General features: G+C 41.5%; 1 protein-coding gene across 1 annotated transcript; it reads left to right on the top strand.

Annotated features, from left to right (window-relative positions):
• The first annotated feature begins 26,145 nt into the window (after nucleotides 1-26,145).
• On the top strand, nucleotides 26,146-91,897 carry HECTD2 (HECT domain E3 ubiquitin protein ligase 2). The gene is made up of 21 exons (XM_080687937.1): nucleotides 26,146-26,424; nucleotides 41,346-41,475; nucleotides 57,137-57,275; nucleotides 57,990-58,092; nucleotides 58,476-58,565; nucleotides 61,484-61,548; nucleotides 64,742-64,787; nucleotides 65,788-65,897; nucleotides 68,231-68,379; nucleotides 68,965-69,088; nucleotides 71,461-71,557; nucleotides 74,529-74,636; nucleotides 75,518-75,650; nucleotides 76,569-76,657; nucleotides 79,716-79,874; nucleotides 82,637-82,711; nucleotides 83,201-83,288; nucleotides 83,375-83,481; nucleotides 86,037-86,152; nucleotides 87,407-87,550; nucleotides 89,458-91,897. Exons 1-21 carry the CDS (start codon nucleotides 26,290-26,292, stop codon nucleotides 89,576-89,578), a joined length of 2,328 nt encoding a protein of 775 aa, XP_080544063.1. The 5' UTR covers nucleotides 26,146-26,289; the 3' UTR covers nucleotides 89,579-91,897.
• Nucleotides 91,898-144,179: the final 52,282 nt, after the last annotated feature.

Here is a 144,179-nt window from a genome sequence, read left to right as displayed (position 1 = left end):
TATAATAATTCTAAGAGAAAGGTTCTATAAATATCTCCATTTAAATATGAAAAACTAAAGCATAAAAAGTTTAAATATCTTGCTTTATGTCATACAATTAATTAGAAAAAATTAGGATGAGTCTAGGTCCAGAATTCTTCCTTTTAACCATTAAACTGTTATGTGATTAGATCCATTTCAAGGTTTTGCAAGATAAAGACATTATTCAATCACCTTTTACAGATGAACCAATGAAGACCCAGAAAATGTAAGTGACTTGCCCAAGGTTTCCTGAATAATTATTAGTTGATTCTTAATTAATCCTGGGAATCATGACTCCTAGTCAACTATTTCCAATATACTAAGTCAAAAGGATTATTAGTTAAGTCATTATCACAAAAAGAAAGATTGGGGCAAAGATAGCTACATTTTTATGAGAGCTAAGGTAAGAGATTTTGAGACACTGAAAAGCAGCTTGAGAATTTTTAGACCTCTGATGGTGACAAAAAATAATATGAATTTATGCTATCACTATTTATTGATTCCCTAACTATGTTCTCAGTACAAGAATATATCTCTAAACAAAGCAAACAAAAATTTCTGCTTTCATAGGATTTACATTCTAGTGGAATATCAGAAAACAGTATTGATGAAATAGAAGAATTATACTGAAAATAAAGAGATGTAATATGAAGCAGAATTAAAAGTGAATTCAGCAAAAAAAAAATTTCAAATCTACTCTTTTAGTAAATCACTTATTTCCCATATGCTTCTTCCAAGAAACAACCCACTGATATGCAAAATGTTATCTTGAGATTTTTCAAAACACAATGGTAAACTTGATGGTGTAAGTTATAGGCTATCAAAGGAAAAGATAAGTTCCACCAAATAGTAAGATAGAGCTGTAAAGACAGAGATTTTATGGATCAGATGGAGCTGTAAAGACACAGATTTTCCAGCCTATTAAAGCACATAAAATCTTCAAGAAAGTTGCCTGGCCTTAAACAACTGATGTATCAATAAATTCTTCTAAAAGCATTCCTTTGTAAAGTCCTCTTTTAGGTTATCCAAAGTTCCTACTGCTAAAAAGTGCCGTGCTGGGGGGTGGGGAGGGCTGAGAAACTATTTCCAGTCCTGTGCAAACTACCTTCACCATCATCACTTTAACAAAAGCCCAGTTTCTCCGGTTCTCTACTTGGGTTTACTTTAACAAACTCATCAGAACTGACAAGGGATAAATTCTCAGCTCAGGGTAGAAAAAAACCTTTGATTCTTTGAGTTGCTAGGCAGCAGCTGTTCCCAGGCAGAAGGACCCAGCTTTGCTTTTATCTGCAGTTGTCAATCATGCCCAGCAGGTAGAGCCTCCAGGAAAAGCTCATTTTTCTCCTCTCTCCTGCTGGTCCTATCCACACTAATTCTGTGGGATTTCTTTCAGGACCACACTTCACTTTCAGGGCTCCATGACTCCCAATACCACTTCATTCCTACAACTCGGGAGGGTGTTCCCCTCTCCCCAAACAATGTCTCTGTTCACCCAAGGCAGCCTGACATTCCAGAGGCTTCACTCCTTGGGTCCAATGACTCTACTGTACATTGAAATGCAAATCCAGTCCCTGTGATTGACAGGTCTGGGTAAATGAATTTATCAAATCGTTTCCACTGGAAAGGTGGGTGTCCAAGAGGTGGGGGGAGATGAACAGAATAGCACCTGGCAAAAAAAGGGAGGAGCAGGGAGAGGAAGAGGCAATGGCAAAGAAACAGGGAAATCCAGGAAGGGAAGCTGGGAGCACTGATGACAAACCTGTCAGCTCCTCGGTTTCGTTAAGGGACAGTCTTATACTTGGCAACTAAGCCAGGGTCTTTCACTAAACAGAGCCTAGCAGCATCCTGCTGTCCAACCACGTAAATCAGGAATGGGAACAGGAGGTCAGGATGAAGGTAGGTGTGGAGGACCCTGGGATACGTATGCTTCGGAATGAGGGACCAATTACTTCCAGCTGCTGGGACTGCTACCAGCCCTTCACCCTCAGCCTCAGGTGAAGGAAACTCCCAGACCAAAATCTCCTCTCATTTCAAGGGGACCCACGTCTAATAACTAAGTCAGCGGAAGAGAGACCCCGCAGGACACCTTTGCAGTTTCATTCCACCTTCATAACTCCCGTATGGTTGGCTGAGGCATTTGTAAGGCTGCACCCACGGCTCCCTCTGCTCGGTCCTGTTTCATTTCCTTCCTTTCTTAGGTTGGTATCTAAAAAAATCTGCATGCCAATCTCCATCTCAGGTTCTGCTCCCTGGGGACCCCAAACTGTGATAACAAGGCTTCCATTTCCTAGAGGAAGCTCATCCCATTCTACATCGTTCAATGGTTGACAAGACTGGGATGTCTTGGGCTGCGGTAATGGCTGCCTAATGCACTGTGTAGGCTAAGACTGAGAAATTTGGCTCATTGACAAAAGCAGTCCAAACAAGCCCAAAGAAGTCTTCCTTTGTCCCTAAGGGAGGTCCGGAAAGCTTGGCTTCTCCCACATTAAACAACAACAACAAAAAGGTGATCCATTTCCCTGAATAAGCATTCACTGAGATGACCTCTTTAACAAGAACAAAATTATTCGCTGCCATCATCATTGTCAGCATCAATGTTATTAACTAGTTAGTATTTCAAGTGGTTATCTCCAGATCTGGTATTCCAGGAACTGGGGAACAAACCCCTATTCATTCATGTTCCCATTAAGGTTTCACAAACTAAGATGATATCCCTATTTAGTCTTTATATTTCCTGATCAAAGTAAACTTAGTTCTCAAATTGTCCAGCTAGAGATATTTCCCCATCTGCTTTATCATTCCACTTGCCTTTCTCTGGAATTGCTTCACTTCTGCTGGGACTTTGAAGTCATAGTGATCCTGTGTGTTTCCTTTTTTCTAGCTGTGTCTGAACCAGTGCATTGAACCAGGTGAGATTATAGTCTTTCGGGTACTCCCAGTGGTCTCAACAAAGATGTCCAAGCCAACTTCCCGGTAAAGCTATCCACTGGGTCAGGGTGACTTTAGAGCTTCTCTGGTATATGTAATAGTTCAAAGTCCATCCCATAGTACATTTCCTCACATACTACTTTATGTTCCCCTCACTGACACTCCGCTACTAATCTTCTTAGAAACACTCTATGATTTCTTTGTTGGTTGACATTTCACTCCCTCAAACAATTTATTATCTCCTGTAAACGTTGAATCTTGGCTACGGATGTCCTTTGCCAATATGCTCCTAGTCATGAGCAGTAACAGTTCTGTTCTGATTACTCAGGATTTCATTATTTAGAACTCTATGAAATGCCCATATTCCTACCTTTTCTTTCTTGCCTTCATTTTTCCTTTGCAAAATAATCCTACAAAGTTGATGCATGCTGGGCACTGAGGCAGTGTGGTGGCAACCATAAGGCTACCCTAAGTTACATGCTGATCCAGACATACCATGGATATACACATAACTCATTGGTTGACTGGTCCTTGGCCAAAAGAACCTGGAGGCTTACCCATGGTTTCACTCAGCCCTGCAGTGGGTTCTGAACTCCTTCACTGGCCTGAAACCTGCTCCCCTTTCTGGTTGTGACCTGACCAATTTCAGGGTCCTGGATATGACCTCGTTAGCCTTCCTCAGGTTGAATTCACTCCCTAGGGATTCCAAATAGACTCAGAGTAAGAACAGAACACAAAGTTTCTTGTGTAATTATCACCTAGAGGACATGGGCAAATTACCTTATAACTTCCAAGGTAGACAGAATGACACAAGTAAAACCTCACCATTGCGTTCAAGTTGTGAAGCACTGGCAAATTCCACGTTACTTTTCAAGCATACTTTAAACAAAACCATGGGATTCTGCCACACATTAGAGACTATGAAGAATAATGTGTACATAGTTTACAATATCGCAAGGAGTAAAGGCATCTATTATCTCATATTGATCCATGAAGAACTGGGAAATGGGGCATTTATATGGTGTGAATATTAAATCTATTCTTCCTGGCTGTGAATCATATCCCTAAATATAGATTCATGTGTGTGTGCATGCATAAAATTGTGGCATCTTCCCTGTTGACTCAAAGGATTTTATTTCGACTTTTCATTTCTAAGAAGTCACTGTGCTCTTCTCCCCCTCCTTTTGCTCCCAGTAAGGTAACAGGGACAAATTTACACAACTAAAGCACAGGGTATTTTTAGGACCAAGCTACTAAAGTTAGCCTTCTTGATGGGAATCAAAACCAGCACATCATATTTCAGGACAAGCTTCTCATCTAATGACTTTATAAGGCATCTTGAATCATAGGAACTGAGAACTTAAGCCGGATTCAGTACTTTGCTCTTGTAAATTTCTACATACACTATAAATATGTATAGGTCATTGTTGTTTCATTTTGTTGTGTTTTTAAAATATTTTTAATTGATTTCAGAGAGGAAGGGAGAGGGAGAGAGACCTCTACTGGGGATCGAGCCCACAACCCAGGCATGTGCCTTGACTGGGAATCAAACTGCGACCTCCTGGTTCATAGGTCGATGCTCAACCACTGAGCCACACTGTTTAGGTAATTGTTAACAACAACTGATGATAGATAGATAGATAGATAGATAGATAGATAGATAGATAGATAGACAGACAAACAGGTTTAGTTTATATATTTGGGTAGAGTAGCTTTAAATATTTAACTTGGTAATCTTCCTGTGCTTAAAATGCAGAGTGTCAACTATTTTGATCTCTTTGTAAATATCTATAATAATAAAAGCGTAATATGCTTTTTAGACCGGACAGCCAAATGACCTTCCAGACGTCATTCCAGACATCCTCTGGACGAAGCCGTGGCAGTGGGGGCCGAGGCAGAGGCAGTTAGGGGTGATCAGGCAGGCAGGCAAGCAAGCAGTTAGGGGCATCAGACAGGCAGGCAGAGTGGTTAGAGGCAATCAGGCAGGCAGGTAGAGATGGTTAGGGGCAATCAGGCAGGCAGGCGAGCAGTTAGAGGTGATTAGGCAGGCAGGCAGGTGAGTGGTTAGTAGCCAGTGGTCCCAGATTGCGAGAGGGCACAGGCCAGGCTGAGGGACTGCCCCCCGCCCCCCCGTGAGTCATGAATTTTATGCAATGGGCCTCTAGTTACTTTATAAAACACTCAATGCTCCATCATCACTCAGCCATGCAGTGGAGTGGTGGAAAATTGGCAGTTCAACTACTTAGCATATAGCAATGTATATGGCAGTATTGTAACAGGAAAAGTAGACTGACTAAAAGAAGTTCTCAATCAAAGTGCTAAATTTATATAAGTCTGTGGACAGAGGGTTTTCAGATCTGTGAGTAACAAGGATGTTTTGCTGGTCTATGAGATTATTAAGTGTACTACTAAGACTAAGTCATGAACACTTACAAGAACTAGGCATTCGAATTATTTTGTAGATCCTTAGCACTAAGTTCTCTCCTCTCTAGGCAAATCCAGTCCTTACCCCACTCCCATTCTGGTAAACTACAGTAATGAGAAACCTGGACTCAGGTTATAGGTGAACAGTAGGGTGAAAACAGAACTTAGGTCTGGGAATTCTTACTTTCTGTTAAAGCTTGAGTGTCATAATTTTTCCTTGTTCTTTCCCAGGAAGTAAAATTCTAAAGAAGTGCCAATTATGACTTAATCTATGATCATGCATTGTCAGTAAAATGACAAGGGGATCGTATGATTTATATTCATTCCACTTCAGGCCATTTAGAAGTTGTCAATGATCATTTCTGGTATTTTCCAGTATCTTATATACTAAATGCAGAGATTCCTTTTTTCACTTTTTTTCTCCTTTCCTTCCTTCTGCCCTTCCTTTTCCCCATCCCCATCCCCCATTTTTCCTCCCTTCCTTTCTTTTAATGAAACATATATTCTTTTTATATGATCTCCAGTTGATAACTCTATATAGAGAAAGACAACTACAAGGAAAAACCTTTGTTTAAACTTGAACATTTTTTGTTCCACTCAGAGCTGTTTTGTTCTTTGGGCATTTTCTGAATAAGGCTGAAGAGACAGAGTGTCCATCAGCGTTTGGTCCGTAGCAGATTGCCAGATTACGATGTTATCCAAGGGTCTGGAGATTAAATGAATGAGCTCTTAAATGAATGAGCTCTTCCTTTCTAATTTTATTTATTACCTTAATTATTCAGAAGGAAGAAAGGGAGGGAGGAATGAAAACTGATTTGTGAAAGCCAAATATTAAACTATTCCAGGCTTCCAAAGTAACTTTGCCTAATGAAACAACAATTCCCCTAAACACAGTCACAAGAACCTCTTCTTTCTCACAATTTTTGAGATTCGTCCCATATATACAATTCTTAAAAATCGTTTAAGTGTCAGCTTTGGGCATGGGGACATGTTTTATTTTGTAGGTATGTATACTGTATACATATGATCAGAAAGAAAGTCTATTTGTTGAGGTGCAAAGAACACAGAGATCTGGGTTCTGGGCTTAACTCTGCCACACTGTTGCTGTGTGACTTTGGGCAAGTAAATTCACCTCATCAATTTTTAGTTGTTTCATCATATATTAAAGATTTTACATCTACAGTGGTTTTATACATTTCTCCTTGTATTCCTTCATTCAATGCCATTTGGTTCATTGGGACTCATGACTATATCTTCATTGAGGAAACTACACTTGATCAAAATAAAAGTGTTCACTTTTTTGCTACCACTTATTGCCTTTTCTCTTGACTTCTTGATTTATCTCATCATAATAAGTCTTTTCCTTTTTTCAGCCATTTTGATAGACTCATTGGGGGTTAAACATGGAACAACTTTATTACACAAATAATGTTTTTTAGCTGAATTGAATAACTGTTAACAATACTTCAGTCTGATCGCATAAATTTCAGTCAATATCAGGTTGTTGGCCCAGCCAGTGTGGCTCAGTGGTTGAGCATCAGTATCTTATATACTAAATGCAGAGATTCAACCTATGAACTCGGAAGTCACAGCTCGATTCCCAGTCAGGGCACATGACCGGGTTGCAGGCTCCATCCCCAGTGTGGGGCGTGCAGGAGGCAGCTTATCAATGATTCTCTCTCATCATTGATATTTCTATCTCTCTCCCTCTCCCTTCTCTCTGAAATCAATAAAAATATATATCTAAAAAAACCTGGGGGAAAAAAAATCACAGGTCAATCAGTGCTGTTGTCTAGGTTGCCATCTAGCGATCAAAATTCTGCACAGCAGGCAAGGAGCCCTGAGGCTGTCACGACTGAGAGACCCTGCTTCTTGAAATTCATTGTTGATATCCTCACACTCCAGTTCATCCAGTAGGTGGGTGCATGCTAAATGCCCAGTTAACTGCTGTGTGATTTGAAGTGAGTAACCACATCTCAGCCCGCACCAGACTTCCTCTCCAGCTCCCCATTACTCGTGATCTGCCTGGAGAACTGAGGGGTCAGAGCCTGGGGAAGGTACACAAGAAGCAGAGTCGGTCCTGGAGACAATGGGAAAACTGAGCTGGAGGAAAAAGTGAAGCCAACAACTGGGCTGAAAAGGTGAGGTCTGAAATTCGTGGCAAAGTCAGGTGGAATCAAAGTCAGAGAAGCAGAATTTCAATGTGATTCAAGAGGGGGTTGGGGAACTCTATCAGCACCTGCCCTTCTCAGGGAAGGAGGAGAGACTCACAGGTCACAGCTGTCTACCAGGCAGTTACCATTTTCCAGCCTAGCTCAGTCTCTTATCACTCAATGCCTCTGGACTCGCCCAATGTAGCTGACCCCACCCTCATTCTCCATACAGAGCCCTCCCTGTCAGGGCTTCCCTGCCATTCTCCACTTTCAGGCCTGTAAAGATCCCAAATTTAAGTTCTATTAGAGAGCTGGGAGGTCCCAGCCCATTTGTCAACCTAAGCCCGATCAGAGAGGGCTAAATAACCCAACACTTAGGTCCCCATTTGACTTCCCATGTTGACTGTTCAGTGGATTAAACAAGCAAGGAGGGGGTGAGCCATTGGCTTCCTAGACGTCAGACAGGAAATTGAATTGGACAAACCTAATCAGTTGGAGGTACTTCACTTGAACGACTGAAAAGAAAATGAGTGGTCAGCCCAAAATGACATTTAGGCTTCATAAATCTTGTGGAGAATTTACTTCAAATGCAGGTTCTAGGGCCCCTTCACTGAGATTTTTATTCCTGTACATCTGGGATGACACCTGGGAACCGGGGTATTTAAATTCCCCCATGAATTGGGATGCAGGTATTATCAGATTAGACTTTGAAAAGCAAACACCTATCTTTCAAATACCTCTGTGTAGGTGATAAAAAGGGGTCACCTCAGCCCTGCCTGGGAGACAGTCCACCTGTGAAGGCTGCATCCCTGTTGTGAATTATGTAGTGGGGCTACCCTGGTTCTGGTGTGGGCTCGGCTACCACCTCCTGGCCATAGTTGACTTCCTTCGTCACTTGCCTGCAGGGAGGTGACCTGCAAATCTACTGACATGAATACTCCGCTCTGTCCATAGCTGTCTTTCTCATTATATGAATCAATACACTGGCAATCACTCATTTTCATTTCTGTGGCTTTGCTTACTACTGGTCCCCTCCAAAAAGCAGAGCTTCTCTCCTGGTGCAGACAAAGCCCTCTTTCTGCCTTCACACTGAGCCTTCCTGTGAGCGGATCAGTCTCATGTGCTGACACGTCCAGAAAAATGTTCAGAACAGTAATTTCCAGCTCAAACCATCTGCTCTCAGCCCAGCAGCATCCACTGTACTCAGAGCCTCGGCCCCGCCCACTTGGACTTTGTTCTCAACTCCCAGGGCCACCCACAGTGTCACCCTCTCCCAAGGCCTTGGGGAGACCCCCCCTTTACTGCGTGCTTCTTATTCCCTACCACCTCTTGTCTTTCAGACACCTCTGCTCTTGTTCTCTGATCTCATCTCTTTCCCTCCTCGGCTTTTGGTCTGTGCTGTCAATCATTTCAATCTGTCTGCTTTCTGCTCTTCTCCCCACCATCACCCCCACCTCCCAACAGTGGAGCTACAGTTTCCATCCCTGCTAGTGTCGGAAATTCTGGAACAACAAAAGACCCCTTTCTGTTATCCTTGCTTAGTGCATGCCTGACCCCAGAGAGGAGCTGGCTGTGTGCCAGGTCCCAGGGACAGGAGAAGGCGGAGGAAGACTCACCCACCAGCCAGACCCTCCTTCCTGTGTTCCATTCACTTCAGGGAACACCACCCCTTGTGAACGGCCTGAACCACATGCATTAGCATTCACACGACAACGCCATTCAAGGAAAAGAACAGAAGGCGCACGGAGATTAGACCAATCTTCCTTCCCAGGCAATCCCGGCTCTTAACAGTGGTCTTGACTGACAGACTGCCCTTCAAGCTGTTTACCTCAATAGATGAGGGAAAGCCCCAAACAGCTTCTTTTCTTTAGTAACCTGTTATTAAGCCTCTCCTTTATGCCTTCTATCAAGTTTGTCATCCTGTCCTGCCAATTTCTGTAGCCACCATCGTGGTTCACATTGTTCTAATTCTCATCAGCATCCTTCCTGGCTACTCAGGGCGTCTGATTTCTGTGTTGTCTTCTCTCTCCCACTAGCAGTGGTTCTCAACCTTTCTAATGCCGCAACCCTTTAATACAGTTCCTCATGTTGTGGTGACTCCCAACCATAAAATTATTTTCATTGCTACTTCATAACTGTAATTTTGCTACTGTTATGAATCGTAATGTAAATATCTGTGTTTTCCGATGGTCTTAGGCGACTCTGCTAGCGGTTCTCAACCTGTGGGTCGCTGCTGTAGGGCAGGAGGGGGAGAAAGAGAAGAAAAGTGGCCAAGTCTTTACTCAGCAGGCGCTCTCTGAGCCACTGATGCCCTCTGGCATGACAGGAGACTAAAGCCTGGCTCTTCAGTGGGCACAGATGTGTGGATTGTTTGGAGGCCCCTTTAAGACCTCTGCACCGCTCCCTAAACAAGGCCTCGCATTCTTCAGCTGGCCCTCGGGGTCCTGTGCCCAGCAGCACAGGACACATGGCCTCTTCTTGCAAGAGGGCCGATTCAGTGGGGTCTCAATAGGATGGATGGAGCCAGTTATCTTCCCCAACATCTAATCGGCCCAGGGAAATCTTGTGTCTTTGCCGTACCAACACCAGGCATGCAGGCTCCACAAGCTCCCTCCTCCCCTGCCACCGGGCAGCACAGCCTTCAGAATCTGCAAACAAAAGGCAGCTCAGTGTCAACAGCACAGCCAGTCTCTTCTTGTTGCTGAGCCCTAGTCATTTTTTATCCCATTTCACCTTGAGGGAAGATGGAGCTCGGAGCTTACCACTAGGTCAAGAACTCAACAACACTTCTGCCTCAATGACATTTTCAGTCATCTCTCTCTTCCAGGGTCTCTTTGCAAAGGCTAGAGATGGGTGAAGGCAGTGGGAGATGAAAAATCAGTTGGGCATCCTCAGTCTTGCACGGATGTGTCTAAGACTCCAGTTAAAAATGTAGGGCTACTTAGTATCTATTCTACTCAAATTTGGAAGCCTTATCAAAAAGTCCAAGAACTCAAGAAAAGTTCCTTTCAACATTCAACCGATGGAGAAGCAAATTATGTCAAATTCTTGACACAGAGCCAGGCATTGCATAAACCCCATAAATGGTCATTATCAGGTGGCTATCCTCTAAGAATGGATAAAGCAGTATACTAGTATACATATGAGGTAATCTGATGCTAGTCCTCTCCCAACTCTGTGTAATATTTATCTGTACACTGCAATATGAATCTATTATAGACTATCTCATTCAATCACTCTTTCATATGCTTATGTATTGTATTTTTTAATTAAAATGTAAACTTTCATTGAAAGAAATACGTTTTTTCTCTATTCCCTATAACATCAAAAATGGGGCTGAGCATGTCCTAATTATTTAAGTAATATTTGTTGATTAATTTCTTCTCTCATTTTTCTTTATTTGATCTTCAATTATATTTAATTTAGGATCTGATCACATTTTTCTTTGGTGATCACCCTATTGTTATGTGGGTATAGGAAACTATAAACTTGCTGAGCGTAGATGTCAAAGTGTTTCCTTCTTTGCCATCTGCTTTTCAGTTTAATCCATGAGCAAAGGTGAATAGACAGGGATGGCAGAGCACAGGTTGCAGGAGAAAGGCGAGGCCCCATGAGTACATTGTATTTAATAGAGAATGAGGTCATTAGTGACTTTCTGAAAAATAGCTTAAGTCTTAGAGATTCCTACAGGGGAATCAGACTGGTTAGCCAAAGGCTGCAAGTCCAGTTCAGACTCAAAGGAAAGGAGACAGAGGAGAGCACCTGCAGAGGAAGACTGGCCAGGGAAGGAGAAGGGATGGGAGCAAGGTTACAGGTCACAGACAAGGCATCAATGGGCATATCTTAAGGTTGACAAGAGGCCCAGGACTGAGAATCTAGGCAGAACCTGGCCTAGAACAGGCATTCTCAACTGGAGGGGATTTTGCCCCCGAGGACATCTGTTCCTGTCTGGAGACATTTTTGGTTGTCCTGACAAAGGGGACTTCTGGCATCTAGTGGGGAGAGACCAGAGATGCTGGTGAACATCCTACAATGCACAGGACAGCTGGCCCACCCCTCACTTCCTGCATGTGCCCCTCCCCCCAACAGTAAAGAATTATCTTGCCCAGGGTATCAATAGTGCCAATGAGGAGAAACCTTGTCCCAGAAAGAGGCAAAATGGAAAGTTAACATGAAACAGACACCATGAAAACTAGCAGGAGTAAGAACTGGGGGTTACCGACAGGATTCAGGGGAACTTACCAGAACCCAGGTTGGGAGGTATAGCTTCTCATGAACTTGACAGGGATTTGGAAGCCATTCCCTCCACCTTGCTCACTTTGGGACCCCAGGCTTCCCTTTCTGCTCTCTGCTTCCCAGCACATGGCCAGGCTGCCACTCCACCCCGACCCCAAATCTGTACAGAGGCATGAGCTACAATCATTGTGCTTATTTGACTTCACAAAGGGAGACCTGGATTTCCAGTCCTGGCAACGAATGCTCTGGCTCTGAGTCCGACTTGTAATCAACTGCAGCCAGAGGGAAAGCTCCTGTCCACTCCGCAGGGCTGCGGCAGTCACTGCAAGAAGCATTTTCCCCTCAGAGATGTGAAGAAAAAGGAGAGGCAGAGGGAAGAGAAGCCTAAAGAGCTCAAATCAGGTGGCCTGAAGCCTTGGTAAAAGAATGGCCAAGTCCCCTGCCGGAGTGGGTCCTCTGAGAAGAGTGTGGGGAGATGCAGAAGTGGAGAAGCTGAGAAAGAACAGCTGCAGAGAACTTGCAAGGGATCGAGCAGTGGCTCTGAGGGTCTCCAGGGAGAGGTGCCTACTCAACCCTGCGAGGAGAGAGGGTTCCTGCCCAGGCCCAAGTTCCGGAGGGCCCACAGACCACTGCCACTGAAGTCTTTTTTTGTTGTTCTTTTTTGGTCTTGTGGAAAGTTTTTTGAAAGTGTGATAAGTGATTAAGCAAATGGGAGTTATGGGAGACACTCAAGCTAAACTGGACTTTCCAGGACAATTATGAGGGCTGAGCATTCACAGGGCATCACCTACTACACCCTGGGAAACCAGAGAAAGGGGGGGGTCCCGGCTGTCTGGGCAAGTTTCCCACCCCCCTGCTCAGGTGGTGGGGGCCAGTTATCAATGTACTGCCTCCCAGTTCCAAATACACCCTGCATTGCCCGCTCTGTGATAATGCAGATGTGCCCTTTAAGCATTTTCCTGCAGCAAGCACAGTGGTAAGCTTTATCAGCAGGGAACTTTGGAAGAGGAAGAGTTTCTCTCCCTAGTTGCCGGGTGCATCCACTTTTGTCTTTTCCATCCTATTGCACAGCTATAGGAGCTGTGGGACATTGAACAGCCAGCGAGTGCCCAGCACGCAGCACTTTGGCAAACTCGCAGCCGTGGCCTGGGGACACCCTCATTGTAGCCCTCCTGATGTGGGTAATATGTTCTACATACACACACACAACACACACGTTATGTTATACATACATAAATTACATAAATGAGATGTGTGTGTGTGTTAGCAATGATCTCTATGCTGTGGGATCATGGACAATTTTTATTTTACTATTACATATATGCCAGGAATCTAGGCCAAAGAAAATATATGTGATTTCTCAGATTTCATTTTATTTATTTTGTTTAAATATATTTTTATTGATTTCAGAGAGGAAGGGAGAGAGAGATAGAAACATCAATGATGAGAGAGAATCACTGATCGGCTGCCCCACACTGGGGATCAAGCCTGCAACCCAGGCATGTGCCCTGGACCAGAATTGAACCTGCAACCCTTTAGTCCCCAGGCTGATGCTCTAGCTACTGAGCCAAACCAGCTAGAGCTGACTTCTCCGATTTCAAAAGATAATCTACTTTCTCCTGTCTTTTACAAATGAAAATCCCCCCAGTTCAACTAGTATATATCAGATTAACTGTCCTCATGTAAGTGCACAGAACTGTTACACTGAGTTCTTGCATTGCTTTGGACGTGGTGAAATACTCAGAAACACACAGTCAATTCAAGTCTACTATTACCTGCTATTAAAGACTCCAGCAGCCCGCCTGGGGGGATTTGTACAAAACATAGAAAAATACATCTTGTATTTCTTTCTTAAAACTTGGGAGGTAGGAGGAGAAATTAAAAGGAATGAGGAATGCAAGCAAATATGAGTAATTACACGTGCAAATGTGTAATTATTCCTTTGGAGTATTTCTTTTACCCTTGCAAATGTATGTTCTAAAACCACATACAATGACTGGTATGTACCCTGAATCTCTACCTTAATTGCCTTATTGATCTTGGTGTTCCATGAAGGAAAGCCGCATGAAGGAGAGGGGCGGTGGTGCACTGGGGATGGGTTGCATTTGCAACAGTAATTCTGCTATAATATTTGGTGAATCCAGCTCTCTGCCCTCTTTCCTGTAGGTTAGAAATGTTTGTCTCTAATGCCAAACTGAACGTATTCCTTAGCATTTAAAAGAAACACCCAAGTAACATCATCTTAATGTGCTAAATCAATTTCAATTTCTGAAAGTTGTGTGTGTGTTAAATTCTTTTCCAAGTCTCTTAGATCATACACCATTGTTCTTTCTTGAGAATAGATTCTTCCTAAGTTACCCACTCATATTTTTTAAATTTGCCAGGATTTGAAATAATTTGATGCATTTTTTGTGTCAAAATTATCGTTGGAGAAAAAGTTCTACACACCAAACGTTCACCCCAAAAAAGGGGACTCTAAAAATACAAATGTTTGGTTGTTCGTGCCAAGAATCAAGGCTAGAGAAGAAGTGAGTTCATGCCTGCCCAAGTTAGAGAGAGAATCTGCTGTGTCTCACAGCACAACTCGTCCCCATCATGGTTTGGAGGCCCTTTCCAAGGTGCCCTTCCTCACAAAGGTTGGGTGAAGATCTGATGAGGTGAGGCATATGAGACTGAGTTTCAAACGGTAAGGCCCTTCCTAGATGTTAGGTAGTTTTGGCAAAAGGGAATACACATAAAACGTATACTATTGTACATATTTGTATCTAAGTGGAAGTTTGGAATAGCTGATTCTTGTTACAAAGAATGAAGGGAGTTGGGAAGGGAATGTATCTTTACTGATGGCTTTTTCTGGTCTGTTCATACAGTCTTATTAATCCCTCCAGCAATCATGGAGGTAGATATTAATATCTCTATTTTACAGATGAGAAAATCAGAGCTCAGAGAGACCAAGACATTTGCCAATATCACACAGCCAGTAAGTGGCAGAGCAAGGATTTGATCCCAACCCGTCTGCCTTCAGAACCCTACAGGTCCCTCTACAAAAGCAGCATATGTACAATAGTATGCTGCTTTTGTAGAGGAAACAATTTTGGGTCATAGCCAATTACCCTGCTTGCACCTCCACTCCCACCCCATTCCACAGACCTGAAAAGGGCAGAGTCGGGGGAGAGCACCAGGAGGAACTGCCTAAGGCATGCTGCCCAATGGTGGCTGAACTGGGGGTAGTCCAGGACTCCGCACAAGAGTTGACTGGATGCCCAGAAGCTAGGAAGCTGCTGCATTTTCTGCACAGAAAAAGGAAAAGATATTCACCCCCACAGCAAGTCGGCAGATCCACAAGCCACTGGAGTCTGATAGTTAAGTGTATTTTTAAGCTCTAACTTCCCCCTCCCCATAAATTAAGGAACATACGAATTTTAAAAGCAATGGCAAAATAAAATTAATAATTTATATTCAGCAAGGGGAGGATCAAAACTATAGTGTATGTTGTAACAGTAAGCTAAGTTATTATTAAGAAATGGTCATTTATTTAATATTATATAAATTGTATTTCATATCATATACACTGAGTGGCCAGATTATTATGATCTCTGAATGCATAATAATCTGGCCACTCAGTGTGTGTGTGTGTGTGTGTGTGTGTGTGTGTGTGTGTGTGTGTATTAGAGGCCCGGTGCATGAATTCGTGCATGGGTGGGGTCCAGCCAGCCTGGCCAGGGAGAGGGGACATGGGCGGTTGGCCGGCCTGCCTGCTGGTTGAACTGCTGGTAAAGGGGACAATTTGCATATTAGCCTTTTATTATATAGGATATACACTGAGTGGCCAGACAATTATGCGTTCAGAGATCATAATAATCTGGCCACTCAGTGTATAATGTTATATATTATTTCTATTACAATGACAGAGTAAAATCGTGACTATGATGTAAATACCTAATTGATTAGTATGTCCCGACTTTTTAATATATGACCTATAGGTTTGTGAAGCATGTTGTGGGTATGGGTGGAAAAGCAGGACTATCACAACTGGCTGTAGCATGTTTCAATCTCACATGAGAGGTGCTTAGCTGCCACCTGAACACATTGTGCATTTTAATCTATATATATAAAAACCTAAGTGACCAATCGACCGGTGGCTATGATGCACACTGACCACCAGGGGCAGACGCTCAATGCAGGAGCTGCCCCCTGGTGGTCAGTGCACTCCCACAGTGGGAGCTGTGAGCCTTTCTAGATCCGGACTGCCTGGGTGTGAGCCTGTGGCATGCACAGTGGGGCCAGGTTGAGCGGGATCCCCAGGCAGGAGCAGCAGGTGACATTGCATTGCTTCACAGCTGGGCTGTGTGCACAGTCTTGTTGTAGTTAAGCCTTGATTGTTGTTGGTATCACTGGGAGGAATTGGCCTCCAGGCCAATTGGCTGTGAGGATCAGCTGTGTCTACAATGGGAGAACTTCTGTGCTGGAGACACCCTTATGGGGCAAGACTTGCTTCAGTGGGGCTTTGGTGCTCACTGAGTCTTCCCCCTGAGTGTGTCCCTTATGGATCTGAGGAGTTGTAATCTGGATGGTCCCACTCTGACCCCTGGGTACACCAGCTCTTGAATCTCCAAGGAGGTGCTAATTTAGCCTCTGCCTAAGGCCACCCAGCAGGAGCTATGGAGAGATCTGCAGATTCCTCTTCTTTATTTGGGGTTTGGAGGTGCCCAGATGAGGCCCAGCTGTGAAGCAATGCAAGCTGCTGTGGGGCTTGGGCCTTGTTTTGGAAGTTCTGGGGCTCTCTGACCCAGCTACAGTTTGTTAGGTAATTTTAGATTGCAAAGGGGCAGGCCATTCATATGCAAAAGCCACTGTGCACAGCTTGGGTGGGGCCGGGTCTCAGGGAATCAACAGGGCAGAGCAAACAGCTATGGCTGATCCTCAGCCCTGCCTTAAGAGGCCCCCAGGTCTCAGTGTCCCACGGTAATCGCTGCAAGCACCTCTGAGAGAAAGCCGCCCTCGAGTTCCGCCCTATGCCAGACAGTCCAGTTTCTTCCCGTATGAGTCTGGGTCCCCCGAGTCTCGCCCAGTACTGGGGTTCAGAGCAGTCGGGAGCTTGTATCTCCCTCCCAAATGAAAAAGACAACTGTGTCCTCGGTTGCCAGCCCTTTCCACGCATGCCTCCATACCTCTGTACTTTACTTCCGCAGCTCCTCTGAGTCTCATTGTGCTTTTCTCTTTCCTTCTAGTTGTAGAATTTCCACTCAGCCAGCCTTCCTGTGGTTCTGGATGATGTCCGTTTTGTCTTTTAGTTGTAGTTTTGAAGTGGTTGTACGCGGCAGCAATTTCAGGTGTTTACCTATGCCGCCATCTTGGTTTCTCCCGATTAATTACTTTCTCCTCTGCATATTCATAGGTCTTTGTACATACTTCTGCTGTAGTTTCTTTTCACGCTGTGCTATGGTAAATACCTCTACTGCTAGACCAAGAAATCAACAAGAGTAGGAACTATGTCAACATCTCCGTATTCTCAGAGCCTACCTCAGTGCGAAGCATACGATAGAATCTCAATGTGATGAACAAAACTACTTGAAAGGAAATGTTCACTGTGCTAATACCCTCATGTCACCACTAGAGAGCAGTGTTATCAAGATTAAACATCACTCAGGCCACTGTTCCTGCTGAAAAAATCGCTTTTAAAAAGCTGTATCTCATTTCTCAGATTCTTTGTATATTTTTTGCCATGCCTTTTCATCAATTATGTATCTAAATTTGAGGAAATATTCGAAAAATTTAAAAAGAACACTTGAAACAAGCTAAAAGGAGTCTGGGGATGGATTACCTGGCCTGGAAAGAAGAAATCACACACTACCAAGGAGACTGGAGATGCTCCTAGTCCTCTCAGCTATGAAGCAGCTCTCTCAACGTTACTGCTATATATTTTCACATTTAAAGTGCTTGCCCCTCCACATGAATCCCAGGGTGAAGCATCATGGCCTTTATGAAAATACTGAGGGGGAAGAGAATAAGCAGTTGTTGGCCAGTGCTGAGAGAATACAAATCAAATACAACCTTCAGTCTAAAAAGTTTCTGCATAGCTACTTTGGAAGCATAGCAATTCTATGCTACACCTGGTTTTGCTTCTGTTTAGATTTCAGGCCACTGATGGGATAAGAATTCAAGGGGCAAGTTTCTAATGAGATATCTCCTTCGTAAAATGTAAGTCAACTTTGAAAGAAACTCAATTCAGCCATGGTCCCAGATGACACCTCCTCCAGGAAACCTTTCCTGACCCTCCCAGCTACAAGTAAGCTCTCCCCCAGTTCACTCCCACAGTTCTTTGTGCCTCCCTCACCTTCTACCTGGCATTATATTTATGTAGGTATGTGCCTTTACTGGAACTCCTACATAAATATAATGTAGGAGTGCCAGTAAAGGGTAAACACGTTTGTTCATCCTCATCATGCAAAGAGTTTCTATTAATATCTTGCATGTAGTAGGTGTTGAGTAAATTTTGTTTAATAAAACTAAGTGGAATTGAGTTTGTGTTCCAGTAATTAGGACTCTCAAGCCTGCTTTTTTTAGTCTGTTTCCACTTTCTCTTCACACAGCTGATTTAGCAGTAGCACTTATCAGTTTTAAACTCAGATTCTTATTTGATTTTAAAATGTCCTATCATACACATTTAGAGTCAGTGCCACAATTTAGCTAACAGTCACATGCAGGCATACCTCAGCAATGTTGCAGGTTGGGTTCCAGACCACCACGTAGTAGCACAATAAAGCAAGTCGTAACCTTTTTGCGGGTGGAGGGTCTTGCCTACAACTTGTAAACATACCTGTGAAGCACAATAAAGCAAAGTGTGCCTGTACTTATTTCACCTAACTTATTTCATCTGTGTTTTTAGGGGGTATGATGTTTATCAAGATCAAGTAAATCTGTATGGCAGTTTTTGATAATAATTGTATGGCTTTAATGTAGGGATTACAAGTGCGAAATAGCCAGTAGTTTCAGTTTCCTGTGTCTACAGCACGCCTTGTAGGGAACCAGTGGACTATAATCCTTTTACCTGGAATATTCTGGTTGCATTTTTCCTGAGGATCAGTTTTCTACTGCAGTATAAGAAAATTAGCAAGAATTTAGCTGCTAAAGACAAGAGCCATTTATGATCAGCTGGACTAGGCTGGGTTCTCTGCTTAGGGTCTCACAGGGCTGAGGTCAAGATGTTGGCCAGCTGGCTCTTATGTGGAAGCTCTGGGAAGAACCCACTTCTAGGTTTATTCGAGCTGTTGGCAGGTCCAATCTCTTGCAATTGTAGGGCTGAGGTCCTTGTTTCCTGGCTAGCAGTCACTGAAGACTCTTTCCCTCAGCTCCTTTCCTATTCACGGTCTCCTCCATCATCAAAGCCACCAATGGCTTTTGGAGGAAGGGGGGCAGAGAGAGGAAAAAAAACATCTATTTGTTGTTTCACTTATTTATGCATTTATTCGTTGCTTGTTGTATGTGCCATGACCAGGGATTGAACCTGTCATCATTGATGTATCTCTCTCTCCTTCTCTCTTCCTCTTCCTCTCTGAAATCAATCCTATATAATAAAAGCCTAATATGCTAAGTGTCTGGCTGACGAGTCAGCCGTTCAACCAATCAAAGCATAATATGCTAATATATGCTAAGGCCACTCAACTGCTTGATATGACGTGCACTGACCACCAAGGGGCAGACGCTCCAACTGGTAGGTTAGCTTGCTGCTGGGATCTAGCCCATTGGGACTGAGCGAGATGGGCGAACACGCGTGGAGCCCTCCCATGGTCCCTCCCTGGCCCCGATCGTGCACTGGTGGGTCCCTCGGCCTGGCCTGCACCCTCTCACAATCCGGGACCCCTTGGGGGATGTCAGAGAGCCAGTTTTGGCCCAATCCCACAGGCCAGGCTGAGGGACCCCACTGGTGCACGAATTTGTGCACCAGGCCTCTAGTAAAAAAATATTTTTTAAAAAAGAGAGAAATGGAATTATGCTGATTAATTCTGAGCCAGTGCCAACTCCTATAACCAGACTCAGAGACATGCTTCTAAAACACATGGACGGGGGTGGGGAGTGTGCATTCACCAGAAGAGGGGGAAATGGATGCTGGGAAGGGACCACAAGGCCCACTATACTTCCCAGACTCTACAGTCATTCAGATGGTACAGTTGCATTCCAGAGAGCACCATTCTCATGGAATGCAATGTGAAGGCTGCCCTTCCCCATCCCCACCTGACGACTTTGCAACTTGACAGCCCTAATCTCTGGGCGAAATCTGAGCCTGTTTCAATAAGCTACCCAAAGAGTCTGCCGCACACAGTTTCTACCATGGGAGAGAGCTGAGGGCACTGACATTTTGTCTGGCTTTCCCGGGCCTATCAAGAAGAGTCTCATTAGCAGCAATTGACAAAAGAATCTACCAACCTTATAGGGCCATGACTAAGATCCAGACTGGCCTTTAGAAGTGCATTTCCAAAAGAGGTTTGTAATCAGTGTAAGTATAGAAGCCTATGATCATCAAGGTAGTTATGGAACTTGTTGACTTTCCCCAGGGGCTTCTTTAAGAAGTATTAAAGATGTTACTACTTCTAGGTTGAGAGCATTTTTTTTTTCAAGAAGTATATATTTTAGTGCCATTTAGTATTCTGTCACTAAGCAAAGCTCCTGCACAGTGAAAGTAAGGATCAGAGATAAGAAACAATAGTCCACGATAATCAGAATACTTCAGTACAGACCCCAGAGCCAGGAACTCTTAGATGGTCTGGAAGGCGTCCTCATGCTGGCAATGCCCGTATCACAGGACACCCCTTCCTATGAAGGAAAACAGGATAGAAGTAGAGTAGCCCCAGGAAAGTTTAATGCACCTCCTTTTGTGCTGGGAAGAGACTTACCACGAGTGCATCCCGTGAATGCTAATGGCTATTGCCTAAATAGTGACACTGGGAACCCTACTGTCACATTTATCTTCCCTTTAAAAAGAAATTCCATGTTTCAATAACACAGCATTTACTAAAATCTTCCCAGGATGTCTGCTGTTGCTCTCCTGACCAGACATGACTGTCACACAGTAACATTTGCAGATTCCCACAAAGCAGAGTCTCTGAAGCACTTAACAGTCAACCACTCAATAATGTTTTCCAGCCTGTGGGCCCAGAGGTTGCAAAAACCTCTGGAGGCAAAGGAATTGTTAGCCAGGGATTACTAACTTGGATTGCAACCTGAATAAACGGTGATTAGCTCAGTATCTCTAGTAGAAAGTGTTCCATTAGAATGTCAGGCAATAGGGAGGTGCCAGATAGGCCTGCAGTAACAGTCCTTTAATGTGGCCCAATGTGTGAGTCTTCAACATCCTAAGTGGTATACAATTATAGGTTCTCTAAATGAATAAAATGCTTATCTATTCCTGCCATAAACAGTTTTTGAGCAACTATTCTGTGCTTTGTGGGGAGTAAAGAGATGCACAGTTTACTAGACATGTTCCTTAATTTCCCCTCTATTAATGGGCTGAAGCACTATTGAAAGTAGGTTCCTGAAAAGAATACATGAACCAATCCTTAGAAAGTGCTTACTTAGCACAGTACCTGGTATCCAGTAAATGCTCATTAAGTTAGATTTATTAAGATGCATCATCATTTGCAAAGCACTTTTGTATGTTTACTCGTTTTGTTTCACAACATCCATGTAAGAATAAGGAAACTAACTCAAGGACAGAGTGATTTTGCCAGGGCCACATAATTAAAAACCAGAATTAAAATCCAAGTTTCAGAATTCCTAATTTTACTCTTTCAAATATCTTGAGTTGAAATATAGACGCATCTTTTCTAATTCTGAAGAAGTTTATGCTTTTACAAATGTCATTACAATTCCTAATAACCTTAGAATTAAGATGACATGTTTTATTTGACTGGGGTTGTGTCTTAACAATGGAAACAACGTGGTAAGCCAGTCAAAACTCAACCAATTTACCAGTTCTGGGGTGTGTGTGTGTGTGTGTGTGTGTGTGTGTACTGTGTAACAGGAATGTGTTCAGCTGCAAATGACAGAAAAACCAATTAACAAGAATTTAAACAAGATGGGAATTTGTCTCACAAAACAAGAAATCCAGAGCTAGGCAGTCCAAGCTGGTGCATCAGTTCCATCATTTCAGAAATGTCCCGGATTTCTTTATCTTTCCACCATACTGTCCTCAGTGTTTTGACATTTATCCCCATGCTTGCAGCCTCAGAGGGACACGACTGGAGCACCACATCTACACACATCCTCATTTCAGGCAGGACAAAGGTAGCACAAACCAGACCAATCATCTGAATGAGCACAGCCCATCACTTGAAGCATTTTTGCAACGCTTCTTGTAAACTGTAACTCTTCAGAGACCCGTACAAGGCACATCAAGAAAACATAATTTTTCATTTACTCTGAGCTTACCAGGTGCCTCCTCACCAGCGCACTCCAGACAGTGTGCTGTATGTGTAGACCAAGGAACCATTAGGCAGGCCCTTCCTCTCTACTAGTAAGCCTAAGGGGTAACAAACAACTAATATGGAATGTAATAGGTGTATACGTGTATGTGCAACATACTTTGGCAGCAGAAAGAAAAAAACCCACAATTGATTCTAATTAGGAGTTTAGGAAAATGCTTTCTTTGCAAAGAATTCAAGTGAATGCTATACTAGGGATTTCAGAGTTTTGCTTTGAAAGACCAATGAAGTATTGTTTTAAATATATTTTTATTGATTTCAGAGAAGAAGGGAGAGGAAGAGAGATAGAAACATCAATGATGAGAGAGAATCATTGATCGGCCGCTTCCTGCACAGAGATTAAGCCCGCAACCTGGGCATGTGCCCTGAACAGGAATCGAACCATGACCCCCCTGGTTCATAGGTCGATGCTCAGCCACTGAGCCACGCCAGCCGGGCACCACTGAAGTATTTTTAAACAAAGGACTTTTAAGAAGTCATGTATTTTGAAAAGGTCTTTCTGGTAGCCATTGGAACAGGTAAAAGACCGAAGGCAAAACCAGTTGGCAAGCTATATAAATAATTTGGGTTAGAGATTTGAGGGCCTTGACTAGGTCAATGGCCATGGGAATCCAGAGAAAAAGGATTGATTCGAGTGAGGTCTGGTTCAAAATATAATGCTTGATGATCATCTGTTCTTCAGTCTTGGCTCTATATATCATTGTGCAATTTTTTAAAAATTCATCTTTTAAAGATAGATTTTCCACACCACGGGGGGGTATTCTAAAGAACTGAGTTGCACAGATTCAAACAGTAGGTCAGTATGTTCTGTTTCTATAAAGACAAATCAAGAAGCATTATGTATGTAGACAGAGTAGATAGATGATAAATAGGTAGATGGGTTTTGTAAAGATATGGATCCAGGTCTTAGTGATTATCTGATGTTGAATAGGACCCAGAGTTTATTTTTTTCATCTTGCTAATCTGCATTTTCTATCTTTTTCTATAATGACAATGTATTATTTATGTGAAAAAGAAAAGCTATTTTTAGTAATTTCAAAAAGCTATAGTCATTAAACCTGAGGAGTTTTAACAATGTTTTTAACAATGTCAGCATGGCTAAGGTAAGTTTATTTCCTCAAGTGTACTACTTTGGGGCAATGCTCAAGTTGAAATGTGAAAAAGATGATTTCTTTTTAAAACAAACCAAAAATTCACTATTTCAGAGCTATTCCTTAAAGTATTGGTTATAAAGCACTCCTAAATGGCCTGTCAGAACTAACTTCACTATTGTTCTCTAGATTAGTATCACTTGTAATTTTCTTCCTTTTCTTCCATGGAAGTAACCACTTCTCTAACCTTCCCAACCCTCCCTCCCCCAAACTCCCATTCTCCACGGGCATAATTAATGAGCGCAGGCTTTCCATCCAGACTTAGGAATATGAAATGTTTCTCCTGACTCATTCCCAGTTTATGCTTGGATGCCATCACTATTGCACTTCTCACTGACTCTTGCATAGCTGAAAAGTACACTTTTGTACAGAACTCTCTGTGTGTCCTGCTCTCTCTCCCACCTGGGGTGCCGGAAGCAGGTTGGGAATGTGTCTCTCAAGCCCACTCGTTCCCCTGGAACCCTCACTGCAGCTTTCCAGGGCCCTCTCCCCCTCCCCCCAACCCCCGCCTCAGAGTGCAAGCGCATGAAGGAAGGATGGGATGGTGCACTGAGAACAAGCTATTTAATAAAAAGCAGAAGAAAACATCAACAAATTAAAATTTCTGACTTGCCTTATTCTGCCAATATTTAAGCATTTTTTCTATTGAATGTGACTGCGTGTACAGACATACACACTTCTATTTAGTCTCACACATGAAAAGAGAAAGCATAAGGCATGCAATTCTCATCCAAACATTTTAATCACAAATTTCTAAATCCAGTTGAAAACAATAAAAAAGGAATATTTTTCCCCCTAGTATTCTATCAACCTAGCTTGGTAGCACAAAATATATTGAATTGTAGTTAAAATAAAAGCTTCCATTTATAAAATAGCATTTGAGTTATTGCTGTACCAAAAGGTCGCATACTGACTTGCTACAAGTATGAAATAAGTGTAGGTTTCTTTGCATATGATGAGTATTTCAGAGGCTTAATAAGGAAAGAAAATCCTGGAAAATAATTTTTAAAAAATATTTTAAGCCCTAACTGGTTTGGCTCAGTGGATAGAGTGTTAGCCTGCGGACTCAAGGGTCCCGGGTTCGAATCTGGTCAAGGGCATGTACCTTGGTTGCAGGCACATACCCAGTAGGGAGTGTGCAGCAGGCAGCTGATTGATGTTTCTCTCTCATCAATGTTTCTAAATCTCTATCCCTCTCCCTTTCTCTCTGTAAAAAATTAATAAAATATATTTTTAAATTATTTTAAGAATGCTTCAAAGTAATGTATTTATACATAATTTCCCTCCAAGCCTAATTAGAAATGAAATACTTTTTGCTGACTATATAGCACGTACTCCATACCTTTTGCTAATTAACATTTAAGAAGGTGATGACTGCAACTATATTAAAACCAGAAAGCCTTTTTCTAAATGAAAGTTATAATTTATTATTTATAAGGTAATATTGAATACTAATTATTATATTCATTACATTTTTGCCTCAGATCTGCTTGTTACAAACTCTGGGTTTGAAAAACACGCAACTTCATCTCATGATGCACTGTAACTAGTACTTAGTTATGCTAATAAATGAAATATGTAAAACAATAGATAAACACCATCCCATCCTTCGGTTTCAGAGGTATTTTTGGTTCTTATATTTGCATCTGGGTATCCTTGATCTGAAAATTCAGTCATCCTCGAATCAAATAAGAAAGCCACAATCTAAAAATCTGAAGACCTGAATGTGCAGGAATTCCCTATTTCAATAGGGGATACAGCGCTTTCTTACTCTCCTCCGGTCAGCAGGTGTCTCCGCCCCAGCTTCGCCCCCCACCCCCCCCCCCCAGAAAAGGAAAAGGAGGGGGCGATAAGAAAGGAAAGGAAATTGTCTTGGTGGCTTGGTGGTGGGGGTAACGGGTTGTTTTAATTTCACGATTGAAAGCTTTCCTCTTCAGTTTTAAAGTTCTTACCCATATTAATGATCTGACATTTTAAGGATTACGCAGCAGAGTTTGGGTCTGTCCATCTGTAACTTATAAAAGGAAAGGAACACGGAAGAGATAGAGGGATAGGAGGCAGTAAAAGGATGCAGGGAGAGAGCAAGATGCAGGCGCGTGGGAGCGGGAAGGGAGAGGCGGACTTGGCAGTGAAAGGGGTTAGGGAAGAACAGGAATGGAAAGTGTGGCCTGGCCGTCCGGCCCTGCGATGGCGAAGGTGGAGCCTTCGACGTCTCACTCCCCCTTCCCCAGGCTTTTCCTTTGTAGATGGGGGTCCTCAGGGCATCTAGAAAGGACCGGCCACATGGAGAAGAAAGGCTGTCTCCTGAGGATGTGCAGGCAGGGGACGCAGGCCTCTCTTGGGGCGAGGAGGGGGCGGCAGGGATGGCAGGGATGAGCAGCGGCCCGGGACAACCTGGTGGGCGCAGGGGAGGGAAAGGCCCCAGCCCACATCCTAAGGGTCTGGGCGTCCCCAGCCGAGCGGTCCCCGCCCTACAGGCGCCCTTGGACTCTCTCCATCCATCGCCATCCGAGTGAGACCCTCCACGCCGTCTCCCCCACACACCGCAAACGTGGCGTCCCGGCGTCGGCGGCGCACCTCCACACTGGGGCCTGGGGATAAGAGGGGGTGGGCGGGGATGGCGCGGCCCGCGCCCCAGACCCACGAGTACCAAGCCCAGAACGGCGGGGGCAGCCGCGGGGGTTCAAGCGGCGGGAGCGGCGGCGGCCCGGGCGCGCGCGGGGGCGGCGGCGGGCGGGGCATCCGGGTGCGCGCGGGGCGGGCGCGCGGCGGGGGCGGCTCGGCGGCTGCGGGGGGAAGCGGGACCCAGAGCCCTCTCGCGGTCGCGGCGGCAGCAGCGCCAGCCCAGCCGCAGCCCGGACACTGCCGCCACCTCGCGCTCCCGCCGCCCGAGCCGACATGAGCGAGGCGGATCGGGTGCCCTCGCCCGCCGCGCCGCCGGTGGCGGCGGTGGATGAGAGGAAAGGGAAGGAGAAGGAGCCAGAGCGCGAGAAGCTGCCGCCCATCGTGTCGGCGGGCGCCAGCGCGACTGCGGTAGGTGGCTGGCGGCGGCCCCGGGGCACCCCGACGACGGGCATGGGGAGGGAGGACCAGGGGCACCCAGGGGCCGTGTCTCCTCAGGGATCCCCCGGAACCCCCGGGTAGATGCGCCCAGGCCCCCTTCCCGGGGCCGAGTGAGAGTTGTGCCTTGTGGACCGCCGCGATCTCTTGGCCAGCTGCACCTTCCACCCTCGGGAAATGGGGTGCCCGGGTCCGCGGGCCGTTTTCCGTTATTTTCTGGGTGGGAAGGTGCATTTTCTCTAAGGACCAGCACCTTGGAGTCGGCGTTATCTGTTGGATGAGGATAAGGTGCCAGGCAGGCGGGAGTGGGTTTTCCACTGAGCTGTCTGCCTGCCTACCTTTGAGAAGCGGAGATTTGCCCCTTTTCTTAGCTTTTCTTTCCTTCCTCCTCCCGATTGAACGGGCTCCGCAGCGAGTTTCCACTTAAGTGAGACCTTCGCGTTGCCGTCAGGGTGGTGGGAGGCAGATGCCTCGGTGACGGTTTTCTTTTCCATGTGGCACAGACCTGTGAGGGAAAGTGGGGAGGCCTTTTTAACCTGTTTATTTAAACTCAAGTTGCCTAAACTCGGCAGGGATGATTTCCCAGCTGGATTTTCTTACCGTTTATTTGATGAGCGCTCTCAGGCTTCAAATACATTTTGCCGGATGATGTAATGGCACAGCCCCCCTCCCCTGTTTTTAGTGGTGGCTATGATTCTGGTTACTTGGAAGCACACAAAAATATCTCTGATTTTTAAGGTTTTTATTTGAAATCATATTTAAACACTTTGAGAGTTTGCTTCGGTCCATTTAAAGATCATCACTCGTCATGCGGCTGCCAGTGACAAACAGGAAAAGTTTGGAGAGCAGGACACATTTTTTTTTTTTATTCCTCCTTGCAATTCGTTTCTTAAACCCTCCCTCTTACGTGACTAAAAACTTAACTAAAATAACTCATTCTTCTTTAAAGTACTGGGAATGATGTTTTGACTTGGTAGGTTTTACAAAAATATCTAAGGGTCATGATAACTGGAAATTGTTAGAATGAGCTCTTTACGTGAAAGCAGTGCAGCAAAGTGGACAGTAATAAGTGACACATTTTAAAATGTAGGTCCAGTTGATTGGTAAATTGGAGTTGGTTAGGAATTACTTGGGGAAATGCTTTGAAGGAATATGTCACCCATCTGCTGGCAAAACCAGTTCCTTCTGTTGGACTCCAGCTTCCAGAGCGGATCTAGGGAGTTATTAACTTGCAAATAGCTTGTGTTTCCACAGTAGCTGTTCTAAATTGATTAAAACAATGCATGCATGTGCTTTCAGAAACAGGTATCTGAATAGATGTAGGTCCTCAAGTGATCATCCTCCCCAAAATATTAATTTATCTCGGTATAACTTAAACCTTGAAGGTTTGGAATAAAAACTTGGAGAAATTGATGCAGTGTGGACACAGGTCTACAGACTGTTATCTGAAACCCTTGGGCTTTGGGATTCAGAGTTTTCCAGATTCCAGAAAGGTAATGCAGTACATATATATAATATCCGATATTCACCATAATCAAGCATATTAAGAGCTCTTCAGTGAAATATGTGTGTGTTCATGCTAAATGAAGTGAAGTCAGAGTATAAGTAGCTTACTGTCAGTTCAGATAAGGTTGGATTGTCAAAGAGCTCAACTAAGGTCTGTTTTGTCACCAAATGAGTTACAAAAACCTTTTAGTTTCAAGAGCTTATAGGATTTTGGAAGTGTTAAGAACAGATTACGGACTTGTACTACTAGTGAAACAAAAGAAGAGTTCAAGTTTTTTTAAAATTTTGACTTAAGCTCTGAAAAAACATAGGCTAAATTAGGAGAGAATGAGGATAAGTAGAAAAACTAGAGATTCTGAAGGCCATTTCTGGTACCTTACAAGGTCTTTCAGGGATGGTAGCATTTTTTCCTTTCCTTTTTTGAATGGCATTTAGAATTTATGGGTCTTTGAATTGACATGTTTGCCATTAGCACCGATGTTTTGAATCATCACAGGAGGGAAAATGACTTTTTCTCAGGTTTTGCAGCAAGAGTTACAAGAGCAAGGGGAAGATGAGGAATTTGATGATGATGATGAGGAGGAGGAGGAGGAGGAGGAGGAGGAGGAGGAGGAGGAGGAGGAGGAGGAGGAGGAGGAGGAGATGTGTGTATGTGTATATGTATTTGTCAAAGAGAGTTTTCTAGAGCTGGAATTCTGAGTTACAGCAGTGAAAAGCCTAAGCCAAGAAAATATGTGCTTGGTCCTCTAGGGCAATGGTCGGCAAACCGCAGCTCTTTGGCCCCTTGAGTGTGGCTCTTCCACAAAATACCACGGCCTGGGCGAGTCTATTTTAAAGAAGTGGCATTAGAAGAAGTTTAAGTTTAAAAAATTTGGCTCTCAAAAGAAATTTCAATCGTTGTACTGTTGATATTTGGCTCTGTTGACTAATGAGTTTGCCGACCACTGCTCTAGGGCAAGGGAGCCAGGATAGCTGGGATGGTGACAGAGTTCACCAGCAGGTGAGGAAGGCCTTGGTGTGGGGTCAAGGAAAGGCAACTAGTGTCTGGTTTGGTTTTCAGCCTTCACATGGATTAAACAGAGCTTCTAGGAGTTTGCTTAGGAACCTGATTGCCATTAATAACTTTTTTCTTTGAGTCATTTTTTAAATATATAGTTATTTAAACTTTTAGAAATGTATATATTTTTATTGATTTCAGAGAGGAAGGGAGAGGTAGAGAGGGTTAGAAACATCAATGATGAGAGAAAATCACTGATCAGCTGCCTCCTGCACACCCCTACTGGGGATCGAGTCTGCAACCCAGGCATGTGCCCTTGACCAGAATCAAACCCGGGACCCTTCAGTCCGTAGGCTGACACTTTATCCACTGAGCCAAACCAGCTAGGGCTAAAAATATATTTTTATTGATTTCAGAGAGATAGAAATATCAATGATGAGAGAGAATAACTGATCTGCTGCCTCCTGCACACCCCCTACTGGGGAGCAAGCCCACAACCCTGACTGGGACTTGAACCATGACCTCCTGGTTTGTAGGTCAATACTCAACCAACTGAGCCACACCTGCCGGGTTCTTTGAGCCTTTTTATTGATTCTTCCTTTTTACTCCAGGTTAACAGCTCTATGTAGATTGTGTTTATGACTCAAATAATGTAGCCCTGCAGTTTTAGCTTTTTTCCAAAAATTATGTCATGTTTTAATGAAAGTTTGGAAATAATTTAGAGTGGTAGTGCCCTAAAATAATTAGAAGGCCAGGTTGTGATGACCCTAATTAAGCCTGAAGAGTTAGGACTATATCCTGGAAATTTAAAGACAGGTGCAGGGGTGGGATTGATGGTGTTGGAAAAAGGAGACCTAAAGTGATTGATCCTAAGATCACCAAAGTGTGAAGGAAGTCCATTCTAGCCAGGAAGTACCTAACACAATGGTCTTAAAACTGATGGACCACAGAGTTACCTTGGTAGCATGTTAAAGTCCTAATTTACAGATCTCACGCTAGAGTACCTTGTTTTCAACCTTTGATGCACAGTAAAATAACCTAGGGGAACTTTTAAAGCCATATTTGTCCAGGCCCAAATGTAGGCCAATTATATCACTTTCTGGGCATGGGACTCAGGCATTTTTAAAAATTTTCCCAGGTGTTGCTGAGATGGAAAATTGACGCTTCATGTACTGAATTAGAAGCTCTATAAAACCTGTATTTTAACCAGACTTCCCCAAGTCTACATGGTTTGGGGAGCAGCATTTGAAGTGGACTAGTGAAAGGTATGGAGGCACAGCAGAAATCAGGTGTGGTGGGGGAATGGTGGGAACCAGCAGTTAAATCAGTTTGAGTTAGAGATGCCCAAGAGGCTCAAAATAGAGCCCTCACAGGACTGTCAATGTTAGGGTTGGCCTTGCAGATGTGGAGAGATGATGCCAGTCCACTGAGTGGAGAATATGGAATTTGAAGTAGTGCATGGGAATGAAGGTCTGATGATGTAAATATTGAATCTACTGAGGTTGACAGCTTAGAGTGGAGCCAAATATTATAAACTAGTTGCTGATGTAACACAGAAGTTAAAAAAATTGGTAAATGGGAAAGGAGAAAATGGTCAGAGGAACAGAAATAATAGTGACAAGTGAGGATGAGTTTGTCTACTTCAACATTTACATCAGGTAAACAGGGAAGGGAGGTTTTCCACAGGATAGGGTAGCAAAGAATGAAGTCGGGTTCAGGAAAGAGCTCAATTTTACTTAGATCAGGGAGGTCAAGGGCAATGGAGGAAACCAGTTTGGGATTTTAAAGCGAAGTTGCCCACAGTGAAGACCAGGAGATGTGTCAAGTATGTGGACAGGGAGAGGAAGAGTTTGAGGCAAAGAATAAGGGTGTGGAGAGGTATTGATGAGAAGTCAGTAATAAGAATGAGAAGTCTGTATATGTTGTGTTGGATGTACATAAATGGGCTGTGGAGCCACTGTGCCAAAATGTAATTACCCATTACCATCTATTGTTCAGCTTCTGGGTAGATGTTACAGAAAACACAAAGAGAGGGGACTTTTTGTTTTCGTTTTGTTCTGTTTTTCAAAAAAAAGTTCCAACTTCAGGGTAGGCAGGGCCAACACATGACATCACAAAGCAGTGTGTGAAAGCCATAGAAACAACATGAGCCATAGAAACAGTCTGCACTAGAGGAAATCAGAGAGATCACTGTGCACAGCTGTGCAGAAAGGCCTGATGTAAAGTTAGTTATTTAAGCTGCTGGCCATCGAAGGGTGATAGGACTCGGATGGGCCAAAGAAAGTGGGGAAAGCAATCCAGTGGGGAAAGCAACATGAACAAGGCTTAAAGGGGAGAACTGTTGGAGTAATAAAGCAAGCCCAATGGAAGCATGCTGCGATTGTGTGGGAGATGGGTAGGACTGTGTTGGGGCTGGAGCCACATCACCAGGCAGAGAAATTTGGACATTTTTTCCTGTGGTTAGTGGGAAGCCACTGGAGTTTCTTAAATAAAGGAACAACATAATGAAACCAGTGGTAATGGTTGGAGGTACTTAGACTGGAGGGAGGAGGAGGAAGAGTGTGAAGGAAGGAGCTCTGTAGTTAATTCCTGAGTTGATGGGTACATGCACTAGGGTGGTAGCGATGTGATCAAGTGTGAGGGATGGAAGAATCTTTATGATGTAGAACCTAGCTAGGTAACAGGAATGAAAGGAAGCTTAATGAAGAGAAAAGATGCTCAAGTTTCCAGATGAGTTCTGTTAGAGAAAAATGTTTACATAAAAAGGCAATCCAGCCAACATCACTACAAATAAACATATGTATGTGTGAACTTACATGAACCATGCCCATCTAGGTGTCTGAAACGATCTCATATATCGAAAATCTTGTGCCTTTTGTCCATTATGTTCTAAACAACAGGTGAGATGACAAAGACTGAAAGTTATAGGGGCGAAGGTGTTTTAAACAATTTAGTAAGCCATGGATATTGTAAAAATGTATCATATATGATATATTATAAGAATATATCACATATATTATAATATATCATAAATGACATATTATAATATATGTGATATATTATAAAAACATCATATAAAATTTATATTACATATTACATATTTATTATATACTAGAGGTCCGATGCACCAAGATTCGTTCAAGAATGGGCCTTCCTTCCCCTGGCTGCTGGCACCACCTTAGCTCTGGCCGGAGCCACCTTTCTGCTTCCCCATGATGTCCAGAGGCCCCGAGCGGCTGGGGTGGTGTGGAATGCCCCCGGCCGCTTGGCGCCTGCATATGCAAATTACCCTGCCATCTTTGTTGGGTTGATTTGCATACTCATTCCTGATTGGCTGGTGGGTGTCGTGAAGGTACGGTCAATTAGCATTTTTTCTTTTATTAGTGTAGATTATAAAAATATATCATTCCTTACTACCCTATCCTGTGGAAAACCTCCCTTCCATGTTTACCCAATATCATATATATTTCTCTGCTTTTTCTCCCGTTTTTTTCCTAGTATTATAGTTTAGTCTTTGGGTGAAGGATCCTTTCTTGCATTGCAGAAATGTTAGACTCCTAAGCCTTATACGAATAACTAGTTGTTCCTAAGTTAATATTTGTAACTTGGTGATACTTCGTAAGCAAACATTTGGCGGGTCGGGGGTTGAGTGCCTCTTAAAAATAATCACTGAAAGTTTACTAATTCAGTTGAATTGCAGTCCATCTGAAGTTTGAGCCTAGGCACTAAAGAAAGCTATATTTCAAATTAACTTGGTTTTGATCCAGATTTTTCTATTAAAGAACAAGAAATTGGTTGAGGAATGGTGACTACATCAAAACGTATGTTTTAAAAGTATTTTACCGCATATGGTAATCTATTGATGCAGTTTCTTCTTTTCCTGTTATAAATTAAGTGAATAAACCCTCCCATGCCACTTTGCCTTCCTGATAAGTCCTGAAATTTCTGGGTTTTGGGACCAACATTTCTTTTATATTAAGTCAGGTTAATTTTCAGTTATCTATAAGATTGATTGTATTGTATTGTGATTGATTGTATTGATTGTTTTTGTTGTCAGAATTTTGTTTTAGAATCCACATCCTTATCTCAGCTTAGTCTCCTGTGAAAGATGTGGTTTCTATCACCTAAAGAAAGCAACTCCTCTTGGGCTGGCGTTATTTAGATTGGGAGGGAAGTTCTCACCTTGAAAGTAGCTAACTTTTCACATCTTACTAGAAGGATGTAGAATAAAGCGCCAGCATCCTAATAGGGAACTGTGAAAACACATACAAAAAAGAAAAACAAAACAACGTGACCCAGCAATAGGGCCTAAAAATAGTCTCCTTTATAGACACTAAATAAAGTGGAGGCTTCTCATCTGATGTGGCCCCAACTGGTAGCTTAGGTTAGTTTGTTTAAAAAGTTGGTAAAGCAGAGTTTCTTATGTGCTTTTTATTTTAACCTAAAACAAAAATATTTTTTCAACTATCTTTTAACACAATAACCTTTGGGTATCTCAGGAAGCCAGTCAATCTTTTAAAAATTGATTTGAGAGAGAGGGGGGAAGAGAGAGAGAAATTTGTTGTTCCACTTATTTATTCATTCATTTGTTGATTCTTGTATGTGCCTGACCGGGAATTGAATCCTCAACCTTGGTATATCGAGATGATGCTCTAACCAACTGAGCTACTGGGCCAGGGCCTACTCTTTTGTAAAGTAGTTTTTCCGTGCATCCCAGATAGTCCCTGGACTCATTGGGATGGAAGCAAGTAACTTATTGCTAAAATATTCATCTTTTGATTTGAAAACTAAATTTCACTGAGGTGTGGCCAAAAGTGTTCAGATTGCCGTTGTCTCTATGTACATATCAGAAATTACCAAAGCGGGAAACTCAGTTCTTTTTCATTCAGACATCTTTTATTCTTTGTCCATAAAGTATTTTATACCATATTTAAATTTGTTACCTTTCCAGTGAATCCCTTCTTCCAAAATAATGCAGGAAATTGTGAGTCAGAATATTAATTCTGTTCTTTTTTCCTAAGGGTATATGTTGGGTTGGATCTAGTTTAGGAAAATCTATCTAGATCAGCTCTGTCCAGTTACAGTGATGTGAACCACAAGTGTATTTTAGAATTTTCTAATAGCCAGCCCTGGCTGATGTGGCTCAGTGTTTGGAGCATGGTCCCATGCACTAAAGGGACATGGGTTTGATTCCTGGTCAGGGCACATACCTAGGTTTTGGGGTTTGATCTTGGGAGGGGCACGTATGGGAGTCAACTAATTAATGTTTTTCACATCAATGTTTCTCTCTCTCCCCCATCCTCTCTAAAAATCAATTTAAGAAAAACAAAAAAATTTAATAAAAAATTTTCTAATAACCACATTAAAAGGAATAACAATAAAGAGGTAAAATGATTTTAATAATGTATTTTTTAATCCAACATATCCAGAAATTTACCATTTCAACACTTAATCATTATAGATGCATAGTGACGTATTTTACCTCTTTTTATACTCAGTTTTGCAATATCACGAGTCATGTAGCCTCTAGAAAACTACACTAGAGGCTTGAACACTTGTGTATTTTACACTTACTAGTTATCTCACTTTGCACTAGCACATTTCAAGTGCTCAACAGTCACATGTGGCAAATGGCTACATTACACAGTGCATATTTAAAGCATATCTTCTTCCCAAGATTTCTTAGATTAATTCTTAGTCCTAATTACCCTTTATCCCTATTGTGGCAGTCTTCAAAGTGTGGCCTTCCACATCCTATACAATAAAAGCCTAATATGCTAAGTGTCTGGTCGACTGGTCGGCCATTCAACCAATCAAAGTGTAATATGCTAATGATATGCTTAGGCCGCTCAACCGCTCGCTATGACGCACACTGACCACCAGGGGGCAGACGCTCCAACTGGTAGGTTAGCTTGCTGCTGGGGTCTGACCAATCAGGACTGAGCGAGACAGGCTGGACAAGCACTGGAGCCCTCCTGCAGTCCCTACCCAGCTGGCCAACCTCCCTGGCCAACCTCCCGTGTCTCTCCCCCTGCCCCGGTTGTGCACTGGTGGGGTCCCTCAGCCTGGCCTGTGGCCTCTCGCAATCTGGGACCCCTTGGGGGATGTCGGAGAGCTGTTTTCAGCCTGATCTCACAGGGGGAGTGCCGCTTAGCCAGAAGCCGGGCTCAAGGCTGGCAAGCGCAGTGGCGGTGGCAGGAGCCTCTCCCGCCTCCATGACAGCGCTAAGAATGTCCGACTGCTGGCTTCTGGGGGAAGTGGGCCTACACCATCAGTTGGACATCGTCCAAGGGCTGCCGGACTGCGAGAGGGCGCAGGCTGGGCTGAGGGACAACCCCACTGAGTGCACGAATTTTGTGCACCAGGCCTCTAGTCCTTCTATAAGTACTTGAGGTCAAACTACTTTTACAAAGATACAGAGAGGTTATTTGTCTTGTCTTATTCCTGCTCATTCTCTCAGGAGTTGACAGTGTAGTTTTCTAGAGGCTACATGACTCGTGATATTGCAAAACTGAGTGCAGAAGCAGATGTCTTCTATTCAACCAGGTGTTAAAAATTCTTCTGAAATTGAACATGTCCTGGTGACTCAAATCCCCTTTGACACCTGGCATGCAGACAGCTGAGCCAGTGCAGTCCATCTCCCTATGCATTTGTTACATTTTGTCTCTTTAGTAAATAAAACCTCCAGTCTGACCTGTCTAAATAGCTAGACTGCAACACTAATTTTCACTTGATATAATTTAAAATGCAAGCATTTACAGCTTGTTTGCAAAGCTAGTAGTTTAAAATGTTATAATTAATGAATTTTTTAGACACAGAAATTCAATTTAAAATATTTTAATTCAGAGACTCTAATATAATGAGATATTATGACTCTTAAAAGTTTCATTAGGGAACAGAACCAGCAATTATTCCTGTATCAAATTGTTACAGAATGTGAACAGAGCCCTGGCCAGTGTGGCTTGAACAGAAATGTTTTATCTTCTAAGGCAGCTTTTGGGGATAGAAGATGAACAAAGTAAATTATACTAAAATTTTGAATATAATAGAGCTTGGTGTTCAATACAAAAGCTATTGTGGAAAACCATGAATAACCTTATTGGGGTCTGATAGAAAAATATAAAATTTAACTCAGATATCTGTTCCTCAGTAAAGGTTGAAAGTAGGAACTCGTGTATCAAAATAAAATGTTATATAAGGCTGACAATATTCAATTATGTATTAGCAGGGGCAGAACTGGTACTCTAAGTATTTAAATTTTTTTGAAATTATATTATAATCTTACCTATACGCTGTGTGATTATACTAGTGTAGTCAGAAAGACCATTCAGGTCTATGTTAGGTACTTGTGAAATATGAACATGAAATTTTTCTGCTGTTTATTAAACTCATGGTCAGCCCTTGCTTAAAGTCATTTATTATGCCAGGTTTAAATATTTTGCAGTTTTTTCCTCAATGAATTCTTAGAGTGTTTTTCCCCACTGTGTTCCTTGTTTGTACTTATCTTCAATCTATAAAAGCTGGTTGGATATCTTGCTACTCTCTGTTGTTCAGCACATCCAGCCCTTATTTGTAGACTGCCCACATTCCAGGACTTCATCTGGAGTGCTCTCCTTCTGAGGGACTCAGATAACACTTCCAAACTCCCAGGAAACCAGATGTAATAATTGTGGTAGATGCAATTCTTAGAAGACTTGTAATGTTCTCTAATGTTTAATTTAGTCTGAGGTTTGATGTAATATTAATACCAAATAACTTCTTGATTTGATTCTCTAATTTTTAGTTAATCAGTTTACCGTTGCACAACATACTGCCCTGCTTTTCCTCATGAAAGTCTTGGGTTATGTGTAAGATTTCTCTTGTGCAAGCTAGTATGAAGCAATTGCCATTGTGAGGGTTTTCTTTTATTAATCTATAATGCACTATGAACCTAAGAAACTGTGCATAATTAATTTCATGTCATCTCAAGTATAAAGTATCAAGAGACAGTCATCTTACAAACAAGAGACTTATTGGACCAAGGATTTTGTTTCATGTTGTTTAAGCTTTTTATTTATTTATTTATTTATTTATAAATAATTTATTTATTTATTTATTTATTTATTTTCTTTTTGTAACTTTATATAAACTCTGTCAGGGAGGCAAAAACACAAATTATTCCCCCATAACCCTCCACCCCCCACTTATGCCCCACCCCCTTGTTGTCTGTGTCCATTGATTAGGCTCATATGCATGCACACAAGTCCCTTGGTTGATCTCTCCCCCTTATCCCCACCCTCCCCTACCTTTCCTGAGGTATGACGTGCTGTTCGACGTTTCTCAGTCTCTGGATCTGTTCTTGTTCATCAGTCTATGCCGTTCATTATATTTTATTACAAGGAACAGGAAATCAGGCTATTTATGCCTCCTTTTGGGGGAAAAAAAAAAAAGAAAGAGATTTAATGGAATGATGATGTGGATTGGGACCATAAAGCAAACAGGAACAAAAACTGGCTGTTCTCTGTGCCTCTGCTGTTCTCTCACTCTTGGTTGATCATTTATTTCCATGTTCCTCCATCTAAAATTTGGAAAAAACTCTTCTGACTGACATCCCAGGCAGTATCAGTGTCCTTTGTGCCAGGCTACCTACTGTATAGCCTACAGATGATGCCTTTCAGTTGAGTGCCTACCTGCTCCAATCCATGGCCATTCCTGCATGAAGAACAGCAGTGATGCTATGGGGACCATAGAAGCAAACACTGGATTTGGCAGCTGTGTCTCTTCCCTCAAACCTTTGTACCTTCCAGCCACTGGCCTATCTCCCCTTCCATAAAGCTTCTGTACAGAGCACCCCTGCTCATTGCTTTCATCTTCTAAGTTCCCATTCATTTGTCCATCCATTTCATAATAGTTTCTGCCACCCCATCCCCCTGAATCTGTTGACTGTCCCCATGATTTCATAGTTGCTCATTCTTGAGACCTAACCACTCTTCATCTTGTGACACTATTGACCACTTTTTTTCTTGAAACTTTATCCTTTCCTAGTTTTTAATACCATGCCTTCTTAGATATCTTATCTCTTTGGCCATTCATTCTTAATCTTTGTCAGCTCAGATTATACATCCCCATATTTGCCATGGTTCTGACCTTGTATTATAGTTTTGCATAACAGTTGCTATACAGCAGCATAATGATGACCCTATCAATTAGAAATATATCATTATTTTGGTGTGAGAAGCATGCTTTTGCCTAGTGAGCATTAGTTCCTTTTCTTGTCATTTATAAATCATCCTATATAATAAAAGCCTAATATGCAAATTGAACAAACGGCGGAATGACCGGTCGCTATGACGCACACTGACCACCAGGGGGCAGACATTCAATGCAGGAGGTGCCCCCTGGTGGTCACTGTGCTCCCACAGGGGGAGCGCTGCTCAGCCAGAAGCCAGGCTCACGGCTGGCAAGTGCAGCTGTGGTGGCGGGAGCTTCTCCTGCCTCTGCTGCAGGCGGGTGGTAAGGTGTGAAGGGTTCGGACTGCAAAAGCCCCGGACTGTGAGAGTAATGTCCTGAGGGGTCCTGGACTGCAAGAGGGTGCAGGCTGGGCTGAGGGACACCTCCGCTCCCCACCAGTGCACGAATCTCGTGCACCGGGCCTCTAGTATTAATATAAACTAGTCTAGAATTTTCTCCAAGTTTTTACATATTCTTAAATTAATGCCTTCTTTATGGTGAGATGTCAAAATATGTCTAGTCTTCTGAAATCTGAAATAAAGCATCTTACTTTGTTTATTCCTTTTTTAAAAAATGTATGGATGGGTTCTCTGATTCTCGTTATGCTTTACATTCAGACCTGAACTAGCTGTTACCATTTTGCCAGCTTTGGCCCAGGCTGTTGTTCTTCATTCTCTGTTACTACTGTCTCAGTTCAGACTTCATTTCTTCCAATAGGTCTGGTCTAGCTTCTTGTATTAACTCCTCTTCAGTCTATTCCCTACACTGCTGCCAGAGTGATTTTTCTAAGGTATGGATATGATCATGTCATGCCCTGCTTCTAAGTTCTCACTGATTTTTCTCTGTCCCCTTCCAGGGTAAATCTGTATTCCACAGCCTGAAGGCTTCAGGATAAAGTCCCTGCCTACCTTTCCAGTCTCATCTCACTGGGCCATTCTCTGTTTCGTATTCTATATTCTAACTACACTGATTTCTAAATCCTATTACTGCTCAGTCTTAGGTAACATCCATGACAGTTATCAATGAAAAAAACATCCTTGATATATTAAGTTATTGTAGATATTTATAGCAAAGTTAACAAAGGGATTACTGAGGGGCCATTCATTGACCTCATTTTTCCAAATGTGTTATTTTTGTTAAATAGCATGTATAAATGAAGTCTACAGTGAATCAAATTTGGTATTTGTTTCCACTATTATTTAAGATGTTCTGATAGAACAAAACATACAAATGAGCAACTTGGCCTAGTAGTTAAAAATCCTTACTTAAGTATTCTTATATTTATATCAAGGAAAGATTTTTTTTTTCAAATATATAGTTTATTTTGGTTTTATTTTCCTAATCAACATACTAGTTCTGTGAACTTGAGCATATTGCTTCAATTTATCAAGATTATGCAAATAATGTTATTTACTAAGTTTATCTTTTTACCTGAAATTTTAAAATTGCATCAAAGGACAAGAAAACCTTCAATGAATCGACCTGTGAAGTATCACATTCATGTTAACTATCCTATCTAATAAAAGAGTAATATGCAAATTAACCATCACTCCGCTATACCCACCAGCCACGCCCACCAGCCAATCAGGAGCGAATATGCAAATAAACCCAACCAAGATGGCTACGGCCACAGAGAGCAGGAGGGAGGCTTGGGTTTCCCCGGCAATGGAGGAAGCCAAGCTTTCCGCCTGCCCTTGCCGGCCTAGGCCTCCACTCAAGGCTACAAAGTTTCAATGATAGAAGATACATAAATCCAAACAGAAATGGCGGCAGCCACAGAGCTGGAAAGAGCAGGAGACTAGGGTTGCCCGTGGCGATGGAGGAAGCCAAGCTTCTACAGCCCTGGTGGGCCCAGGCCTCCGCTTAAGGCTACAAAGTTTCAATTATAGAAGACACATAAATCCCCCAAAAAATGGCTGCCGCCATGGATTGAGCAGAAGGCTTGGCTCCGCTCCAGGCTACAAAGTTTCAATTGTAGAAGATAAATAAACCCCAGATACCAGGGCCTCCGCTTGGGTCGCCAGGGGGCGTGGCCGGCCTGCAAACCACCACAGGCCTCTCGCCCAGGCCTCCCCATGCCCCAAGGGAACCCCCACCCTGATCCCAGACACCCTTCAGGGCAAACCAGCTGGCCCCCACCTGTGCACCAGGCCTCTATCCTATCTAATAAAAGAGTAATATGCAGATTGACCATCACTCTAACACACAAGATGGCTGCCCCCATGTGGTCAAAGATCCTGGACCCCATGTGGACACAAGATGGCCACCACAAGATGGCCAGCAAGGGAGGGCAGTTGGGAGGGACCAGGCCTGCAAAGGAGGGTAGTTGTGGGTGATCAGGCCAGCAGGGGAGGGCAGTTAGGAGGGACCAGGCCTGCAAGGGAGGGCAGTTGGGGGCAATCAAGCCTGCAGGGGAGGGAAGTTGGGGGCAACCAGGCCTGCAGGGAAAGGCAGTTGGGAGGGACCCAGGCCTGCAGGGGAGAGCAGTTGGGGCAGACCAGGCCTGCAGGGGAGGGCAGTTAGGGGCAAACAGGCTGGCAGGGGAGCAGTTAGGCATCAATCAGGCTGGCTGGTTAGGGAGTGATCAGGCTGGCACACAGAAGCGGTTAGGGGCAATCAGGAAGGCAGGCAGGCGAGCGGTTGGGAGCCAGCAGTCCTGGATTGTGAGAGAGATGTCCGACTGCCCGTTTAGGCCCGATCCCACCGAGGGGTCCCAGATTGGAGAGGGTGCAGGCTGGGCTGAGGGACACCCCCCCCCCCCCGCTGTGCACCAATTTCGTGCACCGGGCCTCTAGCTGCAAATATTTGTGGAGGTCAGAAAAACTATGTTACCTAAATACAAAGTTAAAATAGCAGTTAACATGAATGCAGTGTGTACTTTGTGCTAATTATTTTATACTTATCTCAGTTTATCTCCACAATAACCCTGTGAGCAAAGTACTATTATTATCCCTATTTCTAAACTTTATTAATTTATAAGCAGTTAGATGATATGACTATTTTCATTTTATACCTAAAACAATTTGGTCCCAGAAAAGGTAAGTCAATGTTATATACATGTTTTGTCTATCTATCCTCTATCATCAGATTAAAATCTCTATTATAAATGTTTTAGATTTCTGTAATTAAATAAATATAGCTAGTAGGAATTTTGCTACAATGTTACCTTTTTGGTTTTTAGGGTTTGGACAGAGGATCCAAAGGCCAAATTTCGACTTTCAGCAGTTCTGTTTCAACTGTCAGCCAGAAGCAAGAAGCCGCTGAAAACAGAAGTTCACCCACACACCCTGCTTTCCCTAACATCAAGAACGGTAAAATAAATAAATAAATTTTGTAATTATAATTATTCATAGTATACATAATCTGAATATCCTGGCTGACAGTATACTTTTAAACTATTGAAAGAATAGTTTTTAATTACTCAGCATTGTTCTGATAGGTCTAGTTAGTTAATACAATGAGAAAAAGATATAAACTGTGTAAATATTTACAGAAAGGAGCAAAAGTCATTATTTTTGAGTGGTTGTTATATAGAATAAGGGAGTGAAATACAAAGCTTATGAATAATAAGAAAGTTTGATAAGGGAGCCAGACACAATGCAAATATATAAAAACGCAATAGATTTCCTTTATTTGAGCAGTAACCAATTAGAAGACTTGACGGAAATTATATTGAATACTTAGAAATAAACCTAAAAGAAAGTGAGCAGAACCTATATGAGGAAAACTATAAAACTTTACCAAAAGACTAAAAGGTGGTGTGAAAGGAAAAATTTAACATAAATATTACAGCAATGTCAGGTACACCCAATGTGCTCTCTATGTTTAGTAAATTTTTCAATAGTTTTCTTGGGGGAAACTTAGGAAAATTATGCTCAATTTGATCTATCAGAATAAATAACTGGGAGGATGCAAGAAAAAATGAGGGGGGAGCTCAACCATCCATCGAACCATATATTATAGAGCTTTGCTACTGATAACACAATCACCAAGATAGCCAACCAGATGGAAATAGACCATAAAGAATGTTGAGCACAAACTGTATTGAATTATTTTGAAAATGAAATTAGGTCAATGGGTTAAGCTGTTGAAAAAAATAACTTTAGATTAAAAAAAATACATATATACTAGAACACAGGAAATTGTTTTTATAATAAAATTCTTGGGATGACAACAATGCCAACAGCCATAAAACAAAAACAAAAAAATGGTAAGTTTGAAAATGTAAGAAAATTTAAAACTTCTATAGGAATTTTAAAAGTCATAAAGTTAGCCCGGCCAGTGTTGCTCAGTGGTTAAGCGTCTACCTATGACTCACGAGGTCACAGTTCAATTCCCAGTCAGGGCACATGCCTGGGTTTTGGGCTCGATCCCCAATAAGGGGCGTGCAGGAGGCAGCTGATCAACAATTCTCTCTCATCACTGATATTTCTATCACTCTTACCCTCTTCCTCTCTGAAATCAGTTAAAATACATATATTTTTTTAAGTCATAGTTTAAGTTCAAGCATCTTAGTCAGTGAAAAACATATCCTTGACTCATAAAGATCATGAATATATCTATAAAATGAGCATTCCATTAGAAAAAAAGGCAAAAGGTAGGAACAGACTAATCAAAGCAGGAAATACGGACAATTCATACACATGTGCAAGGATGCTCAGTCTCACCAGTATTTAAAGAAGTACAAATTAAAACAAGGATTCACAGTTCCCAACTGTGCTGTTTAAAGTATTTAAACTGTACATGACAGTATTTGTACATGCCAGTCTAGAGGAATAGACCTCTTAGCAGACTTTCTTTACCTTCTTGGAGCTCCTAGTGCTGATTTCTCCTATCTCATTTGCAGAGAATGAAAGGATTTATATCTGTATTACTGTCTGAAGAGCATGAAAATTGGCACTTTTATGAGTGGAGGGCTTGAAAATGGATAAAAACCTTTCTGGAAGGCAAATTATTGACCTATACTCAATTGTTTAAATGTTCATATACTCACTGACTCAGTAATTCCATTTCTAGGAATTTATTTTAAGGAAATAGCGTAACATAGCGTAACATGGAAAGAATGTAATTATTTATAATAGTTATATTTAAAGTAATCTAAGTGAATGGGCTAACTAAATTATGGTAATCCATATTGTAAACACTATGCTTCTATCAAGAAAAATGTGGTATGTATATAAAGTATCAAGGAGAAATGCCTTCAGTACATTGTAAAATGAAAAATGCAAGTTATACATTAACAGGTGGAATATGACTCCAATTTTTTCAAGATTTTTGAGCATATAAAGAGGTAACAGAAACCATTCCATTAGTCGCTTTCTCAGAAAAAGTGGGATTGGGTGCATATTATTAATATGTTCTATTTCTATGTACAACTCTATATTGTTTTATCACAGAAAATGTATGTCACTTGCATAATTTTAAGTACCCCTTTCTCTGTAACAAGACAAAACAAATCTGCAAAAGTTTAAATGTCCCTCACACCCGAACAGAACAAAACAAACCTAGAAATGATTAAGGACATAGTTTCCGGTAAATTGACTGTATCCATAAACTGCATGTGGTGTCGGTTACTTCTGCACAGGTTTTTTATTGACACTTCAAGTTGGTACTGAACCTATTCTACACTCTTTCAGGGTAGTATTTACATTATCTCATAACCTTCTTTGTGTGGACTGTTGGTTCAGATTTCCTAGCCCCTGATTCCACACTGATTCCTATAATCTGTTCTGTCTGTAATAGTATCTTGGTCTCTGAACACAACTTGCTAACATGTATGCCCACACGCTGCCTGCCGCCTCCTTGGGTGGAAGTATTAACTCTGAATATGTCCACTTACTTGAGCTCCCACCACGTGTGGGCTTCCCTCTCCCCTCTCATCTGCACAGTCTTGTGGAGTCTTGACTCAGCCCCAACTGAAACTAGAGTATTTGTACATGCCAGTCTAGAGGAATAGACCTCTTAGCAGACTTTCTTTACCTTCTTGGAGCTCCTAGTGCTGATTTCTCCTAGCTGTTCTGTCTGGATGCCACCTGAATTCAGGTGAGGCATGGAGTTGGTATGTCAGGGCTACTGCAGAAAGAATTCTTTTATGGAAGGGGAATTAGACTAAGTCTTCCAAATGTAAACATGTTTATAATTCCTTGATCTTTTGGGAAGCCTCTCTTACTTACCAATAACTTTCTCTCAACGATGCATCATTCCTGGCAGTTGGTACAGCTTTCTTCCCTCTTCTCTGATAGCAAGACCTGTGCCGGGTATTTTCTAACAGCTTGTCGCCCCGTCTGGTCTTCAAGTGGGATGAGAGAAGCTGCAAAAGCCCAGCGTGGGCTCGCCTAGCAGCTGAGGGATGCCTTTCCTCCTGTAGACTACATGACGTGGTATGCCTGTGGAGTTGGCTGTCCTTTTCAAGATCAGCAAGTGTGGGAGTTTTACCTACTATAACAGCTGCCGGGATGATACATCTTTAGAGAAACAATATACATGAGAAGTAATGGGGGAGGGGGGTAGGACTAACTTCTCTCTTACTCTTTTGAATCCTCCTTTCTAAAGTGGTTATGCCACTTTCAGACTTATTTAAAACTTATTTAAACAGCACAGAACATCTTTAAAAGAAATGAATCCATTTCTCCCCAAACCTTTAAAAATACCTTTGCACTCCTGGGTCATTCCGTAAAGAGTAGACATGAACTCTGACATCCATGTCAGGGGCCCGGCTCCTCTCCCCACTCAGTCTGTCTCCTGAGTTGACTCGAAAAGAGCCCTGCGTGACATGAAGTACAGTTCACACACTCTGGAGAAAGGCATCTCGTGACCTTTGCCACACTGCAATAGCCAAGGGAGGACAGAGTGGTCTTTGGCTCAAACAGTGATCGGATCTGTGTATGGGGGCCTTCGCAGGTGAAGTACCACAAAGTTTCACAGTTTCTCCAAGAGCAACTTGAGAGGCAGGTGGGGAAACAAGCTGTTAGCAGAAACCCTGCACAGGACTTGCCATCTGGGGAGAGAAAGGGACTTGCAATACAGTAGTTGCTTTCAGATTCCTGTCCAAGACCTCACATGACCCCACCTCCAGGTTTCCCTGGAGAATGAATGGATTTTGGATTAAATCTCTTAGATCTTTCCCTAGGTCAGAGTGAGTACCTTGCACATGGCTTTGCTATATCAGGCCCTGGGAGAGGTGTTAAGAACTCAGAATACCTTGCTGCATTTAGTTATTTACTTGTCTGTCTCTTTACTGGTCTGTAAGTGCCCTAAGCTTTTCTTTTGGAGAGGGAAAGGGCCATCCTTTTTATTTTTTTTATATTAAAGTTAATTATTTTGTATAAGTAACACATTTATGTGTTTCAAAAAATCAAAATCATAAAAATAGGTGTTTCAGATGTCTCACTTTCATCCTCTTCCCTGCTGTCTTTTGTATTCTTTCCTGTGTTTTTTATAAAAATGAAAGCATGTAAATATACACTCTCATTTTCCACTTTTTCTTAATGAAACAATAACTACATACACATTGTCCAGCACCTTGGTTTTTTTTTTAGTTATTGTATCCTGGATATCTTTCCATATCAGGACATAAGGAGCTTCCTTATTCTTTTTTACAACCATATTGCATTGTACTGGACATACTAATACTTATTTAATAAGATCTTATTAAAAGAAATTAGTTGTGTTCATTCTTTTGCTATTGTAAACAATGCCACAATGAATGACTCTATACATGTCATTTTGTTCACATATAGTTGTATCTATAAGATATTCCTAGAAGTTGGATTGTTGGGTCCGAAAGTAAATGCATTTACATTTACTTGAGTGTTGAATTCACCTGTGTATCTCCAGGATCCAGATTCCCTGGTACATGGAGTCTTTACTCAGTACTGTAAATGACTTACTCAGTGAGGAAGTATATGGGAGGCACTTTTTCTGGGTTTCTGGTCATTTTGCCCTGTTGGAATGTCAAACCCATCTAAGGCTATAATAAATTCTCTTAAGTTATGCCAGAGTAAGGCATCTATTCCATCAGAGATAACCTTCTATGAAGAGGACTTTGGATATTTTCATAACTAGACCCATACAAGAACATTTCACCTATGCTTTTGTTGTGGTTTTACAAACACATCATTTAGCTTAGTAAAAATTACATCTCCCCAAACCAGTGAATGTACCGTTTTATTTGGCTCTGATGGCTAACATCCTGTGAGTCAGAGTCTTATCCCCCTCTTCCTTCCTTTCTCTCTCCCACCTCAATTTTATTTCTTTCCAAATGTTCAGAAAAGCCATGCTATAGAGTGATATAAACATCAACTGTGATGAGTAATCCACTCTGGTCTCTCCCGGTTTCAGTTCCCTGCCACTACTAAGTAGTCAAAAGCCAAACCAGTACCTACTTCCAGTAACTGGCACTGTGATCTGAGACAAACTTAATTCTCGTGAGCCTTCATTTACAGAAAGCGGAAATGGGGCGATAAGAGTTATAAAATACCTTCTACACCCAAGTTTTATAATTTAGAGGATTAATTTTTCAACATACTGATTTTTTTTTTCTGTTAAGTTTTGTTTTGTTTGACATTTCATAATTCACTAGCGCCTACTTCCATGTAAAGGTAGGGTTCAGTTTTGCTACTTGTTTTTAGACATGGTGGAAGGTTTCACATTACTTGATAGTAGGAATAACATGGGTTTTGTAACTTAACAGGGTGGGTCTGAATCCTGGCTCTGCTGTAACTTACCAGCTGTATGATCCTGGAAAAGTTATGTAACCTCTCTGTGCTGGTTTTCCCATCTGTAAAATAGGATATTAAGGAGCTACCTCATAAGGTGTAAAGATACATGAAAAACAGCATTTGAAAGTGTTGGGTTCCATGCCTTATGGAATTTAGTAAATGTGAGCAGCTATGTTGTGGGGAAAGGGAGTGTAATGGGGCTGAACCGCTCTGAGTGAACACATCCATGCAGCCCCACTTCCCTGAGGTCTCCAGAACTTTGGGAATGACTGATTTAGGTCATCTCTTTCAAAATGTCAAAACTGAGGCCTAAGCAGTTTCAATGGCTTGTGGATGTTATGAAAGTTAGTAACTGTCTAGTAGTAGGACCTAGTCCCTACTGGTGCTTTTTCCATTCTTATTATTAATTACAAATTATTTGAAAAGAAACTTAGGGTATAGCACTTTGCAGCAGTGTGTCACCAGCAGCAAACCTTTTCTATCAGCCTTTCCCTTCCAGCAGTAGGGGGATAAGGAACCCCAAGGCCCAGGTTCCTCCTACCAAACACCCAACCTACACAGAGACTCCTGTTTCCCTTGGAAGATGCTGTTGCCATCTGTCTGGCTGGCCAGGAACAATCTTCCATCTCTTAATCATGGGGCCCAACTTCAAATGTCTGTCTTCATTTTGGTGGCTACAGTTACGGAAAGCTACATGTTACTAGTTTTCAATGAGAGTCAGCCTATTACAGCACCTTGAAAACACTGAGCTGGCAAAATGTGCCTGATAATCTCACACCCTTCTACATAGTTGTATTACGATCTTTAGATTTTTAAAAATATACTGCCAGCCTCCACCATAACTTTGACTCTTCTTGTACTGGCTTCAAGTGTTTTACTGAATGTTTCTAAGCAACCAACTAAAATTGGCAACACTATTAAAAGAAAGGGGAAATGATTACTGCTTATCCTTTTAGCACAGAGCGTTCCCAAGTATTGGCTGAATGAAACCTAAATGACAGGTTTTCACTGATAAATGTATTTTTGCCTTTTTCAGTGTATTACAGTATTCTGCACTGCAGAAAAAGCTCCATCTGATAGAACAAAGATTTGCCTGTTCTATTTATAATATCAGTTTGAGATTTAATTAATCTTATCACCACAGTTATTGATTTTCTCTCTTGAATTAGACTATAATAACCATCTGGGAGAACAAGCTGAAAGCCTGTCTCTGGAAACAATGCCTTGATATTCGGGAACATGAGAGCAGCTGCAAGCTTTTATACCTCCTTTTTAATAGCTGAATGTCACATCCTGTAGTTTGGCTCTCATTCACTAATGTGAGCAAAGGATTCTGCTTTTATTTCTGACGCAAGTTCCATTAACATAGTACGCTAACATTTCACATTACTCTTCAGTCCACATTACCTTTGGAGCTAAAAATAAATCCCAACTGGGCCTCTGGTTCAGACCTCATCCTGTAATTCTCTTGGCCTTGGCATTACTAGTTCTCCTACATAAGAATCTCGCCTCTTGGCTTTGCCAAAATCCAGTTCTCTTCCTAATTAAATTGCACTCTTCCACCTCAGCATGGTCTTAATAAAAATGACTGGGTATAGAAATGTTCATATATGCTCTGTGAGTGAATAAGTTAATTTATTTTTTAAATCAGAGTCTGTTTGTATCTAATAGTGGGTATTTACAGCCAGGTTGGGAAAGGTGTGTGTGGGAAGGGACAGGAAAGGAGGCTATCTGGTGAAGAGGAAGAGAAACTGTAGAGGAACCTCAAAAGGTAATAGTAACAATACTGGTTGGTGCTGGAGAGAGGAGACTATGTATCATCTATTTCTTTCCCATTAGGAAAGATTTCTGAACATAGTAAGAAATCATTTGTTGAGATAACCTAATTTTACTTGCTACTAAACTGAGCTTCTGTCCAATTTGTACTTAAAGTACAAATTAATAGAAGTTGGGTATTTCCATCCTATCTAATACAAGAGTAATATGCAAATTAACCATCACTCCGCTACATCCACAAGCCATGCCCACAAGCCACGCCCACAAGCCAATCAGGAGCGAATATGCAAATAAACACAACCAAGATGGCTACGGCCACAGAGAGCAGGAGGGAGGCTTGGGTTTCCCCGGCAATGGAGGAAGCCAAGCTTTCCGCCTGCTCTTGCCGGCCTAGGCCTCCACTCAAGGCTACAAAGTTTCAATGAAAGAAGATACATAAACCCAAACAGAAATGGCGGCAGCCACGGAGCTGGAAAGAGCAGGAGGCTAGGGTTGCCCCCGGTGATGGAGGAAGCCAAGCTTTCCGCCTGCCCTTGCTGGCCTAGGCCTCCTCTCAAGGCTACAAAGTTTCAATGATAGAAGATACATAAATCCCAACAGAAATGGCTGCCGCCTCGGAGTTTCAATTGTAGAAGATAAATAAACCCCAGATACCAGGGCCTCCGCTTGGGTCGCCAGGGGGCGTGGCCGGCCTGCAAACCACCACAGGCCCCTCGCACAGGCCGCCCTACACCCCAAGGGAACCTCCACCCTGATCCCAGACACCCTTCAGGGCAAACCAGCTGGCCCCCACCCGTGCACCAGGCCTCTATCCTATCTAATAAAAGAGTAATATGCAGATTGACCATCACTCCAACACACAAGATGGCTGCCCCCATGTGGTCAGAGATCCTGCCCCCATGTGGACACAAGATGGCCAGCAAGGGAGGGCAGTTGGGAGGGACCAGGCCTGCAATGGAGGGCAGTTGTGGGTGATCAGGCCAGCAGGGGAGGGCAGTTGGGAGGGACCAGGCCTGCAAGGGAGGGCAGTTGGGGGTGATCAAGCCTGCAGGGGAGGGCAGTTAGGGGTGACCAAGCCAGCAGAGGAGGGAAGTTGGGGGCGACCAGGCCTGCAGGGAAAAGGCAGTTGGGAGGGACCCAGGCCTGCAGGGGAGAGCAGTTGGGGGGAGACCAGGCCTGCAGGGGAGGGTAGTTAGGGGCAAACAGGCTTGCAGGGGAGCAGTTAGGCATCAATCAGGCTGGCGGGAAAGTGGTTAGTGGGTGATCAGGCTGGCAGGCAGAAGCGGTTAGGGGCAATCAGGAAGGCAGGCAGGCGAGCAGTTGGGAGCCAGCAGTCCTGGATTGTGAGAGGGATGTCCGACTGCCCATTTAGGCCTGATCCCACCAGGATCAGGCTTAAATGGGCAGTCGGACATCCCTCGAGGGGTCCCAGATTGGAGAGGGTGCAGGCTGGGCTGAGGGACACCCCCCTCCCCCATGCACAAATTTCGTGCACCGGGCCTCTAGTATGTAATAAAGAATATAAAAACCAATTATAGACCTGAATGAAATAAATTTAGTCATGTGTTTTATATTGTCAGCATCACTGCTCTCCTAAAGCTGATGAGCAGTGTTTCTCAGTGTGACCCTCAGACCAGCAGCATCAGCAGCATCTGGGAACATGTTAGTAATGCCCCAACCAGAGCTACTCAATCACACACTTTGGGGGAGGACCTCATATTCTGTGTTTTAACAGGCTCTCCAGGTGATTCTGTTACACAGTAAGTTTACAAACCATTACTGTTGAGTATAAGAAACTGACATCTCTGTACTACCTTCTAATATGAAATTTACTTTATTATAGACCTTAACACTAATGAAATGTATCGTAGTCTGTGGAAGTCAGTGGCAGACCCCCAAGGATAGGTGCTTATTTGGGAGAGTGGATAAGAGAGGCAGAAAGACAGCAGAGCTATGTTAGCGCTGCGATAAGTGATACGGCTGTTTGCTTACTTGAAAATATATCCTGATTATATTAGAGGAGAATTAAATTCTAGATATGCACATTTCCTTATTGTAGAATTTAGAGTCTATAAGATACTAATCTATTCTATTGGCTTGGAAATATTAATACTTGAGAAAATATAATAACCAATGTAAAATGCTTAGAAGATGGGCTCGCCCTGACTGGTTTGGCTCAATGGATAGAGCGTCCCCTTGCGGACTGAAAGGTCCCAGGTTCGATTCCGGTCTAGGGCATGTACCTTGCTTGCGGGCACATCCCCAGTGTGCAGGAGGCAGCTGATTGATGTTTCTCTCTCATCGATGTTTCTAACTCTCTCTCCCTCTCCCTTCCTCTCTGTAAAAAGGCAATAAAATACATTAAAAAAAAAACAACTGGGTGAGACCCTTTTAAAAAAAGAAGATGGGCTCAACAGCACAATGAAAGAACAGGAATTAATGAGCTGGAATATAGAGCAATGGAAATTACCCAGTCTAAACAACAGAGAGAAAATAGACTGGAAAGAAAAAAAATGAATTGCTCAAGAGACCTGTGGGACTATAACAAAAGATGTTACATCCTTGTCATTGGAGTCTTGGAAGGAGAGAAAAAAGAGCGTAGGCTGAAAAGTACTCAAAGACATGACTGAAGGCTTCCTACATTTATCCAAGAGACATAAACCTAGAGGTTCAAGAAGCTGAGCAAACCGTGCACAGGATAAACCCAACAAAATCCACATTAGGACATATAATTAAATCTCTGAAAAGTAAAGACAAAAAAAAATGTTGAGAAGCAGCCAGAGAAACATGACAACTTACCTAGATAGGGGAAACCCATTTAGATAATAGCAGATTTCTCACAGTAACCATAGAGGCCAGAAGGAAGTGGCTGAAAGAACGGCAAACCCAGAAGAATCCTATACCTGGCTGGAGAGAAAATCAAGATATTCTCAAATGAAAGAAAACTAAGAATCTGTTGCCAGTAGACCTATCCTATACCAATTTATTAAGAGGTTCTCTAAGCAAAATGGAAACAAAAGTAGGAACCTTGAAACATCAAGAAAGAATAAGATAAACAAAAAATAGGTAAATACAACAGACATTCCTTTTCCTTTCATGTTTTCTAAGTTATGGTTAACAGTGGAAACAAACATAGCACTGTAAAGGAGGTATGTAAAAGGAGGTATGATTTCAACCAGTGAAATGATAACACCAGTAGACTGATAAGTTATCTATCTATATCTATCTATCTATCTATCTATCTATCTATCTATCTATACACACACACACACACATATATAAAAGCTTAAGCAACTGTCTGACCATTCGACCGTCTGACTGGTAGCTATAATGCACACTGACCACCAGGGGGCAGACGCTCAGTGCAGGAGCTGCCAAGCTATGGTGACTTGGCAGCTGCGGTTCTCGGGTGACCCACCCGGAACTAGAGAGGAGGGAGCCCAAGTCCCAGGTGTCACCCAAAGAACTGTCCTCTCGCAATCCAGGACCCCCTCGGGAATGTCGGAGAGCCGGTTTTGGCCCAATCCCCCCGACCCGTGCACAAATCCATGCACCAGGCTTCTAGTGTGTATATAATATCTGGATATCTGGTGCAGATAAATCAAAATGGAATTCTGATAAGTATTCACATAACCCACAGGAAGGCAGGAAAATAAAAAACAAAAAATAAAATGACAGATTTAAGCCCTAACATATCAATAATCTATAATAATCTATAATAATAAAAGCGTAATATGCTAATTAGACCAAACATCCTTCCAGATGAAGCCAGGGCTGCAAGGGAAGCCCGGGTCCCAGGTGCCAGAGGGAAGCCAGTGCCAGCAGCCAGGAAAAGGAAGGCCTACTCTTGCATGAATTTTGTCCATCGGGCCTCTAGTTACATAATAATGGTCTAAAAGGATAAGCAGAGCAAATCACCAAAAGCATACGATAGATCTCCAGGGTTAGCATCCCGGCAGGTGTAAGCAGAGGAAGCATCTGGGCTGTTTGATGGGCCTGAGAACAGGAAAGCTGCAAAATAAGTAACAGGTATCCATTGGAGAGCTCAGGAGGCCAGTGAGAACAAAGGCTGAAATTGGGAGGTTCTGCCAAGAGGAGATGAATGCAGAGAGCTCATGCTAAATCTGAAGGGAGCATGTCATCCCTGTGAGTTCTCAAAACTGACTATTAGAGCCCCTTCCAGCCCCGGGCCCCATACTGATTGATTGATTTGAGCAGCACTGGAACGATAGGGATTAAGGAATAAGGGTCCCTAAATTAAAAGTGGAGGAGGGAAACAGGGCCTGGAAATCCCAGAAAGCAAGCTGCCATATATTTGAGTTCCACATAAAAACAAAACAAAGGGGGCTACACCTCCTGCTAAAAGTTTGAGAAACTAATTTCAAATAATATTGGCAGCCCAGCCAGTATAGCTCAGTGGTTGAGCATCAACCCATGAACCAGGAGGTCATGGTTTGATTCCCTGTCAGGTCTCATACCCGGGTTGCAGTCTCGATCCCCAGTAGGGGGCATGCAGGAGGCAGCAGGTCAATGATTCTCTCCACCATTGATGTTTCTACACCCCTCCCTCTCCCTTCCTCTCTCTGAAATCAATAAACACGTTTTAAAAAATATATATTGGCAACAGAAAATGAGCAAAATCAAATTCCAGATTTTTTTTTTAAAGAATAGTTCATTGATTTTTTAGAGAGAGAAGAAGGGAGAGGGAGAGAGAAACATTGATCAGCTGCCTCCTGCATGCCCCCTACCAGGGATCGAGCCCACAACCCAGGAATGCGCCTTTGACTGGGAATTGAAACAGCAACCTCCTGGTACAAGGGGTGATGCCCAACCAACCTAAGCCACACCAGCCAGGGAAAATTATATAATTTTTTATTACAAGATTTTATTGTGCTAAATAAGAATAAGAAACAGAATAGCAGCCACTTGAACAATGAGAGCCCATCAGAAACAATATCCACAAAAATAGATAAAACCCTATTTCAAGATGAGCTGAAATTCATTAATAAAATATGACACTTGAAAGGATCCAAGGTGGCAGCATAGGTAAACACCTAAATTGCTGCCTCACACAACAATTTCAAAACTACAACTAAAAGACAAAACGTCTATCACCCAGAACCATGGGAAAGCTGGCTGAGTGGAAGTTCTACAACTAGAAGGAAAGAGAAAAGAGCATTGAGACGTGCACAAGTGCTGAAAAGCTGAGGTACAGAGGCGCGCGTATCGGGCTGGCGGCGGGCGACTGGGAGCGCTGCTTTTTTCAACCCGAAGGGAGACTAGCTCCTGATTACTCTGAACTCCAGTTTCTGGGGAGATGCGGGGGACCCAAACTACTACGGGGAGAAGCTGGACTGTCTACCATCGGGTCAGAAAGTGAGGGTGGCTTGCTTGCAGGGCTGCACACAGGAATAATTGTTTACTGCGCTGGGGCACGGGACATGGGGACATGGTAGGAGACACAGAGCCGGCTTACTGGAAGCCATCGCTGTTTGCCATGCCCTAGCTTAGTGACGTCCTGAGACCCCACCCTGCACAACCTACAAACCCACCCAAGCTCCAAGCAGTGGCTTTAGCATATGAATGGCCTGCCCTATCGCAGCTTAACATAGCAAACTTGCAGCCCAAGTCAGACAGCTCCAAAACCTCCAAACCCCAAGCAAAGAGGAGAAAAACTGTAGTTCTCGCTGTAGCTCCTGCTGGGTGGCCTCAGACAGTAGCTGATCTGCACCCCATTGGAGATCCAGAAGCCAGTGTACCTAGTGGTCAGGGTGAGACACCAGATTTCAACTCCTCACATCCATAAGTGACACATTCAAGAGGCAGACTCAGTGAGCACCAAAGCCCCACTGAAACAAGTCCTGCACCATAAGCGTGTCTCCAGCGCAGCAGTTCTTCCATTATAGACACAGCGGGTCCTCACAGCCAATTGGCCTGGAGGTCAATTCCTCCCAGTGTACCAACAGCAATCAAGGCTTAACTACACTAAGACTTTGCACTCAGCCCACAAAGGGGTGTACCAAGAGCGTCCACCTCAGGTGATTGGGGAGGCTGAGCTACTGGCCCCTATAGGTCACCTACCACACAAAGCCACTCCATCAACACAAGGAAGCAACAAAATGCGGAGACAAAGAAACATGTCACGAATGAGAGAAATGGAGGAAAGCAAACTAATGGACGACATAGAGTTCAGAACCACATTTATAAGGTTACTCAAGAATCTTCTAAAAACCGCCGAGAAACTTGATGAGACCTCCGAGGAGCTTAGTGAGACCTTCAAGGACCTTAATGAGAATGCCAAAAAAATGGAAAAGGACCAGTCAGAAATTAAGCATACACTGTCTGAAATAAAGAATATGCAGAAATTCAACTGTAGATCAAAGGACCCCAAGAATCAACCAAAGATCTGAAATATGAGGAAACAAAAAACACCCAACCATAAAAACAAAAAGAAAAACGAATCCAAAAGTATGAAGATAGTGTAAGGAGCCTCTGGGACAACTTTAAGCGTACCAACATCCAAATTTTTGGGGTGCCAGAAGAAGAGAGAGAGCAAAATATTGAAAACCTATTAGAAGAAATAATGACAGAAAACTTTCCCTACCTGGTGAAAGAAATAGACTTACAATTCCAGGAAGCGCAGAGAACCCCAAACAAGAGGAATCCAAAGAGGACCACACCAAGACACATCATAATTAAAATGCCAAGGGCAAAAGACAAAGAGAGAATCTTGAAAGCAGCAAGAGAAAAACGGTTAATTACCTACAAGGGAGTACCCATACGACTGTCAGCTGATTTCTCAACAGAAACTATGCCGGCCTGAAGGGAGTGGCAAGAAATATTCAAAGTGATGAACAGCAAGAACCTACAACCGAGATTACTCTACACAGCAAAGCTATCATTCAGAGTTGAAGGTCAGATAAAGAGCTTCACAGACAAGAAAAAGCTAAAGAAGTTCACCACCAAACCAGGATTACATGAAATGCTGAAGGGTATTCTTTAAGAGGAGGAAGAAGAAGAAAAAGGTAAAGATAAAAATTATGAACAACAAAATGACATCAAATACATACCTACCAAGTGAATCTAAAAATCAAGTGAATAAAAAATCTGAAGAACAGAATGGACTGCTGAATATAATAGAATCAGGGACATAGAAAGGGAGTGAACTGACAATTCTCAGGGGGAAGGGGGTGTGAGGGGTGCGGGAAGAGATTGAACAAAAATCTTATACCTATGGATGAAGACAGTGGCGGGTGGTAAGGGCATGGAGTGGGGTGGGGAATCAGGTGGAGGGGAGCTATGGGGGAAAAAAAAGAGGAACACCTGTAATAATCTGAACAATAGAGATTTATTAATAAATAAATAAATAAATAAATAAGAAAATATGACACTTGAAAGAACATGGAATTGTAAACATTGAGAAATGATGTGACAATAAAGAATTTAAAATATTTTTAAAACTAGGAGAAACACAAACAAACAACAAATCATGCCTTAAAGGAACTATAAGAAAAAAGATGGAAATGTTTAAAAATAAATGAAAAAAAAGATAAAAAGGAATCTGAGGAAATTAACATTAAAATAGGCAGAGTCGCCGAGACCGGTTTGGCTCAGTGGATAGAGCGTCGGCCTGCGGACTGAAGGGTCCCGGGTTCGATTCCGGTCAGGAGCATGTGCCTTGGTTGCGGGCACATCCTCAGTGGGAGGTGTGCAGGAGGCAGCTGATCGATGTTTCTCTCTCATCAATGTTTCTAGCTCTCTGTCCCTCTCCTTTCCTCTCTGTGAAATATCAATAAAATATATATTTAGAATAAAATAGGCAGAGTCTACCCAACATATGTGTAGTTGGAGCAAGGAGGGGCTGGTAACACTATCCCTTGACTGGGTAGTGGTTTCAAAGTTGTTTGTCTTATAATAAATATTATTCATTAACCCATACATTTGTTTTATGAGATTCTTGTATATTCATTTTATTACATAATTAAAAGGTTATAAAGTACAACAAAAAGAACAAACAATGAACTGGCAAATATTTGCAAACAGAATAAAATGAAAATTTCATGCAAATTCTTAAGAAAATGCTAAAACTCCAATAAAGAATTGCTGAGAACGCAAATAAATGATTTGGGCATATTCAAAGAGCTAAGAAACATTTAAAACATTGAATCTCACTAAAATATTCCCTGAAAGACAACTTTTGGGAAAAGAGCAGGGGAAAGAAACTGCTTTACATCTGTAGATAACTTTTAATGTAAGATACAGCCTAATATCTGTTATGGGTGAAGTTGGGGTAGGGGCGATAGACCCTATTGTAAGTGCCCTTCCCTATGGTAGGACTTTCTGTCACATGACCCCAAGGTGAATGCAACACAAAATAATTCATTTGTTTTCTGTTCATGTTGAGTTAGCCTGGCATTTTATAATTTGGAAAAAATTTTATGATTAATTACACTGAATGCTTTTTTATGCTTCACAGTGACAGACCTACCGCCAGTTTGCCTTGATGTTAGACAGAAACAGCGTATCTCTACAGATGCATCATCATCTGAAATAAAGGCCACAGTTCCTCCAGAATCTACCCTTCCTATCCAGCCCAAAACAATGAAAGACTTTCAGTAAGTTGCAGCTCACTATTATATTAGACATACAGTTATCTGCATGTCAGTACTTTATATAATTTAATAGTTTTGTGTGAGCAATTGATCTTGTGGATCATGATAAGGTATTAGCCAAGAGTGCAGTCACAAAAGACTAGATGTCTCAAGTGGAAGGTGAAAACAAATATGTAAGTAACAGGTAAGGGGTAGATGATGTCGCAGCAAAAGAAACACTAAATAAGAGAACATGAGTCAAAACAGGCAAAGCAGGAGACAAAGGTAGTAATAAAATAATAGAATGTTTCTTTTTTTAAAAATAAGATTTTATATGCTATGTAACACATGAACTATAAAAGCTATGTCACTACTAAAAAAAATCAACTGAATATTTGAAGGAACAAGGGATAATGAGAAAGTAGAGACAGAATATAAACAAAATCTCTCAAGACATTTGGCTCTGAAGTGAAGTAAAGAAAGAGTGTTACTTGTAATAAGCATGTCAAGAATGAACTTTTCAAAAAGCAAGTAAATGGGAAAGCTAAAGCTGGATTAATATCTCAATCTAAGAATTATAGATCCATAAATCATATTTACATTAACTGGAACATGTTTCTGTATTCAGCTTCAGTATATCAAGTTGCATGTTTGGTCACATTTATGTGTAAAGAAGTAATGCTATTTTATCTGAATAATATTTCCTTCTATTATAGTTAGTGTATGTTTTCATTTTAGGGAAGATGTAGAAAAAGCTAAGTCGTCAGGAGATTGGAAAGCAGTACATGATTTTTATCTAACAACATTTGATTCTTTCCCAGAACTAAATGCTCCATTTAAGGTAATAATACATAAAACACATTTTTCATTTTAAATTAAAAAAATAGATGATAAGTTTACCTCTTTTTTCTACCCAATATTGACTTAAGCAACTGTTTAAAAAACATATGTATTAATTTCTGAAATTACTTGTATCACAAATAAATATTACTTAAGTGATATCTTAGATTTCATTTGTATTAAATGTTAATATTTGTCTCCATTCAGTTTTAAGTTATTAAAATAATTCATCTATATTCATTTTTTATTTTAGCAATTTTGCCCTGAAAGTTATCATCATACTAGAAAATATTAGAAATTATGAAGGAACAATTATGATTCAAATATGACTAAGAACAGTCCTTAAAATTTTATATACACTTAATTCTGTAATTGGATTTGCAGAAAGATGCCGCCACCTCATTTAATACCATTGAAGACTCTGGGATTAATGCTAAATTTGTGAATGCTGTATATGATGCCTTACTTAATACTGTAAGTATTATTTATGAACACATGCAAGTAGTATAATTCTTTGTCTCTTCTGTATTTCAAAAGCAGCTACACAAATATTGTGAATATCACTCTGATTTAATTTTATAGTAAATTTAGTTGGAATTCCCAGAAAGTTAGATTGTTTTTATTTTTATAACTAAATGAGAATTAAGCAGAAAATACATTTATGTCCAGTCCTTGTTTAGGGAGGCTTATTAACGTAAAATTATGCTTCATGTAAGCAAAAGGAGGTCAGTTATTTGATTGTATTGGCATTGCATTGAATCTGCAGATGAGTGGTTCTCAAAGTTTATCATGTATCAGAGTCACAGGAAGGGCTTCTTAAAATGCAGAGTTTCAGATTCAGAATGTCCGGGATAGAGCCCAAGAATCTGTGTTTCTAACAAGTTCCCAGTATATGTTGATGCTCCTGACCCAGGGATCACATTTCGAGAATCCCACTGCTATAGATCAGTATGTGAGGAATTGACATCCTTTCAATCCATGAGCATGGTATATCCCTCCACTTACTTAAATCTTGTTTAAATTTCTCTTGGTAATGCTTCACAGCTTTCTGAGTAAAGGTCTGACATATCTTATTACATTTATTTCTAGGTACTTGATTTTCTAATTGTTACTAGTATGGAAATACCTTCATATATTTATCTTCATTTACCTTGCTAAATTTATTCATTAATTCTCACAGTACATCAGATTTATTTGGATTTTCTATATAGACAATCAAGTTGTTTGTGAAAAATGAGTTTTATCTCTTTCCAATCCTTGTACCTATGTATGCATGCATAATTGTATTTGCCTTATTATATAATTTTGAATAAAATAAGTTATAGCAGACATTCTTGCTTATTGCTAATCTGAGTACTTCACAATTAAATATAAGAAAGGGTAATTAATAACATTTGTCATTAGAGAAATGAAGATTATATATCCATTCAAAATTAGTAAAAAAAAAAATTTAAGAACCTTATGAAGAATAGGCAATATTGTGGAGCACTTAGAACTTCCATAGCCTGATTGGGTAAGTATAAACAACCACTTTGGAAAACTGCTGGCATTACTGCTAACACATTTTGCTTATGCATACATTGTGACCCAAAAGTTCCACTCCTGGGACACTTCTCTTGACTTTTTCTGACTTGGAATGATGTTAGTATTTTATAGGTACTAAAAATTAAAAATATACAACATGAGGGAAAAATCCTTTAAAATGGGATATAAACAGAAAAAACCCCACCTAGCTATACTTCGAATATTATTATCATACCTTAAAAAAAACTAAGCCAAGTAACTTTTATCTTCAGTCTAAAGATTTTTTAAAATATGTAAACAAATCTTTAGTTTTTCTTAGTTTTTGGCATTAAGACATCATAATGAACTCATGGATTTTAATAGATGGATATGGATACGTGTGTGGGGGGGAGGGGGGGTAGTTCCTAACCCTGTTCTCTGAAAGGGCCTAGAAGCAGTAACACCCAGTAGCAATGAGCACTTTAGCATGCATGGTTTCTTAATACCATTCCTCACAGAAAGGAACCAGAGCTCCCTGGAGAAATACTAATTCCTGGACTGAGATAGGGAAAATATAAGATGAACCTATCAGTTTTTCACCATTAAAATTATGTTGACTCAAGGATTTTTGTAGATGTTCTTTACCAAATTGAGGAAATTTCCCTCCATTCCTAGTTTGCTGAGGCTTTCTTTATCATGAATTGGTGTTAGATTTTATCAAATGCTTTCAATGCTACTGATATGATCATATGATATTTTCTTCTTCAGCTCATTGATGTGATGAGTTACATTAATTGATTTTCAAATGTTGAGCCAGCCTTGCATACCTGGAATAAATCCCACTTGATCATGGTGTATAATTCTTTGTATACATTGTTGGATTTGATTTGCTAATACTTTGTTGAGGATTTTTACATCTGTGTTCAGAAGAGATATTGATCTGTAATTTTTTCTTGTAATATCTTTAGGTTGGTATTAGGATAATGCTGATGTCATAGAATAAGTTAGGAAATATTCTCTCTTCTGTTTTTTTGGACAAAATTGTAAAGAATTGGTATCCTTCCTTTCTTAAATTTTCAGAACTCACCAGTTAAATCTTCTGGGCCTGATGTTCTTTGTTTTGGAAAGTTATTAGTCATTGAGTTTCTTTAATAAATATAGGTCCATTCAAATTATCGATGTCTCTCTGTGTGACTTTTGGGAGATTGTATCTCCCAAAGACTAGGTCTATTTTATCTAGGTTTTTAAACTGTGGGCACAGAGTTGTTCATAATAGTTCTCTGATATCCTTTCAGTGTTCAGGTATCAGTAGTGACGGTCCTGCTTTCAGTTCTGATATTAGTAATTACTGTATTTAATCTTCCTTTCTTGGTTAGTCTGGCTAAAGGTTCAACAACTTTATTAATCTTTTCCAAAAACTACTATTTGGTTTTATTGCTTTTTCTCTATTAGTTCCCTGTTTTCAATTATATTGATTTCTCTTCTAACCTTTATTATGTATTTTCTTCTGATTACTTGGACTTGATTTCCTGTTTTAATTTCCCAAGATTGAAAGCTTAAATCATTTATTTTAGATCTTTTTGTCTAATACATTCATTCATTACTGTTGCTGTATCCCACAAATTTCAATAAGTTATATTTTCATTTTCTTACACAGCTAAACGAGTTTACAATATGACCCAGAAGTCGTGACCTAGTTGTCTACTCAAATGATTCGAAACTTATGTCCACCCAAAAACCTGCACACAAATTTTATAGCAACCTTATTCAAAATTGCCGAAAATTGGAAGCAACCCAGATATCCTTTAATAGGTGAATGGATAAACAATCTTTAAAAAGTCACTTTAGTAGCTAATCCTAATTATTTTATGATTTTCTTTTGCCTACAGCCTCAAGACATTCAGAAGACAGTATTAAAGGGAATCATTAACAGCTTGTTACGAGAATGGAAAGGGTAATTGTAATTAATATCTAGCTAGTCAGTATAGATGGTTAGTTTACACATCTCATACATCTTATGTTACATATGTATGTATTTTACCGAGTCAATTTTAGTTGTTGTAATAAAAACAAAGATGAGAAAGAAGTTATAAACTATTTACAACGAAGTTTTTAAACTTGAGATTTGTGACTTCTCAGGAGGGTCTATGGGTGGGCTTCAAAAGATCTCTGAATCCTTTAACATCGTATATAAAATTTGTTGTGTACAGACATGAGTGCTATACAGATATGGGATGAGCAGGTACATGTAATCTAGGATGAAATAATATGGGCATTAAATTTAGCCTTGGACTTTCTGGTAGCCAAAGCAACATTTTTTATTTCTAATATAAGGAAATGTAAGTTTAACTGCTGAGATGTTTTTTCTTAGAACCAAATATTGAATCATTATTTAAGGAGTGATGGGCAATGCAATTGATAATGTTTTGAACTGAGAATATGTAGAATATAAAAATATACTTTCAAAAGTACATATTATTTAAATTGATATTGTTTAAACAGCACTATAATTTCAATAATAGCTTCTATATAGCCATATGAATACCACAAAATTATAATTTACATGTTTATATTAAGCCCAGTCTAAAAATATTACCAAACTAGAATTTTTAAATATGTCAAATGTACCTTATGTATTTTAATAACATTGTTCAAAATTTAATAAATTTTCAGAGATGCCTGGTTATTATAGAAAATTTTTAAAAGCTAGAGTAGTGTAAAAAAAGTAAAAATGTTTACATTTTGCTATATTTGTCTAGTCCTCTTTTAAAATAATTGAAATCATAACATACAATTTCATGTGATTTTTTAACTTAAACAGTGTTTTTCCTAATTTATCATTCTACTAAGATATTTGCATTTTCCTTGAATTTTGTATTTCTGGTTGAACACATAATGCTTCATTAAAAATGAAGAGAAAATTAGAATGTAAAGAGCATTTGTAGGAGAATGAGGAAGTCCAGTGGTCTGAAACTGCTGGGATCTCAGTCCCCTCTAGTAAGCTTCCCCTCTCTGCTCTTGAAAAGTGTGTCCAATACAGATTAAAATGACAATGTGATGGGACTCATGTTTCAGAGGAATGTGTGTTCAATACCTAAAAATCTTGTTTTATTTTGGATTTATTATAACAACAACAAAATCTAATTTATTGACTATTATGGGCAAAGTACCTTCCTAACAATTTTACATGTGTTTCTCATTGAATCTTTACTACAGTTCTATAAACTAGGTAATATATTTTCATTTTACAGTTGAGAAAATTAACAGAGTAAATTGCCCAAGTTAACCCAGTAAGTCAGGATTAGAACCCAGGCAGTTTGGCAAAGAGCCTGTGATCTTAACCACAATTTCTAAAGCCCAAACTATATACTGTACTGAAATACTAATGCATAGGCCAGAGAACTGGAAATTACAATGGTGCAGCTATAAAATGGGAAAAAGTAGGACTCTCCTATCACCAGGAATTTTAATATTTATGAATTGCCTTGAGTGTTTTAAAATATTTTCAAATATAATTTCTAAAACAAAACATTAGTCCATTGAGAAAAAGTCTGAAAATTGTGTAGAATATTATAGACAGAAATGGTTTCTATTTGGTTTAAACCTAAATAATATAAATCATTATTTCGTTGAGATAATTCTCCTACAAAGAAATATTACTAATTTTAAAATGTTATATGTACAAGCATATGCATATTTATTTCTAACTTTAATATATATGTAATACATAGTTATATTTCAGATTATGTGGCTTTATATTTTGTAAAGGTCATCTAGTACATTTTGGGCAACAATTTATATTTTCATACTTAATTTATAACAGAAAAGTAAATCATGATTTCATCATTTTTTTTAATATATTTTATTGATTTTTTACAGAGAGGAAGGGAGAGGGAGAGAGAGTTAGAAACATCGATGAGAGAGAAACATCAATCAGCTGCCTCCTGCACATTGGGGATGTGCCCACAACCAAGGTACATGCCCTTGACCGGAATCGAACCTGGGACCCTTGAGTCCTCAGGACAACGCTCTATCCACTGAGCCAAACCGGTTAGGGCCATTTTATTTTCTTAAAGGAAATTCAAGGAGATACTTGGAGGTGAACCATTTTTCCCCCAACATTGAATTTTGAAAAATTTCAAATTACAGAAAAGTTAAAGATAATGAAAACTCATTCACCATCACCTGAATTCACAAATTGTTCACTTTTTGCCACATTTGCTTTTGCTTTTTCTCCCTCTGCATGGAATTTGTTTTCAGTAAATGGAAGGCATCATGATACTTTGTCCCTAATTACTTCAGCATGTATTTCCTAATCACATTTTTCTCTGTGACCATAATACATTTAATATTCATTTAATACTCTCTAAAATACAGTCCACATTTAAATTTCCATAGTTGGCTCAAAAGTGTTCTTTAATATCTGGGTTTTATTTTTCAATCCAGGATCCAATCAAGGATCATTAATTGCATCTAGTTATCACATAGGGGAACCATTTGTAATGCAAGAAATTACTTACTTCCGAGTGTTTGTCAGTGTATATAATAGATCTTGAGAGGGCAAGTAATAGTCATCAGCTTGGGGAATAAAAACTTGGTCAAATTTGATCATGTGGAAATCCAGATTAACATGGCGCAGATTAAAATTTAGTTACTTTTCAGAGGTATTCAAAATAAGATTCTTTTCATTAGAAATATACTAGATGTACTCAAAGTGTGATTTGACCTGCAGACACTTCTACATCTTTCACTTCAGTAACAGAACTGTACTCACAAGCCTATTTCTTTTTTCAATGCATAAATATTTTTGATATTTGCTATCCTTTATTAAAACAAAAACATAAGTATTCTAAAATTGTTAATTATTTTCCAGACTGTTAACTGTTTCTAGAGTTAATCGTGATATTTACCTCATAAAATGTAATAGCCTAGTTAACTCTGTTTTTAGGTATCTTCAGAATCAGCCTAGAATAGGCACACAGGAACCTATATTCTCAGCATATTAGAGATATGTTACTGTCTCAATAATACTACATATTTACTTAAGTCTAGTTTTTGGCTTTTATCAACTCAATTCTCACAGAAATATTAATGGATCATTTTTTATTATATACTGTAACCTCTAATCAATTATACTTCTTTTTCAGTCCACGAACAAAAGATGATCTTAGAGCATATTTTATACTTTTACAGGTAAGAAAGCAAGAATTTTAGTTATCTAATTTAGACCTCAGTCTATGCATGTATATAGGTGAAATTATATCAAATATTAAGTATTCTTTTGAGCAACATTATTGATACTTTTGGATTGTAGTTACTTGTAGCTAGAGAATTAAAGCTACAAAAAACAAACAATGGGAAGCTAATTTATCTCTGGGATTAAATTTTTACTACTTGCTTTCCTGCTGTGGTATTCGGGCACAAACAGAAGGGAAGAACATCTTCCCCCTCCAATTAATCTCCTTTCTTATAATTAGAATGGGCTCCAAAACTTTCTTTTATTTTCTAATTAGTAAGTTTCCAACTTCTCTATCTATTTTCAATAAATGCTTAAGCTAGAATACGAATGGAAAAATCAAAGTGGTTTATATTTGCAAAACAAAGATGATGAACTTCTTCTTCTTGAGAGCTACAGATTCACAGATAGAAAAAATAAGGTCCATAAGGAAGAATTATATTATTACCATAGTTAGCATACTGCATCTGTCATTCTTTACAATTTGCAAAAGGTGCAAATATGTTACTACCTCATTTAAAGGTAAGAAAAAAATATATTAAATAAGATAGTGTTTAGTTCATTACTGTGTCCAATAAAAGGAAATATGCAGGGTAAAGATAGAGAAGTGGAAAGAGAGGAGAAAAGTGTGTGTGGGGAGGAATAGACAAGAAGTAGTTGAGAGATGTAAAAAAGGAAAATAGGGAGAAAGGCAAAACTGGGGGGAGGGAATATATATATGTAGAGATAGTGAATGCTAGAAAACAAAATGAAGCTCAAGTTTTTGAGGACTGTATATTAGCCATAAGCTCTGCTCACTCAGATTCAGATCAGTCTCAATTCCAAAGCTCGTGCTCTTTCCACTGTACCACTTCAAATCTCGTCTTCTGAATTTACCACTTAGCTCATTAAGCTTAGTGTCTTTCTTTTTACATGTTGACAATATTTTAACACAATTACTTTTAATATCTTTTTCAGAATCCTCAGTTTAATAACACATCTACATACGTCATCTATGCTCACTTGCTAAGACAGATAGCTGCCTTAGTGGAAGCTGACCATCATTTCTTAGTCCACTGGGTTAAAAAGTAAGTCCTTCGATGATATTAAGAACTTTCATAATCTTAGAGTTTTAAGTTTGCTATGACTTAAATATATTTATACTTATACTTCATAGTGCCTCAAAAGGCAATTATATGCATATATTTTAGTACTACATAGAGGGTAATTAAAAATCTGTTTCTAATGTCAGTAACCATTTTGCTTGTGCAAGCTGTGGTTGAGAATTCTGCCCACTGGTCTTGCTTTTATACAGTGCATTTCTATCACTGGTTTTTCACACATCTCATAGATGGTGCCTGGATTTGCTCAGACATAAGTATTTTAATTTGTGTCTTTTTATTTCCTGTCTCTGTATCAATATAAATTTCACCATTATTTACCTGGTGCTTTTCCTTCCCCAAAAGCATCTTTATAAAATGTAGATTAGCCATCAATATCAATTTATAAAGGTACCATACTTTTTTCATGATTGATAACAATTAAAGAGGCAAAATATTGTCAAAATTAATTTTAAAATACAGTCAATTCTCATTATTCACAGTAGTATCCTATATAATAAAAGCCTAATATGCTAAGTGTCCAGTTGTCCGGTCAGCTGTTCAACCAATCGAAGTGTAAGATGCTAATGATATGCTAAGGCCACTCAACCACTTGCTATGACATGCACTGTCCACCAGGGGGCAGCCAACCGGTAGACCAGTCATTATGACATGCACTGACCACCAGGGGGCAGACACTCCAACCAGTAAGTTAGCTTGCTGCTGGGGTCTGAGACTGAGCGAGACAGGCTGGACATGCTCTGGAGCCCTCCTGTGGTCCCTCCCTGGCTGGCCAACCTCCCGCTTCCCTCCCCGTCCCCAATCGTGCACTGGTGGGGTCCCTCAGCCTGGCCTGCGCCCTCTTGCAATTCGGGACCCCTCAGGGATCTTGGAGAACTGGTTTCGGCCTGATCCCGCAGGCCAAGCCGAGGGACCCCACTGGTGCACGAATTCGTGCAGCAGACCTCTAGAGTTCTATAAATGTACTGCAAACAGTGAATTAGTGAATACTAAACTATTGCCCCTAAAGGAAACACAACATTGTTTCTAGTGTTCTATAAATGTACTGAGAGCTTTAAGGTCAACATTTTCATCAGCTGCTGACTACATAACCTTGCTTTACCTGTACTTCTGTTTAAAGACATCTTATCCTATATAATAAAGAGCTCATATGCAAATGGTTGTCACACCCTCGCGCCGCCGCGGCACCTGAGGCCGCGACCCCTGCCCCAGGGCCGTGGGACCTGAGGCCAGGCTGGGGGAACTGAGGCTGCATGCCCTCTGCCCAGTAGGGCTTGACGGGAGACCTGAGGCTGCACCCCCCCACCCCCCACCCAACAGGGCTTGACGGGGGTGGGGCCGGCCGTGTCTGGGTCTCACACAATTTCGAGGCACACGCAGGTGGGCAGGGACTTGACTCTGGGTCCCAGGGTGCGCCCCTGACTCTGACAGGAGGGAAATTTTCATATACATTTTACTAATTTTCTTTCATCTCTGACACTTCTATTATAGAGAAAGGGCAAATAGCAATATTAAAATATTTCCTCTAATCAATTCCCTTTTAATGTGCACAAATTTCATGCCCCAGACCACTAGTTTAAGATAGATCATTGTTTCATTAACATTGAATTTACAGCCAACAGCATTATGATTCATGTCTGAACAAATGTTATCTAACCAAGTGTATTCTCTGTATGGCATACAACATCCTTCTTGTACTTAGGAAGACTAGACAAAACTTTAACACTACTTTTGGGGGCCATTTTAAAACAACAAAATCACTAACAACAAGCACAAAAATGTGAAAAATGTGACACTATGCAGACTGCATAAAGGTCGCTTGCTTACAGCATGAGAGCTAGAACAAGACAGAGCGTTCCTTTTTCATCTTCAGCTGGGAATGTGTACATTGGGCAACTAAAATTTTTTGCCACTGTTTGCACATCTACAAGTGAATGAAAGAGCCATATTATCAATTTGGGGGTTAAAATTAATTTTAGCAAGTAGGTGAATTTGCACATACAGAGTCTGCAAATAATAGAATTGACTGTTGAAAGCCTTTACACATCTGAGTTTTTGGCATAAAATGAAATGTTTAATACTAACTTTATAGTAATATTAATGTTTATTTCTTATTTAATTAAGAAGTAATAGTCCAGGTGAGATTTTCTATCTTTTCAAATGTTTGGCAATTTAAAAATAGAATTTGGGGGAATATTCTAAAAGTTTATGCATATAGAATGCACTTTACTATCTAATGAATATATTGCCAAAATAGACAATGTGAATTTTGATTGGAATTATTTCAAAATCTTTACCAGATTATCCCAGAAGAGGTTCAAACAATTGGTAGAGAGATTGCTGCAGTTTATTTCTTTACGACTGTTTCCTGCAAAGCCTGAAGAATTTCCACCCCTAACAAAATGTTCCTGGTGGATCCCATCAGCATCTAAAGTGCTGGCTTTACTTAGTAGGTTTTGTTCTTCTATCATCTTTACTTTTCTTTTGTTAAATATTAGAGACATTTCCATAAGGATCTCTACGTACTATGGAGGCATTCTTACATTTTAAAGCATTTCTTTGAAGTGGAGAGTTAATTTACTTTCTGTTTTGATAATGGAGTTCACGGTTAATTAACAAGCATGAGAGAGCTTTATGCTTTTTTTGGGCAGTATTCTGTGTTATGGCTGTCACCTGCAAATAATCTGCTAAGTAGTGACTCCTAAAAACTTCCATGAGTTCCTGAGGGATGCTAAGGAGAGAACATACTTACGGGGGCGGGAGGGGGGCGGGGGGGGAACAGAAAGAGTAGAGGGCCATCTGGGCGCTCCTTTTACTATACTAATACAATCCCCACCACAAGTTCTTTTGAAAAAACAAATTATTGGCTCTATTTTGATCACAATTATAAAACTACTTTTTCCACTGGAAGATACAAATGCTTAAAATAGGAATAGGTAAAGACTACTTGGTAGACATTAAAATGTTCTTATTATTATTAGAGTAAATCATGTGCATGTTGGAAAAGATCATTAAGTTAGAATTATCTTTACAGATACTGCAAACAACTTGGTCCACCCTCCCCTTATTCCTTATACCGATTTCTATAATTCTACACTGGATCACATTGATCTCATGGAGGAATACCACACGTGGCAGAGCTTTGGAAACTCCCACAGGTACAGTCAGAAGCTCATTTGGTTACTCACCTAAATGAAATACTATTCAAAATAATGACTGGGTTTTAAGTTTGTGTAAATAACTTTATTAAATCTACCCATACCTTTACACATAAACTTATAAATGTAGTTTAATTATTCAGCCTTGAAATACTATATTTGTGAAAGCATTTTCTTTTTCTGTTACATTTTGAATTCATATGCATGTTAATTTGTTTTTGGTTTAATAACATCTTTTTAAGAAGGGAAAGGTCCTATCTTAATATGCAATTTCTTGTAGCCTCTTATTCTATATGCTATTGTCTAGGACAGGGATTAACAGACTTTCTGTAAAGTACTAGTACTAGATGGTAACTATTTTTTGCTCTTTGGGCTATACAATCTCTGGTCTGTTGTAGCACAAAAAGACAGCCTTAGACAATATGTAAATGAATGGGGGTGTCTGTGTCCTACAACTCTTTATTCACAAGCACAGGCGATAGGCCATCTTTGTCCCATGGGCCATAGTGTGCCAGTGCCAGATCTAACACAGTGATCACACACGTGTGCACGTACACACATACACTCACTCCTTTTCTTCCTTACTCTGTAGGAAACATGGTTGACCTTTACAAACAGTATTTTAAAAATGGATGTTAGAGAAAGATCTTTGCCACAAATGATTACAATGGTATATAGATTTTCAAAACACATGACCAAATTCAGTAATACACTGACCCTTATATCCACACTTATGTTTGAATTAAACCAGCAAGACGATCCCAAACAATTTATTCCCAGACCAGGAGATGTCCTGGAGAGTTCATGGAGACTAAGAGATATGGGATGGATATAAGTAACCTCAAACCGCAGACTGGTTCATAAACTGGTTCAAGCTTCCAGGGACCCTTTCTATAAGAATTGGCCTAAAACATAAAATGGCCCTCAGGACATATTTCAGTCCATATATGAACACTCAGAACTGAATAAGAATTCCATTTCTGGGGACCTCTGTCAGTCTGATGAATACTTTCTTGGCAAAGTTTATTTTACAAAGAAGCTTTTTTTTCTCCCACTTTAATATAATTATAACGTTGTAGACAAAACCACAAAACAACTCCAAGAGTTACTGTGTATTTTAGTGACAGCTTTTAATACAGAGCACCTCTAATCACTGTACCACAGCACTGTACCAAGAATGAATTAGACTTTTGATCCTGTGATCCCTCCAGCCCTTGGGAAGCCAGTCTGGATCTCGAGTGGGACCTGGAGCCCTAGGGCAAGTCACCCCAGGCCAAGAGCAGCCTCAGCTGTTTATCTAGTATCTCATACACACAGTATCATTCTTCTAAGTGCCAGGACTAGGGGCAAATCTCAACCTTTTTGTTTTAAAGTACATCCTGCTAAGTTCATTTCACTTATCCTACTAAGTTCGTTACACTCATTTCTTAATATTTAGTGAGCACTTAGTGATTCAAAATCATTACACGTTAGTACTGAACAACTCTTACTATTTTTAACAATTTTGATCCAGGGGAAAGCTACTTCGTTTTCAGTTCACACTAGCACTACCTCCTGTGTCCCCATAGTGCCTTCAGGGCACTTGGTGGTCACGGATGCCTTGCCTGACTGCACTCGGATGGATTTCAATTAAAACTGATGGATGCATTGTAGCCACTTCTGATGGAGTCTAACTCCTGAAGTGTCAGTACTGCCATCTCCAAATGCTTTTCTCTCTTTGACTGTGGCTTTTTTTACATAGCATAGAATGAGCTCTGACCCAGGAAAAGAAGTTGTTTTCATTACCTTTGATCGTAATGTTGTACCTTTACAAGCACATATCATTTCATATTACTATATCATTAAGTGCAGTACTAATAGTAACATACTTTTATTGGTCTTAAATTTATTACTCTGCTTGTTACTACTATAGTTATTACAAGATTTCCTCATTTCTGAAGCTCTCACATCAGAAATATCCATTTAATAATGGATTTTAATTACTTTCCATACTTGAACTTTCTGTCCTAATCCTCCTTCATCAACACTCTGCCTCTTGGTTCTGGTGTTGGCCATATTTTTCACAGGTAATGATGTACAGGTGACTGTACATAAACTGGAATTACTATATAACAATGTTAAGTAGTTAGCACATATTTCATTAGATGTAGCTTCCTCCAGAAAACAAAGGTACTGCACCCCTGGTAATGACACACACTTCACAGGGCTATGGGGATTAAGAGAAATTATGTACTTGAGATCATTTTGTAAATGATATGACATAATTCAAAAGTAAAGTGTTATATTGTTAGAAGGGGTACCTTACATTCCCTTAGTATAATTTTGCTAAAAAATACACAATTTTGCTTTTTCTGTTTCCACTTGTTGGGCAGGTTTTCCTTCTGTCAGTACCCATTCGTTATTTCTATAGCTGCAAAAAAAATCATTATTCAGAGAGACTCAGAGCAGCAGATGATAAGCATCGCAAGGGTAAGCCAGCTACGTAAGCATATTTATGCTGACTATAATCAATACAGTAAATAATTTAATAAGTCAAATGTCTTATGAATTGTTCTAGCATAATTAGGAAATGTTAAAAGTAAAATTCACATTATATTCCCCAAAAAAGTGTTTAAACCTGTTTATGATACAGGAAAAAAGATAGCCCTCACCAACTTCTGATTGTTATAAATATAGCAGGAAGATTAAATGTGTCTCATAAATCCAAAGTACTAGAACTTGTTGGACATTATTTTGTAGATACCATATTCCAGCTTCAGTAACGAGCAGAGAGCTCTGGTGAAAATTACAGTGAGGGCAAGGAGTGCCCATAAGAGCAAACCATTAAAATGTTTTCTTAGTTTTGTGAAAATCAAATAGAAACAACCAAAAAAATAAAAAATAAAAGATGTAAATAACGTGTATTCTTAGAAAACTGATAAACATGTCCAAAGAAGATAAAATATGTTCTATGGTTTCTTAGGAAACCAGAGTGCACGGAGGCCCATAGAAACTATGGGGGAATGTGTCAAGTTGGCTTTAGTCGAGTTACGGAGCAGGACAGAGTTTATCTCTGGCCTGCCCTCACCACTCCCTACACTTGTGTTTCAGCACAGCACCATCAAGTTATATACTTTAGTTAGTAGGCATCAGATTAAGTGAGCTTTTTCTTTATTAGAGCTTTAGACTAGACACTTAAATGCTCATGTATTTTGAGTATCTGATTTTGGGACATGATTACTTACAACTTGAAAAATTAGAGGGAAGGTTGGTTGCAATCTTTTTAAAATAAAAAGAGACACAGTAAAAAAAAAATGGTTTCCATGTCTTGTCCGAGAATACAAAAGGAATGCTAAAGCATAAATTACATTACTTCCAAATTGCATACAAAATAAGAATTGTTTATTCTTCAGTAATTCAGTTCCCAGAAAGTAAGTACTTTTTTCCTATCACAGAGCTGGACAAGAGATTTGAGGGACTGGTAACATCCCAAAGTCAGCTTTCACCAAGTATGAGGATATTAGAAAAAATGTTACTGACTATGTGCAAGGGAGTTCCATAGCCACACTACTCCCTTCCCCCCAAAATTTCAATAGGTATATTTAGCACAGAATTCTTAATCTTGGGTAGATACTGGCTCAAAGATTAGTATATATAACTAGTCATTTTGACATTTTTTTATTAGTTGCATTTAAGCAATTTCATGCAACTTTTTAGTATTTTGTTTTTACATTTTATATCTAAAATGTCACTATTACTTCTTTCATTTGAAGCACTTTTTATTAAATACTAGAGGCCCAGTGCATGAGATTCCTGAACTGGGGGCGGGGAGTGTCCCTCAGCACAGCGTGTGCCCTCTCACAGTCTGGGACCCCTCGCTCCTTACCACGCGCCTGCTCGCTGCTCCTTACCGCTTGGCTCGCTGTTCCTTAGCGCTGCTGCTGCAGAAGCAGGAGAGGCTCCTGCCACCGCCGCTGCCGCTCGCCAGCTTTGAGCCCAGTTTCTGGCTGAGCAGCGCTCTCCCTGTGGGAGCTCACTGACCACCAGGGGGCAGCTCCTGCATTGAGCGTCTGCCCCCGGTGGTCAGTGTGCATCATTAGCGAACGGTCGTTCTGGTTGTTCCACTGTATTGTCATTTAGACTTTTATTATATAGATGAATTCCTGATGGGAGGAGTAGTCACTGAGCCTTGTCATGTTCAATTAGCATCCTAGTATAATGTGTAGGGACATTTCCAGTATGATGGCTTCCCAGGAGGTATAGACTGGGAACATAAGGTAGGAAAGGGTAGTTTGAGCATGAAAGGTGGGACCCAGAGAAGAGAAAAACTATTGAAAGCCTTTAGAAGTAGAAATTGGAGAAATGAAGAAGGGTCTGAATTAGAATGTTTTATTATAGTAACCTACTAAATCAAAAGAGTAGGATTAATGGGAGATTTGGGAAGTTAACATTTTATCTACTAAAGCAAATTGCTGCATATATTTAAAATGTCTGAAATGACAGTCTTTAATCTGCATAATAATTCATTTAGTTTGCTACTAAAGATGAGGTAGTCTGAAAAAGATTTAGAGGAATTAAGTATGCAAATATGTAGACTTTATATGATAGAGGGTATTTTATATAGCCCCTATATTTTTTAATGTGTTGTTTTTTACATACTCATTGCTTATATTTTGAAAGAACAAAAAATAGATATTTTCAATCACCCATGTTTTCATCACCCAGACATAACTTAACATTATGGTAAATGTTCTTTTGATATTTTTTATCTATATTATCTTGTAAGGGCAAGAATTGTATCCACAATTTTGTTCCCTTTTTTTCAGTTGTGCCTTCCTTAAACATCTTCCATTTACATAGTTTTTATGACCATCATTTTTGATAGCTGTATTATGTTCTATTATGTAGATACAACTTTAGTATATTTCTAAAGTTTTGCTTTTACAGTAAAATATTACTGTATGAAATATTTTGTTTTTATAATTCCCAGAAGAGGAATTACTGGGACAAAGATTATGAACATTAATAATGTTTCTGATAAATACTGACAAACTACTTTCTAAAAGTAGACTAATTATGCTTTGAGAGTAATTCAGTATCTAAAAAACCTTAAGCCAAGTTTATCATTCAAAGTATATGTTTCAAATGTTCCCACACTATGCTTTGTATTTATTAAACATTTAAGAGATGAGATATGTGGAAACTGAAACATAGCACACTTTACTTTAGAAGGTGAATTATTTTTGGTCCTCCATTTTGGATCCCCTTTGGTTACCATTGTTTTAAAACAAAATAATAGAGCATTTTCATAAATCAAAATTCTTACAACTGAGTTTATGAAATTATTTATTTGAGATATGGTATAGAAAATAATGTAAGTGATTTTTACTAAAGTTTAAATGTTTTAAGTGAAATTACAATTTAAGTAAAAGTGAAAATGTTTGCTTTCTTTTTCAATTAGCAAAGTCTGGTGGATAAAGTATCTCGAAGACAGAGACCTGATATGAATATGTTATTTCTAAATATGAAAGTAAGGAGGACACATCTGGTTAGCGATTCTCTTGATGAGGTATAGATCATTCATTCAAAATGGTATTCATTGATTAAAGCTTTAAGTACATTTTATAATTCTAAAGTTTTAATAAACTACCTTATTTCTCTATGCTAGTAAGTATGCTTCCCTATATTTTGATACCATAGTTAAAGTCAGTTCTGTATTCACAATTAAGCCCATTTTCATATATTTATTAATAGTATGTTGTTAATTCCCCAGAAAGGGATTTTATATAGAACAACTATATGTATAACTATGTAACCTAGATTGTAGACCCACCTTTCTTATTGTTTGGGTGTGTAACATGTCATTTTAACTTTGCCAAGCCTCAGATTATTCATCTAATAAAATTAGGGGTCCAATCTACAGGGCATATTTGGTCAATTAAGGGTCAAACCTACTTTGATTTTATGTACTATGTACTATGTACTATGCATGTACAATTCTTAGCCAGATATGCATGTAGCTATTATAAGTTAAAGGCTGATTTAGTTATGTGATTTTTAAAACTTTAGTATTGAAGGCAAGTTAAAGAAATGAATTATTTTATATTGTAATCTGCTAAATTAGAATCTTGGAGACAATATGAACCTGAGAGACAGTCAGAGTACCTGACCTTCTCTAATTCTGTTTCTTGATCTATACAACAAACCTAATAATACCTAGTTCACAGTGTCTGACAGATTCATTGGATGGATGATGGATGATGGATAATGGATAGATGATGGATAATGGATGGATGTATGGATGGATGAGTGGGTGGATGAGTGGGTGGATAGGTGTTTTGTGACACTGTAAATAAGATACTGACTACCTAACACATTTTCCAAATTTTAAAAAGTTAATTTCCTTTTTCTGCCATTTGTTCTCCTCTACTATATACTTTCTTCAAATAGTTAACCCGGAAAAGAGCAGACTTGAAAAAGAAGTTGAAAGTTACATTTGTAGGGGAAGCTGGTTTGGATATGGGTGGCTTGACTAAAGAATGGTTCCTTCTTCTAATTCGCCAAATTTTTCATCCAGATTATGGTGAGTATTTAATTTTTATGAATAATATTTCTTCATAATTAGATTAGATTAGGCCCTCTTATTTTTAATCTACCCTATGGTTTTACAGATTTTTTTTGTCAACCATAAACCTTGAATAATTTTTTAAGGACTGTTATTTAAATTTTAAAAATTGACCAAATTGATTATCAAAATGTTATTTTATTGGGAATCCTACACAAAATAAAGACTTGAAAGTATATATTTGCAAGGGTGCATCCACTTCCTTTCCAAATAAGCCAAATGCATGAGAATTTAATTTGTCATTGAAATAAAAAACATTTGAAATTTTAAAAACTAGTTTGCTCTTCTACACTAATTTTTAAAGCTTCTCTCATTAAACAATGAGACATTTTAATGAATAAGAATTCATTAATTTTTAAGACAGAGATAATCATTTGAAATTTAAATTTGGGTTTGTTTTATTTAGAGAAAACACATATCTAATCATTATTTTTATTGTTTTTCTTCAGAGGAGCATTTTAAGTGTTTATTTTTCTTTATTTTGTACGTATTCTATATATATATATATATATATATATATATATATATATAATCTTTCTGGTAATGGGAATTAGAGATAACATGGATAAATTGAAATCTCTACATAATCCTCAAAATTAATTTTGATCATAACCAATAACTTATAAAACTAGAGTTTTTATAAAGAAAATCAACTGATTTTCTGTCTTTTTACCCCACTTTCAGGATACCAATGAACAGTAAAATGCTCATGCATGCTCTCTGTACATATATTTGATATATTTTAACATGAGAGATTGTTTGTAACAGAACTATTACTGAACTGTTTTGTTTCTAACCGATGAAATGTCATATATATTTTTACCACTCTGATTTTTAAATCAGTCACACTAATGAAATCATGTTTCTTTTTTTCAGGCATGTTTACATATCACAAAGATTCACACTGCCATTGGTTTAGCAGCTTTAAATGTGATAACTATTCTGAATTCCGATTGGTTGGAATTGTATCCTTTAAACTTTCCACTAGGAGGTGCTAGGAGACTAGAGATTTAAAAAAAAAAAATTATCTGAATATTGGAAAACTGTTCTCAAGCATTTTATTCAAATTAAGCATGCTTGTCAACTTTATTGATAGATTTCAATAATCTTTATTATTTGTAATATCACAGCTACTGACAGAAGATTTAATTAATTGAAAGGAATGACTGAATTTTTGTATTTTCCTGAAAACCTTATCTCAAAATAAAAATATTTTGTATTTCATATATTATCTAATTTATCAGAAAATTAAGACTTTTAAAAATCAAAATCATGAAATCTTCTGTTCATGATGAATTGTTTTGTTCTAAGTACAAAGTGAAAGAACTAACAGAAAAATAGTTTATTTCACTCAGTTTACTAAATCAAAATTGTGGCAATTAAATCTAGGTCTTTAATCTGCCCCTCAAATCCTAAAGTATTAATAAAAATTGAAAATATTGGGAATATTTAAAGTATATGGCATTACTTTAAGTATTGTTAAAGTTATATAAATCCCCGTGCCATCCTCTGACCCCTGTCAGGTGTACTAGAGAAGGCATCTTGTATTGGGTGGAGATTGGACAAGATACCTTTCACATTAGCTTTTTTAATCTAAGAAGTATAATTGTGAAAGAATAGAAGAATAAATAAATGAGCAAGCACTTGAGATACATAGGTTAAAAGAGGAAAATACTATCCACCTTTAAGAAGTTCACCATTTAAATGGGCAGATGACCACCACGCAAGATAGTCAGTTCTCATAGTCAAATGACCACTTGTAAAAGAGCATATTAAGCATATTTACTTACGTTGCATATTTCAAGTTAAACAATTACAGTAAGTTCTCACTTAACATTGTCAATAGGCTCTATGACTTTAAGTGAAATGACATATAACGAAACCAATTTTACCATAGTTAGGCTAATTGATATAAAACAAGAGTTAAGTTCCTGCAGCATCTGATTACAATGAAACAACACTGAAACAATGTTATTTAAGGACCTGCCATAAATCTAAAATTATTATAGCCACTACATCTCATTGTTAATGTGTATTTATCTCACACAAAAATAACCTGTAGAAAATAAGACTAATGCCTTAAAAGCGTTAGAACATATAGGAAAAATGTGAGACAATAGTGGATTGTGATCATGTACGTGGTGGAGAGATCTACTGAAGGTGAGGAGAACTACTAGTAAAAATTGAGAATAGGCGTAATGATTGAGAAAATGTAGTTGGTTTTAATACTTCATTTTTAAATATGTTAAGGCTTTGGTGTTTACATGAGAAACCTATAATAATAAAACATTTTTGAAGATTGCATGATGAGATATAACAATTTTTTTAAAGTATGATTGCTTATACCACAAGGGGCATTGGAACTTAGAGTGCAGTACAGTGCAGGCTTTTCAAACTCTGCTTATAGCACATGATGCCTCATCCCCATTCCTGCTTCAACCAGAGCACATTGATTTAGTGCGAATGCAAGTTTCCTGTAGCAAATCCTAAAAGGCTACTTCCTCATCTGCTAAATTATAATTAAAAGAACTTTTTAAAATGAAAAGTGCATAGAACTTGTCATTAGAGTGTTGAATACTCATAAATGTAACTACAATAGTATTGTGGTTATTGCCATTATTGCTATATCACAATTAAAGAAATATATTAGAACGTCTTTTCAATATCTGTCCCTTGCATACACTGCTCAGTCTCTGTTACTATGGTTACCAATAAAATAGCATATATATTCCTTAAATTATTAACCTCATTCTGCCTTAGCAAACTGAAATACAGGCTGTCTTCTAATTTTTTTAAATTGTTCACAGTAATTTGTCCAGCCCATACAATAAAGATTTCCTTTTGAGCCTACAAAATGAGTGACTTCCTTAATAACTTGATACAATAATCTTTGATAGTTGAAATATGAAATTTGTTATAAAACCCCTCTTTCAGCAAATGGATGTTATATTCTGCCATATAACTGATAAATAAAATACAGTTGGCCCAGTGGCTCAGTGGTTGAGCATTGACCTATGAACTTGGAGGTCACGGTTTGATTCCCAGTAAAGGCATATGCCCAGGTTGCGGTCTTGATCCCCAGTGGGGATTGTGCAGGAGGCAGCCGATCAATGATTCTCATCATTGATGTTTCTATCTCTTCCTTCCTCTATGAAATCAATAAAAATATTTTTAACATATAATTGGGCAAAGTTTATATATATAACATCTGTAGGTTTTAACTTTAACCCTTTGAGTAAACTCCAAGTATTAAAGGCCTTTCAGATATTACCGTAGGAGAGTAATTGTCCTATTAGCTTATCAACAGTGTGTATGTAGGTCTCTCTGTGTGTATCCATATGTTTATTCAACTCAGGTCTCTTTAGTCTGTATTTAACTTTAAAATAGATAAAATGGTCACCAAAATTAGTAGTGTGTGTTAGTAGTGTGTTCTTCAGTGAGTTCTACTAAATAAATTGCTGCTGCTACTTATAAAATCACCATCTTTGTTTAAATTTAGAAAGTGTTTCTTATATATTAACTTTTGGATATGTGTGAAACTGTTATCTGTTGTGATCTTAAATAAACTTTTCTAAGGAAATCTTAAATACTATCAACTAATTCCCTCCTTTTTACACGACTTGGTAATCAAAGAATTATGTGGGGAAATAAATGAAAGGAAAGGAGTATGTGGTAATTCATTAAAAAGTCAGTATTAGCCCTAGCTGGTTTGACTCAATGGATGGAGTGTCAGCCTGCGGACTGAAGGGTCCCAGGTTCGATTCCGGCCAAGGGCACAGGCCTGGGTTGCGGGCTCAATCCCCAGTAGGGGGTGTGCAGAAGGCAGCCAATCAATGATTCTCTCTCATCATTGATGTTTCTATCTCTCCCTCTCCCTTCCCTCTCTAAAAATCAATAAAATATATTTTTTAAAAAGTCAATATTAGATCTGAAAGAAATATACAAGAAACAGACTGATGCATAATTTAAAACTCATTTGCTGTCATGGATTTTATGTTAATACTTAACATTTAGTATGCATAGCTTATGGGACTAGCTGTTTATAACAGCATTACACTGGATATTCGTTTCCCCCCCTGCTGTTACAAGAAATTACTGAGCCCTCCCATCGTTCCTAGTGATCAAAATACACCAGTGGGCATCTGCAGTGTCACCACTGATGACTTAAGTCAAATTATGCCTGTAAGTATAAAGCTACTAGCATCGTATTCCTTAATGCCAGCATCCTCTACCTGCACAGTCTTTCTCCTCCTAATGCTATTCTTATTTTTAAATATGGTTTATCTCTACTTTTGTAACCCATCTCCTTTTTTATCTAGATTTCTCCTTTCTTGTGGAGACACTTTGCAGCACTCTTCAGCTCTTATACCATAGACAACAGGCTTTGAAGTCAGAGATGCAGAGATTTGAATCCAAGCTCTGCCACTTATTAGCTCTGTGAACTTAGCGAAGTTGTTTCAAGTTTCTGAGCTCTAGTTTCCTTATGTGAATAATGAGATAGTAAAACTCATGTATTTGGGGGATTACAGGAGATAAGAAAGCACTTAGTAATGATTACTTCTATGGAACCTTATTAAGATGATACTGTGCAGTATCATTAACAGTGTACGCAACAACATCTCTTAAAACAATACAACATGAATTTCACGGGACTGTCTCATAATATTCCTCAGTTCAAAATTTAGATTTCTGATCGAATTTAATCTAAGGTAAAAATTTAGTAGAAAAATACATAGTATGCACATCCTCCTGACAATCCCTTATATTTTTTACTGCTTGCAAAATAGAGCAGGTTCTGATTAAGAGATCTGTCTTCTATAGTCTTGTCTCTGCAACATACTGTACTTAGCTGTGATCCTGGATGAGTCACTTAATTTTCTTATCTATAAAACAATGGGAATAGACTAATCTCTGAGTTACCGTCTCATTTTAGATTTTTGGATTGTTTTTGCCCCACTTATTTAGTTTTTGCCAAATCTTTTACTGATAAATTTCCTAATTTTATTAGTGATTTTTGTCACTAAATTGCCCGTTCTATGATTAAAGCTATTTTAATTTGATTTAGACCCAGTTGTTTTTTTTTAGTAAATAATGGATATTTTACGAATGACTAAATGCCAATATGTTGTTTTATATTATAGAGCTGAAGATTTCCCTGAGCCTATAATCTTTTAGTAGTTCTTTAATAATGAATCCAGATTGTGCCTATACTATGAGATCAACTATTGAAAAAACTGTTTCTGTACATGCATCAATAAAGATTGAAAGCAAACAGGAAAATTGCTGCTGTGTTAGGATGGTGGAATGTGGGTAATTTTTTAAAAATGTTTTATAAATGGATTATTCATTTATTAATTTAAAAAGCACCTATTAAAATTGGCACCTAGTTTCCATTTCATAGATGGTAAAAATATACCCTAAAATTTTTAACTGCTTTTTTATTCAATTCTTTATCATATGTATTTGTATACCCTGTTTTCAAGAAGAGGGGACAGGAAATTGAAGAGAAACATATAGTAGATATGCTTCTTAATATAAAGACAACATCTGTGACTATAGGACAAAAAGTAGAGAAAGTAATCAAAATATTCCTCAATGGAGACTTCAATATGGTGTTAATAAATGCGATAATTTTCCATGACCATGTTAGTGAATACTCCTCTGCTTCTCTGAGAGGTGAGCCATGACTTGGAGCAACAGAATTGTCCAGAAACAATAAGAAATCTTCCCAACAGTCTTGTGAAAATTACACTAGAGGGTTTATGTTGAAAACAGAGGGGAGGCAGCGTAACCTAGAATTAGTATGTGTACTATCTTTTTTGCTTCTGCTAAGCTACTCTCAAATATGCTGTATTAAATAAGACCAGGGTATTCAAACTGTGCAAAAGCACTATTCTGTAACTTCACACACAGTTTATTTAATTATACATTTACAAAAATCATTTTGAAAGTTTAACTGAAGGATAATAAATATTTTAGAGCTAGTGTATTACAGGTAAGGGTCTAAGATTGACAGTATTGATAAAGACAGTTCTCAACAAAAATTGGGGTTTGAAAATGCAAAGGCTGAGGTAAAAAGGTCTACAGTCCTGAATATAGCAGATCTGAGTATATAACTTCATGACCTACTGACATTGTTATTTTGTCATTAAAAATTTAATCTTTGAAAAAAGATGGTAAGTCCCTTCCCTTGGGTTCATCTGGTGGTCCCTGGAGTCCTTAATAAGAATCACCAATCTCCCAATTATAATTTTCAGCACCCATAATTTTTTATTAATAATTGCAATCTATGCCCATCTAAATTTTGTATAAAATTTTCTGTTTTTAATGGATGGAAAACTTATTATTTATGTAATCTCTTAATAATTTAAAATAAAGTAAAACTTTTTTCATAAAACCTAAATTTTAAAAAAAATATTTGGTTACTTTTTCCATTTGTTTAAATCTTTGCTCCTTGGTAGCATGAGTTGTAACCTAATTCAGGAAAATGTTTTTGCCACTGTTCTCAACTTCTTGGAAAAGCAGGGCATTGTAACTAAAATATAGACTCCACTTACATGCATGAATGCTGTGTTTTTGTGTTTAAAAGGTGTATCCTGAAATATCAGCATATTTTTAAGAATGTAAGTTGAAAATGAGAAATACTGCAAACTTATAAATAGTAAGTTGCAGATAGCAGTGAATCATGATAAGAACTATGCTCTTAGTTGCTGCATGAGAACAGTATGAACTGGATATTTACCTCCTATATGACCTTTTCCAGTGAAAAGGTAGATGGTAGAAATCATTAACATATATATCATGCTCTGGAAAATACACCTCAAATATTATCTTTATTTCAAAATCTGAAAGTTTATCTGCTCTATCTCACATGTGAGTTATACATCTGCTTTTAGGTAAGACCATTTGGTTTAAAACCACAGATAATAGATTTCTTTTTATAGGAGCTGGCCCGTGGATTAAGTGAACTCCTGTCATATGAGGGCAATGTTGAGGAAGATTTCTACTCAACATTCCAGGTACAAATAGCTTTCTGTTAACCATGTATTTCATATATGAAAAATGCCATTTGTTATGAAACACGCATTATTAGAAAAGATGAACAGGATTAGTCAACACATACCAATAATATCCCTTATCACAGAGGATCTTAACCTGATGAAGTAGACAATGAAGACACAGGTAAATGAGCAATCAATGAAAGTGCTTAAAGAAATTCACCAAAACTCATTTCCACTCCGGAGCCTACCAATAATTGGGAAATGGAAATTAAAGTAATCCACATAGCTCCAAAACACTTAAATGGCCACAGGTGTTTTGTGAATATCAGTAAAGTGTTTAACATTCAACAGAGAGGGTTAAGTTAAAGACCTCCTTTTATACCTTGCAATGCATGTGATTTGTACTAAGATGGAGAAAAATTGCTTTTTAAAATTTACAAAGCTGTTCACTAAAGCCTGTTATCATATCAACCATACCAATAAATATCTTGTGGAATCTCCCATCAGGTTTTTCAGGAAGAATTTGGAATAATTAAGTCCTATAATTTAAAGCCAGGTGGTGAAAAAATTCCAGTTACCAATCAAAATAGGAAAGGTAAGTTAGACACCATTTCTTAATTGAATTGCATTATTGTTTACCTTTTACTTTTACTATGTAACAGATGGAAAATTGCTTTTCAGAATATGTACAGCTTTATATTGACTTTCTTCTCAACAAATCCATCTATAAGCAGTTCGCTGCATTTTATTACGGATTTCACAGTGTGTGTGCTTCAAATGCCCTTATGGTGAGTTTAAATCTTTAAATTATGCTTTCAGTTAGGTTTTATAGTGTGATAATAATTGGCAAATAATTCCTTAAATATTTTAGTAGATAAGCTTTTTAAATAGAAAATATTTTCTACCTTTTAAAGGTAGGGCTAGAAATAAAAATAGTTCTCCCATTTCAGCCTTAACTCTGTGAAGGGAAAAAAGACCAGTCAGCTCCATTTTTCTCCCCTTATGCTATGTCTTATCCTATGTCTTTTAGGGCTTTAAAAAATTCCCCCAAGCAGAGTGGATGAAGAAATCCTGTGGGCTCAAGGTCTTAATACTGAAAGGCAAAGCACAGAAAACAGTTAACACATAAGCTCGGGGGCAAAAGCCACCTCTTATTGACTAAGGAACATATTTATAACCGCTTCCTTCTGCTTCAAGAATTCCTTGACAACTGAGTTGTCTTTTACCCAGAAAAAGTAGTTTGTCTCCAGAGTCATGATGGACTCTAATTGGTTTGCCTTATCTGAGGCATGTGAACATGGGGCAGCCTCTATCTAGAACTCCATGTTGAAAATATTATCTAATAAAGAGTAATATGCAAATTGACCATACCTCCGCTACACCCACAAGCCACGCCCACCAGCCAATCAGGAGTGAATATGCAAATAAACCCAACCAAGATGGCTGCGGCCACAGAGAGCAGGAGGGAGGCTTGGGTTTCCCCGGCAATGGAGGAAGCCAAGCTTTCCGCCTGCCCTTGCCGGCCTAGGCCTCCACTCAAGGCTACAAAGTTTCAATGATAGAAGATACATAAACCCAAACAGAAATGGCGGCAGCCACGGAGCTGGAAAGAGCAGGAGGCTAGGGTTGCCCCCGGTGATGGAGGAAGCCAAGCTTCTACAGCCCTGGCCTGCCTTGGCCTCCGCTTAAGGCCACAAAGTTTCAATTATAGAAGATACATAAATCCCAACAGAAATGGCTGCCACCACGGAGCAAGCAGAAGGCTTGGCTCCACTCCAGGCTACAAAGTTTCAATTGTAGAAGATAAATAAACCCCAGATACCAGGGCCTCTGCTTGGGTCGCTGGGGGGGGGGGCGGGGGGGGAGGAGCGGGCGTGGCACGCCTGCAAACCACCACAGGTCCCTCACCCAGGCTGCCCCACACCCCAAGGGAACCCCCACCCTGATCCAGGACATGCTTCAGGGCAAACCAGCTGGCCCCCACCCGTGCACCAGGCCTCTATCCTATCTAATAAAAGAGTAATATGCAGATTGACCATCACTTCAACACACAAGATGGCTGCCCCCATGTGATCAAAGATCCTGCCCCCATGTGGATACAAGATGGCCACCACAAGATGGCCAGCAGGGGAGGGCAGTTGGGAGGGACCAGGCCTGCAAGGGAGGGCAGTTGGAGGCGATCAAGCCTGAGGGGAGGGTAGTTAGGGGTGACCAGGCCGGCAGAGGAGGGAAGTTGGGGGTGACCAGGCCTGCAGGGAAGGGCAGTTGGTGGGACCCAGGCCTGCATGGGAGGGCAGTTAGGGGTGACCAGGCCTGCAGGGGAGGGCAGTTAGGGGCAAACAGGCTGGCAGGGAAGCAGTTAGGCATCAATCAGGCTGGCAGGGGAGTGGTTAGGGGGTGATCAGGCTGGTAGGCAGAAGTGGTTAGGGGCAATCAGGAAGGCAGGCAGGCAAGCAGTTGGGAACCAACAGTCCTGGATTGTGAGAGGGATCCCAGATTGGAGAGGGTGCAGGCTGGGCTGAGGGACTCCCCCCCTCCGTGCACAAATTTCATGCACTGGGCCTCTAGTATATGATAAAAGCACAGTTTTCTAAAGAACTGGTGCTCTTCACCCCAGCTACCCAGGGCATACTCTATCACGCCACTTTTATTTCCCCTCGGGTTTATTATGAGAGTTTGGAGTAAGGTCTTACATTTGAATTACTTTCATAGGAGAGAGCTAGTTTCAAAGTAACCTTTGTGTGTTGTTGAAAGGACCTTTGAAAACGGAGCACTGAATTTTGTCTGTGACACACTGGTAATTGTGGGGGTGGAGGGAGGGGAAAAGAAATTAAATGGCATAGCATGGGTTTTCTTTTTCAGTTTTAATTTCCTTAAGTGGAAGACAACATATGTAGGTAAAGAAAACCAGTAAGTAACACAAGCAAATTGTATGTAACCAAGTACCTAAACTCTACAGTGCACACATCCTGTGCATTACTGGAAGGGATATGGAGGTATTGGAAGGAGGCAGGCATATCAGTAGAGGCTGAGACAGTTTCAGGCTGGGTTGGGGGAAGAATTGTAATCTGGATTCATGTTTAGTCATCTGCTTGTTTTCCTGGAAAACTGCAATTAATGTTTGTAAAAGGGAGAGAGAGCCCTAGTAGTTTGACAAGATTTATGAAACTTTTGAAAGCAAAAATATCTTACCTCAGTAGGAAAAATATAAATGGATATTTTTAAATGATTTACCGTAAGAGAAGTCATGATTTTTGTAGTTTGATTCAGTGAAAATAGTTCCAATTTCACTTTTTAAAATTATCACGTTTTATTGTCATTTTTGGTAAATAATTATTGGCAGCTGCTTCGCCCAGAAGAGGTTGAAATCCTGGTGTGTGGAAGCCCTGAACTGGACATGCATGCTCTGCAGAGAAGTACTCAGTATGACGGCTATGCGAAAACTGACTCGACTATAAGGTGAGCATTTCATACTTCTGATAGCGAGATTGCAGAAGAGGGGATGAAAGACAAAGTGGTTTTGCTTATTTGTGTAACTTACAATCTCAGGATCAAGTCAGTCAGCTGAACTACTGTGGAGTTCCACACCGCCTTATTTAATTTCTAAGGAGGGAGTGATATAAATAAGTTTCTACAAAAGTATAGAAATTTTACTTTTCAAAAAATGACTTTGGTTCTAGAATTTCAGGGATGCTACACATCTAAATAGGATTTTAATAGCAAATGTGTTGAAAAATAAGAAAAATTATGTGGAAGAAAACTGGCTGTTGTCCTATCCACTGTTGGGCCACTTTTATAATTTTATAAAAATGTGTTTTTATAATAAAGTTAGTCAAAAACCTAATTCTATGTAATAAAAGGGTAATATGCAAATGGACCGAACAGCGGAATGACAGGTCACTATGATGCACACTGACCACCAGGGGGCAGAAGCTCAATGCAGGAGCTGCCCCCTGGTAGTCAGTGCACTCCCACAGGGGGGAGTTCTGCTCAGCCACAAGTTGGGCTGATGGCTGGCGAGTGCAGCAGCCCGTTCTGCGGCAGCATTAAGGCTGTTCAACTGCGGCTTAGGCCCACTCCCTATGGGCCTAGGCCACTGGTCGGCAAACTGTGGCTCGCGAGCCACATGCGGCTCGCGAGCCGCGGTTTGCCGCTCTGTTGACTAATGAGTTTGCCAACCACTGGCCTAGGCCATCAGTCAGACATCCCCTGAGGGCTCCTGGACTGTGAAAGGGTGCAGGCTGGGCTGAGGGACCCCCTACCCACCCCTCCGTGCACGAATGTCGTGCACGGGGCCTCTAGTTCATATATAGAAGTTTGTCATTCCTTAATTTCACAGTAAGAGTACTATGTATGTTTAGGGAAGTTTTGTTTCCTTAGAGCTTACTTTTATGTTACTTTATTCCAGCAATTTTCAACCTTTTTCATGCCATGCCACACATAAACTAGTTACTAAAATTCTGCAGCACACCAAAAAATATATTTTTTGCTGATCGGACAAAAAAATAAGTATAATTTTGATTCATTCACACTGGTTAGCTATTGTGTTGGTTGTTGTCATTTTTTTATTTGACAGTCTAAGGGAAAAGAGGTCATACCCCTAGCTGAATAAGTATTGCATATTTTAAAAATTCTTGCGGCACATTGGTTGAAAATCGCTGCTTTCTTCTGATCCTCAAGACATTCATATAAATTTCCTTTGGTATTCTCCAGATACTTTTGGGATGTTGTGCTTGGATTTCCTCTTGATCTTCAAAAGAAGTTGCTACATTTTACTACAGGAAGTGATAGAGTCCCTGTAGGAGGAATGGCTGATTTGAATTTTAAAATCTCAAAGAACGAAACTTCTACTAATTGGTAAAATTTCCAGATTAAAATTTTATTTTTAACCTATAAGTTTTGCTAATAATACGTTTATAATTAGAGGATTCTTTCATTCTGAAGCCATCTTCATAGAAAAATCTTGGGAGTAAACATGGCCTTTAAATGAGAGAGACTGTGGCTTTAGGTCCTCTATTAATTTTCAGACATACCAATACTAACTGATAATAATCCCTTCCCATTAACTTTTTGCTTTGCTAAATCTACTGCTTTATGGTCTCTTGTAGAACTAGCTTGCTTTTAGTACTATAGTGCCTAACCCTCATTTTTATTTAAAGGTGTTTTTTTTTTTTAAATATATATTTTATTGATTTTTTACAGAGAGGAAGAGAGAGGGATAGAGAGTTAGAAACATCGATGAGAGAGAGACATCGATCAGCTGCCTCCTGCACGCCCCCTACTGGGGATGTGCCCACAACCCAGGTACATGTCCCTGACCGGAATCGAACCTGGGACCCTTCAGTCCGCAGGCCGACGCTCTATCCACTGAGCCAAACCGGTTAGGGCTTAAAGGTGTTTTTTATTAAAAATACTAAGGTAGGGGTTTGGCTATTATTATTACTTGAGATCCTCTAGTACTAGAAGTACCTCTAGTATTAATCCTCTTTTTTTTTTTTAGTCTAATGCTCTTTGCATATGAAAGTGATGATGATAATGATGGCTTTAAATTATCCTAATATATAAAAAGCCGGGGACCATCACAACCAAAACAACCAGACAGACGACCGAACAGCAGGCTGCGTGAGGTGACAAGGCCGGCAGGGGGGTTAGTGAGGGACAACTAAACGACTGAACAGCAGGCTGCATGGGGCAACCAGGCTGGCAGGGAGGGCAGTTAGGGGCGATCAGGCAGGCAGGCAGGTGAGCATTTAGGAGCTAGTGGTCCCGGATTGTGAGAAGGATCCCGATCGAACCTAAACCAGCAGTCGGACATTCCCCGAGGGGTCCAGGATTGGAGAGGGTGCAAGCTGGGCTGAGGGGACCCGCCCCCCCGTGCACAAATTTCGTGCACTGGGCCTCTAGTTTTCTAATAATGTTGATGGATTGTTGATCTACTTCTTTTCCTAACCTTGTAATTTCTAAAGCTGATTTGAGTAGACACTACTTTGATTATAATCATTTTTCCTGCTGCCCTATATATTTCCTGAGTTCTGTCAGTTCTTTTCATTCTTAAACTGGATTTTGTCCTTTCCCATTGCTATCACTGACAAATATTCTGATGGTGTGGAGTTCATAGATACTGAAGGAAAGAGTCTAAGAAATCTTGAAGGAAGATGACAGTGTCATCAGGTAGAGGTTGGGGGAGCTGATCACAAGGAGTTAGAGGATGAATATTGCATGTGCATTGAGGACAGCAGCAATAAAAGTGTGGGTAGCAATTGTCTCAAAAAATTTTTGTTGTTGTTTCTTCTTACAGTCAAGATTGAAATAATAGTAATAGTCATACCATCTACTATTCTGCTAGGTGTTTTATATAGATAGCTCTTTTAATCTTTTAAACAACCTAATTGGATAGTTTACCAAATCATGATGAGGAGGAAACTGAGATTTGGAAGCATGAAGCCATTTGAACAAATGACAGCTAGTAAGTGAGGGAGACAGTATTCAAATTCAGATTTGTCTGAATCCAAAAATAATGCCTCCAGAATGAAAGTCTGATGAGAGCAGAGACGCTGACTGTCTTGTCCGTAAACCTAGTCCCATTTCTGGAAGTGTGCCTGACACATAGTAGGTCCTTCATAAGTATTTGTTCACTAAAGGAAATAATGAGTCATCTCTTGGGAAACTAAAAGAGATTTGAATGGTATTTTGAAAGTTGCTCAGCAGGCATTCTGTGTGTGTTTTAAGGCTTAGTATCTTTTAAAATATTTTTCTTTTCCTAGGTTGCCTGTGGCTCACACCTGCTTCAATCAACTTTGTCTTCCCCCCTACAAGAGCAAAAAGGACCTGAAACAGAAATTGATCATTGGAATTTCAAATTCAGAAGGTTTTGGACTTGAGTAACCTAGAAGACTTGAAACATATTTTATATGTAGCATTCACTTCCCTCTTATTGTGCCTTTAACCTTTTCATGTTTTCGTCTCAAAACACCTTGACAAAGATCACCAACTTTAAAATACTCATTTTTTTAAAAAATCAAATATGAGTATGTTAGTGGAGGCATGATTTTCTAAAAACACAGACCTTGATTGAGTGGGGAAAAGACCAGATGGCAGAGACAGGTGGGTTCAGTCATTCTTTTTTATAGCACTTTATCATTCTCCATACGTAGTTTGTCGCAAGTGTTCCACTGGGGAGCAACGTGCCGTAAAGAAAGCACCCATGGGATGGCACAGTGGAACCTAGTGGCAGATTGTATGCTGCAGGACACAGTACCAACACAGATAGCTGCATTATCATTCATGTAAGGCATGTAGCCATATTTTCATGTAGAGGTAAACAAAAGTATAACTGCAAATGCAATTTACAGGGTTTTTTGATATACTGGCTTTCGTCCTAATAAGATTCAACGGTTGCTGAAAAGCATGTAAATAACTCCATAATAGCCTGAGAATAATGGGATTTTGATAGTGCCATTTATTGCTAAAGATTTATTTTTACAAAGTAAATTCAGGGTTTTAGATGTGTATACAGCTTTTACAAACCAATAAAGATGATTGTACAAGAGTGTAACTATTTTGATTAATTGGATTCAGGTTATATTCTTTTAAGTATTGTTAGTCTGCATGCACTTTGGCACTAGTTACTTTAAGTATAATGTAATATTTGTATAATGATCATTTCTTCTTAAGGGTCGGGATATTAGAACAGAAATCAGATAACTAATCATTGATAAATTAAGTCAATTACAAGCACAAAAGAAAATAACTGTTTTATATATACTTTGATTGATGTACAAGGCTTATTTCTAATATTTTTTGATCACCAGTTGTACTGCAACACTAATTTTTAGAAAAGTTGAGGATAAAATATTTGACAAAAGTGAATACAATAATAACATTTGTGTTAAAATGATGTACTTGGTGTAAAAAAATCAAGTTCAACATTTTGACCAAAGTGTTTTGTTTTTCACTGGATTCTGAATATAGGAAATTCAAAAGTACCCTTTTTGGAGTTTCTAATAAAGTAGCATGTAAAAAGAAACTGTATTTTAAGTCAGACAGTAAATGGTTTTCTTAATTTACAGCAAATGAAGCAGTTTTATTAGCATGCTACAAATATTTCCTAATCAAGACTTCTCTATTATTCTTTGATAGTTTTATTTCAGAAAACTCTGAAGATATATTTGCAATAATAATGAAGCCAGCAGTTAGTACCAGCATCTAGTTCTCACGCAAATAATACCTTCCCACAATTTTTTCTGAGCTACGTTGTTTTCTTATTGCTATGCTTCCTGCACCCAACCAGCAGAATTCTTTTAGGGTGGAGGAACTCATCAGCTTGTTTTCCTGCAGTTATGAAGCCAACCCATGAATCTTTAAGGAAAAGGAGTTATTACTTGGTTTATTATTCTCTTCAAAACAGACATGACTCTGCTTTTTTATTTGGATATACTATTTAAAGGATTTTCTTTAAAATCTTGGAAAACCTAAGAGAGTTAAAGGCTTGTTGGTTTCATTTTGTTTGCTCTATTTTTAATCCATATGCAAATAAAACTGCTTCCCTCTTACACTGCTTGAACTAGAAAGTAAGATGTTTAATGTAGGTTACTACTAACTAATAAGCACAAAAGAATCATGTATAAGAAACCAGACTTAAGTGTTTTAAGTAAAATGTAAACAAAGTTTTTATTTGGTAGAGATGGAAAATTGTACTGGCTTGGTCTGCATGTTTAGTGATGTGCTTGTTTATTGATAGTTATGTCACTTTTAAATAAGAAGTACACAAGCAAGCCAGACTTTTAAATGACAAAGTCCATAAATAACTGGAAAATTTTTTTGTTTAGTTGAAATGTATAACCATGTATCACTTAATTGCACATTGCCTTTATTTATTTATGCTGTTTTTGGTTTACAGTGTAATAATACCTCATTTTTTACCACTACTGTTATATTTCGTTAATTTAAACAGCTAAAAATTCATATAGTTGCTTTTTTTATACACTCTGTTAATGAATTCTTGATTTTTGTATCTGCCACAGTAACTTAAAGCATTACAATATTTACAAAATGTCCTGTCCTTTTTTAATCTTCGCTTAGTCATATTTTTGTCTGTATGATCAGAAGTTTTTAACGGTTCCTGTTTTTTGTACAAATCTGTACTGTATTAAGTTGTTAACTTCTGGATAAAAATTTTCAAGTATTAAAGTTATACAATCAATCAAATTTCAGTTTATTTTTTAAATATTAGGCAATTAATTAAAACCATAAGTTTAAAATATCTTATAAATGCCAACTATTCTCTTCATTATACTGTCTCTCAAACTACTACTTAGGAAAACTGCTAATATAGATAGCTTCAAAAATATGTGTTATTATTGACACCAAATATAACCAGTTCTTTAACATTATTTTTATTCTGAAACAATGTATATCCTGTGTCTGGATGGTCACACAGATATTCCACCAAATAAATAATGCCATGGAGGCGACCCAGAAATTAACTACCCCCAGAAATTTACTAAGTATGACATTCCAGTAGCAACTTCAGAGCTTAAGTATTTCTCCACGAAACTATTAGTTTGCCCCTCCTTTTTTTTACTTGCCCACATTTCCTCTGCTTAAGAAAAAGGAGAGGAGAGTATGAGAATACAGGAAAAAATGTCATTAGTGGAAAAAGCCAGGTAGCTCTATGGAAGAAAGACTAGGGTGGGTTTTCACAGGAGAAAGTGCAAGATCAATTTACCCAAATGGCCACACAAACTTTTAGTCCAATATAGTGGGTAAGAATTGAGCTTTGGCCTTAGCTGGTTCGGCTCAGTGGATAGAGCATTGGCCTGTGAACTGAAGGGTCCCAGGTTCGATTCAAGTCGAGGGTACATGCCTGGGTTGTGGGCTCAATCCTCAGTAGAGGGCATGCAAGAGGCAATCAATGATTCTCCCTCATCATTGATGTTCCTATTTCTCCCTCTCCCTCTCTGAATTCAATAAATATACTTTTTAAATAAATCTCTATTGTTCAGATTATTACAGGTGTTCCTCTTTTTTTCCCCCCCATAGCTCCCCTCCACCTGATTCCCCACCCCACCCCATGCCCTTACCCCCTGCCACTGTCTTCATCCAAAGGTATAAGATTTTTGTCCAATCTCTTCCCACTGAGAATTGTCAGTCCACTCCCTTTCTATGTCCCTGATTCTATTATATTCTATTATATTCATCAGTCCATTCTGTTCATCAGATTTTTTATTCACTTGATTTTTAGATTCACTTGTTGGTAGGTATGTATTTGTTGTCATTTTGTTGTTCATAATTTTTATCTTTGCCTTTTTCTTCTTCTTTCTCTCCTTAAAGAATACCCTTCAGCATTTCATATAATCCTGGTTTGGTGGTGATGAACTCCTTTAGCTTTTTCTTGTCTGTGAAGCTCTTTATCTGACCTTCAATTCTGAATGATAGCTTTGCTGGGTAGAGTAATCTCGGTTGTAGGTTCTTGCTGTTCATCACTTTGAATATTTCTTGCCACTCCCTTCTGGCCTGCATAGTTTCTGTTGAGAAATCAGCTGACAGTCGTATGGGTACTCCCTTGCAGGTAACTAACTGTTTTTCATTGCTGCTTTCAAGATTCTCTTTGTCTTTTGCCCTTGGCATTTTAATTATGATGTATCTTGGTGTGATCCTCTTTGGATTCCTCTTGTTTGGGGTTCTCTGCACTTCCTGGATATGTAAGTCTATTTCTTTCACCAGGTAGGGAAAGTTTTCTGTCATTATTTCTTCTAGTAGGTTTTCAATATTTTGCTCTCTCTCTTCTTCTGGCACCCCAATAATTCGGATGTTGGTACGCTTAAAGTTGTCCCAGAGGCTCCTTACACTATCTTCATATTTTTGGATTCTTTTTTCTTTTCGTTTTTCTGGTTGGGTGTTTTTTGTTTCCTCATATTTCAGATCTTTGGTTGATTCTTGGGGTCCTTTGATCTACAGTTGAATTTCTGTATATTCTTTATTTCAGACAGTGTATGCTTAATTTCTGACTGGTCCTTTTCCATTTTTTTGGCATTCTCATTAAGGTCTTTGACGGTCTCACTAAGCTCCTCAGAGGTCTCATCAAGTTTCTCGGCGGTTTTTATAAGATTCTTGAGTAACCTTATAAATGTGGTTTTGAACTCTATGTCCAGTAGTTTGCTTTCCTCCATTTCTTTCATTCATGACATATTTCTTTGTCTCCCCATTTTGCTGCTTCCCTGTGTTAATGGAGTGGTTTTCTGTGGTAGGTGACCAGTGGTTCAGCCTATCACCTGAGGTGGACACTCTCGGTGCACCCCTTTGTGGGCTGAGTGCAAAGTCTTGGTGTAGTTAAGCCTTGATAGCTGTTGGTATACTGGGAGGAATTGACCTCCAGGCCAATTGGCTGTGAGGACCCGCTGTGTCTATAATGAAAGAACTGCTGTGCTGGAGACACACTTATGGGGCAGGACTTGCTTCAGTGGGGCTTTGGTGCTCACTGAGTCTGCGTCTTGAATGTGTCACGTATGGATGTGAGGAGTTGAAATCTGGTGTCTCACCCTGACCACTAGGTACACTGGCTTCTGGAACTCCAATGGGGTGCAGGTCAGCTACTGTCTGAGGCCACCCAGCAGGAGCTACAGCAAGAACTGCAGTTTTCTCTTCTTTGCTTGGGGTTTGGAGGTTTTGGAGCTGTCTGACCAGAGCTGCAGTTTGTTACATTAAGCTGCGATAGGGCAGACCATTTATATGCAAAAGCCGCTGCGTGGAGCTTGGGTGGGTTTGTAGATTGTGCGAGTTGGGGTCTCAGGGAATCACTAGGCTAGGGCGTGGGAAACAGCGATGGCTGCCAGTCAGCCGTCTCTGCATCTGCACGTTTCCAAGTCCCTGCGTCCCGCGCCCCAGCGCAATAAACAATGATTGCTGCGGGCACCTCTGCAAGAAAGCCACCCTCACTTTCCGACCCGATGGCAGACAGTCCAGCTTCTCCCCATAGGAGTTTGGGTCCCCAGCGTCTCCCAGAAACTGGAGTTCAGAGTAATCAGGATCTTGTCTCCCTTCGGGTTGAAAAAAGCAGTGCACCCAGTTGCCCGCTGCCAGCCCGATTCGCGCACCTCCGTACCTCAGCTTTTCAGCACTTGTGCACGTCTCAATGCTCTTTTCTCTTTCCTTCTAGTTGTAGAACTTCCACTCAGCCAGCTTTCCCGTGGTTCTGGGTGATAGACGTTTTGTCTTTTAGTTGTAGTTTTGAAATTGTTGTGCGAGGCAGCAGTTTAGTGTTTACCTATGCCGCCATCTTGGTTCCTCCAAAAATATATTTAAAAATAAAAGAATTGAGCTTTGGAGCCAGACTGCCTGGGCTTGGGTCTACTATTTCCTTGGGCAAGTTACTTAATCTCCCTGTGCCTCAATTATCAAATGAAAATAATGTGTAAAATGGAACTAATAAACCTATTTATTTCATTTAAAGGATTGTTGGGAGGGTAAAGGAGCATGTGAAAAGAAAAGCCCTTACACAATGCTTAGTGTAGAGCAGTGGTCGGCAAACTGTGGCTCGCGAGCTGCGGTTTGATGCTCTGTTGACTAATGAGTTTGCTGACCACTGACCTAGACTCTTGATTCCAATAATTACAGGCTGTTGTTGTTCCTTGTGATTAAGCCCCTACTGTAGAGTAGTAAGCAATATAATGTGATACATGCAGAATCATGGTGCTAATGTGATACCTTCTTACAACCACTGCTTCTGAGGCCTGGGGGTTTTGACTATCAGATATTGGGTGCAACTACATATAACAACACAAAGTGCTTATGAGGCATTAAAATTGTGTCAGAATATTTCTGACTCTAAACAGTGCTTTAGAATTTATGCTTATAGATGTCTCACCAGGCAAGGGTTTTTAATACTATTTTACAGATTGTGTAACAAGATGTAATTTTAAAATTCAAAAATAAAAGCAATTTATTTTTAATGAAACATTTCAAATGTAGAGAAAATTTTCAGAGAGTAACAATAAAACCATATTCCCACTTTCAGACCTAACAAATGTTAACATTAAAAATAAAATATGACAGATGGAGTAGAAGCCCCTTATTGTGTGCTTCTCAATCCCAATAGATTTTCTCTTTTCCCCATTAAACTGCATTTGGTGTGATCACAAATGTCTCTGTAAACACCACACAGTATCTTTATAGTTGCATATCTAATATCATACTCTACCTTTCCAAACTTTTTATACTCAATATTGTCTTTTCTAGATTTATCCCTGAATATACAGTTAGATATAATTCCCTCATTTTAATGGCAGAATAGAATCCTATTAAATGAATATACCATAGTTTGTTGATCATCCCACTTAGGATTCATTATCGTTCTTAAATTTATATCTTTCAATTCTAGAAAATTCTTCAGCCATTTTTTTCTTTGAATATTGCTTTTCCCTGTTCTCCCTAATCTGTTAAACATGTTGGACCACCTCATCACCCATTCCATCTCTCTCTATGCCTAATCTGTTGATTAACAAACACGGAGTGGTTGTTTTGTTTTGTTTTTCAGTGGCTGTATTTTTCATGTCTAGAAATTCTTTTGGTTCCTTTTCAAGTCCACCTGCTCTTTTTTCATACTATTCTTTCCTATCGTTTTCTTCTTTAATAATTTCCAGCCTGCTTGTTTGATACTCTCTTTTGGATTGTTCTACTCTCTTCAGTTCTTGACATCCTGATTCTTTATACGTTCATCTACTGCCTCTCATAGTGATTTGTTTTCTTATGTATTTGTAATTTTGTATTTTTGCTTTTTTAATTTTGTGTCCTGAATAGTAGAAATGCCTTACCAGAGTTTCATGTTGTTCTCAACCAAGGCCCTACGGTTTCCCACGCCAATTTTGATGTTCATTTCTTGGATTAGGGTCCCTTTTCTACTTGTGTAACTTTGTGTCCCCTCAAATATAGTGGCACCGGTTAGGGCTTATAAGTAGGGTTTTTCTATCCCCATTTCATAGACATAGCAATCCTTTTAAACTCTTGCTTTAAGAAGCAGGATCAGTTTTGGCTCCTCACCTTGAATTAGGCCCAAGGTATGGCTGTTGAACTCATATGGGCATTAAAATCCATTAGAGGGTTCATCACCCTCATAAACCACCTAATCCTGCTTACTACTTTTGGCTTTTTATTTCTTCCTCATTTCCCTTAAATGATGACTTCCCTTCCTTTTAATCTTGGCCACTGACATTTTAAGATTTTTATAGTATGTTGTCTAAAGTGTATAAAAGTTAGTAAATAGCCTCTTCCATTTTAGCACAGCCTGTACAAGAATGCCCTTGATTCTTTCCCCCAATCCTATATAATAAAGAGCTAATATGCTAATTAGACTGAACAGCCAAATGACCTGCATGATGACCTTCCAGACGAAGCCAGGGCTGCAAGGGCCAGCGGAGGCTGTGAGGGCCAGCCAAAGTTGAAGGGGCTGCGAGGGCCAGCCGAGGGGCTGTGAGGGGCTGTGAGGGCCAGCCAAAGTTGAAGGGGCTGCGAGGGCCAGCCGAGGGGCTGTGAGGTGCTGCAAGGGCCAGCCGAGGGGCTGTGAGGTGCTGCAAGGGCCGGCCGAGGGGCTGTGAGGGGCTGCGAGGGCCAGCTGGGGCTGCAAGCGCTAAGCCCCTTGCACACATTTCGTGCATCGGGCCTCTAATCCAATGTATAAAACTTTTGAGGACATTGTTCTCTGTAGATTATTTGCACCAGTGTTCACTAATTTGTTAATTTAACATTTGTTTATTGAGTTTCTATTATATATTTTTAAATATATTTTTATTGACTTTGGAAAGGAGAGGGGAGAGAGAGAGAAACATCAATGATGAGAGAGAATCATTGATTGGCTGCCTCCTGCACACCCCACACTGCCCTGACCGGAAATTGAATCGTGACTTCCTGGTTCATAGGTCGATGCTCAACCTCCTGGTTCATAGGTCAATGCTGAGCAATGCCAGCTGGGCTAAGTTGCTATTATATTATAAACTGGGGGCTGATCTTCAGCTCCATACATCTCTTGCTTATTCTTTACAGATGTAAGAAGCAGTTATAATGCTGAATACTTATGTTATGAAGCACTAAAATGTGTACCACAGCAAGAAAATAACCCCAGGATTTCCATGACAATTATACAACTCAATGTTTTCATGCCATTTAGATATTACAACTCTGAATGCATGGGTATGCATACAATAGGAGCATTAGTCACCACTGAGTTAAGCTTCTAGGTTTGTCTGCAACCGGACTTGACTTTTCCTATGTGCACACAAACAAAAAAATTACAATAGAAAGCCAGAATTATTTCAGTGGGGTTTCTCAAGGAGCACAATCTTGTGCTGTGTTACCACTTGTATATAGGCCACCTCTCTTTATAAGACTCAATATGCCTTCCTTACTTGTCTGTTTCTGTCATTGGCAATCTTACTCTCCTGATTCGCTTGGCTTGTAAACATGAATCTTATTTTTACTTTTCCTTCTCTTCAATGTCATGTTAGCAAAAGCTCCATCTTTATGTTGCTTCTCAGATTTGACCCTTCCTTCTACTCCATTCCTACAGCCTCCTCTTTGGTTTAGATACTCAACCCTTCATAGCTAACCAGCCTCCCTGACTATAGACTTACTCTTCCCCCATTTTTCCTAAGGTCCCTGCAGATAATCTTTATAAAATTACTAGAGGCCCAGTGCACAAAACTTGTGCACTGGTGTGGTGGGGGGGGGGGTGTCCCTCAGCCTGGCCTGCATCTTCTTGCAGTCTGGAAACCCTCAGGGGATGTCCAACTAATGGCTTAGGCCCGCTCCCCGGGGAGAGCGGGCCTAAGCTGGCATTTGGACATCTTAGCGCTGCTGCGGAGGCGGAAGAGGCTCCAGCCACCGCTGCTGTGCTCGCCAGCCGTGAGCCCGCTTCTGGCTGAGTAGCACTCCCCCTGTGGGAGCACAGTGACCACCAGGAGGCAGCTCCTACATTGAGCATCTGCCCCCTGGTGGTCAGTGCACAACATAGCTACCAGTCATTCCACCATTTGATTAATTTGCATATTACCCTTTTATTATATAGGATGTTCTTATCCTGTGCCTTCTATCAAGTTGTCTTAAGATATATCTGTTGTTTATCTGACCACCTTCAAGTCCAAAGCCTAGCATCTGTTCCACTTTTATTTTGCATACTAGAGGCCCTGTGCACGAAATTCGTGCATTGGGGGGTGGTCCCTCAGCCCAGCCTGCACCCTCTCCAATCTGGGACCTCTTATAAGATGTCTGACTGCCCATTTAGGCCCAATCCCACCTCTCACAATCCAGGAATGCTGGCTCCCAACCGCTTGCCTGCCTCTGCCTGATTGCCCCTAACTGCTTTTGCCTGCCAGCCTGATCACCCCCTAACCACTCCACTGCCAGCCTGATCAATGCCTAACTGCTCCCCAGCTGGCCCAATTGCCCCTAACTGTCCTCCCCTACTGGCCTGGTCACCCCTAACTGCCCTCCCCTACCAGTCTGGTCGCCCCTAACTGTCCTCCTCTGCTGACCTGGTCTCCCCCAACTGCCCTCCTCTGCCAGCCCAGTCACCCCTAACTGCCCTCCCTGCTTGCCTGATCACCCACAACTGCCCTCCCCTGCAGGCCTGATCCCCCCAACTGCCCTCCCCTGCAGGCCTGGGCCACCACCCCCCACCCCAACTGTCCTCCCTTGCTGGCCTGGTCTCCCCCCAACTGCCCTCCTATGCCAGCCTGGTCATTCCCAACTGCCCATAACTGCCCTCCCCTTGCCAGCCATCTTGTGGCGGCCATCTTGTGTCCACATGGGGGCAGCCACCTTGTGTCTTGGAGTGATGGTCAATGTGCATATTACTCTTTTATTAGATAGGATTCACTAACACCAACTTCCAAAAGATCTCCTGACACACCCTACTCAGTCCCATCCCTGCTCAGCCTAATGCTCCTAAGGTGCTCTTCCTGCTCCCCTTCAACCAACTCCTCCCTCAGCTCTATCCCAATCCAGCTCAGGTCCTCTGCTCTCCACAACCTCTCTGGAACAGAATTTTCTCTCTGCAACCAAACCTTGCCCTGAACCATCACGGCCACACCGCCCCTAAACAAAAAAGCCAGCTGGAAGGCAAATTTTCCTCTTCTTCACACCCATCCACCTACCTTCTTTTCTCAGGTGGCACTTAGTATTTTCAAACCTGTGTATGGTTCAATGTGTGCATATCAACAGCTTGAGAACAGGTATTTCCCTGTGTCCCCACTTATCAACTAGCACAGTATGGGGTCAGTAAACTCAGATAAAATCCTACCTGACTTGTTGACTTGACTGGGCAGGTGAAACACTCATCAAATCAGTGGAGTGGACCAGAGACCTGCATGAGTAAACAGTTTCATCTTTAGCAGCCTATTGCCCTGACTCACACAAACCTGCTCACCTGCTGGCTGTCAAGACTTCAGTGTCTTACTGGTCTACCCACTTAACTAGTTAGGTATGTATGAATTATTGAAACAATGGAATGATTCCATTGATGGGGGAATCTTGCTCCTCTTCCTACATACCAACCTTGAACCATGAAAAAAGGCTTTTGATTCACCTCTCCCCTCAGGGAGTGTCAGAATGAGAACTTGCTCTCTGACTGCTGCCCCCAAGGGCAAGGCAGCTGCTTTTTGATTGATGAGAGCCTGGTAGCAGTGGGCCACGTTTCATAGGATCTATGTACAGAAAAGCTGCCCCGGCCTTGCTCTTCTCTCTAGTTCTCCCAGAATTTCTGGCCTGCTTGAGCCTAAGCATAGTGGGCACGTGATCTTTGGTTTCCTCTGGTCAATGGCCACCTCCCAGAGACCCACCATTCTCTAGCCTAGCTCCTCCATTGTCTCTGGGAGGTAAGTGCGAACAGGAGGTAAGTCAGGGAAGACTAAGTTGAAGTTACAAATAGGTTCCCCAAACTCAGTGGCTTTATGTAATAGTTCATTTCTAACTCACTTAAGAGTTCCAGGCAGAGGTTCAGGTCAGCAGCACAGCTCTCTGCGTCATGATGACCAGGCGCCTTCCATCTGTGGTTCCACCATCCCCTAGGGCTTCATTGATGTCTGTATCCAGCAGGCTGCAGGACAAAGCATGATGAATTACCCAGGTTTTCATGGGCCAGGGCTGAAAACAGCACACAGCACACTCTGCTCCTGCTCACACTGCACTGCAGAGAATCCAGAAGGTCACAGACTGGATTCTCAGGAAGCAGATGCAGACATGAAGTTTGGGAGGTGCAGGAAACTTATTAGGATTCATTACCTATAAAAGGACGGGGGAGGAAACAGAATTGGGCAAAGGGAGAACTCAAGCTGTAACACAGTCCTGACAAAGCAATGGCCAGCCCAGTGGGGAGCTCTAGAGCAAATGGTGCCTGTCAGAGTCTTCCTCTACTGGAACAAAATGGCCAGGCTTCCCTGTCCTGCTTCAGGCAGTCAGGCGGAAGGCAGTCATACCTTGGAAGGGTGCGACATTGGGCGAGGTGGCTTTCTGCAGCTGAGGACTACGTGAAGGAGCTGAAAGCCAGAGACAGTCTACTGACTGTATTTTCTGCAACTGGGCAGCAAGACCTTCCTTGTATGAGGGTCTGGAGGCACACCTGCATGTCTACCATAACTGAACACACCTAACTGCAAGAGAATCTGAAAAATACAGTCCACCTCTGGGACTAAGAAGAGAGGAAGCAGTGTGGCGACAGCTAGCAGTCAGGCATTTTGTCAACATGTTTGACACACTGATTTTTACAAAGGAGCCTGCACGTGGGTGTTAAAGGACATAGCAGATAGTCTGACCTCCGTTTAGCCACATGTGTTTACTCCATCTGCTAGCCTGAGGGGGGTGGGCTGACAGACACAGGAACCTACCCCTGGCAATAATGTCCATCCAGTGCCTAGACTGGAGGTGCCTGGTCAATGTGGCTCCCATCAGCAGCTTTTATTGCTGAATTGGGCTTCTTTGAGAGCACGAATAGTCCAGCTCATCAGTGCCCCGAGAAAAAGGGGGAGATGAAATGGCCTGAAAACAAAGGTACTTCCTGTGTCCCCACTTAGCAGCTGCCCTTGTTTATGCCTGGACCCATCAGCCTTGACCTCTGAGGTGCTGAGGACCTACAGTCACTTTCTGGGTCCAAGACAAAAATCTGGAGACCTAGAAAAGAATCCCCCACCTTGTACCAAGTGACCTACTTTTCTCTTTTGACGGTTACTTCTGAGGCTTCGGTGGTCAAAAAAAAAAAAGCTGGGAAACTCTATGTGCCTGTCACAGCTAAGGACACAGCCACCATGCCCTCCTCTTTAACCCCCACACATGAAAGCATTGGGAAATTTCAAACCAAGCACAAGTCCTGACCAGCCAGGTAGCTCCTGATCATTTGGAACCACAGAGAACCAGGACTGGGTACCTTCCCACCTCCTTGAACAGGGAACCTGGCAGACTGCCTGCAAAGATGGGTGAAGATCAGGAAGGTTGCAAACTTGTCTGGATGGGCAAGTCTGGGCCCATCTCCTCATCCTATCACCTCTCAGTGATGCCCAAAGCTTGGTATTCCCTTTAGGGAACAGAGGATCCATCATAGAACCATCTCAGGCCTGGTAAGGCCCTAGCCTAATCAAATGACCTCACAAAGCCTCCAGGATGCAACCATTCAAAGGGGCGCGAATAGCAAGTCCACCTACCTCTCTGGTGGCCTTTTAAACCTTGGGTCTGTGGACCTACAGGATCCATGCACTTCCCCCTGGCAATCAATGGGCTCCCCTCTGTTATTTTTATTTTTTATTTTTATAACCTATAATGACTTCTGCAAGCTGACTCTAGCTTACCCGAGGGCCATGTTATACTGAGTACTGGGTTAGTTTCTGGACATCTGGAACCACAGATGTGTCATGATCTTAGACAGTATTTGTGTTTGGATCCAAAAGAAACCAAGGCATTTCAGCATGCAAAGACACATGAATGAAGGTGGTGTAGTTATTAATGCTGTAACAAATCACCATGAATTTAGAGGCTTAAACAACACAAAGTTATTATCTTACAGTTCTGGAGATCAGATAACCCAGGATAATCTGCAATTTCAAGATCCTTAGCTTAATCACACCTGCAACATCCCACTCACCATGTAAGGTTGCATATTCACAGGTTCTTATGATAAGACATGGACATCTTTGGAGGCCACTATTCTGTCTACTACAGACAGCTTGCCATTAGTTCAAACAGTCCAATGGCAGACAACATGGGCATAATAATAAGGAATGGTCAAAATGGCAAAGTGAGTCTTTTCCATTTATTTACTAATTTCCTATAACAATACAACTATCATTCCTGTGGTTCTTTAATTTAACTATATCTGAATTATTTCAAAAGTAATTTCAGATATTCTTTTCCTAAATACAGCAGAAATAATATTGAAAATAAAACAAGCTTTATACTCTTCACTAGTGGCCCAGAGCATGAAATTCATGCACATTAAAAGGGGATTAATTGGCAGAAAGTGGAGCTTATTGGAAGCCTAAGAATCCACAACTGCAGCACGCACGGAACAGCTGCGAGCCCCAGAACAACGCTCCCCAATTGGCGCAAACACACGGGTTCAGAGGAGCTCTACACTCCACCATGGAAAGGTCAGATTTCGCCTGGGATAAGGAGAGAGAGAACTACATAACCAGACACCCAGAGAAGAGAGACCATGGGGAGACAAAGACACAGCCCGCATATGAAAGAAAAGCAGGCATCACCAGAAAAGGAAGTAAATGAAATGGAGGCAAGCAACCTTCCAGAGAAAGAATTCAGAGAAATGGTCATAAGGTGGCTGAAAAGAATGGAAGACAAATTCGACAATATGAGCAAGAACCAAGAGGAAATGAAGAAGAACCAAGAAGAAATGAAAAATGACATCGCTGCTGTAAAGAACTCAATAGAAAGCATCAAGAGTAGACTAGAAGAAGCAGAGGACCGCATCAGTGAGACAGAAGACAAGATGGGAAAAAATACCCAAGTAGAGCAACTTCTAAAAAAAAAAAAATTAAAAGGCAGGAGGAGAGCCGAAGGGAACTTTGGGACAACACGAAACAAAACAACATCCGCATAATAGGGGTTCCAGAAGGAAAGGAAGCTGAGCAAGGAATAGAAAACCTATTTGAAGAAATAATGACAGAAAATTTCCCTGATATAATAAGGAAGAAAAAACCCACACAAATCCAAGAAGTTCACAGAGTCCCAAGCAAAATGAACCCCAAAAGACCAACGCCAAGGCACAATATAATTAAATTGGCAAACACCAATGACAAAGTAAGAATCTTAAAAGCGGCAAGAGAGAGACAGAAAGTTACATACAAAGGAACCCCCATCAGACTAGCAACTGATTTCTCAACAGAAACCCATCAGGCCAGAAGGGAATGGAATGAAATATACAAAGTCATGCAAAGGAAGGGTCTGAATCCAAGAATACTGTACCCAGCAAGGCTGTCAATCAAAATTGAAGCTGAAATCAGGAGCTTCACAGACAAAAAAGGACTAAGGGAATTTATTGCCACCAAACCAGCAATGCAAGAAATGCTAAAGGGTCTGCTGTAAAAAAAAAGAAAAAAAAAGAAATAGGAAGCGAAGAAGTAACACAGGGGTAAAGAATAGGAATGGCGACAAATAAGTACCTATCAATAATAACCTTAAATGTAAATGGATTAAATGCCTCAATCAAAAGACATAGGGTAACGGATTGGATAAGAAAACACGACCCATATATCTGCTGTCTACAAGAAACCCACCTCAGAAAAAAAGACGCACACACAGACTGAAGGTGAAGGGATGGAAAAAGGTTTTCCAGGCAAATGGAACTGAAAAAAAAGCTGGGGTAGCAATACTTATATGTGACAAATTAGATCTCAAAGTGAAGGACATAACAAGAGATAAGGAAGGCCACTTTATAATACTAAAGGGAGCAATCCAACAAGAAGAAATAACTCTGGTAAACATATATGCACCCAACACAGGAGCACCCAAATACATAAAAAAAACTCCTGGAGGATATCAAGGGAGAGATTGACAGCAATACAATCATAGTAGGAGACTTTAATACCCCACTATCACCATTGGACAAATCCTCTAAACAAAATATCAGCAAAGAAACATCAATCCTAAATGACTCACTAGACCAGATGGAATTAATTGACATCTTCAGAACATTTCACCCCAAAACCACAGAATATACATTCTTCTCAAGTGCACATGGGTCATTTTCAAAGATAGACCATATGTTGGGACATAGGCAAAGTCTCTTCAAATTCAAGAAGATAGAAATCATATCAAGCATCTTCTCAGACCACAGTGGCATAAAACTGGAAATCAACTACAATAAAAACAACCCAAAGAAATCAAACACATGGAGACTAAACAGCATGCTATTAAACCATGACTGGGTTACCAGAGAGATCAAAGAAGAAATAAAAAACATCATGGCAACAAATGACAATGAAAACACTACAATCCAAAATCTATGGGACACAGCGAAAGCAGTCTTGAGAGGGAAGTTCATAGCTCTACAAGCCTACTGCAAAAAACAAGAAACAGGGGTAATAAATTACCTAACCCAACAACTCAAAGAGTTAGAAAAAGAGCAACAAGAAAAGCCCAGTGTAAGCAGAAGGAAGGAAATAATAAAGATCAGAGCACAGATAAACAACATAGAGACCAAAGAAACAATAGAAAAGATCAACAAAACCAAGAGCTGGTTCTTTGAAAGGATAAACAAGATTGATGAACCTCTAGCCAGGCTCACCAAGAAGCAAAGAGAGAGGACCCAAATAAACAAAATCAGAAATGAAAGAGGTGAAATAACAACAGATCCCGCCGAAATACAAAGGATTGTTAAAAAATACTACGAACAACTCTATTCCAACAAACTGGACAACCTGGAGGAAATGGACATATTCCTAGAAAAATATAACCTTCCAAAACTCAATCAGGAAGAATCTAAACAGCTCAATATGCCAATAACTATGGAAGAAATTGAAGCAGTCATCAAAGAGCTTCCGGCAAACAAAAGCCCAGGGCCAGACAGCTTCACAGGAGAGTTTTACCAAACATTCAAGGAAGAACTAAAACCTATCCCTCAGACTATTCCAAAAAATTCAAGAGGAAGGAACACTTCCAAGCTCCTTCTATGAAGCCAGCATCACCCTAATACCAAAACCAGATAAAGACAACACTATGAAGGAGAATTACAGGCCAATATCCCTCATGAATGTAGATGCCAAAATCCTCAACAAAATTCTAGCAAATCGGATCCAGCAGTACATCAGAAAGATCATACACCATGACCAAGTAGGGTTTATCCCAGGAATGCAAGGATGGTACATATCCGCAAATCAATAAATGTGATACATCACATAAACAAATTGAGAGATAAAAATCACATAGTCATATCAATTGATGCAGAAAAAGCATTTGACAAAATCCAACACCCTTTCTTGATTAAAAACTCTCAACAAGGTGGGAATAGAAGGATCATACCTCAACATAATAAAAGCTATATATGATAAACCCACAGCTAACATCATACTCAGTGGGCAAAAACTAAAACCATTTCCCCTAAGAACAGGAACAAGACAGGGATGCTCACTCTCACCACTCCTGTTTGACATAGTACTGGAAGTATTAGCCACTGCAATTAGACAAGAAGAAGAAATAAAAGGCATCCAAATTGGAAAAGAAGAAGTAAAGCTGTCCTTATTTGCAGATGACATGATATTGTACATAAAAAACCCGAAAGACTCCATCAAAAAACTAACAGACTTAATAAATGAATTCGGCAATGTAGCAGGATACAAAATTAACGCCAAGAAATCTATGGCATTTCTATAAATCAACAGTGAACTTACAGAAAGAGAGACTAAAAAAGCAATCCCATTTTTCCATCGCACCAAAAAAATTAAGATACTTAGGAATAAACCTAACCAAGGAGGTAAAAGACCTATACGCGGAAAACTACAGGACACTGAAAAAAGAGATAGAGGACGATGTAAACAGATGGAAGAACATACCATGTTCATGGACTGGTAGAATCAACATCATTAAAATGTCCATACTACCCAAAGCAATCTATAGATTCAATGCACTCCCCATTAAAATACCAACGGCATATTTCACAGACCTAGAAAGAACTCTCCAAAAATTCATCTGGAATAAAAAAAGACCCCGAATAGCCATAGCAATCCTGAGAAAAAAGAATAAAGTAGGAGGGATCTCAATACCAGATTTCAAGCTGTATTACAAAGCCACTGTCCTCAAAACAGCCTGGTACTGGCGTAAGAACAGACATATAGATCAATGGAACAGAATAGAGAATCCAGATATCGACCCAAACCAATATGCGCAATTAATATTTGACAAAAGAGGCATGAGCATACAATGGAGTCAAGACAGTCTCTTCAATAAATGGTGTTGGGAAAATTGGACAGATACATGCAAAAAAATGAAACTAGATCACCAACTTACACCAGACACAAAAATAAACTCAAAATGGATACAGGACTTAAATATAAGACGGGAAACCATAAAAATACTCAAGGAATCCACGGGCAGCAAAATCTCAGACATATGCCAAAAGAACTTTTTCACTGATACTGCCCCTAGGGCAATGGAAGCCAAAGAGAAAATAAACAAATGGGACTACATCAAAATAAAAAGCTTTTGCACAGCAAAAGAAAACATCAACAAAACAACAAGAAACCCCACTGTATGGGAGAACATATTTGCAAATGTTATCACTGATAAAGGTTTAATCTCCAACATCTACAGGCAGCTTATACAACTTAATAAAAGGAAGATAAATGATACAATAAAAAAATGGGCAACAGACCTAAATAGAATCTTTTCTAAAGAAGACAGAAGGAAGGCCAAGAGACACATGAAAACATGCTCAAAGTCACTAATTATCCGAGAGATGCAAATCAAAACAACAATGCGATACCATCCCACACCTGTCAGAATGGCTATCATCAACAAATCAACAAACGACAAGTGTTGGCGAGGATGCGGAGAAAAAGGAACCCTCGTGCACTGCTGGTGGGAATGCAGACTGGTGCAGCCACTGTGGAGAACAGTATGGAGTTCCCTCAAAAAACTGAAAATGGAACTCCCATTTGACCCAGTAATCCCACTCCTGGAAATATATCCTAAGAAACTAGAAACACCAATCAGAAAGGATATATGCACCCCTATGTTCATAGCAGCACAATTTACAATAGCTAAGATTTGGAAACAGCCTAAGTGCCCATCAGAAGATGACTGGATCAGAAAACTATGGTACATCTACACAATGGAATACTATGCTGCCATAAAAAAGAAGGAATTACTACCATTTGTAGGCACCTGGATGGAATTAGAGAACATTATGCTAAGTGAAATAAGCCAGTCAATGAAAGAAAAATACATGATCTCACTCATCTGGGGATAATGAAAAACATTATAAACTGATGAACAAAAAGATAGATACAGAGGCAGTAAAGCATCAAACAGACTGTCAAATTACAGCGGTAAGGTTAGGGAGAGGTGGGGGAAATAAGAGATCAACTGAAGGACTTATATGCATGTATATAAGAGTAACCAACGGATGCAAAACATTGGGGGGTGAGGGCATGTATGGGAGTGGGGTGGGGGGGCAATGGTAAGATATGTACACATATAATACCTTAATAAAAAAAAGGGGGGGATTAATTGGAGGAAATATTTTAATATTGCTATTTTCCTTTTCTCTATAATAGAAGTGTCAGAGATGAAAGAAAATTAGTAAAATGTATATGAAAATCTTCCTCCTGTCAGAGTCTGGGGCACACCACAGGACCCAGAGTCAAGTCCCCACCCACCCGCAGCACTTCAAAATCGTGCGAGACCCAGACCCAGCAGGGCCCCATCCCCATCAAGCCGCGCCGGGTGGGGGGTGCAGCCTCAGGTCCCCTGGCCCAGCACCAGGCAGGGGTGCAGCCTCAGGTACCCTGTCAAACCCCGCTGGGTGGAGGGGCGCGGCCTCAGGGCCCCCATCAAGCCCCATAGGACAGGGGGGTGCAGCCTCAGGTCCCCCAGCCTGGCACCAGGTGGGGGGAGGGGGCGCACAGCCTCAGGTCCCTCAGCGCATCCTCAGGTCTCCCAACCCAGCGCTAGGGAGGGGGGGTGCAGCCTCAGGTCCCCCTGCCTGGCACTTGGGGTGGGGGGCACAGCCTGAGGTCCCCCATCAAGCCCAGGAAAGGAGGTCACAGGCCCAGTGCCACGCAGCCTCAGGTCCCTGCTGATTGCTCCTTAAGGCTCGTTACAGGAACTCGGCCTCCGCTGTGAGTGCAGCCATCCTGTGTTAGGGAAACCCCGCCTCTGCTGTGGGCGCAGCCATCTTGTGTTACGGAAACCCTGCCTCCACTGTGGGTGCCTCCATCTTTGTGACAGTGTGATGGTCAATTTGCATATTCCCTCTTTATTAGATAGGATGGTTTCTTCCCTTTTCTAGTCCCCCCCCGGTGCATTAAGATCTCTTCTTGTTGAAAGGAATGAAATAGATGGACTTGTACACGAAAAGCAACCTTCAGAGCAGCATGTTTAATGTGACCCCATTTTCCATAAAATAAGAGATGTATGTTTGTTGCCACATAAGAAATACCCACAAGAATATAAACCAAACTAATAACAGTGTTATCCTGGGGGCTCTGGGCAGCAGGCAGGAGGCAGCAATAGGAATCCAGAGATTTTCACTTTCTAAATCATAATTTCTGTAATGTTAAATTATGCTTTTATTATGTTACATATTATATTATTATACATTTATTTTATGTATATTATTTTGTTTTATATATTAAATATTTTATGTAAATATTATATAACATAATATATAAACATATTTATAACCATGAAAAAATAGGACTGCTTATTTATGTTAAAAACTAAAAGGCTCTTCTAAAATATAGCTTTTTCTGGAGAATACAATCAACCAAAACTTCAGGATTCTGCCCAATCAATGTGAGCCTTAGGCCTTACCTCTGAGTGCTATCTATTCCCTCCTTTCCAATTCCTCCTTAGAAAACTTAGATTTGCCCCCTACCATTGCAATGACAGGAAATGTAGGTCAGGTAATAAGTAACCAGGGTTTATTTTCTCTGGGAAATAGTACACTCAAGCAAAATAAGCCAGTTCCCACTTTCTAGGGCAGAATCCTAGAGCTTTGTCCAGGGGAGGGACCCTGAGGTCACTGAAAGCAAGCCCCTCGTTGTACCCAGAACTAGGTCACCAGCTAGTAAGCAGAAGCGCTGGGATTCAAGCCAGGTCTGTGGGACTCCTGAGCCATGTTCTTGCCCCTTGATTGCCCCTGGCCAACTACTGAACATGATCTTTCCTGGGGCTCCAAACTGGGCTCCAGAGAGCTGGCAGGGCCCGGGTATGCAGTAATGGCTCCACTCATGCCCCACTTGGCCTTGAGCTGGGACACTAGTGACCATGGGGAATGACTGTGAGCATGGCACCCAAACAATTAGCCCTGAGATAGGCATGTCACAAACAGATCAAAGGTTCTGGGAGGTGGGGTGGGGTCTGGGCAGCTGCTGCAAAGCAGCAGCACCACCTGCATTAACACTGCAGGCTTGACAATTTCTTAAATAGCCTTTGGCTCTACAAGTGGTTGTACAACCAGGCCATTCTCTAGAGTGAGCTGAATGTGATACGACTCACAGACCCCAGAATGGTTCTGGCCAATGAGAGTATCAGTGCAGACAAATGGCAATGGCTTAGCAGTCTTTGCTAGTGTTGGTATGGTTGACACACACCCACCACCACCACCACCCTCAACCCCCACCACACACTGCGTATAAGCCTGTGTGTGATAAGTGGTCCACCACCGAGAATCTAGGCTGGATGCGAGACACCAGGAAGCCCTATCTTCCAAATGGAGGCATTTCGTTCCTTCTGAGTTCCTATGCTCAAAGGCCTGGGCACTATAGTGAGGTGATTTCTGTACCACTAAAGCTTGATTTGTTAAAAGGCTTGCTTCTTTCTTGCCTCTCTTCCTGTGGCCAATTATCGCGGCCTGGCTGCAAGGGACGCCAGAGCCCACAGAACCTGAAACCTTCCAAGCTGGGTTAGACCTCAGAGACCACCTGGGAAGGACCAGTCACCCCATCGGGGCTTTGTATGCAAGATCGCAAAGGAGATGAATGGTTAGGCCCTCCAGAGCTCTGGGAGTCATCTCGGGAGAGCAGCCGCTTTTGCGCCTCCGATTTTCAGTTTCCCTACCCAGGGGGTGCCAGAAAGCAAGAAACGGCAGGCGGTCCCGGGGGCCCAACCACCTCGGCAGTCTTCCCGCCCTCCTCCACCCCTGGACCTCCCCTCCCTTCCCAAGGCTGGAAGATTCCCCCGCGTAGGGGAGCGAGCTATAGAAGGAGCTAAAATAAGCCAGGGGCCAGGGTCGGAGCCAAGGGCAGGAGAGGACGAGGACGTGGGACGGGAGAAGGACGAAGACGGGCCAAGAGGACCAGGAGATGAAAGGAGAGGAGGTCGTGCGCTCACCTCTTCCTCCTCTTCCACAGTCTCAACTTTGACTATGTCGCTGTGAAGGTGCACTAAATTGCGTGGACACCCTCCGTGGTCTCGTGTGCGTGCGCGCGTGCGTAAGGGTGTGCGTCTCGTGAGCGTAAGCGTGCGTGCCTCTCGTGCGCGTTCGTGTGCACGCACGTGGGCTCGTTAGCAGCGGAACGGAGGTTGGAAGGCTCCCACGCTCGCCTTGGAGACCTGAACTGCGCAGGCGAGGAAGAGCCTTGCAGCCATGTACAGAAATCAGCTGAGAGAGAGGCTGCCTTGTTTGGCATTGTCACCTGGCCTCCATCTTGCAATTCCCCTAGTGTCCCATCGGAGAACCTCAGGGCCTCCAAAACCCCAAGTAGAAACAGTCACCCATCCAACCAACCCCCTCAGGGAGCTGCAAGAGGAACCCCGGGGACCTGACGGGGTAGAGGGGGGGGGGGGGGCGTGGCCATGGGCTCCCCGGGCAGCTCGGCCTTTACCAAGCCACTTCTCTTTTCAAAGTTTCTTGGAACTCCGACAGTCATGTCAACTTGCAGGAAGGCCTGTGGTTGCATCACGGTCCTAGACAGTTTGGGAAAGGGTTTGACACTCCGGGCACCTCAGAGCCGGGTGGCCCAGAGCTGAGGCACGTGATAGGGTTGGAGGTCCTCCTTCTGCCTCTGCTCAGTGGGCCTGATGCCTCTAACCAAGCTACTGCACAGCACGGAGGAATGCCTCTGAGGTCAGAGGGGTGTGGCTGGAGAGGTAGATGTGTGTGGGTGGGGGGAGGGGGTGATGGACGATGGCAGCACAATGGTCTTTCTGGTGTCTCCGAAAAGGCAGTACAAACAAGAACTTGGGAGTGAGTGATGTCTCTAAAGCATTTGAGACTTGATTATTGGTTGGCATCAGCTCTCAGAGCCTCTTATTTCTCTTACTGTTACAGAAGATGGGGGAAGAACCAAGCAACACTTAGAGAGATGGAGTTACACTTTATTATTACTACACGAGGGCCGAGAGAAAACTGTATTTCAAATTCTGGGCCCCAACATGGAGGAACTTGTCCTATTTATATGTTTTTACCTTCGTTGTCTCCCAAATATGGTGTGTTTCTGGCCCCCTTTGCAAGGTCTTAAAGAGCCCTATGTGCTGGGGCCTTGAGACCTCAACCAAAGGCTTGGCCTGGCGCCAGCACTGATAACTTCATCTGGGGAAGGTTTATGGCCTTTCTGGAACAGGGAGTAGTCTTATTTCCTTATTATTTAAGCAAGCAAGCATTTACAGAAGCCAAAATAGCAGGGTTAAAATTTCAAACAGCAGTTTTTATATAAGATGGATGCTTCATTACCACCCTCACTGACCTCCCTACGCCTCCCTAAGCCCTTGTCCAGGCAGTTAACACCCAAAGAACTAGGATCTCCACTCCTCTACCATCCCCTCCTGGGACCTCTGTCCCAGTTCACTACCCTCTCCTGTAAGATCTCAGGATCCTTCCTGCTAACTTCAGCCCCCAAAACTCTGCCCAAGGACTGTACACGCAGATTTGTCTATAATCCAGTTTTGGGCTGCTTTCTCTGCCACCTTGGAAAGCACAGATGAATGAAGATCTAGCCCTACCCTAACAAAGCTTTCCACCTGGGAGAGAGGTGGAATCTATGTGCACTAGTCCCATAGAGGTTATGGCACAGGGTGCTGTCGGAGAGAATCATCAAAGAGCCATGGAATCCCAAGAAGGGAGCCATCATTTTGAAATGAGTAGACGTGGGACAGCTAAGGAAGGGTCAGAGGGTAAAAAGGTGATGAGCAAGGACTCTTGAGTCAGGCAGACTAGGGAAATCTTCCACTTCCTACTGTGTGACTTGAACACAGTACCTGTTAACACTCTGAGCCCAGTCTTACCAGTAAGGTAGGAATAATACCCACCTCACACGGTTATTGAAGACTTACTGAAGATTGTGTACTTGGAACTTGCTTCCTTGTGGATGCTCAATAGGCATTATTTCCACAGAGGAGGAAACAGTGTAAACTCTCTGAAGCCAAGGCCTACAGTAGAGTTTAGGACACGGGCTCTGTGGAATCAGAAAAACTGAGTTTGAATCCTGACAAAGTCGGTGGCCTTCCTGAACTTCAGTTTCCTCATGTATAAAATGGGAATGATAGCCCTAGCCAGTTTGGTTCAGTGGATAGAGTGTCGGCCTGCAGACTGAAGGGTCCCTGGTTCGATTCCAGTCAAGGGCACATGCCCGGGTTGTGGGCTTGATCCTGGCATGCAGGAGGTAGCCAATCAATGATTCTTTCTCATAGTGATAATTTCTATCAATTCCTCTCCCTTCCTCTCTGAAATCAATAAAAATGTATTTTTAAAAAATAAAAATAATAAAATGGGAATGATAATAGGACCCAGCTCAGAGGCCTGTTGGGAGGACTAAATGGAACAAGCTTAGTTCAGGACCTGGTATTTAATAAGCACTTAATAAACGTCAGCTATTGTCACAGCTTATGGGTTCATGCAGCCTTGCCCAACTGTACATGTTACTCACTGGCCCAAGTCCCAAATGGCCTACTGTGTGGACATGAAGTGAGGGTCTTTTGGAGGCCACAGAGAGAACACACACACCCATGGTCTCTGGTGAGTCCTTTTATAAAGAGCCCATTCTGCCAATGTTGCACAAGCTCAACTAATTTCAACAGCCTGCCTGTTGGCTCCTCTATCCCATGAAACCAACCTGTTTTTCTGGAACTTTCTTCCTGATAGATGTTTACAAGTTCAACTTCAAGTAATCAATGGTATCATCAATATAGTCAACCCACTCTTCAATTTAGTCACTCAAAACACCAGTCAGGTTGGACTTTGATCCTGCTTCTGAGCTGTTATGATAACACAGTAGTAAACAATGTCTGTCCAGTGTATGCAGCACCTTTGCCACACACTGTCACACTGGATCCCCACAACAATCCCATGAGGCCGATGGGGCAAGGATGTCCCAGCTGGTTGAGAGTAAATAGACCTTCAGCAGCTGCTCTAGTTTTTCTAAGTTGTCATTGTTTTATGGGTCAGCAACATGGAGAGGGGATTCTCTTGAAAATGGGCACTCATAGAAACACCCTGCTGTGGGTTAATTTGGGGGTGGCTTGGGGGAACTCATAGCCACCCCTGGGAAACATCAGACCTTCTATATCATCTAATTCAACTTTCTCATTTTACAAATGGGAGCAGTTGAGGCCCAAAGAAAAGGAGTAACTTACCCAGGGTCATATGATGGTCAATGCAGAGCTGGAAACTTTTAAAATGTTTCTTTATTGCAGAACTTGTCAGTCTTGATTATAACAATGTACATTAATTTCTAAGAAGATTATTTTTTTAAGTTTTCTAAAACTAAGTCCTCCCCCCCCCAAAAAAAAAACATGTATTAATGTCTTGATAAATAACACAGGTGGTGTTGGTATCATCTTGCCTATCTACTTGCATCTAAAAAGAAATCATTTCTTAAGCCAAATATCAATCATGATTAAGATAAAAACAGGGACTTCTTGAAAAGAAATAAAACCTCAAGAAAGTTTCATATGAGGATGAGATTACATTGGCTACAGGTCCTTCCTCCACTACCTGATGCCTGGAACTTAGTTACCCACCTAATAGCAGGTAAAGCCTGAGGGAGTGTGCCAGATTGTATTCTTCAAAGAAGCCTGCAAAAACCTCGTCCCTACACATTCTCTCTCTTACAAAGCAAAATTGCCCCATTTCCATCAGAAAGCAGAGTCAGTTCTCCTTCCCCTTCAATCTCAGTGGCCTGTGACTGCTTCGACCAATAGAATATGGCAAGAAGTAACACTGAGTGACTCCTAGAGCTGAGTCATAAAGAGTAACGTAGACTCTACCTTGCTCACTGGCATGCTCAAGGCCGTGTAAAGAGTCCAACTACCCTGAGGCTGCCATGCTGGGGGGAAGCCCAAGCTACACGGAGAGACCGTGTAAGTGCTCTGCTCAGCATTCCTGGTCTTTAAGTCACAGCAGCCAGGGGCCAGTCATCCGAGTAAAGGCAAGTAAAGGCACCTGCAGATTATTATAGCCCCTACCAGTCTAGTTACCCCAGTCTTTGAATCTTCACAGCTGAGGTCCCAGATGTCATGGAGCAGAGACAAGCCATTTCCTTTGTGCACTAAAATCCTGACACAAAGAAGCTGTGAGCATAATAAAAATGCTTGTTGCTTTAAGACACTAAGTTTTGGAGTAGTTTGTTATGCAGCAATAGTAACTGGAATAGGGAAAGTGTGTGATATGAGCATGAATGAGCATATTTAAATTGAGGGGTTAGGTTGGAATCAATATTAATACGTGATTCCCTCCTGTATACTTTTTTGATTGGCTTCAACTTTTTGATCAGGGACTCATTTATTCAATAATGTGGATTAAGATCCAGTTATTTGCAAGATCAAAGGGACAAAGTACAGATGTGGTACTACCTCCACGGAGTTTCTATTCCATGTGGACACTTAGTCAAATACTAGTATCGCACAATTGGAAATACTCAACAGGAGGGAGGGTCTAGGAGCAGGAAAAAGCAGAGAAACCCCTTGGTAACCAGGAGATAAATAAAGCTCTAGATGCTTGAAGCCATGGAGACAGTAAGTCAAAAGGCTTAAAGCCGGAAATGGTTATCCAACCAGCTGTGAATTTGAAAATCCCATATGTGGTACAACATTGAGCTGCTATTTTAGAAATTCTTTCATCTTTTTTAGAGGCATCTCAGGAGCCCTTCCTTCCTCTTGGAAGGCAGCCAGTTCTCTGTAGAAATCACTTCATCAGCAGGATGAAGCATTACGCATGCAACTGTATAATTCTGGAAATGTAGCTTAAAAATACTCTCTCTCGAAAGAAACATCGCAGAGCAGTATTTCTGTAAGCACCAACTGGGCAGCTTTGGATGCATTTTTTTCTTCCTTTTATTCCCTTTGAAATGTCAGACTCCTGGCACCTGCAGATGAGCGTACTGCAACATTGTTGATTTTCTTAAATGAGTGATGATTTCACTTCTGAGTTACTGGGATTTTTTCATTATCACCAGTGTCCCTGGCACCATTAGCATCCTCTGACAGGTTCAATTGAACTTATAATTATTCACTGAGTATCTGTGTGAGACACTGCATCGGGAGTTGAGATGGATTAAAAAACAAGGCAGTCATAGTGTCTGCCTTTACCTAGCCTGCACTCTAGCAGGGACAGCATACAAACAACTGTAAGAATAACAGGTATTACCAAGCGAGAGGAAGGTGCAGGGTGCAAGCAGGGGCCAGGGAAGCTCTGTCTAAGCAGACACTAGAAGAAGCAGTAGGAGGTAGGCAGACAGAGCTGGTGGAGGAAAAAGCATGACCAAGGCCTGGCCACTAGAGAAGTGAAGGTACTTAAGGAAAATTGCTGGATGGAGAAAGCAGACGGGGAGCAGCATGAGATAAGGGTAGGGTGGGCAGGGCTGGACTCAGGCCGAGCCTGTGAGCGTGTTGAGTATTGGGATGTCGACTGAAGCACAATGGGCAGTGGTGTGAGCACACACTATGTCTTGGAGAGATCACTCTGGCTTTAGTATAAAGTATGAGTTAGCGTGGGCCAAGAGTGATGTCAGGCCAGGTAAAAGGCTATTGTCATAGTCCAGGTCAGTGGTCAGCAAACCGCGGCTCGCGAGCCACATGCGGCTCTTTGGCCCCTTGAGTGTGGCTCTTCCACAAAATACCACGTGCGGGCGTGCACGTACAGTGCGATTGAAACTTCGTGGCCCACGCTCAGAAGTCGGTTTTCGGCCTGGGCGAGTCTATTTTGAAGAAGTGGCGTTAGAAGAAGTGGGGATGTCGGTCGCATGTGGCTCGCGAGCCGCGGTTTGCTGACCACTGGTCCAGGTGAATAATTTTGCTGGCCTGGACTAGTACAGTGCCAGAGGCCATAGAGGATGTAGAAATAGGAGTTGGGAAGCCGGAAACTCTGACTTTTGTTTAACAAAACACTCTGATGGCCCTTTTCATTGTAGTAAGAAGTGGTCCAGAGGTGGAGGAGTTAGACCAAGGGAACTAGGTTCCTGGCCTAACAGTGTAAGAAGTTGAGGTCTTCATAGGCAACCTCAAAGGAAGGGATGCGGACGCAGAGGATGGTGAGGAATGGGCAGACATTGATGCAATGAGAGTAGAGGGGAGCCCAGCAAGATGGCAAAGGGCTAGAATTCTGGGGAGAAGCAAAGACCAGTGAGAAGTCTCAGGTGACAGGGATAGTAGAAGGGCATTTAAGGATCTGGGTTCTGTACTGTGTTGCTACAGTTTAATGAGTTCTCCACCCACATCACCCCACCTTCCAATTCCCTCTGAATCCCCTGAGAGCTATGTGCAAGCAGCATTTGGAGGAAAGGAAGGGAAATGAGCCATGATCCATGTGTGGGTGGGCACTCGAAGGAGAAAAGCAAGTGGCCTTAAGAAGAGGATGTTGAGACTTTACAAAAGCAAATATTGGAACGAGAGGTGACCATGAGAAAGGCACTGGACCCTGGGATTTCCTGCAGGCTATAGAAAGGGGGTTTGAGGCATTTGAGGTCAGATAACACAGGTCAGGTAAAATGTTAAGTAAAAACTCTACTTGCAGACTTGAGATTCTGATTTGAAACCCAACTATGAAAAGTAATTGCGCTTGCCCTAACCGGTTTGGCTCAGTGGATAGAGCGTTAGCCTGCGGACTGAAAGGTCCCAGGTTCGATTCTGGTCAAGGGCATGTACCTTGGTTGCGGGCACATCCCCAGTATTGGGTGTGCAGTAGGCAGCTGATCGATGTTTCTCTCTCATCGATGTTTCTAACTCTCTCTCCCTCTCCCTTCCTCTCTGTAAAAAAATCAATAAAATGTATTTTTTTAAAAAGAAAAGTAATTGCGCTTTCCAGCAGTGGCGAGCTCCCTACAAGAACATGTCTCTCATAAAGGATCTCCTTCATTCTTCGTCCCTCTCCAGAAGAGAAGAGACAAGGAACCAGGAAGACGTGCCTTGTACAGAGCACCAATTCCTGTGTCATGGGTGTGAAATTCCCAGATGCTATCCAATCGCCACGCCTGTAGCCATGTGCACACTGGGGTCTGGTGTGTTTGCTGCTCCACTGTCTCTGCCAAGTACAGGAACAAAAGCAAGGCTTACAGAAAGATGCCCTCAGATGGAAGCAGTACTAAAAGCACCCTGCATTGGGATGAGTGGGAAACCATACTGAAACACACATTTTGGAGATTGTGTGTGTGTGTGTGTGTGTGTGTGTGTATGCAATTAAGGTAGAGAAATTTGAATATGGACTTGATATTAGTGGTATTTAGGAATTAATTATATTTATGTGATAATGGCATTGTATATGGGTGGATTAATTTTGTTTTTTGGTTTTAAATCTTTTCTGTTACAGTGATATACTGAGGTATTTATGTGTGAAATAATATGTTACATCTGGGATTTGCCTTTAAAATGTCCAGGGGAAGCCTGGCTGGTGTGGCTCAGTTGGTTGAGCATTCATCAAAAGGTCACCAGTTCCATTCCTGGTCAGGGCACATGCCCAGGAATGATCCCTAGTGGCAGGGGGGTGGGGAGCGGGAAGTGCAGGAGGCAGCTGATTAATGTTTCTCTCTCCCTCTCTCTTTCTCTCCTCTTTCTCTAGAAACATTTTTTTAAAAAAATAAACTATAAAATGTCCAGGGGAAAGAACATACACAGAAAAGCCCCGGATCCAGATGGCTTCCTAATAGTATTCTACCAACACTTTAGGAACAGATCATTGCAATGCTATTTGAATTGTTCAGAGTACTGGAGATGGATCCAGTCATTTAATTGTCACAACAACCCTATGAATAATAAGGTAAAATAAGGTAAAAAAAAAAAAAAAAAGGTAAAATAAGGTAGTAAGTATCCTTATTTTACTTATGAAGTCCCTAAGTCACAGAAAATGAAGAATCTAGTTCAAGGTCACATAGTTGGATCAGGGAAACAGATTTGAAACCAGGTGATGCAATCCCAGCACAAGTGCCCGTAACCTAGGGCTTCCACATATGGTCCTTGTGAATAACACCCCCTGGAGTTGTGCAGAACACAGCACAACCTTCAAGAATGTTCATGTGGGCCTACATTAACCACTATGCTCTTCAGCCTTTCATAAATAAATGAGTGAGTGAATAAATACATGAACAATGAATGAGTGGATTCTCTTCTTTGCTTCTTACTAGTTTCAGTCTCAGCAGATGGGTTCCCTAAATCCTGCCTTATTCTCCAGAAGGCTGACTGCAGAGGTATCCATGCCAAGACTGCAGTGATTAAGTTCCAGCAACCTCTTTGCTAACTCTGCTTTATTGCTTGAGAACAAACCAATTATCAAAATTCCCTGTTGGGAAATGAAGTGATGTTGGCCTAGTTCCTTTTGGCTATCCTGGTTTCCTCCAACTGAGAAGGACAGTAGTCAACTACTGACAGAAATCCTGGCCTGAGATAAAGGAAAAAGCCACCGACACAGTGGGACGCAAAAGAAGCCAGAGGCCTACCCACCCAAAATTACTTACCTCCCTGGACTTCTTCTGTGCTCGAAACTCCTGTCATTAGCTACTCTTGCCTGGATAAAGGCCCAGATTAAAAAAAAAAAAAGTGACTCTGTAAACTGAGGGTAAGAGCATACAGATAACACTTAGTATCACTTGCACATAAACACAGATTTTTTTCATCAACAAACTAAGAGAGAGTAGAACCAAGAGGAATGGCGCCCAGATGGGTATGATGAGAGAAGAGAGGAACCCCAAAAACCTCAAGTGTGGAGCTATGTGTTGGGAAGAATCTGCCTCTGTCTAGAGCCATTTTGGAAGGAGGAGGAGCTTGTGAAGATGGGGCCAGGTAGCATGTGGACACTGAGACCAGCAGAAGGAGGATCTGGGAGACTGGGAGTTATAAGAAGAGAGAAGACTAAGAGAGGGATGTGATGGATGTGTTGGTTTTCATTTTTGCATGTCTAGCATACTCTCACATGCTCTTCCCTTTGGATTCTTGGGAGAGTCCTCCCCATGTCATAAAGTGCCTGTTGAGGCTGTCAATCACAGTGTGTGACCTCATCTCAATGAAATGAGTATGTGACCCAGGCTAACCAATCTTCCATGAGATTGCTACATGGACATTGAGAGAGAAAGGTCTGCAGTTAGCACCTTTTTTTTTGGTTAATTTTAAGTTTTCAAAACAATTCAAACTTATGGAAAAGTAATAAGAATAGTATGATGAGCCCTGGCCGGCTTGGCTCAGTGGATAGAGCATCAGCCTGGGGACTGAGGGGTCCCGGGTTGGATTCTGGCCAAGGGCACATGCCTGGGTTGCGGGCTTGATCCCCAGTGGCGGGTGTGCAGGAGACAGTCGATCAATGGTTCTCTCTCATCATTGATGTTTCTATCTCTTTCTTCTTCTCCCTTCCTCTCTGAAATCAATAAAGAAATATATTAAAAATAAAAAGAATAGTATAATGAACTTAGAATGCCTTTCACCTAAATGAACATTTTGCCAAAATTGCTTCATCATTCTCTTTCTCTCTGGATATTCTATTCTATTCTGTGATATTCTAGTATTGTTGTTACTATTGTTTGAACTATTGCTGTGTTTGATATACTTTCTGAAATCAAATGGACACCTAAAGACATCCTGCAACCAGCACTTGCAACATTTTGTCACTTGCAACCAGCAATTCCTGACTCATTACAAAGGTAATAAAAATATATGTCACAATTGGAACAGAAATCTAAATTGTAAGGAGCCTTACTGATAATCTCATTCAAATCCACCTACCGTGAACTTTTATTCTATGGAAAGAAAACCCACAATATTATCAAAAGGAAGTATAGGAGAAAATTCCAAATGCCAGTGACATGATGACCAGCATATCACCCCATCGTAGGCAGGTTTGCACTCTGAATAACGGTGAATGGTCCCACACTTACAAGTATTGGAGGTCCAATGGATAGTCTTAGAGGCCCAGAGCTTCTGGTCCCTGAAGTTGACTGGCAGTTCAGTAATGAATTTCTCACATTACAGAATAATCAGGAGACATGACTCCAATCAGTTTTCCCTCTGATGTTTTTTTAACTCTGAATAACCACAGGGCTATGTCCTTGTGAGAAGGAGAAAATAAAAATGACTCCATAGAACTGAACATCCAATTGTTTGCCACAGTGTTGGCAAAACCCAGCATGACCAAACGTGCACATAGCCACGGAGAATGACCCTTGCCTAACTAAGACCTTGGAGGAAAATTCTGGACTATTCAAGCACTTCGGCCTCTTCCAGATCTCTTTAGTATAGTTTCCCCCATTTCAGTCCATTAATAATCCTAGCCTCGGTTTGGGACAGAGATAGAAGAGAGTAAAAGGCACGGTCCATGCCCTCACAGAGCCTGCATATAGCTGGGGACAAAAACAATTGGAAGCAAAACTGTGGGTTCTCTGAATGGTGTATGCAGGGGAATCAGGGAATGGGGTGGTCCGTGTGGCTGAAATGACCGAGGAGACTTCCTGGGACAGGACTTGAACTAGGTCTTGAGAGATGAATTGGCTCTATTTATTTATTTTTAATATACTTTTATTGATTTCAGAGAGGAAGGAAGAGGTAGAGAGAGAGATAGAAGCATCAATGATGAGAGAGAATCATTGATTGGCTGCCTCCTGCATGCCCCACACCGGGGATTGAGTCTGCAACCCAAGCATGCGCCCTGACTGGGAATTGAACTGTGACCTCCTGGTTCATAGGTCGACACTCAACCACTGAGCCACTCCAGCTGGGTGATTAATTAGCTTTAGACTCATTCAGGAGGGATGGGAAGTGTGCATCCAAGCAAGGCACAGAGGCAGAGAGGAAGTCAGTACATTCAGGGCCCACCAGGGAGGCCAACTGGAGAGAAGCAGGAAACCTGGCCGGTAAGTAGGATGAGGTTGGGAGGGAGGCTATTAAAAACGGATGGAGAGTAGAGCGAGCAGTTTGAATCGGATGGGCCCTGCCAGCACACAGGTCGCTGATGCAGGCTCTTGGGCAGTGCTGTGGCTGAGGTCCAGCTGAGGTCCACAGGGAGAACTGGGGACAAGGAGCATCACCGGGAGACCCCCTGAGCCCAGAACAGAGGCCTGGGTTTTGGAGCCTGGAGGGGAGAGAGCCAGCCAGAACTAAGAAGATGGGCAGACTGGAGAAGCTCAAATAGAGGCAGAAAGGGCAGAGCTGCAGGTTCAGGCACAGAGAAGAGACAGACCAGGAGACCTGGCTCTCTAGGGCTCCCCAACCAGGACACCAGAATTTCCCCTTGTGCAGGCTTAGGACACACACAGCTGCTCCCCACCTGTGTTAAAATTCACGTTTACACCCTAAGGTGGTTAGGAAATGGCTTGGCAAGGTCCTTCTCTGCTTTTTGGAAATCTCTCTGAAGAAATGTCTGCTTCCTCTTCCCTCTCTCCTCCTTCCCAAGCATCCCTCTGCTCTCTCCCTCCTCCTTCCCCACCCTCTCCTCTTTCTCTCTCCTCTTGCCCTCCTCCTCTTCTAACTTTCTAGCTTTTAGGGGAAAAGCAGCCACAGTCCCCTCCCATTGTGCCCCCAATTCCTGGAGGACAGACCCACCCTCTCTCGGAGCCCAGAAGGTATCAGGAAGATGCCTGAACTCCTCTGCCCGATGCTCCCACCAGCCTGGCTCCCACGGCCCCATCCATAGAAACATTTCCAAAGGAGAGGGTCCAGTGACACAGGGAGCCCCTGTTCCTCTCAAAACTCCCCAACTGCTGCCAACCAGCTTGGGAGGAGAGGCGACACAGTGGCATTTAGGACAGGCAGGACATCAGCTCACTAGGACAGCTGGCTTCTATTCAAAAGGACCAAGTGGTTTTGATCTCATAAATATTTTTTGTTTCTTGGTCATCCAGTGAGTATTTCGGAGGGCCCGCTATCTGGAAGGCCTGTGCCGATTGCCAAGGAGGATACTGAGCCGTTGATCCCATGGCTCTGAGCTCTGTGGCCATGCAGCCAGCACAGCCCTCTGTCAGCCTTGGCATGTCTCCTCAAGGGGGCAGGGCTGCCTCTCCTTGCCTGTGTTCCTGCAAGTGGGTGCGCACACATGGCATACACACACCCACAGTGACTCACCCAACATTAGGAAAACATCATTCCCAGTTGGTAGGAATGGACGCTTGCAATTCTAGATGGGAATTTAAAACTCCAGGTCAACACAGAAACCAGCGGTAACCACTTCATTGAGCCACAGTCAACTCCAGTAATACATCTGGTGCCTGTGAAATCCTGGATCTCAAAAAGAGTGAGAGCCAGAGAGGAAGGAGGGAGGGAGGCAGGGAGGGGGGAGAGGGGAGAGGGAAATGGTTTTGCTGTAGAAGGCATTTGACCTACATAGGCTGAGATTTCTAAGCCCTCTCCTTTGTGCAGCTGTCCTCCCAGAAAAAACCACTGCACACACCGCTCTGCACACTGGAGGTGCCCACAAATGCTGTGCAAGGGGATGTATGTGGATTTTCCCAGAGAAGCCTCTAAACCACCAGTGGTCTTGGCTGCAAGGTGGCAGCTTCTACTCCAGCCTCTCCCATTTGTAGTTTATCCAAAGCCATTTGGTTAAGCTCAGAGCCCTGGAACAGCCCACACCTGCAAGGTTATGTCAAAACTTTGGAGCAAGGTGCACATCCTTGAGGGTTCTTCCCAGAGGGCAAGGGTTGGAGGGTGTGACCAGTGTCTGGAATTTACACCCAAAGTACCGTTCTCCCTTGAGACTTCCTCTGCAATACATACACATGTACACCACCCACATAAACACGCAGACATGTGTACCTGTGTACACACATTAACATATTCACATGCACACATACTGACACGCACTTTTTTTTCTGCTTTGTGCATGTTTTTTATAATTAGGTAACAGGCTTTCTGACATAGGCAACTATTACAGAGCTAATGTTTTAATGTAATAATCTCAATCCCTCAGTGTCAGAAGTTAGTAGCATAGGGCATATTCTTCTCTATCTTTCTCAAACATATAAACATTCATCAAGGAGTTTTAGATCTAAAAATAGGATCATTACTAAACTTGTGTTTTTAGCAATTTGCATCTTATTTAACACCATATTTTGGTCATTCCTTCACCTAAGTACATATCTAACTCTTTTCAGTGGCTGCATGCACACACACACACACACACACACACACACACACTTAATCCACATTTACTTATGCTAACATAGACCTGTGTGTATAATTACATACCTACACACACACACACACACACACACACACACACACACACACACACACACCTCACCCCAAGGTAATTCATGCTGGCACTGGCCCCAGCCTGCCAAACATGAGGTTACTGCTGTGTGGCTTCCCCCTCACAACCACCTTCCAGACCTCACTGGCTTAACTGTCAGAGGTGGTTGAAGGCTGAGCATCTGAACAGGCTGCTCTTGAATCTTCCCAGCTCCTACTCAGACATCCAGAGGTAAAATCTTTAGCCTGGGAACATGGACCAAGCACAGGGCCAGGCAAACATATTTGGAGGCCGCTATAGTGATGGGAGGAAAGAGAGAAAATGGGCTAGTCCAGTAAGAGCAGCAGCAGGCCCCCCAAGTGTAAGGATGAGAAACCTGGGTTCCAGCCTAGCCGGGACACTGATTCACTGTGTGACCTCCAGCAAGCCTTCGCCCTCTCTGGGCCTCTGTTTCATCTTCCATGAAACAAGGTGTGAGCACTGACTGATGTCCTTAACGCCCTTCCAGCACAAACAGTCTTGTGTCTCCCTCTGTGCTGGGAGCTCCCTCTCACATCTCTCCTCCCCTGGTTCCCTGCTCCCTGCCCCCTCAAGCTTGAGGGTCACTGGGAGGGAGCTGGTGAGGCCAGGGGAATGGCTGGGTCTAGCCAGATAGGCTGGCAGAGAGCTGTCTTGAAGGCCAGAACCAGGCAAGCGTTTCCTAGGCCACGGCAAAGCCTCGCCACCTCCCCTCCCCCCCACCCCATCCCGCCCTGCTCTCTCTGTGCTTCGGTACCATGCTCCACAGTAATTACACCTGGTGACACCACGTGCTTTTTCATCTTAACTTCTTTTTTAAAAAAAGGTAATTTTCAGCAGACTCTGAGCACTTTCTATCTTGCTGAGTGAATGCTTGTCTGTTCTTCCTTTATTGAACTTGGCCCTTAAGTGCAGCTTCTACTATTACTCACCTCCATATCCCCAGGGTCCAGATCGGTCCTGAGATATGCTAAGTGCACAGTAAATATTCCTTGTCTTACTAATTTATTCTAATTACAAATGTGATGTATTCTTGTTGTTAAAAAAAATCCCATACATGAATGATTATACTTAGTATGTGGGAAGTTTCCAACTCTCTCTCTCTCTCTGTCTTCCATATAAATTAATATTCCTGTTTCTGATTCCCAGTTTTCGGTGGTCATAGTCCATTCATTCATTCTTTCCTTCATTCACCAATAATTATTAATTGCGCACTATGTGCTAGGAACTGTGCTCATAGATATATTTAAAATACTAACTATAAATTTTCTACCCTTGCCCCCTTCACAAGTATTTTCAACCCCCAAAATGAAGAGAGGACATGGGAATGATCATGCCCAGATTCAGACAGTTGCACCTGAATTTCCACCCACGCTGACCTACTCCCTTTCTGCCTCCTGCCCACACTCCTCCCTCTGACTGGCGGCCATAGTGGGCTAGGAAGAGAGAAAGGGGAAAAAAAGAGAAAAAGGAAAAGGTATTGCTGGGTACCCTTGGCTTTCCTTGGAATGGACAACTGAAATAAATGCCTCCCAGAAAGACGAGGGCTCTGGGTTCTCTTAAACCCACCACACCCAGCACCACCAATGCCAGACCCCTGCTAGAAACATCTAAGTGCTTTGTGAGTATCCATCTCCCAGAAGTATTTAATCCCAGTCTTGCCCAACCAGTCTCAGCCCTAACTGTTTATTTGGGCTGGGCTGGGAGCAGAACCTGTGGCCGCCCGCAAATCAGGTTACTGGCACAGCCTCCGGGTATTGATTGATTCAAAGATTACAGTTGAGCAAACAGGAGCATGTTAATTTTTAATTTCACTTTGTTGATTGATGGTCAGGATTTCTCTTTGTCCTGTGACCTATAATTACCCGGTCAGAAGAAACAGGCAATCATTGCCCTGCAATGAAAGTCCACTCATCTGGCCCTCCTGGCCCAAACTGGACTTTTTAAAGCAGCCTCCATATTGATTTGGCCTCAGTCAACAAACAGAGAATCAAGGGATTTCCTCTGAGTTGGGCAAACCAGAGAAATATAAGACCCGAGCTGAGCAGCAGGATCCTCTAAGGATAAAAGAAGAATTCCCAGGGGAGGTCTTTGAGCTTTGGACTTAGGGTAGGGATGGGGCCTTTCTTCTAACAAAGGAGAGATGTGACAAAGAAATGTTTCTCTCCATGGCCCCCAATTAATGATGTCACCACTTACCACAGACACCCTCGTGTCCCGGAGCCCAGGTTCTTCTCACCCACAACACAACGTGAGGGCGGAAAACAGCAGCAAAGTATGCATCACCCCATCCTCCCAGGAGCTCTGCTGTTCAGTGTGTCTCTTAGTTCACATCGACCTCCTGCCATTCCTGCAAGGTCATGGTCAGCACCCACAGGTGTGGAGGAGGAAACAGGATAGCTGGCCTGCGCAAGGTTGTACAGTTCTTCGTATCTTCAGGGGACGCAGTCAAGTAATGCAAAGATCTGCCACATACTCTTGCTTTTTCTCTTTGCTTTTTAGAGGCAAAGTGATTTCAGTTTGAAAACCATGATGAATTTAACAGATCAAGAAAAACCACAGAAGCAATTTTTCCCATCTGGGAAGAAATAGTTTCTTGTATTTTATGCCATTTGTCTACCCTGTCATTACTGCGGAGAAAACATTCTATCACTGTTCTTTGTGGACTGAAGCCATTTCCCAGGAGGAGGAGGAGGAGGAGGAGGAGGAGGAGGAGGAGGAGGAGGAGGAGGAGGAGGAGAGAAATGAAAAATTTGGTCAGAGCCTGAGTAAAACTTAAAAGTTCGTCAGAGACCCACTGAGCATGGATCCACTCAGTTGGTTATTTTAAATAATTCCCTCTAGAATAAGACTGTTTGAGCACATGTGAGGTATATATATCACCAACTTCATTCACAGATGTTGAAGAGTGACTAAAAAAGGAAGGGAAATTTTGTTCAGTGCTCAGAGATGAATGTACCAAATTATACAAGCCCCACCAAATTTGAGAACTGAAAGAAGACTAAGAAATCAGTAGAGTAGGTCAGGACTTGTATGTAACCTTTTTCTGGAGAGCGATTTCTGAGTTTCCTTGAATTTTATAATCACAGGAGACATAATTCTTGGTGTGGCTGGGGAAGCAAAGGGTGGCGTTTACTGAGCACATAATGCTACCATTTACCTGCTTTAAAGTCTCACAGTCTCCCACTGCCTGCAGTAGCATTTCTGTGGAACATCAGTCTCATGGGGTTCTCCTTTACAAAGGTTCACATGGTGACATATGTTTGGGAAATGCTACATGTCATATCCTACTCTTGGATATTTGCAATGCACACCCACAGAATAAATGCTGTTGCACAGAGAAGTCCTGGAATAAAGAAAATTTCATGGGCCCTGGCTGGGTAGTTCAGTTGGTTAGAGCAGTGGTCGGCAAACTGCGGCTCGCAAGCCACATGCGGCTCGCGAGCCGCAGTTTGCCGATCTGTTGACTAATGAGTTTGCTGACCACTGGGATAGGGGCTTAATCACAAGGAACAACAACAGCCTGTAATTACTGGAATCGAGAGTCTAGATCATCATCCTGATACTCCAAGGTTGCGGTTCCAATCCCGGGCCAGGGAGCATACAAGAATCAACCAATGAATGTATAAGTCAGTGGTTGGCAAACTGCGGCTCGTGAGCCACATGTGGCTCGTGAGCTGCGGTTTGCCGCTCTGTTGACTAATGAGTTTGCTGACCACTGATATAAGTGGAACAACAAATCGATGTTTCTCTCTCTCTTTCTCTCTCTTTCTTTCTGGAAATTGGGGATTGCATATCCTCAGATGGTTTTTATGAGGATTAAATAAGCCAGTACTTGCAAGGGCTTTGAACAATGCACGGTGCACTATAAATGCTCAATAAACATTAGAGATCATTCTGGGAACCCACCATATTTTTGTGTATCCCTCAACGACAGTGCACTCCACACAGTAATGAGTTACTTCCTTACACATTTGTCTCTCCAAAGAAATCATGATTTCTTCAAAGACAGGAGGTCTCTGAAATTCCTAATTGAGACAGCACAATATATGGTACTTGACTAGTGTTCAACAACTGCTTTGTGAATGAGTGGCTGAATGATCTTCACACTTCAGGAAACTGAAATTTCAAAAAGGTGAAGTGAGTTTCACAGCATCATATAGACAGAAAGTGCCAGAATTTGGAATCTGGGTCTCCCGACTTCTGAAATTAGGAGCTCTGCAGACACCTACAGATTGCTTCCCACCATGTGACAGCATTCCTATTATTCAATTCAACAAACTTTTTTTTGTAAACCTACTTACTATGTGCCAAACACTCTGTTGGGCATCTGTGATAAAGAAGACACAATCCCTGCCCTCAAGGCATCATATAACCTTTTCCTGAACCAAAGCCTCCAGGCCGGGCTCCCTACATCCAGGTTTCTGCCCCTTAGAGCACCATCAGAATGACTTCTTGGTCTTACAGCCTCCAAAGGCACAACCTCCTAGAAATAATGTACACACTCCCGGCCTGATAATGTGGCAACCCATTCACAATTTAATTTTATTTACCCACATAGGTTGATACCTGACTACTGGCAAATTCAACCCTCTCATTTGTGGAAACAAGACTTCCTACCACCCCACAAACCACATGGAAGACTTATTTCCATCCCTATACCTTTATTCCTTTGGTGCCTCCCACCTGACAAAGTGCCTTTGCTTCTTGATTCCTGCAGTTGAAGGATCAGTCTAAACAATTCAAAGTACTTATCTGCCCTAGGGATACATCTCTGTCCTAGGTCCAGGTCATAGCTCCTGTAATCACATCTACCTGCCAAACCCTGTCCCTGTCCCTGTCCTCAGAACTTGGTTCTAATGGTTTCTAAACCCATTACTATGACTGTGTTGAGCCCAAGTCACGAAGCCAGACTCCTCTTTCCCTATGGTAAGCACTCCTCTAAGACCTTAGAGTGATTTTCTGCCAGTGCATTGAAGGTCCTGGCCACCCCCATCCGATTCCCTTCAGTTCCAAGCTCTGCAAAAGGAAGTTGTGCTCCTGTCCTTTCCCACCCAGAAGAATCCTGGGCCTTGTATGCAAATTGACCCAACCTTCTTCAGAGTGCTGCAAACCAAGGAGAGAAGCAGTTGCCATTAAGCCACAAAAGAAAACAAGTCCCTATTACAACTTTCTCCCAAGCCAATAGGTGTCTGCTATATTTACTTAATAAAGAGACACCGGTTGAGTGACTCCATGAACCAAGGTGAGCAGCTGTGTTCATCTTCTCAGAGGCGTGCTGGCTGCTTCCCACTCTAAGTTGTTTTTTAGCTTGTTCTCTACCTAGTAGCATATTACATAGCCATCTCCTGTCTTATCCTTCAAAAGCCCTGAAAAATCAAAAATAAAGTCTCTCTTCTAAAACTCCGATTGTGCTTATATATTGCTTCATTTGCTTATTGAACAAATAGCTATTGAGCACCAACAATGTACCGGGCCCAAGCACTGGAGATGCAAAATTAAATGGGTCTCAGCTTCTGCACCCAGAACCTTCCTATCAATTGGATTTTATATTGGCCTATGTTGGTCAGTTGCCAAAGCCCTGTGCCCACAGCTGTAATGCCAGAAGGCCACTCACTCTATTGCAGTTAATCTGCTGGATGATAGATAAGGTTGTAGCTACGATCAAATTGCAGCCCACCTTCTGCCTGCCGTGGTCATTAATAGTACCTCTTTCTGCCTCCCAGCCTATCAATACCTGCTCCATTTGAAGGACTGTGAAAAAGGATCTCCTACTATCCTATAGAAATATTTGTAAGTGATAAGGCTAAAAGCATCTTAGCTGAGGCATACACACTCAGGATTGGGTTGGATTTCTGAAAAGGATATAATCTGGTGCATTCATCAAACAACTAATTCAGTTTCACAAATGTTTATATAGCAACTGCCATATGACTTGATGAGGAGACAGTTTCAATCATCATGTTGGACTTTCCCTCTTTTATTGTTAGTTGCAGCTAACAACAACCCTATTATACATAGAGTTGTTTTGTAAATATGAATTTCTCTTTGAGTGAAGGGAAAGTAAAAGCAAAAGAAATGGCCCTAACCGGTTTGGCTCAATGGATAGAGCGTCAGCCTGTGGACTGAAAAGTCCCAGGTTCGATTCTGGTCAAGGGCATGTACCTTGGTTGCGGGCACATCCACAGTAGGAGGTGTGCAGGAGGCAGCTGATCAATGTTTCTCTCTCATCGATGTTTCTAACTCTCTATCCCTCTCCCTTCCTCTTGTTACAGAAGACCAAAGAAAAACCAAGTGATGCTTCAAAGAAGAAGAGGGACACTGTTTAATACACCGGCGGACTCAGAGAATAGCTTTACAAATCTGAGTAAAGAAACATTCATGGGGTTTTCCTTTATATCTCCCCGTGGTCTTTGTCCCGCAAATACGGATTATGCTTCCGGTCCTTTTCGCGGGCCTTGCAAGAAGGCCCCCAGGTGTTGGGGGTCTCCAGGCCATATCTGATGGTCTGGCCTGGTGCCAGCATTAATAACTCTCCCTCCAGGGCAGTGAACTGTTCACAGTAACGGGTTCTGGAAGACCAGTATCTGGGAAGGAGGTAGTGACTTAATTACAGGTTATCAAGAATGTACACTGAGCTTGCTGGCATGGATTCAGATCACTATCCTCCAAATATCAGGGTTACATTGGAATTAGCCCTTTTTAGCCTTCTCACTCTGTAAAAAATCAATAAAATATATTTTTTTAAAAGAAGATAAAAAAGAAAAAAAAATGCCTAGGAGTATGTGGGTAGCTACCTAAAAAAAAGACAGGGGGTTGTAGTTGAGTGAGAAGCTGGACATTGAGAAAACTCTCCCCAGTCTTGGGGACCCAGGTGGAGGAAACAGTACAGGTTTCTGAGTAGAATCCAGGAGAAAGAACCAATAGCACGTACTGGCTGTGAAAGAGCTGTACTCGATGTCCAGCCAGAAAGGACCAGTTTCTTCAAGAGCTGGCACTGAGCAGACGAGCTGGCCAGACTGGGCAATGAACAGAATGCATACAGGCGGGGTAAGCTGGACTCGGAGACATTGTAGTGTACCTGTAAATTACCTGCTTACACATCACATAGGCCCCGAAATTCCTCACAGGGGAGTCACATTCAGCTCTGGAAAGGTCATATGCTTCAGAGATGACTCACCACAAAACAAGTTTAAGGGAGAAAGAGGAACAAGAAGTCACATCTTAGGTCTTAGCTCTCAGGCAAGAGAAGGAAAAGGTCTCAGTTGGTTTGGGACTAGAAGTGACCAACAGTGAAAGGGGGAGCCTACCATCTGAGGGTATCCCAGGTAACGTCACCATCCAGGAACTGACCAAGAGCTAAAATAAGAATTGTTTGTCTGCTGGAGGAGGGATCACAAGTTCTCCGATAGGGCTAGTTGGCAGGGAGAAATCAATCATGCTGTACACTTTGGCAGGGTCCTGGCTGCAGCCTGGCTCTCCTCTAAGTGGTGGATCCCACTTATAAAATACTAGAGGCCCGGTGCATGAAACTCGTGCATGGGGGTGTGTGTCCCTCAGCCCAGCCTGCACCTTCTCCAATCTGGGACCCCTCGAGGGATGTCCAACTGCCTGTTTAGGCCCGAACCCACCAGATCGGGCCTAAACGGGCAGTCGGACGTCCCTCTCACAATCCAGGACTGCTGGCTCCCAACTGCTCTCCTGCCTGCCTTCCTGATTGCCCCTAACCGCTTCTGCCTGCCAGCCTGATTACCCACTAACCACTCCCCTGCCAGCCTGATTGATGCCTAACTGCTCCCCTGCCAGCCTGTTTGCCCCTAACTGCCCTCCCCTGCAGGCCTTGTCCCCCCCAACTGCTCTCCCCTGCAGGCCTGGGTCACCCCCCAACTGCCCTCCCCTGCAGGCCTGGTCACCCCTAACTGCCCTCCCCTGCAGGCTTGATCGCCCCCAACTGCCCTCCCTTGCAGGCCTGGTCCCTCCCAACTGCCCTCCCTTGCTGGCCATCTTATGGCGGCCATCTTGTGTCCACATGGGGGCAGGATCTTTGACCACATGGGGGCAGCCATCTTGTGTGTTGGAGTGATGGTCAATCTGCATATTACTCTTTTATTAGATAGGACAGAGGCCTGGTGCACGGGTTGGGGCCAGCTGGTTTGCCCTGAAGGGTGTCCGGGATCAGGGTGGGGGTTCCCTTGGGGCATGGAGCGGCCTGGGAAAGGGGCCTGTGGTGGTTTGCAGGCCGGCCATGCCCCCCGGCGACTCAAGCGGAGGCCCTGGTATCTGGGGTTTATTTATCTTCTACAATTGAAACTTTGTAGCCTGGGGCGGAGCCAAGCCTTCTGCTTGCTCCGTGGCGGCAGCCATTTCTATTGGGATTTATGTATCTTCTATAATTGAAACTTTGTAGCCTTAAGTGGAGGCCAAGGCAGGCCAGGGTGTGCAGAAAGCTTGGCTTCCTCCATCACCGGGGCAACCCTAGCCTCCTGCTCTCTCCAGCTCTGTGGCTGCCACCATTTCTGTTTGGGTTTATGTATCTTCTATCATTGAAACTTTGTAGCCTTGAGTGGAGGCCTAGGCCAGCAAGAGCAGGCGGAAAGCTTGGCTTCCTCCATTGCCGGGGAAACCCAAGCCTCCCTCCCGCTCTCTGTGGCTGTAGCCATCTTGGTTGGGTTTATTTGCATATTCGCTCCTGATTGGCTTGTGGGTGTGGCTTGTGGGCGTGGCTTGTGGGTGCAGCAGAGTGATGGTTAATTTGCATATTACTCTTTTATTAGATAGGATATTTAAGAAAGAAAGAAAGAAAGAAAGAAAGAAAGAAAGAAAGAAAGAAAGAAATGAAATGAATGAATTGAAAGAAGGAAAGAAAAGAAAAGGAAGGAAGGAAGGAAGGAAGGAAGGAAGGAAGGAAGGAATTGAAAGAGGGAAAGGAAAGGAAAGGAAAGGAAAGGAAAGGAAAGGAAAGGAAAGGAAAGGAAAGGAAAGGAAAGGAAAGGAAAGGAAAGGAGGAAAGAAAGAAAGAAAGTTGCCCTGGAAGGAAAGCTCAGTTGGTTAGAATGTTGTCCCGATATGTCAAAGTTGCAGGTTCAATCACCAGTCGAGGTACATACAAGAATCAAACAATGTAAGTAAGTGGAACAACAAATTGATATCTCTCTCTCTCTCTCTCCCTCTTTCTCTCTCTCTCTCTCTCTCTCTTCCTCCCTCCTTCCCTCTCCCTTCCTGTCTCTCTACAAATTTAAAAAAGAAAGAAACAGTAAGTTGTCTGACTAGGAGGGAAATGGCCCAGGGTGTGACATTGTGACTCACTGCTGGCCCTAGTCACTGATGGAGTCCATGCATATTTATAAAGGGGTCCTTGGGGGTGGAATTATGTGATACCAGCCTCTTCTGTGTCCAGAGGGGGAGACAGCAATTTACCTGGGAGCAGATTTTTATATTTGTGAGAAAAATTACTTGAGTGACCTTTAATCCAGAGAAAAGGAAGAGGGAATTTTTCCTGGAGACTAGCCAAGGCTGCCCTTTGTATGCAGAGTCCTGAGGCAGTGGAGCCAGGAGAGCATGACAAGCAATTCCAAAGGAGCCCTTCTGGAAGGGAAGGAAGGAACCAGGACCACACCCCTCTTCCCAGAGAGGAAGTGTGGAATTGAGTAGCCCTGACTACCACCCCCCTAGGACAGTGGTCAGCAAACGCATTAGTCAACAGAGCCAAATACAACAGTACAACGATTGAAATTCCTTTTGAGAGCCAAACTTTTTAAACTTAAACTTCTTCTAACGCCACTTCTTCAAAATAGACTCGCCCAGGCCATGGTATTTTGTGGAAGAGCCACACTCAAGGGGCCAAAGAGCCGCATGTGGCTTGCGAGCCGCAGTTTGCCGACCACTGCCCTAGGAGGAAAGAACACCAATATCCCCTGGATGATCTTGACACAAGGTAAAGGGGGCCCCTGGACTGGTGTCCTGAGTTTCATACCAAGTTAAGGCAGTTGGTGTGTCACAGGGTGAGGACATTGGACACAGGGTCCCTTGGGTCTCCAGCCACCCTGATCATGCTCTGGAAGCATCCACTGAGCACATAAGAGAACCGAGAATTATGAACCTGGGTCCAAGAGTGCCGCCCAGCTGTGATCACTCAGAGCTCTCTGCACTGTTGGACCAATGCCGATGGTCAGTGAAAGATAAAATGCTATAACCAAAACATTGACTCTATTAGAGTAACAGAGCATTCCAGTTCTCCATCTGCCTAGATTTGGAAATGGTATTGATAGCCACTTGTGATTTTTGGCTAACTGTGAAGGAGATGAGCTTCAAAAGGAGGCTATCTGACTTTCTGCTGCTGAGAGCAGAGGAGCTAGAGCAACTAACTGGGAAAAAAAAAGAAATTGAGATGTGACCATATTGTACTTCAACCTAACGATGTGGTTAAGGTTTTCCAGAAATGAGAAAGAGATGCCCAACAATGTCCTACAGCAATAAAGCAGGTGACTGGTGAGTTACAATATGGTAGGAAGAGAGAGGAGCCTGAGGAAACGGGGCCTTGCCACAAAGGGTGCCTCAGAGAGGCGAGACCCCAGGATGAGGAGCAGTGTCAGAATAGTAAGAAAGACCATGAAAGTTGGCTGATGCCCTGGAAGAGACACTTCCTCTATGCGAAAGGCCTACCTTGGCCATCAGCTAGTCCTCATCTTCCACTTCAAAAACTATAAAGATATTTAGGATAGACTTAAGCTGCCACACAGGGATTTAATTTTTATATATAAGGCAACAGAGAGGGTTCCTGTCCTCGGCCACTATCACTGACCCAACTAGAGTAATGGGTCACAAGTCTCCTGTGGGCCCCTCTCACGCCACTTGCTCATGTCCATATGAGCACTCCCATGAAGGTTAGCTAATGCCCAGTGTTCCAAGACTCAGCCATTTCTTGGCATTGGTTCCCTCCCAGCTTTCATAACACCCTTCAGTGATGGGCAAACTGAAGTGGTGCCACTCCCACACATTAACACCTCCTGCAGCCAAGCTCTTCTTGAACTACTCCCAAAGCATCTTCAGAGAGGAGACCCTCTTCAGAGTCCCGCTGGGCCAAGCGCCATAGATGCCATCCAAGGATGACTATGGAGAGTCAGACTCTGCCCATGGAATAATCAGAGATGAAAATGACAGACACCAAGGACACCAGCTTAGACTCCAGTGACAAGGCCTAAATGAATGGCCAGTAACCCTACACTTGCTGTGGCTTGTTCACCATTGGATCTCCCTGGCACAGTACTTGGCACATGTAGATGCTCAGCAGATGTTTGTTGAATGAATAAAAGAATCACCAAGTCAGGAGACTAGGATTTTCTCTGGCCCTCCCTGTCATTAATTAATGTGTGACTTAGGACAAACCACTTCTCCTCTTTGGGCTTCAATTGCCTGTTTAAAAAATTAGATAGTGGGGTTATATAAGTTGTTCTATGGTACTGAGAGTTCCTCAAGAAATGAAATATTGTTCACTAAAAATAAATATTTTATATTCCTAGGACTCCATTCATTTTGTTATTTGGGTACAAATTTGGATTTTGCATAAGATTTTTTGAAACTTTATTTCCTGATCTATTCTGAGCCTGTTCCAAAGGGATGATAAAGTCAAACTGAAAAAGTGAAATTAATTGCCACTTAGTTCCACCTCCAGGTAAAATTGTGACAGAGACCAAGGAGACTAAGGTAGGTTCCCTTGTCCTCTGCAGACCCCTCATTCCTACACCACCCACCCTTAGACACACTAGTGTGTTGGGCCATTAATCAGCTGGATCTCAATCCTGGCACATGCCTCCACATCAAGTCTGTTTTTCCTCATATCCCCCTCAGAGCCTATTATGTCAGCTTATCTGTTGGATTGACCAAGCCATGCTAATGCCTTAGGACAGTGGTCAGCAAACTGCAGCTCCCAAGTTTGAACCTGGGTCCAAGAGTGCTGCCCAGCTGTGATCAGGGCCACATGCGGCTCTCGAGCCACGGTTTGCCGCTCTGTTGACTAATGAGTTTGCCGACCACTGGACTAGACTAAATGTTACCGTGTAGTTGGAAGCTGTGAGGATTAGCCAATTGTGGCATATTGTGTGCAAAGAGGTAAAGGGTAGTATATGACAGTGGTCGGCAAACTCATTAGTCAACAGAGCGGCAAACCGCGGCTCGTGAGCCGCATGTGGCTCGCGAGCCGCAGTTTGCCGACCACTGCCTTAGGATCATAAGGCTGGTAACAAGGCCCAGAGCAGGACAGTGATTTGTCCAAGGCCAGAATCTAAATCCAGGTGTCCCAATTCTCAGGCTATGGTTCATTCTACTGACCAGGAGCTCATACTCTGGACTGTACTAGTAAGTGAAGGTCTCCAGGAGAGCTTTGTAAAGTACTGTACACGGGCTTCATCCCCAGAATCAGATTTCATTTGTCTGGAGTAGGTGCAGGCATCACTAATTTTTTAAAAGATTTTTATCAAAGTATAACATATACAGACAAGTCCTCGGGTTACGTCGGACTCGACATACGTCGTTTCGTGGTTATGTCTCCATCTCCCATTTATGTCGTTGTTATGTCGCCATCTCCCAGTTCCGTCATTTCAACGTATGTACATATGTGCTTTATGTTTTTTATTATTTACAAGTAAAGGTCAGGAATTATCTTTCTTTTAAATTTGTTTTACTGTTTCACTTCATTACTGCTGTGTATGTGCTCCATGTGAGTGACGTAGGTGCTGTATACAGAAAAGTCAATAAATCAAAAATGCACATGTTAATAAACTTTCACAAACACGCATGAACCTAGTCCACTCTCGATTCCAATAATTACAGGCTGTCGTTGTTCCTTGTGATTAAGCCCCTCCTAGACCAACAAACAGAAGATCCCTAGCACCCAAAACTCCCACCAAAGATAATTGCTATTATGATTTCCAACACATAGATGGCTTTATGTAAATGAAATATACAGAATGTCTTCTTGTACACCTGATTCCTTTTGCTTAGAATTATAAGATTCATCCATACTGTTCATTCTCATTGCAGTACAGTATTTTATGGTGTGAGTCTACTACAATTTGTGATCCATTCTATTGTTGATCATTACATCAACACATTACATTTGAGTAGTTTCCAGTTGGGGATTTTGTAAATAGTGTACATTCTAGCACATGTCTTTTGATGAGTATATGTATTCGTTTTTTGAGTGTGTGCTTAGAAATGGAATTGCTGTGTCATTGGGTAGGCCTATGTTCAGTTTTAGTAGATATTGTGAAACAATTATCTAAAGTGATTATATCAATTTATATCCCCATTCTGAATTTTAAGAGTTTCAGTTATTTCCAAATCTTCACCTACACTTGGTATGACCAATTTTATTGTGTCATCATTGTGGTGAGTGTGTGAGGATATTACATTGTTTTAAGTTTCCCTAATGATTCTAATGGGCCACAAAGATCAGAACCTCTGCTTTATCCCTACACTCATGACCAGTTGTGATTTATGAAAATAATGCTCTTTCTTTTATAACTCAGAGACTCTATAATATTCTATAAGCCAAACCCAAAGTCTTAGGCCACTAAAATAAAATTTTTTAGAAAAACTTTTTCTAATGTATACAAAAAAGTAATTGGTGGATAAAATTTTGCTTAATTTTAAGTTCTCCAGTAAATTTTTCTTATATTTTTTTGGCATCCACTGCTGCTTTCCACTAGTGAATGCTATCAGCAAAAGAAACAGATAGGAAATGAGACAATAACCTCTTGCATGGAATTGTGGAATATGCAATTTGCTTCTGTAAGTTTTTTTGGTAACCATAAGCATTTTGTGCTAAGTGTACAAGTTTCTCTGTGCTTAAGAGGCCCTTAGCATCCTTCATCTTCCTCTTTAGGATTCCATCTTCCTCACAGCTAGGAAAAGGAAGCCCTATGTACCATGTGATCCTCTCCCAACTACAACTGATTGGATCAAGAGTAAACACCTGATTCAAGTTGGGCCAATCAGAACCTCTCTCCTTCACAAATTAGGAATTAAGATTTACAGGCTGAGTCATTTATTTGGAGCCATACCGCTATGTAAAATTGGAACCAAAATTGCCATCAAGTTACTTGAAAGCCACATAAAAGCTGGTATGACATTAGTATGAGCAGAGCTTAGCAGTATACCTACAAGAGAACCTAAGAAGAACACTAAATGTCGATTGTACAAAATAATTTCAATCTTAAAAATCCAGTTCTCTGTTATCATGGCAGAACTGAGGGAGATGGATGTCAGCCACTTTGTGTCACTAAATCAAAAAGGCATGGAGTCTGAAAGAGAGGACCAGACTTGGGGAAAAACCTCTTAGCATGTTAAGAAGAGTGATCCTGAAGAGGTCTTCTTAAGTAAGGATGATAAATGGAAATGAATGGTTCAGACACCACTGATAATAATTTAACACATATTAAATACCATTGATTATGGTATTTGATATCATTAAATAAATCACTATTTTGTCATTTGTGTTGTCTTTATGGTCTATTTTAATGAATGTAAGATAATTCATAAGTGTTAGCTCATCTACAATCATTGTCCATTTAATATCATTTTTTCTGTACAGTTCTAAATCCTTCAAATATAAATTCTCCAATCAGGTGGCTATTTGGTACTAGACCTCCAAAGTTGGAGGTATTGAATTAACAGAAAAGTTATGACAGAATCAGCAATGGTCCATTTAACAGGTTATTGGTTTACTTTTGATAAATGTCTGTATCAGTCAGGATAGGCTAGGTTTTGCTATAACAAAACTCCAAATATTTATGGCTTAAACAAATAAACATGTATTTTTTTGTTCATACTACATTTGCTGTAGATAGGAGAAGAGCTCTACTTATCATAGTATCACCAGATGGGGTCTGGGCCCAGAGCAAGTCTACCTTGGGCCTACCGGTAGTGTGTGGGTTCTTGAGTCCATGTACGAAAGATTTTACAATAGGAGTCCAGGTGATTTTGAGAATATGTTTATTAAAGCTGGGGACATTAAAACAAAGGAAGGGATTAAGAGGCAACAGGAGAGAGCCTAGGGAGGGCTGCACTGGCTCATCAAGAAATAGAAGTCACAGTAAAAGAACTGAGCCAACGTGGAGCTGCTGTTAGCTCACTGGAAAGTCACAGTAAAGGGGTCCTTAAAGACAGGTTCCCGGTGAAGCCCAGGATGCGCTGCTGCTGCCCGCTGCTCCCCTGGTTGCAAGTCTTGTGGGAATCTTTACAGTTTAGGAGAAAAAGAGTGGAGATACAAGGCGTGGGTGTGCTCAAGTGACAGCTCACAGTGGGTCCTTTGTCTTGAGGCTCTTTATCTTCCTTTGGCTGGTGGGAATCCTAGGGGAGGTCGCAGGGGAGGGTCTTAACAGAATATTCATTAGCTTTCCAGGTGTGTCCTTCAGTCTGTTGATTCAGCAAAATATGTGTATAGAGAGGTCAGGAGAAAAGGAAGCCCTATGTACCACGTGATCCTCTCCCTTAGTTTTATTTTCAAAGAATGTTATCAAAGAAAAACTGGGACCAAGGCCATTCTATCCCAGGACAGTTTCAAATGTGTAAATCGTTTCCTTGTGTCCTTGGTTAGGGAAGATAAATATCTTGTGATTCATTAGCTGGCTATAAATGGCTCAAATTGTTTGGCTTTGTTTAATTATTTTGTCTCAGTTTCTCTTATTCCACTTGTCAAGGAATCTCCCTAGCTTCTTACTATCCTGTCTCAATAACAACCCTAGGACTCTGGCAAACAGAGGCTCCATCCCAAGGTGGACTTCCACAAAGACTGAAGCATGGGGAAGGTGAGGAGGAGACTCATACGCTGACTTTAAAAGTTTCCACTCCCATTTCTTTGGCTAATGCATGTTATATGGCCATGCCTATGATAGGCAATGGAGAAGCACGTTCGTTGTGTGCCTGGAAGAACCAGAATATGTGTGACTAGTCTTAACAAAGAATGCAGTGTGTGTGATCACAAGGTTATACTGTTTACTTTTCTGATGGTAAATTTGCTTCTTATTTGTATGATGGAATTAAGTAAATCAATAATTCATGGTGTTCCACAGGTGCACTGGCACCTGAGTTCATTTGAAAACTGCTGACCTTAACCCATGGTGGGAATTCCAGTTAGATGGGAAATTATTGGGGGCCGGCTGAAGCTCACATACACCACACCACACAGACAACCTTGTCCACCATGCCTCAGGCCAGTCCACTTTCCAGCCCATGGTGTAAATGGAATATTGTAAATCTGGCTCAAGTTTGGGTTTTGGCGAGGTCAGAACTAAAGAAAAGGAGCAAAATAAATAAGCCACTCTGAGGGAAAAGAATCCAGCTTGGTGTTTTGAGTCCTATTGACCTACAGTTAGTACCACAGTGCCACTACACCTGTGGGGGTGTGGGTCAGTGAACACCACAGTGTTATGTCATGAATATGCTGTAAGTCTTAAAAAAGTTACCTTTCTTTTCTGGAGCTGTCAAATGATGAAGTTGGAAAAGAACAATTTTTAAGCATACAACTCTTTGTGGAAATAGATCATATTAGGAGTCCCAATGTGTAAAATCTATACAAAGTGATGGTACATCCCCTTACACCATACAGCAAACAACAATCCCCCCCCAAAACACCTTCACATAGAATCTTCAGAGCTCCAGGGAACATGACTTGAAAATGCCAGGATTATGCAACCTCAAAGATCCTTTCCTGTGGTTGTTATCCTAGCTTCCATGCCAGCACCTCCTGGTCCCAAATCTAACGCAGCAGCCAGCACTCAATCCCTCTTCCCCGGACTATGCGTGGCCCAGCCTCGCCCTCACCCCTTCACTCCTACACCAAACAGCCTTTCTCACCTACTTCTCATGTCCTGAAAACCATATTGCAATCCTAAAGCTCTGTCCCCAAAACTGCCAGCAATGCTGACATTTTTGCCTCTTTGTATGAGAGGTCAAGCCATGCCTGTGATTTAGAAATCCCACAAGCCAAAAGGCCTTTTGTTTCTATGCCTGGGTTCCTTTTCCACGTCTGTTCTCATCAAGTGCAGTTTCTTCATCATCCCAGTGTCATGAGGGTTGCAAATTGCCGTGGAAGGAGGCTCCTGTCCCATCTGAAAACTCCTTGGTAATTCTCCAGGTAATTAATGAGAACTCCGGGAGACACTGGGGATGCCTCTGGAATGTTAAACAAAAGGGCTTTTATTCTGGCTGCCTTGATGCTGCTGCTTCCGTTCGTTCCATGAAGGGGCTGATTGTGCTGTTGATGGGTGTGTCTCTAGAACATCACTTGCCAACACGGCCCAGGCCTTCCCTTGGCCTGCTGAGTTGGTCTCATGTCAGGGTGCTTCTGGTGGAAGAGGGACAAGACCTTTATTTTAAGACTCTCATAACAATCAGAAACACCCTTTCCAGTCACTGGCATTTAAAATGCTGTACCATTTGCCAAGAAGCCCTGTCTTTATCTAGGTCATTTGCTTTGTCTTTATCTGAGCCATTCTCTAGCTACTTGTTATTTATTCAAAGAGTGGTCTGGATCCACAGACATCACTTGGGAACTTGCTAGAAATGCACAACCCCAAGCCCCTCCCCAGACCTACTGGATCAGAACCTACATTTTAACTACATCCCTGGATCATTACTCTAGAAAACTGTGTAAGTTTGAGTGACTTGGTCAGTGGTGAGAACTCAGCTGTTTCAGAAAAGCACGTCGACAGAGGGCACTGGTCCAAGAGTCAGGAGACTGACTTCCTGTTCTGATTTGGCCACTAATTCACCTGGTGACCTTGCCCGAGTCACTTAACCAGTCTGGAATCTTTGATGAGCTGGACTCCCAACTCTCCAAGTGCCTGCTCTGATGACAGGAAACAGGAAGGTGAGCTCTCTCCCATATGCTGAAGACATGGTTTTATTGCCAAACACTTCACAGAAAATTGTCCCCCAGATCTAATTAAGACAAAAAGAGGAGCTCCAGAACCGCTACCATAGTCATTTTGTTTTGTTAACTGTCCCTCAGCATTTAATTGTTTTATCGATGCCAGTCTCTCTATGGCAACTCACTGCACTTGGTTGTCTGAGGGTACCTCGGGCACCTCGCTGCAGTTGAGCTCTCTCAGATTCTAAAATATGAATGATCATATCAGCCCTGCCTGCATAGAGGGCTGTCATGAGGATCTGCTGAGAAAGCACCTTGAAAAGTCTGACGTACTGACACACACACAGCAAATTGGCAGAGCCTTCTGGGAAAGGCCATTTGGCAATATGAAAATTTAAAACCTTTAAGATATGCTTACCCTCCCATCACATTATCCACTAGGCGTAGACCCTGGGGAAAATCATGGATGAGTAGGAGGCTGTTTATCACCATAGTGTTGTTAGTAATAGTGAAAAATTGTAAACAACCTAAATATTCAACCACAGGGAACTGACTAAATACTACACCCCTAATAATAAACAGTCAATGGTGGCACCCCATAACAGAATTCCATGAGCCCTGGAAACAAACGATGCTGAAGATGCTAAGTATTGAAAGATGTGGATAGCTGTTGGTGATTTTTCACTGACTAATGAAAATATACTGAAGACTACAGTACAAAGTATGATTATGTTCTGTTTAAAAATAAAGTGTATAAATATGCATTGGAAAAATATGGAAATCACGGCACAGGCCTCCCCTTGGCCTGTTGAGTTCGGCTCCTGAGAATACTGGTGCACTCTGATTATGGGTAGTTTTACGTTCCTCATTATATTCCTCAGTTTGTTTTTCTCTGTTTTCTATAGTGCAGGTACATTACAATTTTAATAAGGAAAACGTATTTTTAAGAAAGAAAGGCACAGCATCCCTTACAAATTCGAAGTACTGTTTTTACCATCATTGTACTCATTAGTGGAGAAAGCCCCCTCTGACTGGGGGACATGGGACCCAAAGAGCAGGGTCCCAATTGGCCACATTGCTGCCCTCACACCCACCATATGAACAGTAGACAATATGCAGCATATGCAGGGGGCGAGGAGAGCTCTCTCTTGCATTCAGGGACTCAGAGGAGAGGGGAAAACAGGAAGGAAATCATAAATTCTTCTTGGAGAACAGAAACAGACTCTCACTGCCCTGCAAATGGAAAGGCAGCTGGAGGAGGTGGCATGCCTCCTACAAGACCATCAAATCCAAAGCATTACTCTGAAGCCAGGGGGTGGGGAGAAGCGGGGGAGCCTGCAGACAGCATTTCTCCTATCTCCTTGGGCTGAAAGCAGCGAGGCCAATTGACCTGCCAGATGGTCCTTCTAAAACCCAAAGGAAGGTTATTTCTTTTCAAGAGTGAAAAGAAATTTGATTCTATGAGTCTTCCCTCCCAGTTCATTGGAAGGTAGGTGTGTTTTCTTCATTTTTAAATACCTCCATCTGGAATAGAAGAGAAATAACAGTGAAGGGAAGCCCGCTTTGTCTTTTTTATTATAAATAACTAGAGGCCCGGTGTACCTGGCCTACGGGGATTGGGCCCAAACCAGCTCTCCGACATCCCCCAAGGGGTCCTGGATTGAGAGAGGGTGCAGGCTAAGCCAAGGGACCCCACCAGTGCACAGTCGGGGCCAGGGAGGGACCACAGGAGGGCTCCAGGGTGTGTCTGGCCCATCTCGCCCAGTCCCGATTGGCCAGACCCCAGCAGCAAG

This window comes from Plecotus auritus (genome assembly GCF_963455305.1).
Source record: "Plecotus auritus genome assembly, chromosome: 9".
Taxonomy (NCBI): domain Eukaryota; kingdom Metazoa; phylum Chordata; class Mammalia; order Chiroptera; family Vespertilionidae; genus Plecotus; species Plecotus auritus.
This window is presented reverse-complemented; position numbering and strand designations above follow the sequence as displayed.

Excerpts from the sequence above, each read along its gene's own strand:
- HECTD2 (XM_080687937.1), top strand. The coding sequence starts at position 26,290 with ATGAGCGAGGCGGATCGGGTGCCCTCGCCCGCCGCGCCGCCGGTGGCG. Across the intron at positions 57,276-57,989 it reads AAAACAATGAAAGACTTTCA|GGAAGATGTAGAAAAAGCTA; the intron begins GTAAGTTGCAGC and ends TTTTCATTTTAG. Across the intron at positions 87,551-89,457 it reads AACGAAACTTCTACTAATTG|GTTGCCTGTGGCTCACACCT; the intron begins GTAAAATTTCCA and ends TTCTTTTCCTAG.